Source organism: Bos mutus, chromosome 3 (genome assembly GCF_027580195.1).
Source record: "Bos mutus isolate GX-2022 chromosome 3, NWIPB_WYAK_1.1, whole genome shotgun sequence".
Taxonomy (NCBI): Eukaryota; Metazoa; Chordata; class Mammalia; order Artiodactyla; family Bovidae; genus Bos; species Bos mutus.
The window spans coordinates 107,851,291-107,973,186 of NC_091619.1; the positions used below are offsets into that span (position 1 = coordinate 107,851,291).

The window sequence follows — 121,896 nt, forward strand, 5'->3', positions numbered from 1 at the left end:
CTGATGTGGAGGATGTGACCAGGAGGATGAGTAAAAGCAGACAAGGAAGACAGCATCCTAGGCAAAGTGAAAGAGGACTTGCCCTGGGGAGCCAAGAACCAGGAGCCTCCAAAAGTTCAGAAGCCGGGCACTGTCCCAGAAACAATCTCTCTGAGCCAGCAACCACAATGAGGAGTGAGGCTTTACCTGTACAACTGTTATGAATGCTTGCTCTCATGGGGTTTGGCCTGAGACATCACATCACTTCCTGGGGTGCTGGGGAGTATAATAAAGTCAGTAAAGTATCCCACTTATCTGTGAACCACTCGAGCCTCTGTCTTCAGGTATACCCAGAACCTTCACAGTTTGAGAGAGTCTAAAGGAGGAATGAGTACAGGCCAGGAGTCCCAGAAGCCAGTCCTCTGAAGAAAGGGCTTCTGCTCCAGGTCATTGGATTTCATTATGGAAGCCAACAAGACTTCCTTAAAGGACCCTCCCTAATTAATATCAACTAAACTTGTTTCTGCAGGAACCATGCAGCATGGGGTCAGTCCAGAACATGCAGGTGGACACAGATGTATATGTGTGTGTCAAAACCCTGTGAAGAAGACCAGATCTTTCCTCTGGTGCATCTGGTGGGTTTCAATGCCATACTCCATTCCCCTCCCTTGATTTTATTCCTACTTGCATCTGTGTGTTATTCTTGTCCCTGCTTCTTCCCATTCTCAGCATCATCTTTCCTAACTCACTTCTCTATTTCAGCCCAAATGACCTTCCTAACAACATCGGCAATAAGAGATGGAAGAAGGAAGAGGAGGAGGCAGAGGGTAGGAGGAGGAGAAGAGTGTCCTCTTAGATCGCTAACTTTGCGTCAGGGCAGCCACTGTTCTTGGTGCTTTATCTGTGTTAAGTCACCTAATTCTTAGAAGAAAAATACAATGATCATCCTCCAATCTGTGGATGAAGAAACCGAGGCCCAAGTTGTCAAGCAACTTGCCTTAATTCACATAATTGGCTGGAGGCAGAGCCAGGATTCAAGCCTAGGCAGTCTGGCTGCAGAATCAATTCTCTAACCACCTCAAAGTCCACAACCATTCCCTACCTGCCTTTATAACCATCTTCATTTCCTCCTACCCTACCCTATTCCATCCCAAACTCATTCTCATTACCATCCTTTCCTGCACATATTATCCCCGTCCCACTTACTCCATGCCCAATTGCATCCGCATTTGTTACCACCGTCACCACCACCCAACCTTTGAATCTTCCCCATTCCTATGCCCTTCCTCTTCCTTCCACCCCTTATAAAATTGGCTTTAGATTCTTTTTTTTTTTTTAATATTTATTTGGCTGTGCCAAGTCTTAGTTGTGGCACACATCTTGTGGGGTCTTTCATTGTGGCATGCAGGCTCAGGATTTGCTCTACAGCACATGGGCTCAGTAGTCGAGGCTGGGGAATGAACCTGCGTCTCTGGCATTGCAAGGCGGATTCTTAACCACTGAACCACCAAGGAAGTCACTAAATTCTTTTTCAAGTTCACTAGCCTTGTGAACAAGAGCTAAATTCACTTAAATTTTTGGAGCTCTAGTTTCCTCTTCTGTTCAAGGTAAGAAAGCAAGTACCATCTACTTTATAGGCTTGCTGTGAATATTAAATAATGCTCTTGAAATTGCCTTGTAATTTGCAGAATATTTTATAGCCCAGTATGTTGTTGTTCTGTTAATTTGCTTTGGTATTATTTTTTGCCCCATCTAGAAGCAAATGTTTTAATTTCAGTAATTGACCATTTGTCTTCTAAACAGTGAAATTTTTATGCTGTTTTGAAACTAATTTTAAAGAAGGCTACTGAAATGGTAATCTTTATTGTTTGTGCTTATTAATAATTTAAGGAAAATAAAAGTAAATGTTGCTTTATTAACCAGGTTGGGAATATGTTCCATGGGACGTCCTACAAATGAAATGGTTGTGAATGAGGGTGCTGTAGGACTCGATGGGGAGGAGGGGAGATGGGAATAAAGAATGGGAAAGAAGATGGAGAAGTGGATGTGAATGAGGTAGAGATAAAGAGCCTAGAATACAGATACAGATGAGAAAAGAATGATTAAGCTGTGCTGAGACTTCCCATGTGCCATTTTACTCTCAATATAACCCCAGGAAGCAGTTTCTCTATTATCCTATTTTATAGGTGAAAAAAAAACCCAAAGTTTCTTCAGGTGGGTTCCATTTCTGGCAGGACAGATATAATCATCTCTCTTCTCACATTCCACCTCACAGCTCGGGCCAGAAAGAAACATGTTTTTTTTCATAGAGACTCCTTGCCTGAGAAACAGGTTTATCTGTGCCCAGAAAGGGTCGTCTAAGCTAGGGAGCATCCCCATGACCCACCTAAGAGTAAGTTCAGTGGAACTAAGCAAGAGGTGGGAATTTGCCATTGGGATGGAAAGGGGAGGAGACTTGATAGCAGGTGTCTGCTTCATGCTGCAGCTTTACAGGTAACCTTCAGATGTCTGCTTCCTCCTTCATGTGGGAAAACCAAGGCAAGAGAAGGTTCTACTTCTTCCGATTCCTTGTGCCTAGAGTGCCTGAAATCCTCATACAGCCTACCAGGACTCACAAATCCCCTCACCTATGAATTAATATCTACTCCCAAAACTCACCCTGCTGCTGCTGCTTCTAAGTCACTTCAGTCGTGTCCGACTCTGTGCGACCCCATAGATGGCAGCCCACCAGGCTCCCCCGTCCCTGGGATTCTCCAGGCAAGAACACTGGAGTGGGTTGCCATTTCCTTCTCCAATGCATGAAAGTGAAAAGTGAAAGTGAAGTCGCTCAGTCATGTCTGATTCTTAGTGACCCCATGGACTGCAGCCCACCAGGCCCCTCCGTGCATGGGATTTTCCAGGCAAGAGTACTGGAGTGGGGTGCCATTGCCTTCTCTGGAAACTCACCCAGATAGGAGCAAAATCTTCTAGGTTGATTTCCTGATTCCCTACCCTAACCTATCTCAGGTACAATCACCACCTTGATCTCCTTTTATACGGGAAACTCCTTTTGTATGAGACACTCAGATACTCCCCTGATTATTACCGAGCTCTAGTTGGTGTGCGTGCACGTGTGCATATACAGGTGAATTTTGGGAATAGGGGTCAGAATGGCTACATGCTCATCTAACAGACGAGGAGCCTGAGGCAGGGAAATGAGAAGGGAGATGTTGCTGACTCATCTAGAAATGGCAAATTATCTTGTGGAGTTTCTAGTACCTTGTTTCTTCACAATATTTAACATTTTTCAAATCAATTCCATTTCTGTTATTTGGCTACAGAGTAGGTGCAGCCAACCCTACCTTTCAGTGGAGAACCTATAGTCAAAGTCAAGCAGCATTAACCTTGGGAGTTATTTGAGTACTTTACTTAGTGAGGCAAGAATGACTAGAGTCACCTTGCCTTAAGAACTTTGCCCAGAGAAGGATAATTACCCTCAGGAGTCCCTTACTAAATTAGCAACCTATGGGTCTGCTCCCCACTGTAATACTATCCCCTTATATGTGATCAGAGTTTGATAGTTTACAGAACCTTTCCCTCTATTTTCCCATAGCTTTCTCATGACTACGATGGGAGGTAAGTGATGGCAAGCCTTTTTATAGAAGAGGAAATAGGCACTCACAGAGGTTAAGCGACTTGTACAGAGTTGACCAGCTTGCATTGGAGCCAGGACCTTACTCTTTCAACCAACACTCAGCTGCCCAGCTCTCACCCAGGTCTGTAATGATTCCCAGGGCAGCCATGTGGCAGGACTTAAAGAAAAGGAATGAATGTGTTCAGGGAGGGTTGCTGGCTCAGTGGGAATGCCTTGGCATTTGGATAATTCCTTGTGTCAGACTGTCCTGGGCAGTGTCCTAGGGTCCCAATTTAGCATCTTTGTTCCCGAGACCTGAGATACCAGTAGGACTGCCTACCTAATTATTGGGTCAAAGGTTGATCAGTGGTAAAGAATTCACCTACCAATGCAGGAAATACAGGTTTGATCCCTGGGTCGAGAAGATTCCCTGGAGAAGGAAATGGCAACCCACTCTAGTATTCTTGCCTGGAAAATTCCATGGTCTGAGAAGCCTCGCGGGCTACAGTCCATGGGGTTGTGAAGAGTCAAACACAATTAAGCACATACATACACATATTTTTAAAGCCGTCCCGCTCCTCTCTCCTCCCTGCCACTGAGAACCACAGGTCTGTGGTCTCAGCTTTCTCAATTTTGGACACTGGTCCTCTTTCTATTGTCCATCTCCTGCCATTCTTCTTTTCTCCCAGGGCAGTTTCAGAACATGCTTCTCTTGGACCCTATCAGCTAGAAAGCATCAAGAGTTACAGAAGCTTGAGCCCCCATGCCTCTGAGGCTTAAGGAGTGAAGTGAAAGTCGCTCAGTCACCGACCCCATGCTCCTCTGTCCACGGGATTCTCCAGGCAAGAATACTGGAGTGGGTTGCCATTCCCTTTGCCAAGGGATCTTTCCAACCCAGGGTTCAAACCTGGATCTCCTGCATTGCAGGCAGACTTTACGGACTGAGCTGCCAGGGAAGCTGAGGCTTAAGGGGGCTGTTCCTTTAAGAAGGCTGGTTCCCAGGACTTAATGGGGGAGGGTGTACTAGGAGGGACAAGGCGGATGGGGCAGGGCAGTTGGTAGAGTAGGGAGAGGACCCCACCCCCGCCCCCTGCAGGCCTCACCTAATCGCCACTCTCTGCGTTATTACCCGCCTAACGCAGCGTGCTTTTAAATAAAATATGCAAAGATTTCTCTCTCAAATTATCTCCCCGGGCAAGCTAGCTCAACTCTAGCTTGTTAATAGAAAAAATGCTAATAGGTTCTCCCACCTCGTTCCCTCAGCCCCTAGGCCCTGGACAGCGCGTGTGATTCCTTCTTTCGGGGAATTTCTGTTTCCATTGAAACCAATTTTTAGGAGAATGGGAGAGCTTTCCCCAGGTACCGTTCGAAGGTAGAATCTTGGAAGGGAGGGAACGGCTCAGGTAAGAGTCTGAGGAAATCACTGTGTTATGGGGCTTGCCTCTTTCCGAGCCTCCTTTTCCTCATCTGAGATCTCAGTTAGTCCTTCACTGGGCTGGTGCAGGATAGGTGCACCTTTCCAGTTTAAACCTGCTGTGCTTGGAGGATACCGAGGTGGAGAAGACAGGCTCACTTCTGTCCTCAAGAAGCTTACAGTCTAGCAGGAAAAAAAAAAAAAACCCAGACCACTTACAATTTGAAAAGCAATTATAAGACATCTTAATCAAGCAATCAAAATCAGTGTCAAAGTAGGGAGACAAACGGATATCCACCTCCTAATATGGACCCAATCCTAGGAAACATTCCTGCCTAAGATGCAGGATCTGAGGGATGAAGAACCAAGGAGGAAACCATCAGACAAACCTAAATTCAAGGTCAGGCTCCGCTGGCAAGAACTTCTTAGAAATAGCAATGTTACGAAAGAAGAATGAACTGTTCCAGGTTAATTGGGCTAAAGAGCAAAGACAACTAAATGGAGAGCATCACCCGGATCATTTACTGGCTTTAGAGAAGGACAGTGTCTGTGAAGCACATCATTGGGACATTTAGCGAAATGTGAATATGGATTGTCTTACACACATTTTATTGTGTCTATTTACATTTCCTGAAATGGTCATCAAATTAGGGTTACATAGAAGAGTATCCTTGTTTGGGGGAAATATATGTAGAAATGTATATGGATAAAAGCTTGTATTTACAACGTAATGTCAGATGGTTCAGCAACTACTGTGACAAAATGTTAATGAATGGGGAATCAGGGGAGAAATTTAGGGTTGTTCATTGACTTATTCTTGCAACTTTTCTGTAGGTTTGAAAATTTTCAAAATAAAACATTGAAAAAAGAAAAAATATAATTGGCTTTTTAAAAGTATGATAATGATATTGTAGCTATGATTTTTAAAGTCCTTATCTTTTAGGGACATTTGATACATAAAACATTTTCAGATGCAATAAAATGATCTGTATTATTTGCTTAACAATAATACAGGAGGAGGGATGTAGTTGGGAGTTCAGGTGAAACCAGATCCTTGTGCATTGATAACTGAAGTTGTGTGATGGGGAAGTTCTCTTGTTTTTTCTTGCATTTGAATTTTCTATAATTAAAAAAGTGTTGTTTTTGAGAAAAGCAGTTACAAGAAATATGATGAGTGTCAGAAGGAAAGTATGGGTCTGGCAGGGGAACGTAGTCCAGTCTGAGGGGTTTGAAAAGTGAAAGTTGCTCAGTCGTGTCTTTGTGACCCCATGGAATTCTCCAGGCCAGAATTCTGGAGTGGGTAGCCATTCCCTTCTCCAGGGGATCTTCCCAACCCAGGGATCAAACCCAGGTCTCCCACATTGCAGGCAGATTCTTCACCAGCTGAGCCACCAGGGAAGCCCAGTTTGGAGAGGTGTGGAACAGGTTTTCTAGAAGAAAAGAGTGTTTAAGCAGAGATTTAGAGCGAGTAGGGCCAAAGTAAGGAAGAGCTCTGTAAGCCAATGGTCCAAAAGGTAGGAGAGTGAGATGCAGTGTGGTGGAGTTCATAAGATCCAGGTGGAGATGAGAAGCCAGCTGGGGAGTGGAGATGGAGCTAATGAGGCTCTTGCAGTCCACCTAAGGCGTCATATTTTATCCTAAGAGCAATGGAGTGCTTGCAGCAAGGGAGTGACAGGATCAGATCTGCATCTGAGAAAGGCCACTCTGGTGCTTTGTGGGCTAATAGGAAGGTACCAGGCTGGGGACTGCTGTAAACTCCTGTCCTGTGAATAGCATCCGAATCACTTCACTTCCCTGAGCCTGCCTGACCCTCCCTTCCCAACTAAGGGATGGAAGTTCCGTGCCAGGTTTCAAATCTGGGACTAGCCCATCCCCAAAGCCCTACAGCTCTCATCCCATCTCCAATTTCCATTCCCTCCGTCATCATATGGAAGCTGTATGGCTGATGGTTAAGGGTTCAGATTCTGGAGCTGAGCTGCCTGGAGTCAAATTCCACCTCTGCCCCTTACTAGCTGATGACCTTGGACAGACTTCTTTAACTTCCTCATGTATAAAATAGGGATGATAATATTATTACTTACGTCACAGGGAAGTTGTGAGGATTCAATACATTGATATATATCAAGTGCTTAGAACAGTGCCCGACCTGTAATAAGGACTCAATAAGTCTACTCTGAAATAGGTAAGGGAGATTAAGAGGAAGAAACTTCCAGTCATAAGATAAATGAGTCATGAGTGTGAACTGTACATTGTGCAGAATACAGTCAATGATTATGTGATATCTTTGTATGGTTACAGATGGTAACTAGACTTATGGTGATCACTTTTGAAATGTATAGAAACAGCAAATGACTATGTTATGTACCAGGAGCCAACACTGTTGTAGGTCAATTATCCTTTAAAAACAAACTAACTAATAGGAAAAGATCAGGTTTGTCGTTACCAGAGGAGAGGGAGTGAGAATTGCATGAAGGTAGTCAAAACGTAAAAGTTATAAGATAAATAAATACCAGGGATGTAATGAGCAACATGACAAGTTTAGTTAACACTGCTGTATGAAAGTTATTAAGAGAGTAAGTCCTAAGAGTTCTCATAACAAAGACATTTTTTTCTATTTCTTTTATTTTGTATGTATGTGAGATGATGGATCATGTGTGGATCATGACGTACTGTGGAAAGCTCTTAGAGAGATGGGAATACCAGTCTTATCTGTTTCCTGAGAAACCTGTATGCGGGTCAAGAAGCATCGGTTAGAACGCTGTATGGAACAACTGATCAGTTCAAGATGGAGAAAGGAGTACGACAGGGCTGTCTGCTGTCACCCTGATTGTTTAATTTATATGCTGAGCATATCATGAGAAATGCTGGGCTGGATGAGTTACAAGCTGAAATCAAGATAGGTGGGAGAAACATCAATAACCTCAGATAGGCGGATGATACCTACCACTCTAATGGCAGAAAGCAACGAGGAACTAGTCTCTTGATGCAGGTGAAGGAGGAGAGTGAAAGAGCTGGCTTAAGACTAAAATATTAAAAAACCAAAACAAAACAAAACTAAGATCATGGCATCAGGCCCCATTATTGTATGGCAAATAGAAGGGGAAAAGGTGGAAATAGTGACAGATTTCCTCTTCTTGGGCTCTAAAGTCACTGCGGATGGTGACTGCAGCCATGAAATCAGAAGACGGTTGCTTCTAGGCAGGAAAGCTATGACAAACCTAGACAGTGTGTTGAAAAGCAGAGACGTTACTCTGCCAACAAAGGTCTGCACAGTCAAGGCTATGGTCTTCCCGATGGTCGAGTATGGTTGTGAGAGCTGGACCGTAAAGAAGGTAGAGCGCTGAAGAATTGATGCCTTCGAACTGTGGTGCTGTAGCAGACTCGTGAGAGTCCCTTGGACTGCAAGGAGATCAAACCAGTCAATCTTAAGAGAAATCAACCCTGAATATTCACTGGAAAGATTGATGCTGAAGCTGAAGCTCCAGTATTTTGGTCATTTGATGCAAACAGCCTACTCATTGGAAAAGTCGCTGATGCTGGGATAGATTGAAGGCAGAAGGGGAAGAGGGTGTCAGAAGATGAGATGACTGGATGGCATCACCGATGCAATGAACATGAACTTGGGCAAACTCCAAAAGGTGGGGAGGGACAGGGAGGCCTGGTGTGTTGCAGTCCATGGGGCCACAAAGAGTCGGACACAACTGGACAACTGAACAACAGCAAGATGATGAATGTTCAATAAACTTATTGGGGTAATCATTTCAGGATGTCTATAAGCCGAATCATTACGCTGTTCACCTTAAACTTACACAGTGTTGTATGTCAATTATCTCTCAAAAGTCCGGAAGGAAAAGAAGCCTACTTTGTACCAAGTATTGTCCTGGAAGGATGTGGGTGTGAAAGGGAAGAGAAGAATTGAAAGGGAAGATAAAGATCTCAGCTTTACTGGACAGATGGAACACAGGCCAAAAACAGCAGTATCAAAGCTCTCTCTCTTTTTTTTAATTTTATGACATTAAATACACTTGGAAACAACCAAGGTCCATCCATGGGGGAATGGCTAAGGACATCGTAACATCTAGTAATGTTTAAGAGGAGGTTGGAAAAATTCCCATTTTATCATATTAGGTGAAAAAGTCAGAAGTAAAATTGCAAACATCACATGACTTTAACCATATTCTGGAAAGAATAGAAAAAGAAATTCAAAGGAAATATGTTGAAATATTTACAGTGGTTACCTCTAGATGGTGCTATTTGGGTGTGGTTTAATTTTTCAAAAAATCTGTTTTTGAAATATCTAATAATGTGCATGAATTACTTGTGTAATGGTAGGGTTTCAACCTTATTTTGTTGAAAATAAGAACATGGCTTTTGGTTACAAATGACTAATAATGAACATCATTAGCCAGCAGAAAAATGCAAATCAAACCACAATGAGATAATTACTTCACACCCACAAGGATGGTTATAACCAAAACAACAGATAACAACAAGTGTTGATGAAGATGTGGAGAAATTGGAACTCCCATCACCAGCTGGTGGGAACGGAAAACAAGGTAGCCACTTGTAAAACAGTCTGGCAGTTCCTCAAAAGGTTAACATAGAGTTACCCACGTTTCTACAACCCAGTATAAATGTGGTCTACTCATACAGTGGACTGCTGCTGCTAAGTCACTTCAGTCCTGTCTGACTCTGTGCGACCCAATGGACCATAGCTGGCCAGGTTCCTCTGTCCATGGGATTCTCCAGGCAAGAGTAATGGAGTGGATTGTCATGCCCTCCTCCAGGGAATCTCCCCGACCCAGGGACTGAACCCACATCTCTAATGCTCCTGCAGTGACAACCAGGTTCTTTACCACTAGCACCACTTGGGAAGCCCACCGTGGACTATTACCTAGCGATAAAAATGAAGAGGTCATACTGATGCATTTTTTATATTGTAATTATATTTCTTTATATATCATATTTTGAAAGTAATAAGGCCACCAACTACAAGTTTGAAAAGTAGGGTTGTGGAATTATAGCTGACTCCATATGGATGGCTTGAAATTGCATTTCTGTGGCAACCCACTCCAGTATTTTTGCCTGGAGAATTCCATGGACAGGAGCCTGGCGAGTTACCGTCCATGGGGTCACAAAAAGTCATATATGACTGAGTGACTAACAGTTTCTTATATACCAAGAAAACAATTTGGTCAATATCTAAGAATAAGGGGGAGATTATGGTTAGGGGAGAGGGGCTAAAGATATCAGGCATGACTTTTTTCTTATACAAGAACTCTTAGCATGCAGGTATGTTTTCTTTCAGATTGTTTTCTCTGATCACATATATACTTTTTTACCAGCAATCATAATGCATATTCATGATGAACCTTAATTTTTTTACTTAACCTTTCAGTAATCATTTTCCATGCTGTTATACAGACTTTTTGACCATTATTTTTAATGATTATATGATGTTATGGGCTTCCCTGGTGGCTCAGACCTGTAAAGAATCCTCCTGCCAATGCAGGAGACAGGTTCAATCTCTGCGTCAGGAAGATCCCCTGGAGAAGGAAATGGCAATCGGCTCCAGTATTCTTGCCAGGGAAATCCTGTGGATAGAGGAGCTGGTGGGCTACAGTCCATGGGGTTGCAAAAGAGTCAGACATGACTTAGTGACACAACAATAGAACACACCACAACTTACTTAACTCATTCCCTATTAGATGTTTAAGTTGATTCCAACTTTTTACTGTAATGAACCATGTTTATAATTAACATCTTCGTTCATATTTTCCATCATATTTTGGACCACAATTGACTGTGGAACAAAACAGATTTGAATTGCACAGGTGCACTGAAATGCAGATTTTTTTCAGTAGTAAATGAATCCTTTCAGGAGGAACTGCAGGGACGAACCATGAGCAGGAAGGGGTGACTGTAAGTTAGAGGTGCATCTTCTACTGCTCAGAGGGTCAGCACTTCTAAACCTCCCTGCGTCCTGGATCAAAGAATCTTTATTGTTCTTGAGAAACATTATGAAGTCATTTCCTTTCTCCCTGATTCCTAATGAGGTTGAGTATCTCTCTCTTTTTTACAGTATCGCAATGAGCCTATGGGGTCGCACAGAGTCAGACCCAACTGAAGCGACTTAGCAGCAGCAGCAGCAATGAGCCTTTCATATAGCACCTATTGTGCGCTAAATGGCTCTTTCCACCGAACCTGTTATTGGAAGGTTGAAGCCATAGAAAGGTTGATGAGGGCCTGAGCTAGGCCAGTGGTAGTGGGAAAGGAGGAGATGGGGATGAATTAAAGAGACTTTAGGCAAAGACTAATACCCTCTGTAGGATGAAGTACCAGTTGAAGGAAGGGTAACGGAGAGGGAAGATAACTGACTCAGACTTGACAAGCCTAGAAGTTTGGTCATCACATGAGAGAACCCAGAGAAGAAGCAGATTCAATTCAATCTGGGGTATGTAGATTCTGAGATGCCCAAGGATGTCCAAGTGGTGACTGGTGTCATGGATGCTGTGGTACATTGCCCAGATCCCTCTTTCAGGGCTGAAATGCTCGTTCCCCCATTTCTGGACATGTTGGTGGCTGAGGGTTCTTAGTTGAGTCCCTCTCTGTATTTGCCCTCAGCTGAAAAGAGCCACCTGGCCCAAGGTCAGATTGCCTTCCTCGGCAGCCAACATCAACGACTGACCAGTGTAGAGATACACCGGCCAGCACCTTTGCTCAAGGCAGGACCACATTCCAGAGCTCATTGTAGGACTGGTTGCAGCTTTTTGAAATTAATTAATTAATAAGTTTTTTTTTGTTGTGCTGGGTCTGTGTTGCTGCATGGAGTTTTCTCTACTTGCAGCGAGTGGGGGCTACTGTCTAACTGCTGTGCACGGGCTTCTCATTATGATGGCTTCTCTTGTGGAGCACAGGCTCTAGGGATCTGGGCTACATACAGTAGCCATGGTGTGCAGGCTTAGTTGCCCCAAGGCATGTGGAATCTTCCTGGACCAGGGAGCATTAGCTCTGGAGCTTAGTGCTCTAATTAGCATTAGCATTAGGACCATCCCCTGCATTACCATGTGGATTTTAACCACTGGACGGCCAGAGAAGTCCTGTATCTTTTGTTTTGACCTTTTAGTTCTTTCATCTGCCCAACTCTCCTTCCTCCCCTCCCCTACTGATGTTGACCCCCAAGAATTCTCCCCAATTCACTTCCTGCTTGCAGAGCTCCACCCCAGAGTCTGTCTTCAGGGAACAAACTTTAGACAGTTGGAAATACCTATCTGGCTTTGGAGGAAAATTTGTTTGAGGAATGGAGATTTGGGGACCATTAGTTATAGTGAGGATGGTGGACGTTGAGCAGTGGGCAAGATGATGGGAGATGAGGGGCCAGAGAGCAGAGACTTCATCTTAAGGAATAAAGGCTTACATGGAAGGGGAGGAAAAGGACTAGACAGAGAAGGGAGCAGAGGCATGCCCTGCAGGGTTGAGACTGGTCTTTTCTAAAGGGGCCACCAGTCTGAGCCTTTCCAGGGTGACTGAGCCCAGACCGCTTTTGATTTTTTCCCCCAAAGGTTTATTTATTTTTTTTGGCCATGCCATGCAGCTTGTGGGATCTCAGTTCCCCACTAGGGATTGAACCTGGGGCCATGGCAGTAAAAGCATAAAGTCCTAACCACTAGGCCACCAGGGGACTCCCACAATGTGATCATTACAAATACTTCCATTAATTAATTATTTTAACAGTGATAAGAAAAAAACTCAATCTATATATAATCTCATTGGAAACAAAATTAAAAGTATAACATTTAGGCCCTTCATGAATATTAAGCCTGCTCCAAAAGTCTTTCCAGGTCACTGGTTTTCCTACCTTTCCCTGTAGCAAGCCCGCCAATCACTGACCTGATCAGAATTGGAAAACAAAACCAGAAAAGAGCAAATGTTGGTGAGGATGTATAGAAATGAGAGCCTCTGAACATCACTTATGGGAGTACAAAATGGTACAGCTGCCGTGGAACACGATATGGCAATTCCTCAAAAAGAAAAAGTAGTATTACCGTCTGATTCAGAAAATGCTGCCTCTGGGTAAATTCCTCAAAAGATTGAAAGCAGGGTCTCAAAGATGTTTATAGCAGTGATACTCACAGTAACCAAAAGATGGAAGCAACTCAAGTGTCCATCAATGGCCGAATGGATAAACAATATGGTCTATACATACAATGAATATATTTCGAGTATATCAGCAATGAATGTAATTCAGCATAAAGAAGAAAGAAATTTTGATACATGCAAAAACACGGAGGAAAGCAGAGAACAGTTTGCTAAGAGAAATAAGCTAGTCACTAAGGGGCAAATATGATTCCAATTATATTAGATAATATAGAATAACCAAATTCAGAAAGACAGAAAGTAGAATGGCGGTTGGCAGGGCCCACGGAGTAAGAGGAATGGAGAGTTAATGTGTAGTGGGTAAGGGGTTTCAGTTTTTCAAGACGAAAAGAAAGTTCTAGAGAAGGACAGTGGTTTTAGTTATACAACAATTAATGTATTTAATGCCACAGAACTGTACACTAAAAAGTGATTAAGACAAAAAAATCATGAAGATGGTACATTTTATGTTATTATTATTATATATATATTTTTTGGCCTCACTGTGTGGCCAACCAGGGATCAAACCCAGGCCTTGGCAGTGAGAGCATGAAGTCCTAACCCCTGAACCGCTGGGGAATTCCCATGTTATTTGTATTTTACCACACACACACAAACAAACCAAAAACGTGATTGCCACAAGTTCCACTCTTGTGAGAGTGCATCCATTCCTGATTTGCCTGGACCAATCAGACCTATGTGACTTTGAGTAATCCACACTCAGCAGCATCGCAAGCTGCAAGCAAGTGGCACTCAAGGTACATCTGAGCTTAAGAACCAAAAAGTGCTATAGGTGATCTGGCACTTTATAAGTCACAACTGAAAAATGAATTACTTGCGGCTGGTGACTAACAAAATAATTAGCTTAACAGTTCAGTTCAGTCGCTCAGTCATGTCCGACTCTTTGCGACCCCATGAATCGCAGCACGCCAGGCCTCCCTGTCCATCACCAACTCCTGGAGTTCACTCAGACTCACGTCCATCAAGTCGGTGATGCCATCCAGCAATTAGCTTATACTCACTACCAAAAACAAGTTTGCAAATAACAAAAGTGGACAGCTTGAATCAGGTATTACAAAAACTCAAGTTCTGATTTTGGAAGGATTAGCCTCTTTGACTTGGATAATCAGTGCCTTTTGGGAAAAAAAAGAGAGAGAAGAACCTGAATTGGTGTCAGTGGACTTGACAGCCAGTGGTGACTGGAAGAAAGTACAAAGATAGTTATATGATCATCATGGTGGTGGTTTAGTCTCTAAGTCATATCTGATTCTTGCGACTCCATGGACTGTAGCCTCCCAGGCTCCTCTGTCTGTGGGATTTTCCAGGCAAGAATACTGGAGTGGGTTGCAGTTATGTGAATGGTACCTTACAGTTGTACAGTCTACAACCTGTACAACCACACTAAGCTCCCTGAGTGGTTATCAGTGAGTTAGAGGAACACGTAATCACCTCCCAGAGTGCTCAGAAATACAAGAGAGAGGGGATGGACTTCCGTGATTACCCAGGATTGGGACCAAGAGTTTTGTTATTTGAAGATAGCCTCATAGGTGGTTACATGAGGGAGTCTCCAGCTGATATGCGGCCAAATGTATATTTGCTGGTGTGTGTGCGTTTGGGAAGCAAAGGCAAATGTTTATTTGTTGGGCCCCTCCACAGTAGGTGAGAGCAGAGGGCAAAGCTTTGTCCCTAGAACCAGGAACTATGTGCGACACCCTTGGCTGTTAGAATGGTGTTCGAACAACTCCCATAGATTAGGGAGTTGTACAACAGTGTACAACACTCTTCCACAACAGATGTGAGGGACTGTGGGCTGTGAGGGTTGGAACTGGATCCTGAGAAGCTGACCTCAGGGGCAGATGAGCCCCGCCCTGTGCAGTGGTTTAGCCTGGTCCTGTCCCCACTGTCGCAGCTTCAGGAGGGCCCAGAGCAGGAGTTAAGGGCTCTGGGATCTGTGGGTGCCCTGGGTTCCCTTGTGTGTTGGGGTTGGGGGACACTGAGGAGCCTTCTCGGGCTGTAGTTAGGCCTCCTCTGAGGGGCTGAGCTGGGGTCCAGAGGCTTGGGTTCTGGCCAAATGCCTGCTCCAGTGCTGAGAGCAGTCAGCCTCAGCACCAGTCAGCCTCCCAGCCTGGCTCTTAGTTCTCTAACCCTCCCCTACCCCACCTCAGCTCTCCAGAGCCCTGTCTCGATAGGTCTTTCCCAGGCAGGTGCATAGACTGGCAGAACCCAGGGGAGAAAGCAGCTCCATTCCCTCCCCACGACCCTCTTTGCCCCCTTTTACAGCCTCTTTCCCAGGGGGTCCTTTGTGGAAATGGAGTGAGAATAGAGTAAGCCTCTGGCTCTTTATTAAAGATGTGTGTGTGTCTGTGTGTAAGGAGAGGGAGAGGATGCTGAAAAATGAACGTGTCCCTTTTCCAATTTCCCCACAGCTCCCACCTCCCAGCCCCACTCATCTGTGCAGGTGGACCTCAGGCTTGTCATTAAGTCTCATCTCTGACACCTCAGCAGCTTCCATGCCGAGGGCACCTCTGTCTCCCCTTTCCCTCCCCCGCCGCATTTCATCAGCTGCCTCTGCTGTCCAGCATCCCTGAAGCTGCTCCCTCCCACCCCAGCGCTGGCCCTGAGAACCAGCCCTTCACAAAGTAGCCCCCAGCCCCACTCCAGTCCGGGCACTGAGCTCCTAGAGAATAGGAGGAGAGAGAGGAGGGAACTGGAAGAGGAGTGCAGAGAGTATAACTGAGTCTAAAAAGATCAAGATTAGGGAGGAGACTGTCTGTCCAGCTATTTTATACTCATGTATTCTCTCAGCCACTTGCCCATCAGCCTGTCTCTGTGTGTGTGTGTTTCTTTGATTATTATTTTTTATTCATCCATTCATTCTTCATTTACTGATCAAACCCCAGTCAAACAGAACTGCGAAACAATTTACACGCAAAAAAATTTTCCGAGCTCTGGTTTTGGGAACTTCAATTTTCAGCTAATACTCTCATTCTTGTTTCCGTTCTCTGTCCAAGGATGGTTTATACCATCTGCTTGACTAATACCCACAGGAGGCTGCCCACTGAGAATTGTGGGAGGGATTCCCATGGTTTCTCTGCTCTTGAGGGGCCCTCAGTGATGCTTCCTTTCCTACTCCCACACCATCCACATGCTCAGACCTTCCCCACTTTTCTCCCCTAAGCTCCTACCTATTCTGCTCCTCCCGCCAGACCCGCCCCATCAGCCAAGCTCCTACTCCACCCAACCCCCTTGATTTCCCCCCACCCCACCCCGCCTCCGCCCCGCCAATAATCTTTGAGCTCTCCTCATCCTTCTTTCCCTCTGGATTCTGATTTCTCCTTCCCGGAAAGGCCACCATCAACTTTGGATTTGACCCCTGCCTTCTCTAGCTTATATGGGCTTCTCTCTTTCCTGCATCTGTCGTCTCTTCTGCTTCCACCATTTCCTTCCCTTAGCCCACAAACCCCATCCCTACTCCCCCTCTTCCCACCCCTACCAGCCCAGGCTCCTCTCGGCAAAGCCCCATTTCAGAAGGAGGATCTCTTTTCTCCCTCTCTCTATGCCTCCTTTTCACTTCCTGAGTGCGTGAAGTTGCTTCCGTCATGATGGATTCTTTGTTACCCCGTGGACTGCAGCCTGCCAGGCTCCTCTGTCCATGGGATTCTTTAGGCAATACTGGAGTGGGGTGGCTATTTTCTCCTCCAGGAGATCTTCCCGACCCAAGGATCGAACGCGCATCTCCTGTCTCCTAGTACTGGCACGTGCTAAGTAGCTTCAGTCGTGTCCGACTCTGTGCGACCCTGTGGACTGTAGCCCACCAGGCTCCTCTGTCTATAGGATTCTTCAGGCAAGAATACTGGAATGGATTGCCATGCCCTCCTCCAAGGCATCTTCCCGATCCAGGGATCAAACTTGCATCTCTTACGTCTCCTGCATTGGCAAGCGAGTTCTTTACCACTAGCGCCACCTGTTGGCATGCAGGTTCTTTGCCACTAGCGCCACCTTTCACTTCAGTTCAGTTCAGTTCAGTCGCTCAGTCGTGTCCGACTCTTTGCGACCCCTGAAGCGCAGCACACCAGGCCTCCCTGTCCATCACCAACTCCAGGAGTTTACTCAAACTCATGTTCATCAAATCGGTGATGCCATACAGCCATCACCTCTGTCGTCCCCTTTTCCTTCTGCCCCCAATCCCTCCCAGCATCAGAGTCTTTTCCAATGAGTCAACTCTTCGCATGAGGTGGCCAAAGTACTGGAGTTTCAGCTTCAGCATCAGTTCTTCCAATGAACACCCAGGACTGATCTCCTTCAGAATGGACTGGTTGGATCTCCTTGCAGTCCAAGGGACTCTCAAGAGTCTTCTCCAGCACCACAGTTCAAAAGCATCAATTCTTCGGCACTCAGCTTTCTTCACAGTCCAACTCTCACATCCATACATGACCACAGGAAAAACCATAGCCTTGACTAGACAGACCTTTGTTGGCAAAGTAATATTTCTGCTTTTGAATATGCTATCTAGGTTGGTCATAACTTTCCCTCCAAGGAGTAAGTGTCTTTTAATTTCATGGCTGCAATCACCATCTGCCGTGATTTTGAAGCCCAAAAAAATAAAGTCAGCCACTGTTTCCCCATCTATTTCCCATGAAGTGATGGGACCCGATACCATGATCTTCGTTTTCTGAATGTTGAGCTTTAAGCCAACTTTTTCACCCCCCTCTTTCACTTTCAAGAAGAGGCTTTTGAGTTCCTCTTCACTTTCTGCCATAAGAGTGGTGTCATCTGCATATCTTAGGTTATTGATATTTCTCCCAGCAATCTTGATTCCAGCTTGTGCTTCTTCCAGCCCAGCGTTTCTCATGATGTACTCTGCATATAAGTTAAATAAACAGGGTGACAATATACAGCCTTCAGTATCACAGTAATCCAAGTCTATGCCCCAACCAGTAACGCTGAAGTAGCTGAAGTTGAACGGTTCTATGAAGACCTACAAGACCTTTTAGAACTAACACCCAAAAAAGATGCCCTTTTCATTATAGGGGACTGGAGTGTTTCTTGACTGGTGTAACAGGCAAATTTGGCCTTGGAATACGGAATGAAGCAGGGCAAAGACTAATAGAGTTTTGCCAAGAAAATGCACTGGTCATAACAAACACCCTCTTCCAACAACACAAGAGAAGACTCTATACATGGACATCACCAGATGGTCAACACCGAAATCAGAATGATTATATTCTTTGCAGCCAAAGATGGAGAAGCTCTATACAGTCAGAAAAAACAAGACCAGGAGCTGACTGTGGCTCAGATCATGAACTCCTTATTGCCAAATTCAGACTTAAATTGAAGAAAGTAGGGAAAACCACTAGACCATTCAGGTATGACCTAAATCAAATCCCGTATGATTATACAGTGGAAGTGAGAAATAGATTAAGGGCCTAGATCTGATAGATAGAGTGCCTGATGAACTATGGAATGAGGTTTGTGACATTGTACAAGAGACAGGGATCAAGACCATTCCCATGGAAAAGAAATGCAAAAAAAGCAAAATGGCTGTCTGGGGAGGGCTTACAAATAGCTGTGAAAAGAGGAGAAGTGAAAAGCAAAGGAGAAAAGGAAAGATATAAGCATCTGAATGCAGAGTTCCAAAGAACAGCAAGAAGAGATAAGAAAGCCTTCTTCAGCGATCAATGCAAAGAAATAGAGGAAAACAACAGAATGGGAAAGACTAGGGATCTCTTCAAGAAAATCAGAGATACCAAAGGAACATTTCATGCAAAGATGAGCTCGATAAAGGACAGAAATAGTATGGACCTAACAGAAGCAGAAGATATTAAGAAGAGATGGCAAGAATACACAGAAGAACTGTACAAAAAAGATCTTCACGACCCAGATAATCACAATGGTGTGATCACTGACCTAGAGCCAGACATCCTGGAATGTGAAGTCAAGTGGGCCTTAGAAAGCATCACTATGAACAAAGCTAATGGAGGTGATGGAATTCCAGTTGAACTATTCCAAATCCTGAAAGATGATGCTGTGAAAGTGCTGCACTCAATATGCCAGCAAATTTGAAGAACTCAGCAGTGGCCACAGGACTGGAAAAGGTCAGTTTTCATTCCAATCCCAAAGAAAGGCAATGCCAAAGAATGCTCAAACTACCACACAATTGCACTCATCTCACACACTAGTAAAGTAATGCTCAAAATTCTCCAAGCCAGGCTTCAGCAATATGTGAACCGTGAACTTCCTGATGTTCAAGCTGGTTTTAGAAAAGGCAGAGGAACCAGAGATCAAATTGCCAACATCTGCTGGAACATCGAAAAAGCAAGAGAGTTCCAGAAAAACATCTATTTCTGCTTTATTGACTATGCCAAAGCCTTTGACTGTGTGGATCACAATAAACTGTGGAGAATTCTGAAAGAGATGGGAATACCAGACCACCTGATCTGCCTCTTGAGAAATTTGTATGCAGGTCAGGAAGCAACAGTTAGAACTGGACATGGAACAACAGACTGGTTCCAAATAGGAAAAGGAGTACATCAGATCAGATCAGATCAGTCACTCAGTCGTGTCCAACTGTTTGCGACCCCATGAATCACAGCACACCAGACCTCCCTGTCCATCACCAACTCCCGGAGTTCACTCAGACTCACGTCCATCGAGTCAGTGATGCCATCCAGCCATCTCATCCTCTGTCGTCCCCTTCTCCTCCTGCCCCCAATCCCTCCCAGCATCAGAGTCTTCTCCAATGAGTCAACTCTTCGCATGAGGTGGCCAAAGTACTGGAGTTTCAGCTTTAGCATCATTCCTTCCAAAGAAATCCCAGGGCTGATCTCCTTCACAATGGACTGGTTGGATCTCCTTGCAGTCCAAGGGACTCTCAAGAGTCTTCTCCAACACCACAGTTCAAAAGCATCAATTCTTCGGCACTCAGCCTTCTTCACAGTCCAACTCTCACATCCATACATGACCACAGGAAAAACCATAGCCTTGACTAGACGAACCTCTGTTGGCAAAGTAATGTCTCTGCTTTTGAATATGCTATCTAGGTTGGTCATAACTTTCCTTCCAAGGAGTAAGTGTCTTTTAATTTCATGGCTGCAATCACCATCTGCAGTGATTTTGGAGCCCAGAAAAATAAAGTCTGACACTGTTTCCCCATCTATTTCCCATGAAGTGGTGGGACCCGATGCCATGATCTTCGTTTTCTGAATGTTGAGTTTTAAGCCAACTTTTTCACTCTCCTCTTTCACCTTCATCAAGAGGCTTTTGAGTTCCTCTTCACTTTCTGCCATAAGGGTGGTGTCATCTGCATATCTGAGGTTATTGATATTTCTCCCAGCAATCTTGATTCCAGCTTGTGTTTCTTCCAGTCCAGCATTTCTCATGATGTACTCTGCATACAAGTTAAATAAGCAGGGTGACAATATACAGCCTTGACGTACTCCTTTTCCTATTTGGAACCAGTCTGTTGTTCCATGTCCAGTTCTAACTGTTGCTTCCTGACCTGCATATAGGTTTCTCAAGAGGCAGGTCACTTCTTAGATCACTACAGTTAATTAGGACTTTGTCTCCCCTTTTCCATGAAATGGTTCTCACTAGGGTAATCAATGAACTTTATATCTTCAAATTTAATGCTTTTCAGTCAGCTCTTATTTCATTTGTCTACAATGCAATATTTGATATAATACACTTGATTCCCTTTCTTGAAACCTGTTTCTTTATTGTCTTTGAGACATCTTTGTCTCTATGTTCTTATACATTTGTAATAATGTCTTCCTAGCATTTCTACTTAAGAAGTCAGATTGACCTGGCATTCTGCTCTAAAACCATAGAAATGTGGGATAGAAGGCTTTAGGCTTTTTCCTTCCAATTATAAAAAGGTGTGTAGCTGAGCTTGAAAGCAACAAAGATAAATTTTCAAGTATCAAAACAACACTACAAAGTACTACAGTGATGAGTTGGAGTCAAAGTTCTGTTGCCCATGAAGATGTCGAAATCTAGGCTTTGGGGCTGGACTTACAACGTTAGATGTTGGGGCAAGAGTCAAGACCACAGGCTAGGATTGGGCTCTCTGCATAAAATTGAGGGAAGGAAAGAGCTATATTGTCTGGTAATTTAGGCTTACAGAGCTCTACCTGCCCATTGCCTGGAGGATACGGACAAAAATGGAAACGGGCCACTTAGACCAGCTTAAGAAAACTATTCAGGTCGACTGTGAGAAATCTGAAACCCTGGCCTGAGCAATATGTGCTTAGAGGACTAAAATTCTGCACTAACTTCCCGATATAGAAACCCTAATGTCAAAATAGCCTCAGCCTAAGAAAAAATTGATCCAGATCCGATGGACTACAGTGGTCACAAGCAATCTGAAACGTAGTACATAACCCGGGTTGTTTATAGACACCTACAGGAGAAAATTTCCCAGAAGACGTCACAAATAAAAATCACAAAGCAACTAAGGGAATCAAATATCATAAGAGACAGTCTTATATACTTCCTGCTCATTGCTCAGTCATGTCCAACTCTTTGCAACCCCCTGGACTGTAGCCTGCCAGGCTCCTCTCTCCATGGGATTTTCCAGGCAAGACTCCTGAAGCAGGTTGCCATTTCCTACTCCAGTGGATCTTCCTGACCCAGGGATCGGATTCACATCTCCTGCTTGACAGGCAGATTCTTTACCATTGTGCCCCTTGAAAGCCCAATATATATATACACTATTATGTATAAAATAGATAACTAATGAGAACTGACTGTATAGCACAGAGAACTCTACTCAGTGCTCTGTGGTGACCTAAATGGGAAGGAAATCCAAAAAAGAAGGGATATATGTATATGTGTAGCTGATTCACTTTGCTGTACAGCAGCAACTAACATGACATTGTAAGACAGCTATACTTCACCGAAAAAAAGAGAGAGAGGGAGGGACTCTGCAAAACAGAGATAATAGAATAATCAAATAGGATTTTTAAATGCTCAGAGAGAGAAAGAAGCTAAAATATATGAGGCATAAGTAAGACATTATGTAAAAATTAACTGTGAATTTAAAATAAGTTCTAAAACTAGAAATTGTAGTCTTTGAAAAAAATAATTCAGTAGATGAGTTAAACAGTTGTCTAGATATAACTGAAGAGAGAATTGTTGAATTCTAACACATAACACATAGATCAGTGGGGGATTAAAAAAAACAAGATTTAGGACAACAAAATAAGTATCTGGGAAAAAAAGTTAAAAGACTCAGATAATAGTATGGTAAGCTTCAAAATACATCTAATAGGAATTCCAGGAGAGGACAGAGAGAAGGAGGGAAAGACAGTATCAGGAGAGATAATGGCTAATAATTCTCAGAATTGGATGAATGATATGAATTATCAGATTGAAGTTAAATATTGTGTCTCAAGCAAGATAAATTAATAGAATCACACCCAATACATCACAGTGAAACTAGAGAACATGAAGGAAAAATAGAAAATCTTAAAAGCTACCAAAAGAAAATCTTAAAAGATACCAAAAACTATCAAAAAGAGAAGATGAGATATATCAGAAGGAATGGCAATTAGACCAACAGTAGACTTTTCAACAGGGTTTCCCTGGTGGCTCAGTTGGTGAAGAATCTGCCTGCAATGTGGGAGACCCAGGTTCGATCCCTGGGTCAGGAAGATCCCCTGGAGAAGGGCATGGCTACCCATTCCAGTATTCCTGCCTGGAGAATTCCATGAACAGAGGAGACTGGTGGGCTACAGTCCATGGGGTCACAAAGAGTCAGACACGACTAGGTGACTAACACAAACTTCTCAACAGCAACAGTAGATGCTAGAAGGCAATGGAATGATATCAAAATGCTGAGAGAAAATAACTGTCTACTTAGAGTTCTATAGCTGGCTGACCCATTACAAAATGGGGAGAGCAAAATAAAATTATTTCAAAAAGTCTACAAAAACAGCTCTTGCTAAAATAATTATCAAAGGATATTCATTAGCAAGAAAGACATTAAATCCAGAAGGAAAGTGTAAGATATAAGAAACAATAATGTTAAAAATGTTTCCAAATATTAAAAAAATTTCTTTCATCTCTTCACAAACTATTCCTTTATTTACCCCTTAAATATTGTTTTGTTCAGTTCAGTTCAGTCGCTCAGTCATGTCCGACTCTTTGCAACCTCATAGAGTGCAGCACATCAGGCTTCCCTGTCCATCACTAACTCCCAGAAATTACTCAAATTCATGTCCATTGAGTCGGTGATGCCATCCAACCATCTCATCCTCTGTCGTCCCCTTCTCCTCCCACCTTCAAATATTGTGGTCCCTTCTAATTCTGTCTCCTTCTTCATTATCTTCTTTTTTGATTCTACTTGGGAAGTCATATCTACACAAATGGTTTCAACTATCATCTATAAACTGATGCTTCAAAGGACTTTATTTCTATTCTTGACCTGGACCCATATATACAACTGTCTGAAGGAATCTCTATTTGCATGTCCCAAAGATTCCTTTAATGCACCATGCTCAAAGAGAATTCACTACCATCTCCAAACCCACTCCTCCTCCAGGTTCCTTCTCACAATAACTGGCACCACCATCTACTCAGGGGCCCAGGCTACATATCTGGACATCATGCTCAATTCGTGTCCCTAAATCCAATAGGTTACTTACTTATAAAATGTTTTTAATTTTTTGTTACTATTATTTTTTAGTTTTAGGTGTTTTATGTTTTCTTTTATTTATTTTTAATTGGAGGATAATTGCTTTACAATGTTATGTTGGTTTCTGCCATACATCAACATGAATCATCCATAGATATATATCCACAGGTATACATCCTTAGGTATACATATGTCTCCTCCTTCTTGAATAAAATGTTTTTTAAATCCATCTTTCCTTCTCCAAATCATTCTTTGATTCAGGCCATCCTCTTCTTCATCTTTGACTGTAAAGGCAAGTAAGTTTTTATTTGTAAGCCTTGACTTTAAAAAAGGTGAAACAATTGGCATAGTGCCTGGCATATAGTAACTACTTCATAAATGATAGGTATTGATTTTTTAAATTAAATGATTATAAACACTTTATGAAGTAGGTCCTACTATTGTGCTTTTTGAGTTAAGAGAGCTGATGCTCATGGAAACTAATGTCACTAACCCCAAGTCACAGAGCTTTCTGATTAAAGACTTCAAGCACTTAACCACTGTGCTACACTGCTTCACTTACTAACAGCTATTGTAATCATAGGCAGAGGTGTCTAATTCTCCCAAAAGACCAAGAGCTGTTCAAGGTCAGGGACTGGATTAGAATTGTTTCTATGTTATCAGTAAATATTTGCTGCATTGAATCCGATTGAGAGCTTTAAGGATAGAGTTGATACTGGGTGGGTGCCAAGGATTAATAGAATTAGTGAAGAAATTAGCAGGAAAGGCAGTGCTTGTGGGCAAGAGGTACATCTGTGGGCTTATAGAAAGAGGAACTTGTTGAGTGGGGTACCTGAAGGACACTGTGAGTTTGAGCCTCTGACCCTGGAGCTATTCCTCCTTGGATGGTCTGTCTGGTTTTTTCTGGGGGTGGTGGTGGTGGTTTGGGCAGAGTAGGGATGCAGGAGAACTATGGTGTCATTGAAGAGGCCAATTGCAAGCGTCCCTTGGACTGCAAGGAGATCCAACCAGTCCATCTGAAAGGAAATTAGTCCTGAATGTTCATTGGAAGGACTGATGCTGAAGCTGAAACTCCAATACTTTGGCCACTTGATGCAAAGAGCTGACTCATTTGAATAGACCCTGATGCTGGGCAAGGTTGAAGGCGAGAGGAGAAGGGGATGACAGAGGATGAGATGGTTGGATGGCATCACCGACTCAATGGACATGAATTTGAGTAATTTCCGGGAGTTGGTGATGGATAGGGAGGCCTGGCGTGCTGCAAGCCATGGGGTCGCAAAGAGTTGGACACGACTGAGCGACTGAACTGAACTGAACATTCTTCACTGGATCTCTGGATAGAGAAGAGAGAAATTTAGAGTTCATCTCTAAGGGAGATTTTTTTTTAAAGCCTGGTTAAAGCCAGGTACACAGCATCAGTTGCTTGGTTTTGACAGATACAGCTGGCAATATAAAATGCAATAATGGGGAAACCGAGTAAGGAGTATACAGGAATGCCCAGTACTATCTTTTGTAACTGTTCTGTAATTCTAAAGTTATTAAAAATAAAGCTAAAAAAAAAAAAAACAGAAAAGCAAGATATAGCTGAACCAGTGGCTGGAATCCCAGAAAAGTGCAGCCTTTGAACAAAGAAAGGAAAACTTCTCTTGCCCTTGGACAGCTACCTTGCTACTTTTCATTTCATCTATGTAATGGAGAAATATTCTTTTGCAGTGTATCTGCTGGGAATATGGTGATAATGAAATGAGAGAAAGGACAGGAAGGAGGTCAGGACCCCCAGAGCAGTGAGATTCAGGACCAGGCTGTTGGTTCCATGGAGAAGCAAGCCCAAACCTGGGCAGAGGCAGAGGTGAGAATGGGTTCAGTTCTTTCCAATACGTGTATACAGAAGCAGGCTGACTCAAGACCCCTGCCCTGGGAGATAAGGCAGGATCAGCTTGATGGGGCAGGGCCTGGCAAAGACTACTTCCTCACAGATGATGCCCCAAACTCTTAGGCTGTGGATGGCTTATCTCTGGCTCACCCTGGCTTCTGGATCTCCTGGAGACACGGACAGTTAAGAGGAGGTTGAGGGACTTCCCTGGTGGTCCAGTGGTTAAGAATCTGCCTGGCAATGCAGGAGACCCTAGAGACTTGGGTTTGATCCCTGGGTCGGAAAGATTCCCTTTAGGAGGAAATGGCAACTCAGTCCAGTATTCTTGCCTGGAAAATTCCATGGTCAGAGGAGCTGGCTGGCTACTTTCAAGAGTTGGAATTGCAAAGAGTCAGACATGACTGAGCATACATACATGCCCTAGAGCAACTAAACCCATGTACACCACAACTCGAGAGCCCACAGGCTGCGACTAAAGCTCCACAGTATGCGATGAAGATCCCGAGCACAGCAAGTAAGACCTGATACAGCCAAATAAACATTTTTTAAAACACTGTGCTTCTACTGCAAAAAGCATGGGTTTGATCTTTGGTGGAGGAACTAAGATCCCATATGCTGTACAGAGCGGCCAAAAAATTTAAAAAAAAAAAAGAGAGAGAGAGAGAGAGAATGGAAGCTGAGTGGTCAGAGTCCAGTAAGAGTGGTAGCCCAGGTTCTGGCCCCAGAGGACAGGTCTTCCCTTTCCCATCCATGGAGGTAGGCAGACGGGAGACAGCTCGTGGCCAGAGGGACAAAGTAACTTTGGGCTGGGAGTATGAGTGAAGCTGGGTTCTGACAGGTAGAGGCTGAGCATTTGTGTGCGCCTGGGCTCTCCCTTGTATTAATTACCTGCGGACACGGTTTGTGCGCCGCTCTCCCTTTGCGCTATTTTAATTAAAGGGATCTCCTCCGAGCAAACCAGCTGCTGTGTAAGTTGTCAACCCATCAGCACACACAGGATGGGTACCATGGAGACATTAAGTGTGGGAACTACCAACGGGCTCCCCATCTCCTTGGCTCATTTGCACCTCCCTCCGAACCCACCTTAGTAGTAATTGCGGGCAGAAGAACGTTAAGATTGAGAACTTGACTTTGGGTTCAGGCAGGCTTATGTGTGAACTTTGAGTCTGCCACTCTGCCACTAATTCAGTATGAGAATTTGTGCAAACCACTTAACCTTCTAAATCTTGTTTCCTCCTCTGCAAAGTGAGACTAGTAACATGGGGTTGGCCATAAAGTTCGTTTGGGTTTTCTTGCATGACATTATAGAAAAACTTGAACAAACTTTTTGGCCAGCCCAACACTTTTTTTTTGGACACACAAGGATTGTTAGATAATATATATTACATGCTTCATCTAGTACCGCTAGTGCCCAATAACTGTGACTTGTTATTAAGTCTGCTTTCCTGGTCAGCGTAGGATTCTCTCCAGGCCCTTTGTAAGTTCACTACAGCCAGAGGAGAACCTCTAACTAAGACATACATGGCAGGAATCCCATAGCTCTTCTTGATTTTCTATTATTCTATGTAGCATTTTCTATTGTATTATTCTAGGTGCTTCTGAGGTGGCCCTAGTGGTAAAAAAAAAAATGCTGACTGCCAGTGCAGGATAGGTAAGAGACATGGGTTCCGTCCCAGGGTTGGGAAGATCCCCTGGAGGAGGGCACGGCAACCCACTTCAGTGTTCTTGCCTGGAGAATCCCATGGACAGAGGAACCTGGCAGGCTACAGTCCACGGGGTTGCATGGAGTCAGACATGACTGAAACGGCTTAGCACACACACATTGTCAATCTTGGTTCAGTGAATCCTTGTTTTCTCAGTAGCTTTGACTCTCATTAAATCATTAGGACCCTGCAGTTCTCTTTCCCCACTTTCCTCCCTTCCCTAGAGGATTCATGTGTGGACTGAGCACTCTTCTTGAGGTTGTTAAAATTTACAAGTGGCCACCCTCACTGAATAAATGGACAAATGAATGGATGGGGAGTGGGTTTAAGGAGAAAGTGATGGCTGAGTTGAGCCCAGAAGGACAATACTTAGGTAAAGAGAGGAAGTGAGGGGAGGGGAGGGTGTCCTAGGCAGACAGAGTACCATGCTTAAATGCCCAAGGATGTTCAAATGCCCTAATCCTGCTGTATTTGAGGAGGTTAAAACAGTTCAACTGAACAGAGAGAATGTGTAGAAGGCAAAGGGGTAGGTTTGAGAGAAGAGGTAAAGGGGAGGGTGGGGTCCGAGCACAGAGGACCCCCTTGAGCACTCTTTCAGAATTTGGGTTTTATCTTTATGGACAAGGAGAAGCCAACAAATAATTTTATGCAGCAAAAGAATATAGTCAGACTTTTGGACTTTCCTGGTGGTCCAGTGGTGAAGAATCTGGCTTGCAATGCAGGGGACAGAGGTTCGATCCCTGGTCAGGGGACTAAGATCCCACATGCTGCAGAGCAACTGAGTCTGAGTCACAACTACTGAAGCCCACGAACCGAACTAAAGAGCCACGATGAAAGATCCTGCAGGACTCAGTGAAGATCCCACGGGCGGCAACCAAGACGATGCAGCCGTCGACTGAAAAGTATAGTCACAACCCGAAAGAAGAGAGTTAGTTATTTGGTGGGAAAGTTTAGGGCTCTGAGCCTGGGAGACAGCGTCTCAGTGGCTCAGGGAAAACTGCTCCGAGGAGGCAGGAGGGGAAGTCAGGCCATATACAAGAATGCAACAAAGAGAGCAGGCAGTCTGAACGTCAAAGATCAGGTATCAAGTTAAGGAATTTAGCATTCTGTGTATGGGAAGATGCAAGCCTCTGGGCTCACTGAATCCATTCCTTTCACAGCTATCTGGGGCGAATCCTGTTTCCTTGCTCACTTTCCTTCTTGCATCCCCCTAGCTCCTCAGCAATCACAGGTGGGGGTGGCAGCATCCGCTGGATCCCAGTTTGGGGAGCCCTCCTTCACATTTGAAGGCCAGAAATCACTGATGGCTGTGACATTTCTTGTTTATTGATATGGCAGGAGATATTTTCATTTCACACAGCCAAATTAATTGATTAATGAATATAATTTAAAAAAGGATATAGTCAGATTTGGGCTTCCCTGGTGGCTCAGCAGTAAAGAACTCGCCTGTCAGTGCAGCAGACTTAAGAGACACGGGTTCGATCCCTGGGTTGAGAAGATCTCTTGAAGGAGGGCATGGCAACCCGTTCCAGTATTCTTGCCTGGAGAATCCCAAGGACAGTGGAGCCTGCTGGGCTTCAATCCATAGGGTTGCAAAGAGTCGGACACAACTGAAGCTACTTAGCACACACACACGCATCGTCAGATTTTCATTTTAAAAAGATCACTTAGGGAGTTCCCTGGTGGCCAAGTGGTTAGGATTCCAGGGTTTCAGTGCTGTGGGAGTTCAATCCCTAGTCAGAGAACTGAGATTCTGCAAGCGTAAGTTAGAACAGATCAGAGTGAGCCCAAGGAACCTGTTAGGGAGGTGTTGTTTGAATTCAGATTAAAGCTGAATGTCTGCTAGGAAGAGAAGTGGAATTCTTTTAGAAATCTTTAGGAGGTAGAAGCTACAGAATTAATATTGATCAGACATGGAAAGTTGAAGAACACAGGAAGAAGAGGCCAATAATGAGTGGTCAGAGGGTAAGAAGATGGTGAAAGAGAGTCAATACTTGCAAAGAGAGAAGATGACCAGGGAGAGAGCGTTCCAAGAATTAGAGAAGGTCAACAATACCCCATGCTGCCAAAAGGTTCCAACTACAGGGACTGGGAAGTGGACACTGGGTCTAACTCAAAAGCAATGACTGGTGCCCCTGATGGGCGGTTATTTGTGGGTGCAAAGGGCATGAGATCTTATGCAGAAGACTGCAGTGATATGGGAAATGAAGGGGTGTAGTAAGAGGAGGAGACGTGAGTGGAGACAATTCAAGAAAATTGGCTAATGAACAAGAGAGAGACAGGGTGGCAGATAGAAGAAAATGCTGTATAGAAGAATAACTTATTTCTTAGGATGAAAGAAATATGAGCATATTTCTACACGAAGAGAAGAATCAAGTAAAGAGCAAGGGACTGAAGATGCAGGAGATAGGGGGATAGTTGATGGAGAAAGTTTCTGGAAGAGGTGGGAGTGAGAATCAGTCAGCAATTAGCTGTGGACACTGCTGAGATGGGAGGAAGTAAGGATGAGAACAAATGTGAGTAGGTTTCTACTGGCAGGGGTTTAGGAAGTTGAAAGTTTTGCTTCTGGTGGTCTCTCATCTATTTGTGATCTCTGCAAAGAAAGAGGTGAAATGATGTTCTGAGAGTGAAGCCAGGGGGTGGTGGAGATATGGACAAGAAGGTTGAAGCAGCTGTTATGGAGAATGACTGGAAACTGACTGGGGGCTTGTGAAAGGCCTTGTGCAAGGCTGAGGCCCAGATGACAGCTTGCCAAACATGCACTCCCAGGATAAAGTCCTTCCTCTCCCCGAACTCACTGTTTTCATCACCCACATGGGGATCCACTACATGCCACTGGCTTGCAGGGCGTGCAGCAGTGAAACCAGGAAAGGAGAAAGGGGACTGAGGCAGCTGAGTTTGTGCAGACGTCCTATGAGATGGTTTTTTTTTTTTTTTAATTTATTTATTTGTCTGTGTCAGGTCTTAGTTGCAGCAGGTAGGACCTTGCGTTGTGGGTATGGACTCTCCAGTTAGAGCGTGCAGGCTTAGTTCCTCTGAGGCATGTGGGATCTAGTTCCCTGGTCAGAAATCGAACTTGTGTCTCCTGCATTGCACGACGATTCTTAACTACTGGACCACCAGGGAAGTCCCCCTATGAGATGTTTTTGATGACTATGGCATTGGCCTGAGGGCTGAAGGCTCTCTGAGGACAGGAACTGTGGTTCAGAGGATCCTCAGCTTCTGCTCAGGGACATGGGAGTGCAAACCCCTGGGCATCTGGAGAGAGACAGACAAGGAAGGAGAGGAGAGAGGTCTGTTCTTCCAAACCTGCTTCTGTCTCTCTGCCTCCCTGCCTTGGTCCCAGACAGACTGATTCTCTGCTGACAGCAATGCCTTGGAGCAAAGCAGCAGATTGGTGAAATCATTTACTAACTGAGAAGACCTCCTTTGGCTCTTGGATGCTGAGTGAACTCAACCCTCTTCAAGCCAGAGGGTTCTTTCCTTCAGCAGACATGTGTGCCTCTGCGTGTGTGTGTGTGTGTGTGTACTTGCACATATGTGAGCCTAAGTGGGCATATGTGAGTGTGCTTGTCTGTGACAGCATGCTTGTCTGTGATAGCGTTCTTATGAACTTGGGTGTGTGTGAGTCTGTAGAGCAATGTGGTAGACTGTGTGTGTGAGCCTAGATATATCTGTGTAGGCCTACAGGGGAGTGTGTGAGTGTGTCTTAGTGGATTTGTGGACCCATGTGAGCATACATACCATTGCTAAACAGTGTGAACTTATGAATCTGTGTGTGCAAGGCTGATGTATGAGAACCTCCATGTGTCTTCACAGACTTACATACGTGTATGAGCTTGTTTCCCAATAATAATAATTGCTAATATTTGTATAGGGCTTCCCACGTGGGAAGTCACTAGTGGTAAAGAATTTGCCTACCAGTGCAGGATGCAAGAGATGCTAGTTTGATCCCTGGATTGGGAAGATGCCCTGGAGTAGGAAATGACAACCCATTCCAGTATTCTTGCCTGGAGAGTTCCATGGACAGAGGAGCCTGGTGGGCTACAGTCCCTGGAGCTGCAAAGAGTTGGACAAGACTGAGTGACTGAGCACACACACACACACACACAATAATTGTATTATTCATAGTTTTATATCACATTTAGTTGATCCTCACAACCTTTTGAAGAACATAAAATGGAATATTCAACAAAAATCCCAGATACAAGAGTTATATCTATTGTATACTGGCCTTCCCAGGTGGCATTAGTGGTAAAGAACCCACCTGCCAATGCAGGAGATGTAAGAGATGTGGGTTTGATCCCTGGGTTGGGAAGATCCCCTGGAGGAGGGCATGCAACCCACTGCAGCATTCTTGCCTGGAGCGTTCCATGGACAGAAGAGCCTGGCAGGCTACAGTCCATGGTGTTGCAAAGAGTCAGACACAGTTGAAGAGACTGAGCACGCACACGTTGTGTACTGATAGTGTGTTGGAAAGGTATTTGAAGTCTGAGTGTGGGCGTGAGGGTGTATGTGGTCAGCCGCATGTGTAGCCAGGCACACAACCACACGCTTCCACAGTCTTGACACAACTGCATCTGTTCATGTCAGAGAACAAAGGGGTACCCTGTGGTCAGCACGGGTGGAGCTCGAATTGGTCTTGATTCTGTCACTGCACACAAAGGGTGGGCCGGGGATGTTCCTAGGAAGTCTGGACATATCCGGTCCTAGGTCAGTCCTTTACCTTTCTGTTCCTTAGATCTGCGTCTTCACCTTCTACTGCCCCTTCTTTAGCCTATAAACTTGCCCAGGTTTTCTCCATTGCCAAACAGGCTTATCTCTCCTCAAGCTGTTATTCAAATCCCTCCTTCCTTTTGCTTCCAAAATTCTTGCAAGAATAGTTGAGGTCAATGGATACTGTCTTCCACGCCTGGCTACCTGGCTTCTGCCGCGCCACTCTTGGGTCTCCGTTGCGGCGCGCAGCCTTTCTCTAGTGCGGTGCGTAGGCTTCTCTAGTGGAGCACAGGCTCCAGGGCACACAGGCTTAGTGGTTTCCCCCGGGGGCATGAGGAAGCTTAGTTCCCCATCAGGGATCAAGCCGCATTCCCTGCACTGGAAGGCGGATTCCTAACCACTGGACCACCAGGGAAGTCCCCGCCCCACCACTCTTGACAGAGTTACCAGTAAGTATAAATGTCAATCCCAACAGCCTTTCTCATCACTTGTCTGAAACACTCGACACTGTGGACTTTGTGTTTCTCCTGAGACCCTCTCCTCCCTTAGCTTCTATGACAAGGCTCTGTGCTCATTCCCTCCCTCCTTTGTGAGGTCTCATTCTCTGTTCTCCACTTCCTCCACCCACCCTTCAAATGCTGGGGCAGGCTCCAATCTGCTTCTGCTTTAATCTATAAATCTCAACTGTGTCCAAGTCATGTTCTTCCAACTCACTAGTCTGTCTCCTGCCCAGATGTCTCACTTGCAACTCCCACACTTTTATCCTTTCCTATTGGACTCCCTTCCCTCTTCTCACACTCACATTGTCATGTAACCATCACCACTAACCAGCTCCAGAACTCTTTTCATGTTGCTTAAAAACCTCTGTACCCATCAACCATAACTCCGCACCCTCCTCAGCCCCTGACAGCCACCATTCCACATTATCGCCATGGATTTGCCTACTTCATATAACAGACTTGTTTCACTTAGGTGAAATATCCTTAAGGTTTATTCACGTTGTAACACGTGTCAAAATTTTCTTCCTGGGACTTCATTGCTGGCCCAGTGGTTAATAATCCACCTGTCAATGCAGGAAACACAGGTTCGATCCCTAGTCCTAGAAGATCCCACAGACCACAGAACAACTAAGGCTGTGAGCCAAACTGCTGAGCCCATGGCCACAACTCCTGAAGCCCGAGTCCTTAGAGCCTGTGCTCCAACCCGCACCAAGAGAAGCTACCACTGCAACCAGAGAGTAGTCCCCTGCTTGCTGCAACTCAAGAAAGCCCACTTGAAGCAGCGGAGACCCAGCGCAGCCAAAGATAAAGTAAACATTTTTAAAAACATTAAAAAATTTTCCTTCCTCCTTAAGGCTGAATAATAGTCTATTGTATGTATATACCACATGCAATGTATATTTTATATACTTACTTAAGGCATCCCTGGTGGCTCAGCTGGTAAAGAATCCACCTGCAATGCAGGAGCTGGAGAAGGCAATGGCAACCCACTCCAGTACTCTTGCCTGGAAAATTCCATGGACTGAGAGGCTCCTCAGAGCCTGGTAGGCTACAGTCCATGGGGTCGCAAAGAGTCAGACACAACTGAGCAACTTTGGGTTCCATCCCTGGGTTGGGAAGATCCCGTGGAGAAGGGAAAGGCTACCCACTCCAGTATTCTAGCCTGGAGAATTACACGGACTGTATATTCACGGGGTCGCAAAGGGTCGGACACAACCGAGCGACTTTTCTTCTATACTTACTTAATCTTCACAATTCTGTAAGATAGAGATTACTGTCCTAATTTTTCAGGTGAAACTTAGAAGTCAGTTGAGACTTGGGAGCAAATTGGCTTTCCCTAAACGCAGAACCGGGACTAGAACTCAGCTTCCTTCCTGTTTCTCTCCTCACTGTTCACTTCATTTATGAGACCCCAGGCACAGGCCTCATGCTCACCTGTGATTGAGATTCTAAGACAGCTCATGGTGGGGGTCTGCCTCACACCCCCCTATCAAGTAAATCATAAGCTAGGTTTAGTTACAGGAGACCCAGAGAGAAACAGGTACACAGACCCCACCCAGTCCTGCAGGGACAGAATAGGGGGAGCCCCCGGCTGAGGGTGAGCTTGTTGGGCAGAGTCTCTGGCTCTGGTAGAAGGCAGTGAAACCTGGTTCTGACCTTAGGGGTGAGCGGTGGGGGGATTTCTAGTATGAAAGAGCAGGGAAAGAAGGTGTAGGATTGGGTCGGGAAGCTCCCTATGCAATTGCCAGACAGGCTAGCAAGTTACTCAGTCACATTTCTATGAAGCAAACTGTTCCAGATGGGACTTCAGAGGTGGGTGGGAGTGGGAGGAGGGCAACACGTATAGAGTGCCTTTGCCAAGGCTGGCACGGCTGCAGGCAGATGTGTATGAAGGTGGATTCAGGTATGAGATGTGTCAGAAAGTGTGATGCTGTGCAGAGTGCTCAGTCGTGTTCGACTCTTTGTGACCCCATGGACTGTAGCCCACTAGGCTCCTCTGTCTGTGGGATTGGACATGGCAAGAATCCTGGAGTGGATTACCATTTCCTCCTCCAGGGGATCTTTCTAATCCAGGGATCAAACCCACATCTCCTGCATTGCCGCGGATTCTTTACCGCTGAGCCACTGGGGAAGCCCTGCTGTGCAGGATCAGGCCCCAAATCCAGAGAAGGGGGCAGGAGTCCCAAGCCACCTGGACTTTGTGCATCCACTCCCATCCCCATTCTGGGCCCGCGGAAGGAAGGCATCAAGAGGACAGATCCCATCACATCAGAACCCACATGGCCTGGCTCCTTCATGGCACCCTTCAGCTTGTCTTGCCCTGGTGTAAGCCACCACAGAAGCACCCTGGATGTTGCCTGGTGTCTCATTAATGGTATTACTGATCTCATTAAGTTGATCTTTCTCTTCTCTTTAGCCCCTTAGCTCTGAACTGTCGCCTCAGTGATTCTAAGCCTGAGGCTGAGTTAACCCTTGGTGGCTCCAGCCCAGAAAAGCCTGCAAAGGTGGCTGTTGGTCCCATGAAACAGATTCAGAAAAACCAATCAGAGCTTCCTTTGGGGGTAGATTAGCTCACTAGAACTACTTTCACAAAGCATCACAGACCAAGTGGCTTCAACAACCAAAATTTATGATTTCAGAGTCCTGGAGTCTAGAAGTCTGAGATCAGGGTGTAGGCAGGATTGTTCCTTCTGAGAACTTATGAGGGAAAATCTGTTTCATGCCTCTTACCCAGCCTCTGATGGTTTGCTGGCAATCTCTAGCATTCCTTGGCTTGTAGAAATATCACCCCATCTCTGTTTTCAACTTCACGTGGCATTCTCCCTGTGCATGCCTGTGTCCAGATTTCCCCCCTATATAAGGACACCGACCCTAATGACCTTGTTCTAACTTGGTCACCTCTGTTGAAGACCCTATCTCCAGACAATTTGGATATACTGAGGGCTCCAGTCACATTCTAATATACTGAGGTCTAGGACTTCAATAGTCCTCTTTTGGAGGACAGAATCCAGCTTATAACAGGGGACCATCTTTTGCCCTTCTTAATCCCCCTCTGAACACCACATGTCTTTAGGAAACCCATTTGCATCCCGAATAGCATGAACTAAAGCTCAGAAATGACTTCCTAATAGAACATGGTGCCAGATGTGCTAATGGCCAGAGGAGAGAAAAAGGAGAGGAGGAGAAAGAGAAAGGAGAGGAGGAGAAAGAGAGGGAAGAAGAGGAAGTAGAGAAGGAGAGAGAGAATGAGGGAGAAAAGTCACATCTAAACTCATTTTCAGGACCATGCTAGTAAACAAGAAGACCGAAGCAAAGTCTCTCTAAGGACTTGGGGTGAATCTCTTAGCTGGACCCAAACCAAAACCTTGGTCAGGGAAGATGATTTATATTTATACATAAATTTATAATATAATTTATATTACATTAACCTCTGAGCCACCAGGGAAGCCCCCACATTTATGCATGCTGCAATTTATATTAAATAACCTTTCCTTTTACAGACAAAATGTCTAGTGGAAGGAATCACACATAAAAGAGGACATACCATATAATTCCATTTATATGAAAATGAAGATAAGGGAAAAAATCTATAGTGAAAGAAGTCAGAAGTGCTTACCTTTGGGAGGTCTTGATTGGGAAGAGGCATGAGGGAGACTCTACCGTACCTTATCTGGCAGTGGGGTGGGTATGTACACGTATGTGACACCACTGAGCTTTATTTTATATTTAAATAACCTCACTTTATTATAATTAAATTAGGCCATTGACAAATTAGTAAATAAACCCGTTCCATACTTTTCTTCTCATCTGTGATCGCCCCATACCACTTTTCGGCTCTCAGGCTGTTTCCATACTTTTTATTCTCACAAATGCTCACACGTGTGAAATAATAGAAATATCTAGCATGGTGTCCAGCACACGATAGCAACTCAGAAAATTCAAATTCCCATTATGCTCCTGTGCACATCATGTTCTAGGGCTACAGAATGGGCCGTGTTCAGAGGTGATCTGGGCTCCCTCCTCCCTCCCACCCAAGGAACATGACTCCAGGGTCTGAGGGTAGAAGGTGTACAGGCCCTGGTGGAAGACTAATGAAAAAAAACACATAATATCCCCTATCCCCAGGAACAGAACATAGCCCAGCAGAAACCCCAAATCATAATTAAAAGATGCCCTGCAACTCTCTTGGCAGCATAAATTTTGAAGATGAAAGTAAATGATTAAAATAATTAAACACTTCAAGCTGACAAGCTGGAGCAGAATCTTGCCAGCGGACGTTTGTCAGTAATTAGCTAATTAATCCTGGCGCAGATTATAAGCCATAACAAACCAGTCAGGCTGAACAGAGCCGGCTGCTCTAATTCTTTAAAAAGAATTAGACTTTTTAAAAAGAGAAGGTTGGGAGGAGGAGGAGGAGGGAGCAAGACAGAGGAAAGAAGGAAAAATAAGAAAAAGATATGGCTTTTCTAGCCAGCTATCCTAACCCTAGCAATAGTGTGGCTCCAGCCTATAGGAGGGTTCCTGGAGAGTTCTGGACCTGTGTCTAGGCCAGTGACCCTGTATCTTCGGGGACTTCAACAGAATAGACACTGAGGAGGAGGGGAGGGAGTGTTCTGGCCCCCAAACCAGAAGAAACAGTGGGAAGGAGTCCAGGTAGGAGATGATGTCATATCAAGTGGGTACAGAATTATTCCATTTATTTTTCAGCAGAGGACCCCAACAGTGACAAAGTTCCCATTTGTGTGGAAAGGAATAAGATCCTAAGGATCTTATTCCTTGGAGATCCAAGGGGATCGGGACCCAGCCAAGCAGTCTGGGATCAGGACAGGCTGGAGACTAGTGCTTTCAATAGAAATGTAATACATTTCAATAGAAATGTAATGAAATAGAAATGAAATGTATTACATTTCAATTAATGTAATACATTTCAATAGAAATGTAATGCAAACTACAAATGTAATTAAATAAAGTAAAAAGAAACAGATGGAATTAACTTTAATAATATATTTTATTTGACCCAAAGGCTATCATTCAGCATACAATTAATATAAAACATGTTTTAATGAGCTATTTTACTTCTTCTCAGACTAAGCCTTTAAATTCTGGTATGTGTTTTACACTTAACAGCCCATTTCAATTCGGACTAGTCATATTTTTTGTTTGTTTTTTGGCTGTACTCAGCACGTGGAACTTCCCTACCCAGAGATCAAACCTGTACCCTCTGCATTGGAAGTGCAGAGTCTTAACCACTGGACCACGAGGGAAGTCCCTCTAGTCATATTTCAAGTGCCTAGTGGCTCCTATATTGGATGATACATCTCTAGACAGAAAAAAAGTGGGGAACTGAGATCCTAAGCCCTGGGACAATCTGCAGGAGGGCAGAGGCAGAACAGAGTGACGTGACCTCCTTCTCATCTTTCTCTCCTTGGCTGTTCTTCCACCTAGCTGTGTCTGCTGGCAATTTCCAGCCTAGTTAGCCTCAGCGTCACAGGACTCCAAGGTGAAAGGTTTGGGCAGCTCTTAGAATGGGAGAAAATATTTGCAAACAAAGCAACTGACAGGGATTAATCTCCAAAATATACAAACAGCTCATGCAGCTCACTATAAAAAAACAATGCAATCAAAAAATGGGGTGGGGGAATCTAAATAGACATTTCTCCAAAGAAGATCTACAGATGGCTAAGAAACACATGAAAAGATGCTCAATATCACTACATATTAGAGAATTGCAAATCAAAACTACAATGAAGCATCACTTCACACTGGTGAGAATGACCATCACCAAAAAATCTACAAACAGTAAATGCTGGAGAATATATGGAGAGAAGGGAACTCTCCCACACTGTTGGTGGGAATGTAAATTGGTACAGTCACTCTGGAGAACACTACAGTGGTTCTTTTAAAAACTAAAAATGGAATTACCATATGATCCAGCAATTCTACTCCTGGGCATATACCTGGAGAAACAATAATTCAAAAGATACATACATCAAAATATTCATTGCAGCACTATTTACAATAGCCATGACGTGGAAGCAACCTAAGGGTCCATCAACAGAGGAATGGATGAAGATGTGGTACATATACACAAAGGAATATTAGTCATAAAAAGAAATGAAACAGTGCCATTTGCAGAGACGTGGATAGACCTAGAGACTGTCACAGAGAGGGAAGTCAGGAAGAGAAAACCAAATATCATATCACTTATATGCAGAATCTAGAAAAACGGTACAGATTAACTTATTTGCAAAGCAGAAATAGAGATAGATGTAGAGAAATGAACTTAAGGATGCCAAGGTGGGAAAGAAGGGGTGGAATGAATTGGGAGAACGGGATTGACACATATACCCTACTAGGTATAAAGCAGATAACTAATGAGAACCTACTGTATACCACAGGGAACTCTGCTCAGTGCTCTGTGGTGGCCTAAATGGGGAGGAAATCCAAAAAGAGGGGCTATGTGTACATGTATAACTGATTCGCTTTGCTATACAGCAGAAACTAACACAGCGTTATAAGGCAACTACACTCCAATAACTTAAAAAAAAAAAAGACGAGGGTCTGGGAAGGACAGAGGAGAGTCCAGAGGGACCGGTCTTCTGCCCTGCTGCATACACATGGGGAAGTGCCATGCTTCTGCTGTACACAGAGCTGTGACTTGCTGTCTGGGAGTGAGTGTGCATCCATGTGTTCCAGAGATGCTCCAGGACATGAGCACTGACCCTCAGAGAGCTTCCTGCAGCTACAGTCCATGTGCAAAGCTCGAGTCCTTCATAATAATCACATCAGGCAATGGACAAGAGATGGCACATTTCACTTCAGTGGAATGTTCTGTTAGGACTGTCAGATGGAATCTATCTCTTAGAAAATAATCAGGATCTTTCCTCTTTCCAATTATTTTATTGTGTAAAAATATATAACACAAAATTTACCATTGTAACCATTTAAGTGTACAGTTAAGTGGTATTAAGTACATTTACACTATCGGGCAACCACCACTATCAATCATCTGCAGAACATTTTCATCTTGCAAACTGTTTGTGAAGTGAAAGTGTTAATTGCTCAGTTGTGTCTGACTCTTTGTGGCCCCGTGGACTGTAGCCTGCCAGCCTCCTCTGTCCACTGAATTCTCCAGGCAAGAAAACTGGAGTAGGCAGCCATTGCCTTCTCCAGGGGGATCTTGCTGACTCAGGGCATGAACCCAGGTTCCCTGCGTTGCAGGCAGGTTCTTTACCGTGAGCCACCAGAGAAGCACTGAGAGAAGGAAAGGGCAACTGACTCCAGTATTCTTGTCTGGAGAATCCCACGGTCAGAGAAGCCTGGCAGGTTACAGTCCATGGGGTCGCAAGAGTCGGACATGACTTAGCGACTACACCACCACCCCCGGGGCAGCACTGCAAACAGTTTAATTACTCATTAAGCAAATAACTCTCCATTCACTTGGCCCCTGGCAACTATTATTGTACTTTCTGCCTCTATGAATTTGACTAATCTAGGTACTAATCTAGGTAGTTCATATAGATAGAATCATGCAGTTTTTGTCTTTTGGGGACTGACTTATTCCACTTAGCATAATGTCTTCAAGGGTCCATTTCCTTTTTAAGGCTGAATCGTATTCCAATATGTATACACACATTTTGTTTTTCCATCCATCCATCAATGGTGAGCTGGGTTGCTTTCACATTTTAGTTATTGTCAACAATAGCTAATCAGGATTTCTTCTAAGGCAGATGTCACCGCTTCTAGCCAGAGACCAGTCTGTTTCCACTATCATCCTGGTGTAAGCTCCCTGGAGACAAGGATTGAATCTGTCAGAATGCAAAAGGGAGGGAGTGAAGCTCTGGTAAAAGGGAAGGAATAAAAGGACATAGCTTCTGGAACAGTGGCATAGATTTGTTGATGCAGCCACTGACATTGCCCCTACAGCCTGGAGGGGAGGTCTGGGGAGGGAAGAGGAAGCAAGAAGAAGAAGGTGAGTTTTGAGAGTCATGGCACAGCTCAGACTGCGGGACAACAGAAGCCACTTTAACCCCTAAACTTACTACCAAAGATACAAAACACTTCTTTCCCTACCCTCAAAGTTCATCATTGTTCAGACAAGTGCACCTCTCCACAGGAAGGAGTTAAGCTTTTTCATTGTAGACTGAAAGATTCAAGTTTGACTATGTGTCTTGGCCAGTAGCTCTGGGCTCATAATCAAATAAAGCAGCATTACTTAGGTCCAAGAGAGATGCACAGAGGCTCCTGTGCTGGCTCATAGCTCAGAGACGTCTTTGTTAGCTGGGTTGGCCAGGGAAGTCACCAAGGAGGAGAAATGGTGAGTTGTACCATGAAGAAGGGGAGGAATCAGAGAGCAGAGAGGAGGAAGAAGGGTACTTTGTAGGGGAGTTTAATATAGGCCCTCTCCCCCTTGCCCGCTTAGTTCTTGGAGCTTACAAAGTATGTTCACATGTGTAATCTCATTTCATCCTTATTTAGCTGTAGGATCCCAGAGGTACTGTCTCATTTAAGAGGCAATATAGCATGGTAATTAAGGGTACAGTCTTTGGATTTCTGATTAAATGTGGCAAATGGAATACCTGCATTTATATCTGTTCCCTTAAAAAAGCTCACTGAAATAAAAGTAAAGGAATATAAAAGAGAAAATGGTGGACCACAGCTGTCAACACGTTTTTTAGAAGATGGCAAGTGGATGGAAGAGTTGGCAGAGCTGAGATAGCTACATACTAAGAGCTACAACAAAGGATGCTAAAGAGGAGTCAGCCAATAAGACCCAGGACCAGAGGACAACAGAGGCATTGGAGGCAATGCCTCCAATGAAGGTGGGAACGAGACATGGGGCTAAGAATATGGGAATGGGTTGAAAGTCTGCAATAGAAGCAGATCCCTCCCCTATCGCACAAACAACCAATCATATCTTCCACACTCCGGCAGATTTTATTCTGTTTAAAATATGAACTAGAGATACAAACTATTATGTATAAAATAAGCTACAAGGATATGTTGTACAACATGAAGAATATAGCCAATATTTTATAGTAACTATCCAAGCCAGGCTTCAGCAATACATGAACCGTGAACTTCCAGATGTTCAAGCTGGTTTTAGAAAAGGCAGAGGAACCAGAGACCAAATTGCCAACATCCTCTGGTCATGGAAAAATCAAGAGAGTTCCAGAAAAACATCTATTTCTGCTTTATTGACTATGCCAAAGCCTTTGACTGTGTGGATCACAATAAACTGTGGAAAATTCTGAAAGAGATGGGAATATCAGACCACCTGACCTGCCTCTTGAGAAACCTATATGCAGGTCAGGAAGCAACAGTTAGAACTGGACATGGAACAACAGACTGGTTCTAAATAGGGAAAGGAGTACATCAAGGCTGTATATTGTCACCCTGCTTATTTAACTTGTATGCAGAGTACATCATGAGAAACGCTGGGCTGGAAGAAGCACAAGCTGGAATCAAGATTGCTGGGAGAAATATCAATAACCTCAGGTATGCAGATGACACCACTCTTATGGCAGAAAGTGAAGAGGAACTCAAAAGCCTCTTGATGAAGGTGAAAGAGGAGAGTGAAAAAGTTGGCTTAAAACTCAACATTCAGAAAATGAAGATCATGGCATCCGGTCCCATCACTTCATGGGAAATAGATGAGGAAACAGTGGAAACAGTGGCTGACTTTAATTTTTGGGGCTCTAAAATCACTGCAGATGGTGACTGCAGCCATGAAATTAAAAGACGCTTACTCCTTGGAAGGAAAGTTATGACCAACCTAGATAGCATATTCAAAAGCAGAGACATTACTTTGCCAACAAAGGTCTGTCTAGTCAAGGCTATGGTTTTTCCAGTGGTCATGTATGGATGTGAGAGTTGGACTGTGAAGAAAGCTGAGTGCCGAAGAATTGATGCTTTTGAACTGTGGTGTTGGAGAAGACTCTTGAGAGTCCCCTGGACTGCAAGGAGATCCAACCAGTCCATTCTGAAGGAGATCAGCTCTGGGATTTCTTTGGAAGGAATGATGCTAAAGCTGAAACTCCAATACTTTGGCCAGCTCATGCGAAGAGTTGACTCATTGGAAAAGACTCTGATGCTGGGAGGGATTGGGGGCAGGAGGAGAAGGGGACGACAGAGGATGAGATGGCTGGATGGCATCACTGACTCGATGGACGTGAGTCTGAGTGAACTCCAGGAGTTGGTGATGGACAGGGAGGCCTGGTGTGCTGTGATTCATGGGGTCGCAAAGAGTCGGACACGACTGAGCGACTGAACTGAACTGAACTGATAGATGCAGTGTAATCTTTAAAAAGTGTAAATCACTATATTACAAACCTGTAACTTATATAATATTGTACATCAACTATATTTCAATTAAGGAAAAGTGAACCAAGGCTTCCCTGGTGGTTCAGTGGTTGAGAGTCCGCTTGCCAATGCAGGGAACATAGGTTCAATCCCTGCCCTGGGAAGATTCCACAGGCCAAGGGGCAGCTGAGCCTGTGGGCCACAACTATTGAACCCTTGCACCCTAGAGCTCATGCTTCACAAAAAGAGAAGCCGCTGCAATGAGAAGCCCACTCCCACACTTGCAGCAACTAGAGAAAGCCCGAAGGCAGCAATGAAAACCCAGCACAGCCGAAAATAAATTAAAAAAAAAAGTGAACCAGAAAGATTCCAGCTAGGAACACTGGGCTCAGTGGAAATCAGGGGAGAATGTCATAGTACATAGAGGGAAATTGGATGGAAGACGTGAACAGTGAGGCTCTAGGGCCCATGAGACACGGTTTCTAGGATCTTACAGTCAGGTGCATAACCTCTCAGGTGGAGACTGGTGGGTTCTTCACTGGAGAAACTGAACATACAAAAGACCTTCAGATATCCAAAGAAAGATGAGATAAAACAGAGAGAAGAGATTCACAGAAATGATAAAAGAAAATTGATCAGCGCCAAGAAAGCTTCCAGCTTGAAAGGGCCCACAAAATGTTACAAATATATTACATAAAAATAGGCACATACAAGTCTCATTAGCATGACTTTTCGATGGGCAAGGATACCTACACAATCTTAAAAGTTTCCATACAGAAAGGACAGGGTACAGACAAAGCACAACACAGAACCAGGAATGGCAACGGATTTCTCAACAGCCTCACTGGAGCAGTGCTTTCAAAATTCTAAAGAATTCTGATAGCAGCCTAGCTATGAATCAACCGTGAGGCAGAATAAAGAATTTTCTGAAATTCAAGATTTCAAAAGTTTTACTTCTCGTATATTCTTTCTTAGGAAAGAATTCTTTCCGTAGCTTCTTAGGAAGCTACTGAAGGATGTGGTCCATCAAAATGAAGGACTAAACCAAGAAAGAAAAAGATGTGGGTCCCAGAAAAGGGGTACAGTCCAGAAAAATTACAAAAACAATCCCCTGATTCAGATGGCTGTGCAAAAGTCCCACAGAGTATCAACAATCCATATCTATGTGTTCCACATCTGTGGATTCAACCAACTGCAGATAAAAAATATTTGAAAAAAAAAAAACTTCCAAAAAGCACAACTTGAATAGCATTTACACTGTGCTTACAACCATTTATGTAGTATTTACGTTGTATTAGGTACTATAAGTAATCTAGAGACGATTTAAAGTATGTGGAAGAGTGTGTCTAGGTTAAATGCAAATACTGTGCCATTTCATACAATGCCATTTATTGAGCATTGGTGGCTTTCAGTATTTGTGGGAGTCATTAAACGAATCCCTCAAGAATAACAAGGGAAAACTGTATACATGGGGGAGATGGAAGACTCCAGGAAGGATGCCTCTAGGAAAAACAAAAAGGTGGAATTAATAGATTACCTGATGTGTGTCACCATGCGGAAATTAGCATTTAGAAGGTTTTTCACATTCTGTTAAAGAGTTTCAGAAGAATTCACGATAAGAATATAGGAAACAGAAAATGGGAGAAAGAAAAAATAACAAAGTCATTAACACAAAGGAAGACAAAAAAATCTGTACAAGAAAGGTTATATAATATTAGTTTTGGCACTGAACCATGTATGCAAAATCAAAAAGGCAAACCTTGAATATTGATTTAATAAATTTTATATAATTATATTAGAAGGATGTAAGAGGGAGAGGTATGAATGTGCTGTAAGAATATTAAATTATTATCTTTCATAATAGATTAAGACCTAGCATAAAATGCATATTATTTAGATCCTCAGAGGTAAATGTCAGTTGTTGTTCAATCATTCAGTCATGTCCAACTTTTTGCGACCCCATGGACTGCAGCTTGCCAGGCTTCCCTGTCCTTCACCATCGCCTGGAGTTTGCTCAAACTCATGTTCATTGAGTCAGTGATGCCATCCAACCATCTCATCCTCTGCTGCCCCCTTCTCCATCTTTCCCAGCATCAGCGTCTTTTCTAGTGAGTTGGTTTTTCATATCAGGTGGCCAAAGAATTGGACCTTCAGCTTCAGCATCAGTCCTTCTAATGAATGTTCAGGGTTGATTTCCTTTAGGATTAACTGGTTGGATCTCCTTGCTGTCCAAAGGACTCTCAGGCATCTTCTCTAGCACCACAGTTTGCAGGCATCAATTCTTTGGCCAGTAGGCACAGCTAAAATGATTTTAAATGGTTGCCTTGAGGAGTAAGACTTGGGGGTGGGATATGACTACTGTCTTTTGTGATAAGACTTGTAGTACTAGTTGGCATCTTGAAACCATGTACATATATTGATTTGCTTTGAAAAAAATCATAAAAGACACATACAATGGAATATTAGTCAGCCTTTAAAAAGAGGAAAATTCTGACAATGCTACAATATTGATTAACTTGGAGGACATTACACTAACTGAAATAAGCCAGTTATAAAAAGAGACAAATACTATGTGATTCCCTTTATATGAGGTAGAGAATTCAAATTCATAGAAACAGAAAGTAGAATGGTGGCCACAGGGCTAGTGGGCAAGGGGAATGGGGAATTGTTTAATGAGTATGGAGTTTCAATTTTGCAAGATGAAAAAGAGTTTTAGAGATGCATGGTGGTAATGGTTATATGACACTGTGAATGTACTTAATACTGCTGAATTGCACACTTAAAAATGACTAAGGCAGCAAATTTTATGTTTATTTTACCACAACTTAAAAATATAAATAATTTAAAAATTGGTTAATATGATCAGTTTTATGTGTTCAGTTTAGTTCAGTCATTCAGTTGTGCCCGACTCTTTGCGACCCCATGGGCTGCAGCACGCCAGGCCTCCCTGTCCATCACCAACTCCCAGAGTTTACTCAAACTCATGTCCATTGAATTGGTGATGCCATCCAACCATCTCATCCTCTGTCGTCCCCTTCTCTTCCCGCCTTCAACCTTTCCCAGCATCAGGGTCTTTTCAAATGAGTCAGCTCTTTGCATCAGGTGGCCAAAGAATTGGAGTTTCAGCTTCAGCATCAGTCTTTCCAATGAATATTCAGGACTGATTTCTTTTAGGATGGTCTGGTTGGATCTCCTTGCAGTCCAAGGGACTCTCAAGAGTCTTCTCCAACACCCACAGTTCAAAAGCATCAATTCTTTGGTGCTCAGCTTTCTTTATAGTCCAACTCTCACATTTGTACATGACCACTGGAAAAACCATAGCCTTGACTAGACAGACCTTTGTTGGCAAAGTAATGTCTCTGCTTTTTACTATGTTGTCTAGGTTTGTTACAACTTTCCTTCCAAGGAGTAAGCATCTTTTAATTTCATGGCTGCAATCACCATCTGCAGTGATTTTGGAGCCCAAGAAAATAAAGTCTGTCACTGTTTCCACTGTTTGCCCATCTATTTGCCTTCAAGTGATGGGACTGGATGCCATGATCTTCGTTTTCTGAATGTTGAGTTTTAAGCCAACTTTTTCACTCTGCTCTTTCACTTTCATCAAGAGGCTCTTTAGTTCTTCTTCACTTTCTGCCATAAGGGTGGTGTCATCTGCATATCTGAGGTTATTGATATTTCTCCCAGCAATCTTGATTCCAGCTTGTGCTTCTTCCAGCCCAGAGTTTCTCATGATGTACTCTGCATAGAAGTTAAATAAGCAGGGTGACAATATACAGCCTTGATGTACTCCTTTCCCTATTTGGAACCAGTCTGTTGTTCCATGTCCAGTTCTACCCGTTGCTTCCTGACCTGCATACAGATTTCTCAGGAGGCAGGTCAGGTGGTCTGGCATTCCCATCTCTTTAAGAATTTTCCAGAGTTTGTTGTCGTCCACACAGTCAAAGGCTTTGGCATAGTCAATAAAGCAGAAGTGTACTTTACCACAATGAAAATTTTTTTAATTAAAAAAATGCAGCCTTTGATTCAGATTTCTAAAAGATTGGAATGTAGGGATTAAATGTAAACTCCAAGAGGACAGGGAGTTTTATCTGTTGCTCACTGCTATATCCTTGGAATCTAGTACAATAATCACTCAATAAACAAATACGCTGAGCACTCAATAAATGCTACCTATTTTTATTCTTTATATTTGTCTTCAGGACACATCCCTTCATGCTGGAGCAACAGCACTGCTTCTCATCGTGTATGTACAACATGTGCATACACATGCACACAAGCATGCCTAAGTCTAGGGCATATTTCTCCAAGTACTTGCTGAACAAATTAGGAATGACTCAGCAACAAGCATTATTATGCCATTTTTCAGGTGAAGAAATTGATTTCAACCTTGGTCTTCAGACTCCAGGTCTGGTGTTCTTCCTTCAGCAGGCAACAGTTGAAGAGTTGTAGAGGCACAGAGCTGAGAAATCACCTATAATTAATAGGAATGACAAATAGATGTGTTTGGCTGGAAAAGAGGAGGACTCATGCAGGGGAGGAGTGGGCAACAACTCTGGTGATTTGAATGCTTGTCAGATGGTGGGGGAGAGCCTTGAATGTCAAGTGAGGGGGCCTGGAAGTTATTCAAAAGCAATGTAGAGCCATTAAAAGTCTTCATAAGAAAGACCTTTTAGGATGCTTCATTTGGCAGCACTATACAGATTGTGCTGGAGTGGGAGGCTAGGGCATAAACACTTCTTATGAGGCTGACACATTGAAATTATAATGTTCTAAACTGGCACAACAGAGACAGTGGCAGGAATAATGAAAAAAAAATCGATGGAATTTATAAACCTCTAATGGAGAAGGCAATGGCAACCCACTCCAGTATTCTTGCCTGGAAAATTCCATGGATGGAGGAGCCTGGCAGGCTGCAGTCCATGGGGTCGAGAAGAGTCAGACGTGACTGAGAGACTTCACTTTCACTTTCCACTTTCATGCATTGGAGAAGGAAATGGCAACCCACTCCAGTGTTCTTGCCTGGAGAATCCCAGGGACGGTGGAGCCTGGTGGGCTGCTGTCCATGGGGTTGCACAGAGTCGGACACGACTGAAGTGATTTAGCAGTCAGACAAATGAAAAATGGAGGTGGTGGTTTAGTCGCCAGGTTGTATCCAACTCTTACAACCCCATGGACTGTAGCCTGCCAGGCTCCTCTGTCCATGGGATTCTACAGGCAAGAATACTGGAGTGGGCTGCCTTGAAATGGAGAGAAGATACAAATTACCAGGACCAGGAAACAGAGAAAGGTTATCACTATAAATCCTAGAAAAATTAAAAGAATAATAAGAGGGTACCACAAACAATCTCTAATCAATTTGACAACTTGGATAAAAATGTGATTTCTTTGAAATACTCAAGAAGAAACAGATAACTTGAGTAGCCTCATGTCTGTTAAAGAAACCACATCTTGTTTTAAGGTAAAGGGGGATGTGCCTATTACTTCCCACTGTTTGTTGCATCAAGTCTCAGCATTCAGTGCTACCATCTCACTCATCTGGGTCATTCAAAGACTAGCTTAAGCTAGTTTGAAGTAGGCTTCCATTTTTTCTGTGGTTGGAAGAATCATGAATAATCCAGGTCTTAAACACTACTTCCAAGACGACAGAGCCGGTGGCATCTGTCCATGGTCCTAACTGTGTGCCCCTCCCTATTCACTGCTTCAGCATGAAATCAGGGCCACTGAGTTCATTCTCAACCCCAGGCACCCTGTACCCTGTTGATTCTGTCCATGATTTTGACCACAATCTTCATCTGCCACCACAGCCCTTGGAGTCAATATCAGAGCTTAGTCACATTTTCCAAATTTGGGAACTCAAGAAGATGCTCGCTCCCCTTCTGCATGTAGCTTCAGAGACCTTTGGTGGTCCTGCAGTATGAAACTCAAGCAAAACTGAGGCCAAGCTCTGTAACAGAAGGCATAAACAACTCGAGACAGAAGGCCAGCCATCAGTAGACAAGTCCAGGCCCCTAAAGAGAAGTTCGGCAAAATCAAGCAGAAAATCAAGGCCACTACCAACTGGGCAGAGCTCCAGCCTTGGAAGAACAGGAGAGAAAACTAAAGAAGGAATTCTGCCATGTGGACCATGTACAGTTTGAAGGAGTGGAAGAAGTCACAGCCTGGCAGGTGTAAGAATGCCAAGGGCATCCTTAGATACCATGTGACAAGCTTATGATAGAACCTCTAAGTCCAGATGGACCTTGTTGTGGGAAGGAGATGAATCTGAGCCTGTCTGGTTCCCTTGATGGAACTCTACAGTTTACTTACCCAAAGGGAACCCAGTACTATGGGCTGAGTTTTCTTGGAGGCAGAACTTCTCCAGGTCAGGGAAAACACCGAGGCACTTGCTGTCACTTATACATGACCCGAAAGAGATGAAAAGAGAGACAGGAGTTGGATCAGCCAGAGAGGGCTTCCCAGAGTGGGTGCCTCTTGGGGAGAGTGGAGAGTCAATTTTCAAATAACATTTTTTAGTTCCTATTATGTGTCAGGGTCTGCAAAATGCTTTTTCACACACTTCCTTTTTTAACTCAAACAATCCAGTGAGAAGGCTATTTTTATCCCATACTGTATTTTTCAGGGTGCTCCAGAGAACAGAATCAATAGGATATATATAGATATATATATGAGGAGATTTATTATAGTAATTAGCTCACATGGTTATGGAGGCTGAGAAGTCTCACAGTAAGCTGTTAGCAACCTGAAACACCAGGAATGCTGGTAGTATAATTCAGCCCGAGACCAAAAGCCTGACCACCAGGAGCTCTGATATTTAAGGGCAGGATAAAATGAATGTCCCAGCTCAAGAAGAGAGCAAGAGAACTTACCCTTCCTTTGTCTTTTTGTTCAATTTGGGCCCATCAACAGATTGGATGATGCCCATCTATGCTGGTAAAGGAAGATCTTCTTTACTCAGTCTACTGATTCAAATGCTAATCTCTCCTGTAAACACCCTCACAGACTCACTCAGAAATGTTTACCAGCTATCTGGGCATCTCTTAGCTCAGTCAAGTTGACACACAAAATTAACCATCTCACACACACACACACACACACACACACACGGAAACCAGAGCCCAGAAGGGTAAATGATTTGCTCAAGGTCATATGGTCAAATATGTGGCAGAGCCCTTGCTTTTTCTATTGCATGATGTAAGCTACAACTTGAACCCTGCACCTACTCATTCACACTGGATCCTCCAAGCAGGAAGCGCATTTTGGAAAGGCCATCTGCCTTTGTATTGGCTGGCTGCACCTACCATAGCTGAATGAGGTAAGTACCAGCCATGCTTCCTCTTTTGGTCAAAAGAAGCTAGAGGTGCTCTGAGCACACATTAGGCCTGGCAGCTGGAGGAGGTTTGGAGACTTCAGGTAGCAGGGAGGGGGAGGAAACCTCTGTAGAGGGAGGAAGCTGGTGGGGACAGAGGTGGGAGAGGGCTGGTTCCCTGCTGCTCCCAGAATGATTCTCACCTGCCAATCGATGGCAGGAGACTCACGCAAGTGCTAATCAGCTCCATTGACACACACAGGTTGGGGCTACAATCCATTTTCACATGAAATGGCAGATCGATTCCTCATTCTCTACAATCCCTGACCAGTTTCATCAGGCCATCTATCCTTGAGGGGCTGAGATGCTGAGTTAATTCTCCGCATCTCTAGCCACCTGCAAGCTTTGGCCTTCTGTATTCTCCCCAGAAACAATCTCACTCTCCAAACCATTGCCAGGTAGAGCACTACAGTGGAACTCTGGGCTGGGCCTCTAACAGACCTTGGTTCCAGTCTCAGATCACAGTCTAATAGTACGACTCTGGACAAGTCACCTCACCTCTTCCAACTTCAATATTTCTCATCTGTGTAACGGGAATAAATTTCAGATCTGCAGGGTCACTGTGAGGATTCCAGTTGTATCTACTGAATGTAAAGTTGGGAAACACTGTAAAGTGTAGCTAATATAAAGCACAGGCTAGGAGAATAGGCTATTTCCCTAAACCTGGCCCTCCCACTTCACCTCAAGCCCTGTTCTTGAGATCTGACAATTTTGGGAGGGAAGATCTGTTGACATAGGTCTGCTACTGCTAAGTCGCTTCAGTCGTGTCCGACTCTGTGTGACCCCATAGACGGCGGCCCACCAGGCTCCCCCGTCCCTGGGATTCTCCAGGCAAGAACACTGGAGTGGGTTGCCATTTCCTTCTCCAGTGCATGAAAGGGAAAAGTGAAAGTGAAGTCACTCAGTTGTGTCCAACTCTTAGCAACTCCATGGACTGCAGCCTACTAGGCTCCTCCGTCCATGGGATTTTCCAGGCAAGAGTACTGGAGTGGGGTGCCATTGCCTTCTCCGAAGAATGGAGCAGACATGAAGAAAACGTAGAGGCAGGAAATTAGGAGGCTCTAAGAGACAGAAATGAGGGGAGTTGCTCCCTGATGATTTCTTAGTTCCCAGTATATTATTGAGTGTACCTGTTGGAAGTGGGTTCAATGAGTTTTGCCTTTGTTCTTCCAATGTAAACAACCCTTTATTAAGCTGGATTGAGCACATTTCTGTTCTTTGCTGCCAAATAGCCCTCTGCCTAAAACAGACCTCAAGTGAGCAACTGCTGCTTTAAGTTTCTTTTTTAGCCATCAACCCACTCCAGTGCTCTTGCCTGGAAAGTCCCATGGACGGAGGAGCCTGGTGGGCTGAAGTCCATGGGGTCACTAAGAGTCAGACACGACTGAGCGACTTCCCTTTCACTTTTCACTTTCACGCATTGGAGAAGGAAATGGCAACCCACTCCGGTGTTCTTGCCTGGGGAATCCCAGGGATGGGGGAGCCTGGTGGGCTGCCGTCTGTGGGGTCGCACAGAGTCAGACACGACTGAAGTGATTTAGCAGCAGCAGGAGCAGTGAAAACATTGACACATTAAGTGGGACAGTTACAAACACTGAAATGGAATTTGGCCACGGAAAAGGTCTACTGAAGTGTTTCTGAATTAGCATCTCTACATAGCACATACCCTGCAGGTGAAGTATCACTCACTCACTCATTCAAAAGTGTTTGGTAAATATCAAGTAATACAGTTACAGATATCTTTAATATGTACTGAGGATACAGTGGGAGCGATACAAACTCTCTGGGCATATGAAGCTTGCATTCTGTTCAGTTTTTCTCATATAGAAAATGCAAACAGTAGCAGTATTAAAATAAACAAAACACATTTAATTTAAACAATAATCAAACAATTTAAATATACATATAGGATTTAATGTGTCTTAAAAGCTGTTATATATTCTCTTCATATATAAATTAATTCATTTAATTCTTATACCATTTTTATAGGCAGATGTTATTATTACATATGTTTTAGAGATTAGAAAATTGAGGCACAGAGAAGTCAAGTACTCTACCTAAGGTTATAGAGTTAAGTGTTGAATCTGAGATTTGAACCCAATCTGCTTGGTGCAAATCACCCATGGACTTAACCACTACATCATACTATCAGTACAAATGAATAACATCCTAAATTAGACATGAACCTTCATCAGTTCCCCTGGTCTCATCCGGGCTCAGATGAAGGCCAGGAAGTGGAGCAGATCTAACAGGTCATGAAGAAAGGAGAGCCTCATCAGCTACCGCTGGAGCCAGAGCAGTGCACAAAACTTGGGCCCAGGGTATTGGGAAAGAGCCCTGGCCGCTACTCATCCTACCCTGGGCTCCACATAGCCACTGGAACTCCCCAGACCTGCCAGCCTGCTGACCTCTCCAGGGAGATTCCTGGTAGAGACGCTAAGTCACTCACACGGATAGCTGCTTGCCTCAAAGAGCAGACCACCCAGCCCAGGGCCCGCATCTTCTGACTCTGCTCTCACTTCTTTCTCTTCCAGAACATTTATAGCCAGCTGCTCTGATTCAGAAGTTTTCTCACATCCAAGCCTTCCTTAGCAGCCCCTGTCCTGACTGCGTTATTCCCCACCAGATGATGCTAACAGCCTCGTCATTGGTCTTCTGGGGTCGAGTCTCTCCCTCCAATTCTTGCTCTTCACAATGGTTACAACAACTTTTCTCCAATGTATCACTGACTAAGTTGTGCTCTTGCTTTAAAAGCAGTGGCTCCCTTTAGGATGTTCCCATTTGGGGAAACTAAGTGAAGGATGTCTTGGAACTTTTAGCACTATTTTGCAAGTTTTCTGTAAATCTAAAATTTATTCCAAGGCAAAAAGTTTATTTTAAAGCACAATGGCTCACCATGCCCCTTACCCTGACGTTCAAGATTCCCTGGCACACCCCTGCCCCCAGCTGCCTTCCCATCATTTCTCGAAGATGCCATCTTTTGGGAACCCCAGTATCATTCCATTGTTTGGAATGTTCTTCTTTACATCCTCGACTTTCTTCCCTGTTAGCCCTATGAGTTCTCAGTCAGTTGTTTTTATTTATGACACCCTTATGCAGCATTGTGTGCTACTATTTATGCAGTAATAGTTATAGAACTATTACTGCATCTTAAAATATTCTTAAAATCTTAAAAATATTAATTAATGTAATCTTTACAACAACCCCATAAGGAAGGTAAACATTGTACACATAGGGGAACTAAGGCAAAGAGAAGTCAAGTAACCTACCTTAAATCACACAGAATTGGTATTCAAACCCAAGCACTCTGAGTCTAGACTCCAAGCTCTTAACTAGTACACTGTGCTGCCTTTTCAGCTTTCAAAATTCACCTTGAGCATCATCCCTTCTGGAGCCTTCCTTGATGCCTTTCCGATAAAGTTACTCTTTTCCCCACCCTCAGGTCCTAAAGCTCTTTTTATATTAATTAATTCACTAAAAATTAACCAATCAATCCATCCATTCACTCATTCATTCATTATGCATTGATACATATTTGTTGAGCACTCACTACATGGCCAGTCATTCTTCTAGGCACTGAGAATCCATCCACCTAAAAGCAGTCTGTGCAGTCCTATATAGGAATTATTTGTTGATGTCTCTCTTTCTCCCTGGGGACTCCCCCTTGAAACTGCTAATCTTTGTACCTCCTTTAGAATCTTGCACTGTACCTGGCACGCAGTCTGTCCTCAGTGAATGCGTTTTGGGAATAAATGAATAGTCAATCAAGAATGGTGCTGACAGTAATGACAGTGTCAACCATTCAGATGAGTCTGATGTGCGACTGTGACAGTGTGGGCCAGGGGCTGGGTACCTTGTCGCAGTCAAGCCCCAGGCCAGGAGGCTCCTGGGGAGATGACAAGTACCTTCTGTATGTAGACCAAGCCGTTGTTGTCACTATGAGTGCTGGTGTTATGCTACAGCGTGGCAGATGCCAGCAGCAAGCTGGCCCGCCACACTTCCTCATGGCACAAGCATCGGGGAAGCAAATGCTTTCAGAGGAGGAGCAGAGAGGACCAGGCTGGGGATGGGCTTTCAGCCCGGACTCTTTGCAATCCAAACATCACTTCTGGGTGGCTGGAGTCAGGGCATGTTTGTCTATTGTCTTGTCTCTGCAGTCCAAAGCCCTAGATATATCAAGGAGCGGGGGTATAGAAGAGGGGTCCTTTGGAGCAGGAACCATCAGATTAAAGGGCCCCAAGCAAGAGAGCTCATCAACTTTCATTGGCTCAGAGGCTTACCATGTGATGGGAAAATTAGGGGTGGGCTCCAGGTGGAATATGGGTTTGCAGTGAAAATGGGAAGGGGACAGATAAGGCAGAGCTTAACATAGCCCTGAATTCCTTTATTTTTCCAAGCCCTGGGAGGAGGTACACCAGGCTTCCTGGTTCTATTTAATCTCCTTGGGGACCAAAAGTCAAACGGCACAAATGATATTTCTGATGTTTGTGCAGAAATCTCATAAGTCCTCTTTGACTTTTCCTAAAGGATCCCAGAATCACTGTATTTAACGATTACAGGCTTCTTGGGACACTGGAATTCTCTAAAAGTCATTAGGTCCATCCCCCTGCCTCTGGGCAAGAGGATGAAATAGTTATAGGTGGTAAATAGCAGTTACATGCCAATGACACGCTTCGGGCTGTCAGTTTCAGACAGTTCAAGGTAGCAACAGGTCTCTAATTATGGACCACTTCAATTCTACTGGGGCTGCATCAGCTCCCGTGGGACCTGCAAGAAGAGTTGTATTTTGACCATCAGCAGACATGGCCACTTTGGTCCCTGGGGGTAATGCAAGGAAGAGAAAGGTGTCATTTGTCTGACAGCTTCCAGGATGCTGGAACCTACTGCTAAAAACACCAGCCAGCTCTGGTGTTTGTGTTTTAGGCCAATCCCACAACCCAGGGATGGGGGGTAGGGAGATTTTCCAAGGACAAGTCTTTCTTTCCAGATGGAGAAACTAAGGCTTGGAGCACAAGATGTAGTCATAGACTCTGTCCAGTCTCTAGGTTCCTGATTATTAACTTAACCTCTTCCCTAGGACTGGTTCGATCTCAAAACCTTCTAATTGAAAGCCAAACTTCTTTTTCCCAGATCAGTAGTGGGGAAGCAGAAAAGAGAATTTGAAAGTTGCAAAGGTTTTTTATCCATCCTGGCTCTTTTCCTCTAAGACTGCTTCTATCACCTCAGGGTACCTCAGCCAGGAGAGATACTGCTTTTCGGGGTTTCCATTCCGAATCCGTGCAGTTCATCCATTTGTACTTTAATCTTTCTGTGGCTATCCCAAACATAACATCATCCATCCCTGGCCTTCTCCCCTGTCCTGCTTCTCCAGCTGAGACTTGGATGGGTTGCCTTCCCGCTTCTACACTTTGGTTGGTACCCTGCATTCTGTCTGGCCTCACTTCCCTCTGACCCAACTTCTCCTGTAATGAACTTCCTTCTGATACATCCTTGGTACATCCACTCCCACAGTGGTGGACAGCTCTCATGGACATTTCTTACTATGCACTGACTGGTCCTTTGCATAACTGACAGATAACTCTGGAGGTTGAATAACTGCCTTTGAAGATGGTGAATGCATATTAGTAATATCACTTATTAAATGCATACTGTATGTCAGGCAGTAGGCTAAGCACTTTGTTTTATCTCATTTCATCCTCACAACTCTCTGAGGTAAGTGCTATTATTTCCCATTTTGTAGATAATGAAATGAAGGCTCAAAAATGTTGAGCGTCTTGGTCATGGTCTTCCAGCTTGTCAGTGGTAGAGCCAGGATCAAAACTTTCACTTGTTTTATGTCCAGATACAAGATTTTAACCACGATTTTCATCGTGTCTCCAAGTCGGAGGCACTGAGTTTTCTGAAACATGACAGACATCACTGGTAAGCACAGAGATCATTTTATGGACATCCAAGAAACATGTGTTTGGAAGAAAGCTTCCTGACCTGACATAGAAGGTGCTAAAAAGAAGTGTGATGAGGGAATTACCTGGCAGAACAGCAGTTAGGACTCCCTGCTTTCACCGCCAATGGCACTGGTTTGATCCCTGCTCAGGAAACTAAGATCTTGCAAGCTGTATGGTGTGGTCAAAAAAAAAAAAAAAAGAATAGAGGAAAGATAAACATCCAGGCTGAAGTAAAAGTAGGTACTATGAAGGCCAAAGATGTGATATAGAAAGGTGCTTTGTACAAAAGGATGAGGATTTAAAAATGCTGCTTATGACTTCAAGTGTCTAACCATCAATTAAATATGGAAGACAAAAAAATGAACTGTTTAAATGATGTATTTGCCCAACTGGGATGAACAGCCTCAGAAGTACCACCAAGGCTGAGAAGAATGGGACTGGAAAGTGGAAGAGAGTGTTTTACACAATGTGGTCCTAATAAGACCAAAACCTGGGGACTATCAGGCCTGTTCCAGACGGGCAGGTGGCATCTTTCAGATGTAATCAAGGAGGCAAGGGCAGCATTGAGAGATGAAACCAAGGACATCTAATAAGCAGCAGTGGTTGAATGTCACAACCAGCCTATGAGGCAAAGACAGGGCCAACGGGGAAGCTATAGTCAGTGAAGGTCTAGCAGAGTGTGCCAGGCAAATGGGTTCTGACTGGCAGAAGCAAATGAAACTGGAGACATGGAAGCTTGAGGAGGGGGACAGTCATTCAATTAACCATGGTTCTGGCAGATGGTCCCTTGCTATTGAGACATCTTCCTATCACACTGTGTATTATTTTAAAAGTGCTGACTTGCCTCATGCAATGAAAAGACATACTTTGTTCAAAATAAATCCATCTACTGGAAGGAGTGTGGTGCAAACCAGAGGACAAGAGATACACATTGGTAACAGGTGTGAATTTTACTCTACAATAGTCACGCATAAGAAGTGGTACATTTTTCTACATTTGATAAATATCACGTAAGCCCTCACTCACTCTGGTCAAAAAGAAATTCAACTTCAGAAATGTTTTAGCAGACTCTCCCTCTTCCTATGGCACCCCACTCCAGTACTCTTGCCTGGAAAATCCCATGGATGGAGGAGCCTGGTAGGCTGCAGTCCATGGGGTCGCTAAGAGTCAGAGATAACTGAGCGACTTCACTTTCACTTTTCACTTTCATGCACTGGAGAAGGAAATGGCAACCCACTCCAGTGTTCTTGCCTGGAGAATCCCAGGGACGGGGGAGCCTGGTGGGCTGCCGTCTCAGGGGTTGCACAGAGTCGGACACGACTGAAGCGACTTAGCAGCAGCAGCAGCAGCAGCCCTCTTCCTAAGATCACACAAAAATTCTGAGTAAAGTACGCAGGCTTCCCTTAGGTTCCCCAGATACAGAATCTGAGATAGGGATTCTTGTTCAAGTGATTTATTCCGGAAGTGGTTTCTGGAGAGAGGGTATGAGAGAAGCAAGATGGGACAGAATAAAAAGCTGGAGAGAATGCAGTCTCAACTGGTTCTACAAGAAAGCTCTGGAGCACAAAATGGACCTCAGAACTAGTTACCCATTGAGGTAAAAGAACCAGTCTTTTGTATCCCTGTGTCAATGAGTTATTGCTCAAGGTGGGGTGCAGCCTCTCAGGTGAGGGGATAATAGGTCTCTAGAAAAGAGGTAGCTTTTCTGGGCTGACTGTTTGTGTCCTCTACCCAAATTCATATATTGAATCCCTAACCACCAGTATGATTATACTTGGAGACAGGGCCTTTGGGAGATAATTAGGATTAGATTAGGCCACGAGTGTTTGCCTTCATGATGGGATGAGAGGTCTTATAAGAGAAAAGGAAGATATAACTCTCTCCCTCCCTCCATCTTTTTTTCTCTCTCTCCACATACTGAGGAAAGGCCAAGTAAGGAGATAGTGACAAGTCAGCCATCTGTAACCCTGGGAAAGAGCTCTCACCAGGAACTGAACTTTGTTGGCACCTTGATCTTTAGTCTATAGAACTGAGAAAATAAATTTCTGTTTAAGCCACTCAGGCTGTAATCTTTTGTATGGTAGCCCAAGCAGACTAATTTAGCAACTGTGAGTTGTTATCCAACTATGTTAACCAACATAGCTGGGGGGGTGGGGGGGGCAGGTGGTGTTCACACAGATAGAGCATCTACAGTCCACCCTTTGCCCCAGTCAGCTCTACTTTCTTCTCATATTAAATTCACTCTGTCTCGGCATAGCTTCTTCAGGACCCTGGTTGGTCACAATTCTGACCAACCAATTCTAAACTTACAAGAGTAGGGTTTAGTGGAATGAACTATAGCCTCTCTTGCTACATTTTGTCTATGAGCTGTAATTGACATTCACCATCTTTCTCTACCACCTCTCATTTTATTTTTTAATTTTTTGGGTCAAACCATGCAGCCTATGGGCTGGACCAGAGATCTCTTAGTTCCTGGACCAGAGATTGAACCTGCACCCCCTGCAATGGAAGCTCTGAGTCTTAACCACTGGACTGCCAGGGAAATCCCCCCCACCACTCATTTTATTATTTATTTTTTATTCTATTTATTTATTTATTTTTGGCTGTGCTGTTACTGTGTGCTGGCTTCTCATTGCATTGGCTTCTTTTGCTGTGGAGTACAGGTTCTAGGCTTCCCTGGTGGCTAAGATGGTAAAGTGTCTGTCCACAATGCAGGAGGCCCAGGTTGGATCCCTGGGTTGGGAAGATCCCCTGGAGAAGGAAATGGCAGCCCACTCCAGTACTCTTGCCTAGAAAATCCCATGGATGGAGGAGCCTGGTAGGCTACGGTCCCTGGGGTCCCAAAGAGTTGGACTCGACTGAGCGACTTCACTTTCAGTTTTTCACAGGTTCTAGGGCATGTGGACTTCAGTAGTTGGTGACATGTGGGCTCAGTAGGTGTGGGGCATGGGCTTAGTTGTCCCGTGGCATGTGGAATCTTCCTGGACCAGGGATCGAACCCATGTCCCCTGCATTGGCAGGCAGATTCTCAACCACTGGACCAGCAGGGAAGTCCCTGCCACTCATTTTAGATCTCTCTCCCCTTTGGCTTACCTGGTAAATTGACCCACTTCCTAATTTCTTTTGCCCTTCAGCTTCATTGAGATATATTTGACATATAATACTGTGCATTAGTAAGTCCAAGGTGCACAATGTGATAATCTGATACACATTCATACCCTCATTTCTAAGGTGTCCAGTCTTGACACTTGGTCACCAGATCCTTACCAGGCCATGGTTGCTATACTTATAGTTCAGCTGGGTATAAGAGTACCAAGAGATGCCCCAGTAGATCACCTGGGTGCCAGATATATTCCTCTATGTCCTCATCATGTAGCACAGCCCTCTCTCCTCATAACGATTAGCATCAATTATCCCTGCCAAACTCTTTGTGCAGCTTACTTGTGCTCTCTGGACTTGCTCAGACTCGATCCGAGATGTCTCACTTTCACTTTATGATGTATTACTGCTGGGCCCACTTCACCTTATAATCTGGTAGGTTAGATAGAACTCAGCTCATAATGAGAAATTCAAACTACATGGTCATTTAACATCCTATGGTCAGACACTTCTATCTAGATGGTATACCCTTCCTTTAGAGTCAGAAGTCTGAGCTATAACTCTCCCATTGTGGATTAACAGAAGTTTCATATGGCATGTCTTTCTTTACCAAAGACACCTGTAGTAATACTCAGTCAGCTGGGGCAAGGGGCCCAAGTAGCCAGGCTGCTTATATTGTAGCCCGACACTGCTGAAGCACTTTCTTATTCTGAACCTGCTCAAAGCTAGAGACCCTCAATGTGTCAATAGACAAGACCACCAGGCCTCTAAACTCAGCCTCTAAAACAAAAAATACAAAGCTTAATTTATTGCTTACTTACGTACATGCTGATTAGGCTTAGTTTCTCCAAGAAAAGCAGACTGTTCATCTTAGAGTTTTAGGAGAGCATGGAATTCAGAGACTAGATTTTCAGAGGCATGAGGGGTTGATATAATCTTAATAAGTATGGTTTCTTGGGTAAAACCCAAGAAGCACTTGGTTCATTGGTTGGCATTCAGAAGTATTAAGTCAAGTCTTAATTGGCTGACTTAGAAATAAGGAGCTGTCACTGAGTGATTGGCTTGCAAAAAAAGCATGTTCATTATGTCATTGACCGATGTATCAATATCGATTTAGTAAAAGTGTTTAAACCTGTTCTGGTGATTTGTTACCAAGGGTATAGAACTCTCATTTATTGATTAGGCAGGTTTAAAACAGATTCTTGCTTGGTACCATGACCTCAAAAAACAGCCAATCTTTTCACAAGAATGTGGAAACTCTTTTTAAAGTATTTACTTTTGGCTGCATCAGGTCTTAGTTGCAGTACGTGGGATATTTGTTGTGGGCGCAAGGGTTCAGTAGATGCGGTGTGCCATCTTAGTTGCTCTGTGGCATGTGGAATCTTAGTTCCCAACCAGGGATGGAATCTATGTGGCCTGCATTGGAAGGCAGATTCTTAACCCCTGGACCGCCAGGGAAGTCCTAGTAATATGGAAACTTTTTAAAATTCTGTTTTCCCTTTTGATTTTTCATTCAGCCAAAACTCATAAAAAGAGTTTTGAAGCCACTCGAGAAATATGACCCAAGATTTCTCAGGGCTGACCAAGAAAACAAGTTCAAACAACTTCTTGAGTCTACTACCTAAGACAGCCAGGCTGTTTCTTCTAGCTTAGATGTAAACTTTTCCATTTCCCTGCAATGTTGATTGATATAAAATATGAAGTTGGGGGCCAGATTGTGTACCTATGATGTAATATGTGAATCCCTCCATAATTTTGTTTTTCTGTTCTGTAAGAGGTTCTTGCCTAAGGACTTTAGACCCAGCAGCTTGTTAGCATGAAGTGAAAGTGAAAGTTGCTCAGTCCTGTCCAACTCCTTGCGACCCCGTGGACTACACAGTCCATGAAATTCTCCAGGCCAGAATACTGAAGTGGGTAGCCTTTCCCTTCTCCAGGGGATCTTTCCAACCCAGGAATTGAACTGGGGCCTCCTGCATTGCAGGCGAATTCTTTACCAGCTCAGCCACAAGGGAAGTCCAAGAACACTAGAGTAGGTAGCCTATCCCTTCTCCAGCAGATCTTTCGAACCCAGGAACCAAACCAGGGTCTCCTGCATTGCAGGCAGATTCTTTACCAACTGAGCTTTCAGGGAAGCCCATTAGCATGAATACCTGCTAAAGAATTGCCTTTAGCATCTGAAGTAGGAGAAAGGGAGTAACAGAAGCCAGATAGGGCAGGAATAAAGTTAAGCAAGAATGTGTCTTGGTTGGAGTCTAGCTTTAGTCTGATCCACAGGGAAACTCTGGAGGACAAACTATATTCCACTTTAAGTTAAGGGAATTGATCTTTTATCCCTGTGTCAGTAAGTCAATGATTGGGGAGTGGAAATTGGTTCATAGCCTCCCAGGCAAAAATGCTTCTCTTGTGGTTGATGGAAGTTCTCCAAAGAAAGGCAAAGTTGTGAGTTGTTATTAATAGAAGCTAGGGTATGCAGCTACTACAAGTAGGTAAAGGGATATGAGCAGGGCATCAACATTATCTATTAATATCCCTGAATATTTAGGGGTGGGCCACTGATTTCCAGCCTTGGTCCCAATCTTACTATCTAAGCTCACAGAGTCTTTTGAGTATGGGCTAAACTGATGCTTCCATGTCAAGCTTGGGAGTCTTGGCAAAGCTGGTAGCCTCCCACATTCCCTAGGTACACTGCAGTCATTCTTCTTTATGATCCTGCCAAACTTCCCAGAGTTCATGAAGGAGCAGGATATGACATCTTACACTCACGGAGCCAAACAAGCCTGCATCTTCTTCCCATCTCAAGAAAAACAAAAAGCAAATCTCTCTTCTGAATGTCCCTTTGATAAGTAAAGAAGTTGAGGCTCAATGAATTTTGCACCAAAGCTGTAAGAGGTAGAACTGGGACCAGAGTTAGGTGCTGATTCACAGGCCTCCCACCACTTTGGGGGTCTGCAAACTACGTTTCATGAGCCAAATCCACTTATCCCTTTCACCTGTTTTTTTGTAAATAAAGTTTTATTGGGACATTGCCATGTTCACTGATTTATATATTCGCTATGGCTGCTTTTGCACTACAATGGCATCACTGAGTAGTTATGGCAGATACTTGATGGCCTATAAAGCCAAAAATACTATATGGTTCTTTACAGAAAAATTGACTACATCATGCCATTTCTGGAACCTCCTCAGGCGCTTTTTCTAATTCTAACATTCAGTTATTCTAAGACTTTAATTGAAGGAGGTATTCTCCCTAATTCTTAGTGAAATAGAATAAGTTATATCTTGAAAATCCACTTTCTTCTATTATAATGAGAAGTTAGAGAATCTAGTTTGACTTAGCTAGAGGGGATTTCCTGGGGAGGAGGAGGAACAGTCAGCTTACAAGATGCTTGGGGGTCCTTTCTTTTTAAGGTCCTTTTTAAAAATTGGGTTTTCCAATTCAGAATTCTGAATTCTGCAGCCTTTATGAATGAATGGATGAACAGATAAATATTGGTATATGCAAAGGAAAAAAGTTCTGGAAGGATACAGACATCTGGTAAGTATTTACCTCTGGTGGGAGGAGGAGAGACAGTTAACTTCACTTCTGTGTTATTTGTGTATGTATAGTATAACTATGTAATTTTTGCAGTTGTAAAACACAAACAAAATGACAGAAAGGGAGAGAGGCTTAAGAGACTGCTTCCCCAGTGGTGTTTAAGAAAGGATCTTTCTAGGATGATGGATGCATCTGTGTTCATAGTGAGATGGTAGACTTAATGACCTCACTTGCCTCTGGCATAATCCCATGATAGATTGGCTGCCCCAAGCTCCTCAGGCTCTGTGTTCCTGCATGGGCAGAGAGCTGGAAGAAACACTCAGAAGGGAGTAGGGACTTCACATTTTTGCAGAAGTCAGAGAATTGCATAGTTGTGTTTAGAGATACAATTGCAACCAGTTTTCCATTTCTGAATAAGCTAGTATGATTAGTATGAAGACTCAATTATGAAACCATTCAAATATCAGAAACTAATCATGGAATATATTAACTTTCCCCAGAATGGCTGAAACATGTAAAGGGATGGCTGTACTTTTTCCTATTAACTTACGAGTAATACCTGAGCACTGTGAAACATTTAAATAATATAGATGTGTATAAAATAAAAAGTGAAAGTGCTCCCTTTAAATCACTGTTATCAGAGGGAGCAACTACATATAATTTGAGGTTGGAAGAACATAAACATCTTTTATTATTTGTCTTCATGTTTAGATCTTTAATTCAGTCATATTTTACAATTATGAAGCCTGTAAAAAGGGCTTCTTTCAAATTTCAAGTTTATTTTTCTCTAATCTAGCTTGCAGGAAAGGGGTTTCAGGAGCTATTTTACCGAGAACCGAAGGGAAATTGCCAGCTAAAGACGCACACCTTTTGGCAGACGCATGTGCTCGGCACTTTGTATACAGCGCGTGATATCCTCCTCAAGCGAGTTTCAAACTCCCAATTATAAAGAAAGAAACTAGGAGTTACGTAAGATTACGTAAGGCAAGTACCCCGTACTGCCTGGATCTCAAGAGACCGGAACAGGCCAGAAGCCGAGAGCAGCGTTTAATCCACCAAACACCACCCCCACTTGCCAAACTCTCGCGACAGTTGTGCGTCATCCGGGAGCGCCGGTGGCCGGGACTGTCGCGGGGCCTGCGACGCGCGGAGCTCTGCTCGGAGGTGCTGTCTCACCCGTGAGGCGGAGAAGCAGGCCAGCCCCGCGCTCGATTGAACCTGCATTCCCCGGCCTCCTGCCACCATGGAGTACCTCATCGGCATCCAGGGTCCCGACTATGTCCTTGTCGCCTCCGACCGGGTGGCTGCTAGCAATATTGTCCAGATGAAGGATGGTGAGAGGAAGCAGGGGAGGCCAGGCCGGGCCTGGGTATAGGGACAGCCGGGAGGAGTTCGTGGGAGGTTGGGTGAGTACCGGGGAGGTCTTGGGCATGGAACCCCGACTGCCCTGGTCAGCTCTTAAGTAGTTTTAGAATTAGGAGACGGGCTTAGGGCTTTGACTTTGTCTCCTCCCAGGGTTCCTGGGTCAGTACTGTGCTCCAGCTTTAGATAAATGCTTGCTAGGCGAGAGTTGCTTAAGGGAACTCAGTTTAAGGGTTTAAGCGCCAGCCCGGCTCCAGGATTCCTAGACCCTCTAGTCTCTGATAAATTTCTTGTTGTCGGTGCTGAAGAGGTTAGATTGTGACAGCATAAGGTGGGATCCTGGGGAGAGTGAGAGATTGTGGGACTAGAAACCTGCCATTTCCCTTCCACTGTCTGTATTTTCCCTAGTCTTAGCTCTGATCCTTCTTTTTCAGGGCACTGGCTACCTAGTTTTCCTTGTATTTGAGTAGCTAGTGGAGTTAGGAAACTGGAGCCCCGTCACTCATTTGCTTTATGACTTTGTACAAGTTATTGCGCAGTGCCCAAATTTCCTCATCTGCTAAATCAGGGTTAGTAACACCAACCTCAAAAGCTTGTTGAGAGGATTGAATTGAAAAAGTTTTGTGCAGATGTTTAACACTATGACAGATACTTGGTAGTAAACATACTGAGTGCTTGTATACATGTTATTTTAAGCAGTTTACATTAATTCATTTAACCTTTTGAAATGGATGCTGTCACACTGACAGTTCTGAGGCATAGAAGTTAAGAAACTTGCTTAAGGCCTCAGGTGACAGAACCCAGGTTCAGACCTGTGCGGTTTGACTGCATATTTTTGAAAGATTTTGGTTGCTTGTCTGTGGAATCTTAAGAGTGTGTTTTCACGATTCATAGATATCCTACTTTTGAAAAAGTATTATCTGTTGGCCCAGATGATTTAATGTTCATTTGACAAATAGGTTTGGGGCACCTATATGTCTGTTACAGTGCTAGGTGCTGAAGGGATGCAAAGAAAAATAAGATGTGGCCCTTATTTTAGAAGTTACAGTTTAAAAAAAAAAAAAAAGAAGTTACAGTTTAATAAGGGATTCAGATATATGTACAAATAATTATAACACAAGCTAGAAAATGATGCTGCATATGAAAAGTACATCCAAACTTCTCAGGTAGTGCAGAGAAAGCAGAGATTGCTTTTATCTACTCCAGAGGAAGAAGGGATCTACAACTATCTCTAGTTGTAGAGACTAGGGACGGCTTTGAGGGCAGGTAACAGTTCATTCTTGGCTTAAGGAAAGGAAAATTGTCAAACTGTTAAACATTTATGGTGTGGATCATGTTCCTTAAGTCAAATTACTTTATGAAATTCCATGATTAGTTTGTAGAAGTTTTACTGGTAAACCATGTTTTCCAAAGGAGTCAATTTGTTTTTTAAGGGTAAATCTATCCATTATTTTGAATACTAAGGCCTTTGACATGCAAGTGAGTTTAGCATGAAGTAGTTTAGCAGTAACAAATTCAGTACATTTATAGGTGTTCTGTTTCTTCACAATAATATATACGAAGCCACTTCAAAAAATAGAATGTGTTTTAAGCCCACTTACATACACAGTGCTTCTAGGTGTTACAGGGTATGCAGTGTATTTGGTATAATCCATTCAGGGGTCTAAGACATTAAGAAAACCAGGAAATAAATATTACAAGATGATTTTGTATGATAAAAAGAAGTATCACCAGTGAGTATTAGGTTAGCTTTTAAATTAATGGTTTCAAAAGTAAATCCTTATGGTATTCAGAGAAATCACTGGTATAGAAGGAAGATAAATTTGAGTTAGTTCTTTAAAAATGGTTGAAAATAATTGTATTTAGCTCTAATTTTCCCTATGGTGTTTTCAGATATAAAAATGTTTATGATAGAAGCTTTGGAATTGTGTAAGGAGTTTTTTCTTCCTTTTCATTTCGTGAAGAAACTGTGTAGGGTAGGCTGAAAATGAATTAACCTTTTGCGATTCATTATTCTTCTGGTATAAAATGAGAGTATCGCTTCCAATCAGTTTTTTGGTTTGTTGCTGTAAGATATTTTGATACTATAGAGAAGGTGTTTCCCAGAGATTGCTTGCCTGTTAAAGTGGCACAATGTTTCAGTTTGGTTATATGCCACATTTTATTTCTCTTATCTTCTGGCCTGTATAGAATTGCTTTTAAATTTCTCACAGTACCTCAGCTCACACAGATTGCTCTTTTTTCCCCCTGAATTCCTGTAGCATGTATAATCTGAACTACATTGTCTCACACTGAGTATGATAATGTTGTACGTGTACAGTTTTCCCCACCTATGAGTTAGGCAGGGGTAGGTGACAGTATCTTCATTTTACACACTCAGAAACTGGCTTAGAAAGGGCAGATAATTTGCTCAAGTTCAGACTTGAGCTCAACTAGGCTTGCTCACGGAGAAGGCAATGGCACCCCACTCCCGCACTCTTTTTTTTTTTTTTTTTAATTTAATTTAATTTTATTTTTAATACTTCAGCACTCTTGCCTGGAAAATCCCATGGACGGAGGAGCCTGGTGGGCCGCAGTCCATGGGCTTGCTAAGAGTCAGACACGACTGAGCGACTTCACTGTCACTTTTCACTTTCATGCATTGGAGAAGGAAATGGCAACCCACTCCAGTGTTCTTGCCTGGAGAATCCCAGGGACGGGGGAGGCTGGTGGGCTGCCGTCTGTGGGGTCGCACAGAGTCGGACACGACTGAAGCGACTTAGCAGCAGCAGCAGCAGCAGCAGACTTGCTCAACCCAGACTACGAAAATCTCCTGGGTTCCAGTCTAGAGTATTGTATGCTTACGTTGTTTATTTTGTTGTCCACCTGTGTCCTGTATGTGGATCTTGTGTGTTCTTTTTTAAGGATCAGAAATTGCCTTGAGCTACATAGCCTGTTTGCTGCATGATTTAGGGAGTCGTTAGCATATTCTTTTTTTCTTTTTAATACCCCCTTCACCAATCACTATACAATGCATGTTTAAAAAACACTTATTTTGGCCTTGAATTAAGTTCATTTCAAAATTGAACAGTTGAAGAGTTTACTGTTTCAAAATTTAGCATTTCTTCTAAGTATAACATAAATTCTTTGTAAAAGGCCCCCCGCCCGATATGAAGCTTTTTTTCTCATTATGACAATAAACATAGTAAGTAGTGTTTTCTTACAAAGATGATGCATATGAAGTATAAACATTATAGGAAATATTCATAAGCATAATGAAAGAAAGAAAAATTGCCCATACTTCTGCAACTGCAGGGACTCAGATGCTAGCGGCATCTAATACTCTTTTGGTTCTTTTTCTTTGCATAGATGATTTATCTATATGTGAATTTTTTCTTTCATAAACAGTCTTTAAATCTTTAAAGTCATAGTCTTTAAATCTCCTGTAGCCTTTAACAAATAAAAGTGTTTCAGTCTAGGAGTTTCAAGGCAGCTTGATAGTATCTACAGGCGCATTTTATGTGCATTTCCCCCCTAAAGTCTAGGAAACCTTATTACTGGTATCTCCAGTTCTCAAATACTTGTGAAGTATTTGACTATAGCATTTGTTTTTTAAATCCTGTTAAAGAGATTTTGATGTTTCAAAAGCTTTCAAACAGGAAGCATGTCTCCCAGCGAAGATTATTCAGCACTATTTGAAAAATGAAAAGTGAAAGTGAGAGTAAGATAGGGAGATTTAGCTTTTTTCTGAAGCTATGGACTGAATATGGAGTTTTCTTCCTTGGGCACTAATTTCTATCTGAATATTTATTTATCTGTTTAATCTGAATGTGTCTGGTTCAGCTAGATAAGATTAGAATATTGGGATTTTTGAGGTATTTTTTAAATAGCTTAGTGCAATATTTGTTAGGATTTTTGCTTTGGCACTCATTGTAACTTTCTCTTTGCTTTGTAAATGGAGTTGGTTTACTTTTTTAGGTGATTTATATTCTTAGTTGATTTTTTGTTCTTCCTTGAGATGGTTTCTTAATTGCAGCATTGATTCTTTTCATATATGCTTTTGTTTATATAATAATTTGCATTCGTATTTGTAGAGACATTTCAGGATTTTGGAATCTTGAGCCTAAAGATAATGGCCACTGGCTTGATTCCTTCAGTTTTTTTAGTTGTTGTTCATTGCATGTCAAGTGCCTTAATGTTTTTATGTGTATTTTCGGTTATCAACTTTTACATATATTCTCCACCTGAAATTGATGTTAATAAAATATGCAAATGAATTTAACCTGGAGAGTGAAAGAAAGTAATTGATAGAGTTGCCCATCAAAGTCTTCATAAAACAGTTATTCATAAAATTCAATATGGTAATTGATAAGCCTGTTTGTAGTTGCCGTGTAATAAGAATAATTTTCTGCTAAGATAAAATTTCTAACACTGTGTGTTTTTCCTTTGAGCAGATCATGACAAGATGTTCAAGATGAGTGAAAAAATCCTACTCCTGTGTGTTGGAGAGGCTGGAGACACTGTACAGTTTGCAGAATATATTCAGAAAAACGTGCAGCTCTATAAGATGCGAAATGGTGGGTAATACTTAGAATGTGGCTCTGGTGGTTTTGTCTTTAAAGTGTACTGAAAGAGAATATTCTATACTGGCAGTTCTATACATGTGCTCTTATTTTTATTTGAGTCTTACTATTTTTAAAGCCTTAGTTAGATCCTCCTTCTGGTCCTAAGGATTTTCTACAAAAATCCCAGAGCAGAAAAGAGAACTATTATAACACAGATACATGGGGAATAAAAATAACCCCACCTTGAAAAATGAGCATGATGATATGAGATTTTTAAGTGTTAGAGAATTTGACTTGAGCTACAGTATGTACAAAATCTCAGAACTAAAAGACCTAAGTTAAACTTGGTTATACTGTTTTTTTATGTGACAAATCACTTATCCTCTCTGGACCTTTACTTTCCTTATCACTAAAATGGCATTATTGGGAATTCCCTGGCAGTCCCATGGTTGGGATTCTGTACTTCATTGTAGAGGGGATTGGTTCAATCCCTTGTTGGGGAACTAAGATCCCACAAGCTGTGCAGCGTAGTCAAAAAATAAATAAATGGTATTGTTATAATAATATTAATGAATAGTATGTATGAAAATGCTTTGTAAACTTTAGACTCTGTGTAATTATAGGAGATTTACTATGTCATAAAAAGGTTCTGCCTTGCCTCTCTGGTAGGTTCTTGTCTAGGGAGATAATTAGAATTTTTGTGAGATATTTTGTGAACTCTCTGGAGCTAATAAACTCTTATCCACTGGGAAAGCCTTCCTGTGAAATAATAGCCACTAGCCCTTTGATCCAAGGAAGTTTATAGTGATGCTTCAGCAGAAAAGAATCTTCCTTCCAGTTACTTATTTCACAGTATAATAATAGTGTTATACTGCTGCTGCTGCTGTCGCTTCAGTCGTGTCCGACTCTGTGCGACCCCATGGACTGCAGCCTACCAGGCTTCTCCGTCCATGGGATTCTCCAGGCAAGAACACTGGAGTGGGTTGCCATTTCCTTCTCCCCATTTTACTTACAGAAAGGTGAAATATTATATAATATGTCAAAAATGAAAATGAACCTCAAGATGTGCAATAAATGGTTTCTTTACAAACTTAGGGACATTGATTCTTATTGCTGCTATTTTACTCAATCATGAAGCCCATTTTTGGAGAAAACTATATATGTATATGTTAGAGCTAGGAGATGTAATATTTAATAAGTAATATTTAAAATTAAATATTGAAAGAATTTTTAAAGACTTTCAGTACAACTTTTCTTAGAAGTGGGGAGAGAAGGTAATTAACAAAATACATTTTTATAAAACTAGAGATTTTCTTCCTTATACTTTCATTTCTCACCTTAATTCGATAGAACTAGTATAAATTAAGGAGCTTAATTTTAATATAATTGTATGTGTAAAGTGACTGGTGGCAAGCTTAGCATCATGCATTCAGTTCTATAAATATTTTTGAGGGCCTCATCCACATTAAGCCTTCTGCCTAATATCACAGAGAATTCAAAGATGAATAAGGCTCAGTTCCTGCCATTAAGAAACCTAAAGTACATGGTATTTAGGTTTAAGCAAGTTTAGAATACTCGTTTTTAAACTTTTTATTTCCTAATGGGATATGACCAACTACCAACACTGTGCTGGTTTCAGGTGCAGCAGGGAAGGGCCTCAGCAGCACATGTACATGTGTCTTTTCTCCCCCAAGCTCCCCTCCTCTCAGGCTGCCACATAACACTGAGCAGAGTGCCGTGTGTGAAATACTTTAATCATTATTTTTAATGACTACTTGTTGTTTGCATGGCCCCCATGAAGGATCCCAGTGTTTCTGAAGTACAGTTGGTAGAGCAATACTTCCCTGTCCTGGCCCAGAAGAGGGCAGAGTAATAAACAAGAGTTTCTGTTACATAATTCTCAGGATCTAAAGTCAGTGCATAAAACACAAATTGTATATGGTTAAAATTGCCCTTAAAACTCCTTAAGTTACCTATCGAATATATTTTGTGTATGTGCTGCTGCTAAGTCACTTCAGTTGTGTCCGACTCTGTGTGACCCCATACACAGCAGCCCACCAGGCTCCCCCGTTCCTGGGATTCTCCAGGCAAGAACACTGGAGTGGGTTGCCATTTCCTTCTCCAGTGCATGAAAGTGAAAAGTGAAAGTGAAGTCGCTCAGTCATGTCCGACTCTTAGCGACGCCATGGACTGCAGCCTACCAGGCTCCTCCATCCATGGGATTTTCCAGGCAAGAGTACTGGAGTGGGGTGCCATTGCCTTCTCCAGTTTGTCTATGTAACCCTACACAATATAGCTTGTGCATTTAAAATTCAGTCAGTTCAGTTCAGTAGCTGAGTCGTGTCCAACTCGTTGCGACCCCATGGACTGCAGCACGCCAGGCCTCTCTGTCCATCACCAACTCCTGGAGTTTACTCAAACTCATGTCCATTGAGTCGGTGATGCCATCCAACCATCTCATCCTCTGTCGTCCCCTTCTCCTCCTGCCCTCAATCCTTCCTAGCATCAGGGTCTTCTCAAATGAGTCATCTCTTCGCGTCAGGTGGCCAAAGTATTGGAGTTTTAGCTTCAACATCAGTCCTTCCAGTGAACACCCAGGACTGATCTCCTTTAGGATGGACTGGTTGGATCTCCTTTAGTCCAAGAGACTCAATAACTGAGCCAAAATAAGGGAAAGAAAAAAAATCTATATGCAGATGGTCAGGCATCAGACTTTTCTGCCTTTTAAGATAATTGTGAAATCCTTAGCACTGTTTAGTGAGTTAGATAGAGAATCGACAAGTATTCCTGCTTGTTCAGAGTTGTTTTCATTATAGTTTAACATGAACTAATAGACTTGTAAGGATGAAATTCAGTAATATATGTGAAAGCACCTAGTGTAAGCTCTGAAACATAATAGCTGTTCAGTAAATATTTGTTAGAATTTTAATCTACATCTTACCTGATGTGACACTGGTATTGTGAATGTTGTAGGAAATAATCACATGCAGTCTTTCCAAGCTGGCATTTTCTTGTGGGTCTGCTGAGTTGTGGGTCATTCTTGTGATTTTTGACACTAGCCCCATTTTATGGTGGAGTGTTAATGTCCAGAGTGTGTTACTAAGGCACATCTGATGCCATGCCTCTGGGCTGTACTTTGCTTGACATTACAACTTTATTTAGAGGTTTTATGCTGGAGAGCCTCTATTTTTAAAATGTTACAGATAGCTGTAGAAGCAATTTTTTCCCTGTGGCTTGTGCTTTTGAAAATCACATTACACTTCTTAATAAAATTACTTCACTTAAAAAAAAGAAAACCTTATAAAGTATGACTGAGGCTATTCTAATTTCCAGCCTCTCTTTCCCAGTATCTTTTTAAAATAAACTAAAAACATTATCATCTCAAGACCTCTTTCTTTTTTATATATATATAAAACATCTGTATATATTTGTACCTCTTTCCTTCTATAGAAGAAACCACAGTCTGTTGCTGAATGAATAGCTTAATCAGGAGGATGAATTCAATCTCACTGTAGAATGGTTACCTTGGTTCTGTTTTATGCCCAGTAATCACTGCCAGTACTAACTAGCTATTTCCCAGCTGTTGACAAAGGCTACCCACTCCAGTAGTCTTTCCCTTCTCCAGGGGATCTTCCCAACCCAGGGATCAAACCCAGGTCTCCCGCATTGCAGTATTCTGGCCTGGAGAATTCCAAGGACTGTATAGTCCACGGGGTCGCAAATTGGACTCAACTGAGCAACTTTCACTTTCACTTTTCAACTGTTGACAACAAGTATGTATCTCTTGTACCAGGTTATGAACTGTCTCCCACGGCAGCAGCTAATTTCACTCGCCGAAACCTGGCGGACTATCTTCGGAGTCGGGTAAGCAATACAGCAAGCAGCCTTAGGAACAGAGAAATCTATGCTTCTTGTCTATTCCTGTTATACCAAATGGCCGTTCTGAGCCCTTCCTATTGCTACTTGTTATTCTTCAGTCTTGTGGGATTTGTTTTTTCTTTCCGCATAGTTGCTAATTAAAGCCCAGAGGGTGAACATAACAGTTGCAGAGAATTTGGAGGGGGTACACCAACAGGAAGGTCTGGCAATGGCCTTTTAATTTTCAGTGTTTTCACAGCAAACCGTGTTTCTTAATTCCTGTGGTTGGATTATGTGGTGGTGGAGATGAACCCTTAAAACACTATTACATACACATTTTATTTTGAGAGTAGCCGTGTCTTTCTGTGACTCTCCTTGCCAGTGCACACAGAATATTCCTCTTCACTTTGTCTAGCCTTGTTGTTACCTTAGAACTGTCTTTGTTCCATTGACAGCACGTTAAAAGATGCAACATCTTAAAGATTCAATGAAAAAAGAAAGGGGGAAAAGAGGATTGAATGTATTAAAGATTGTGTAGGATGTGGCAAGAAAGTTTATGATTGCTAAAGGTGTGTATTATTCTCTTCCCACAGGGACTAAGTAAATAGAGCTCTGCCATGTGACTTTACCCCTGTTTACTCATCTATGAAATCCTGATAACTTCCTAACCCCACAGGAGTGCTAGGATAATGAGTGCTTGTAAATCAGAATATTTAACATCCATATGACTTTTGCCCAAAGCATTTTGCTTAATAATTTAATCTACTCACTAGTCTGCTGAGATATAGAGTAGTTAATTCTCTATCACTGATAGGAATGAAAAGCATAAAGCGTCAAGGAGATTAGCTCCAGGTCACACAGCAGGTCAGGCAAAAGCTACACTAATGGTACCATAATTACTTGCCTCTTCTGCCTTGACAGCTACTTGGTTTTTCAGTAGTGTTTCTAGAACATACTTTTTTTTTTATCTGTACTTATTTAAGCTGATTTATGACAAATCAAAACAAGTACAGGTTTTGATTTGTTACTTATTACAGATTTTAAAGCAGTTTATTTTCTAGTGTCTAATACTGAATTGAGAACTTCTCAGTAAATAGAATCTCTGTTTGCTAGCTTCAACCAAGGAGTTTGTGCAATGTGAAAAATTGTGAAGTTTGAAGAGAAGCTAAAACCAGGATGAATTGGGTAGAGGGGATAAATTTGTATACATTGTTTTAATCTGGGTGAAAGATCAGTGGCCTTTCTTATTTACTGTTCCCCAAGAGAGGTAAATGGATCAGAGACAACCTTTCCTGCTTCTTAGAAGTTCCTATGGTATTCAATAGCAAGTATACTGTGGCTTGCTGTGTAAAATATCCCTCTGACTTGCCAGGCAGAATCGGAATAAGAATTCCAGCTTTGGGCACAATAAACACTTTGTCTTAAATGCTACAGACATTAAGTGAGTTAAGCTCCTTTTAGAATGGAGATAAGAGTGGCAGTGTGCTTTATGCAAATGTAGTGAATCCGGTTAATCTCCTAGCAGAAATGTTTGATGTCTTAACAAATAAATATCCCTTGTAGACAGTGACATGGGGCTCTAGTAGACACTGATTACCTCTGCCTTGTGCTTCTAGATCCAATCCCTGCTCCGCCACCTTCCAATCAAATGAGATTGTTCTAAAATACTAATTCATATTTCAGGCATTTTTTTTATGAGGAGAAAGGTGATGTGGTTTTTCAGTCTTCCCAATAAGTACAAAATCACTAGATTTGGCATTTTTATATAGTCACACCATTTGGCACATGATACTTATTTGAGTCAGCCAGTTACCATGCATAATTTCATGTCTGTAGCTCAAATTATTTGATCTCCAGTTTGCTATGTGCTGTGCCATTTGCCAATCTTATATAAATTGGTTCTTTAAGATACAGTTTAGCTTATTGGTTAAACACAGTATCTGGAATTACACTCCCTGGGTTTAAGTCTTTGCCCACTGACTTGCTAGCTGTGTCTTTGAACAAATTCTAAGCTTAATTTCCCTCCTTATAAAATAATGGTACCTACTTCATGGAGTTACTATGAAGATTAAATGAGATAATCATACAAAGCTGTTAACACAGTGTATGACACATATACCTAATTAATACATTCATTTGGTAAATAAATTAATAAACTTTTATTTTTATGGTGCTGTTACTGTTTGGTTAAAGAAGCAATTTGATAGTTAGTTTCCTATGGGAGATTGTTTCTTGTGCTATTTTATATTTTAGTTCAACAATCTGCTAGTAAAGAGTGCTATTAATAAGGAAAATAGAATTAAACCAACATTGATCATATATTATGTGCTCAGCTTTTTTCTAGATTGACATAGTCCGGCGTGGTAGCTACTGGTCATATATGGCTAGTTAAATTTAAAATAATTAAAATTATGTATCAATAGATGAATGGATTAAAAAGATGTGGGGTGTGTGTACACACACAGTGGAATATTACTCAGCCCTAAAAATGAATGGAATCCTGCAGTTTGCAACAATATGGATGGACCTAGAGCATACTATGCTTAATGAAAAAAGTCAGACAAAGACAAATACTCTGTTACCATTCGTATGTGAAATCTAAAAAACAGAATAAATGTATATAGCAAAACAGAAGCAGATTTACAGATACAGAGAACAAACTATTGCTTACCAGTGAGGATAGGAAAGAGAGGAGTGGCAAGATAGGGGCATGGGATTAAGAAGTACAGACTACTATGTATAAAATAAATAAGCAACAAGGATATATTGTAAAACAGGGAAATGTAGCTATTTTATAACTTTAAATGGAGTATAATGTATTAAAATATCGAATCCCTATACTAGACACCTGAAACTGATACAGTATTGTAAATCAACTCTGCTTTAATATAAAAACTTGCTTCAATATAATTTAAAATTCAGTTCCTATGTGAGAGTCTCTGGAACTTTGAAAGAGAAATAAACTTTTGTTTCTTTAAAGACTTTGGTTCCTCAGTCACATTAGTCACATTTTAAGTGCTCAATGGCCACTTGTGGCTAATGGCTATCATATTGAAAATTACAGATATAGAGTTTGAAAAGTAGTGTAATTGAATGATTCCTGATACAGGAGGTATAGCACCCTGAGAGAAAGAACATATGGGTAATTTTTATAGTTTCTTTCAGCTCCCAGATAGCATGCTTTAAAGATCTCATGTCAAATACTACAGAACTATAGTAATCAAAACAAGGTGATATTGGCACAAAAACAGACTTATAGATCAATGGAATGGAATAGAGAGCCCAGAAATAAACGCACATACTTGTGGTCAGTTAATTTACAACAAAAGAAGTGAGACTATCCAATGAAGAAAAGACAGTCTTTAGCAAGTGATGTTGGAAAAGCTGGACAGTTAAATGTCAATCAGTGAAATTAGAACACTTTCTCACACCGCGTACAAAAATAAACTCAAAAATGGTTAAAGACCCAAATATGCAACATGACACCATAAAACTCCTATAAAGGAACATAAACAAAATATTCTTTGACATAAATTATGGCAATATTTTCTTAGATCAGTCTCCCAAGGCAAAAGAAATAAAATCAAAAATAAAGAAATAGAACCTAATCAAAATAAAAGCTTTTGCACAGTGAAGGAAACCATCAGCAAAATAAAAGGTAACCTACGGAATGGGAGAAAATATTTGCACTGACAAGGGGTTAATATCCAAAATATATTAACAGCTCATAAAACTCAATATAAAAAAAAAATTTTAAGTGGGAAGAAGATTTAAATACACATTTCTCCAGAGAAGATATATAGGTGACCAAGACCAACAGACACATGAAAAGATGCTCAACATCGTTAATTATTAGAAAGTGAAAGTCACTCAGTCATGTCTGACTCTTTGTGACCTCATGGACTATGTAGTCTGTGGAATTCTCCAGGCAAGAATACTAGAGTGGGTTAGCCATTCCCTTCTCCAAGGGATCTTCCCTACCCAGGGATCGAACCCAGATCTCCCACATTGCAGGCAGATTGTTTATCAGTTGAGCCATGAGGGAAGCCCAAGAATACTTGAGTGGGTAGCCTATCCCTTCTCCAGTGGGTCTTCCTGACCCAGGAATCAAATGGGGATCTCCTGCATTGCAGGTGGATTCTTTTAATTGTTAGAGAAATGAGAAAGGCAAATCAAAACTGCATTGAGGTATCACTCACACCAGTCAGAATGGCTATCATCAAAAAGTCTAAAAATAATAGGGATTTCCTTGACGGTCCAGTGTTAGGACTCTGTGCTCCCAGTGCAGGGGGCACAGGTTTGATCCCCACTCAGGGAACTAAGATCCCACATGCTGCACAGAACCATCAAAAAATAAAAATAAAAAGTCTACAAATAATAAGTGATGGAGTACATTGGAGAAAAAGGAAATCTTGTATATATTGGTGGGAATGCAAATTGGTGCAGCCACTATGGAAAACAGTATCCCTAAAAAATTAAAAGTTGCCATATGGTCCAGCAACCCCACTCCTGAGTATACAGCCAGAAAAGACAAAAGCTCTATTTCGAAAAGATACACGTACCCAGTGTTCATTGTAGCACTATTTACAACAGCCAAGACGTGGAAACAGCCCGAGTACCCATCAACAGACGGTTTAAAAAGATGTGGTATGTATACACAGTGGAGTATTACTCCACCATAAAAGAGAATGAAATAATGCCATTTGCAGCAACAAGGATGGACATAGAGAATATCCTGTTAAGTGAAATGAGTCAGGTAGAGAAGGACAACTGTTTTATTGTATCATTTACGTGTAAAATCTAAAAAATAATACAAATGAATCTATATACAAAACAGAAACAGACTCACAGATGTGGTTAACAAACACACGGTCGCCAAAGGAGAAAGGGAGGAATAGGGGTTAAATCAGAAGTATGGGATGAACAGAAACAAACTGCATGGAATAGATAAGAAACAAGGGTTTTGGAAGAAGAGCTACAAAAAGCCTAGACAGAGTTTTAAAAAGCAGAGACGTCACTTTACGGACAAAGGTCTATATAGTCAAAGCTATGATTTTTCCAGTAGTTATGTGTGGATGTGAGAATTGGACCATAAAGAAGGTAGAGTGCCAAAGATTGATGCTTTTGATCTGTGGTGCTGGAGTACAAGGAGATCAAACCAGTCAATCCTAAAGAAAATCAATCCTGAATATTCACTGGAAGGACTAATACTGAAGCTGAAGCTCCAGTACTTTGGCCACCTGACGTGAAGCTCTGGCTCATTGGAAAAGATCCTGATGCTGGGAAAAACTGGGGGCAGGAGGAGAGGGAGGTGATAGAGGATGAGATGGTTGAATGGCATCACCAACTCAATGGACATGAATCTGAGCAAACTCTGGGAGATAGTGAAGGATAGGGAAGCCTAGCATTCTGTAGTCCATGGGGTCGTAAAGAGTTGGACACAACTTAGTGACTGAACAACAACAGGAAACTATATTCAATATCTTAAAATAACCTATAATGGAAAATAGTCTGAGAAAGTAAATATATATAACTGAAGTCACTTTGCTGTACATCTGAAAAAAACAAGATTGTAAATTAAAACTATACTTCAGTTTAAAAAAAAATCTGACATCAAGACCATAACTAGGACTTCCCTGGTGGTCCAGTGGTTAAGAATCCGCCTGCCAGTGCAGGGGACATGGATATGATTCCTGGTCCGAGACCTCACATGTCGGGCAACTAAGCCCATATACTAAGCCCACACTCTGTAGCCTATGAGCTGCAACCGTTGAGCCCATGTGCCACAACTCATGAAGCCTGTGTGCCCTAGAGGCCGTGTTCCACAAGAGAAGCCACCGCAGTGAGGAGCCCCTGCACCACAATTAGAGACCAGCCCCCACTCACTACAACTCGAGAAAGCCTGAATGCAGCAACCAAGACCCAGTGCAGCCAAAAATAAATTCCTTTTTTAAAATGACCATAACTAGACTTGAATTTATTTTTTTTTAAGTGAAAGGGTAAGAATATATAGGAAAGAATTTCAGATATCAATCATTTCTAGAAGTGACTTGTCTCAGCACTCTGGCCTGAATTTGAGTGTGTTTATTCTGGTTAATGGTAGGCAGGTATTGTATGCTCCTGTCCTAGAGAAACCCTGTTGCCTTGAGCCTTCTATTCAAAGGACAATATTGTCCTCTTGCCTTTGGTGGCTGACACAAAGACATCATCTGTTGATTGGTATTGGTGAGGTCATGTGATCTTGTGAACAGATGGCCCAGGTGAAACCTTGGCTTTGCAGGTTTTGTCCCCTAAACGCAACCAACCATTTGTTACTTGTGATTAAAATATCACTAACAAGGGTAATTTCACAAGCTTTTTGGCAAATGTGGTTAGCAGGATGTGACATGACACAGCACTACTTTCTTCCTGCACGTGCCTTCTCCCTTGAGGCCTCGTCTCCCTGCTCGCCCCATCTCACCCGTGCCCAGGCTTGCCTTCTAGCTCACCTGCTCCAGATGGGCGGCACAGTGGGAGGACACTGGCAAAGGCAGATGTGTTTATTTTCCGGAGACAAAATGTTATGTTGCTGCAGATGGCAGTGCCTCGGAGCAAATGGCAGCCTTTGACACTGCTGCCACGCAGCCTGGGCATCTTGACAGACAGAGCTGGCTCACTCTTGGTGACGGGGAAATTGAAAAAAAAAAAATACCAAGACGTTCCTCATGGAACTCATGGAGTTTCAGTGCAGTCAATGGTTTTTAAGACCTGGAGAGGTGTTTTCTTCCCTGCCAGACCTCAGTTAGCTAGTCAGCTAGCTGGATTTTCACTATGGGCCAAGAGTTATATCTGTTAACTACTTTTGTCTGCTAGCCTTAATAGAACATAGAGTAAAAACTTAAATGGCTACATATAGATGGACATTCAATGGTATTGCAAAACGTGCATTTCAAGTCACATCTCACTGGAATCTCTCAGGGTTGGAAGTGACTCATGTCTGCCCCATTGGAGATACCACCATTCTACTTTTAGTGGTCATTTTGATTATCCAGAGGCCCAGGGACAGATGCCCTGAAGTTCAGATGCCTTAATTAATATGACAGCACTTTGTGCTTATAGTGTTTTTCTGCCAAGAATAATAAGAATTCTGACAGCTGCCCTTTTAAGCAGTTTATTTATACAGTCATTAGGGCTTGACTCAGTCCATTAAGGAGACAAAGACTTGGATGTTGAATCATTGCGCCTACTAGTTTCCTAGGAAAAAAATGACTTAACATCCTTCTCTGAAAGTTACGAGCTTTATCAGAAAACCTTTTTTCTTTTTTTTTTTTTTAATATGTGCTGTTTTTCCCAGTCCTAGCGCTGATAGAGTTAGGAGTTTGCAGGTGTAAAGTCCTCCCCCCTCGCCTTCCCCATCTCTCTCCAGGGGGTTGTATGTGAGAAGGTGTTGCTTTCTTGCTCAGAGAGCATATATGTGCTACCCTGTTGTATGCCTGCTGTGAGCATAGAGAACCCCTATTCTCCGCTGAGTGGAATGAGCCTGTTGGGTAGCCGGGATTGTGTAACCTCATAATGCCAACTTTTCACTTAAAGCATCTTTCTTGTCCACAATGGGGTGAAGCAGTATAAGTAATTGGCCTTAAATTTGTGTTGTTTTGAAACTTGTATCTTGAAAATTATGTGGTTTCCTGTTAGAATTTGGTTTAAGCCATAAGCAGTAGAATACTGTTTTAGTAAGCAGCAAAGTGTTTACCACTAGAAATGCAGATTTACCCCACCTTTTAAGATTGCTTTAAACCAGTGCCTTGGCCTGTGTGGGCATGTCCTCACACATATTCACAGATACAAATACGCATGTACCCTGGCATCTTAGTGCTTCTCTTTACCTGTCATGGACCAGGATCATGCAGAGATATGAATTCAGGGGCTGATCCCCACAGGGGAATAGGAAGCCTTTGGAGGGAGAAATAGTTGACTGTTCTATTCTTGACTTTGGTTGTAGTTAAGTGTATGTTCACTTTATTCATTAAACCATATGTGTATATTTTATGCATTTTTATGTGAGTGTATTATTTCACCAAAAAAGTTTAATAGCATAAAAAGGAAGAGTAAAGGGGTAGGAAAGCAGAACACATTTTTTTAAAAGCTAAAAATGGAAAAAAGTTTCAGACTTACCATTACTTTTGAATGTAGACAGTAAAGCAGATAGCATGAAGTAGATTGGAAAGAAAAAGGGAAGGGAGAGGAAGTAATCTCAATCTTTATTAACTGAAATACTTGGCCAGAATTTCACATTTCCTTTTCTTATGCCTCCTAATTTGTACAGTATAATATAGCTAAGAAGTTCCATAGGTGCTGCTAGCCATCCATACAACAAATCTATAGCCTGCACTGTCCCTGGGAGCTGAAGAAATGTGCAAAGCTTAGTGTGCCTTCAGATGGGGTGGTGGAGAATAAACAGCTATACTGCAGAGTGACAAGTACTACAATAGCCTTACAGGTAGTTGCTCTGTTAACTGAGCCTAACTTGAGTGTTGAAGGACCAGCTGTCATTAGGCTAAGATGAAGCAGAAAGGAACACTGAAAGTGCAGACCTAGAGGAGTGTGAGAGAGGGTTAGGTTGATGGTGGTGGTGGTTTAGTTGCCAAGTCATGTCTGACTCTTGTGACCCTATGGGCTGTAGCCTGCCAGGCTCCCCCAGCCATGGGATTCTCCAGATAAGAAAACTGGAGTGGGTTGCCATTTCCTTTGGCACAGTCATTTTCTAATGATGTTTGGGGCAGGCACAAATAGTTTTCTGAGTCTCCTACTCATTTTTTACCTGTTTTAACTAGTGGGGTACTGGATACGAATTAGGGCTCTTCTGATGGAAAAACAAATAGAAATACATAACTTCATATAGTTTTTACTCTAAACACGATATATACAAAATCTGTAATCTAAAGTAGTTTGTTAAATATGGCTCAGGGTTTTAGGGGGATGGTAAAAGATTGAAACTAGAGAGTTAGTCCATGTCATGAAGACTGATAAAAAAAAGCTCTTGTGCTAAAAGCAGTGGGCCTCTCTGGAAGCTTGTTGGCTAAGAGGGGGATAGCATGATCAGATGAGGTTTGATTAGACCATTGGCCACTCTTTGGTAGATCATTTGGGGAAAGTAGACGGCAGCAGTGGCTCAGTGGTAGAGGATCCACCTGCAGTGCAGGAGACACAGGAGACGCGGCTTTGATCCCTGGGTTGGGAAGACCTGGAGGATGAAATAGCAACCCACTCAGGGTTGTAATACTCAGGCAAGTATTCTTGCCTGAAAAATCCCACGGACAGAGGAGCCTGGCAAGCTAGAGTTAGACATGACTGAGCACAGCACACAGCACAGAAGGAAGCAGGAAGACCCGTGAGGAGCTTTCATGTCCATTGTGTTGGGCCTGGGCTGCTGTTGGGGAGCACTGTGTTCTAGTACAGGGGCTTCTGAATAGTCTTTTCCCCAGGATTTTCTAGTTGCTATGGGCATCTGAAAACATACAATTATATGTAGCCCTAAGTAGTTTTTTTCCCAGTGATTTACTTATTAATTCAAGGAGATGAATCAGGACACATGCTCAACATTCAAAGATAACCCATGGGTGGGAGTTCCCTGGGGGCCTAGTGGTTAGAATCCTGGGCTTTCACTACCACAAGCCAGGTTCAGTCCCTGGTTGGGAACTGATACACCACAGCTGAGCAGTGTAGCAAACAAAACAACAACCCCAAACAAAGATATTCATGGGCATGTTCACCATATGCAGCTTAACATATATCTGCCTGGGGGTGTACAGAGCGTGACTTTGGTCCTGGAATTTTTTGAGAACCGATGAAGGTATACGGAGTCTTATATTGGGTTGGCCAAAAAGTTCATTTGGGTTTTTCTGTAAGCTATTATGGAAAAACCGGAACAAACTTTTTGTCCAACCCAGAATTTTCCCTGGAAACTGCCAGCTCATGAAAAAAAAAAACCAAGTGACCTTGTTGCAGACATGGTGTTGTTAGTTTTACCATTGCACAATCAGCAATTTTATTTTGATGTTATTTGGGAGAAAGCAGTATTTTTGATTAGCAAGTAAAATTAATGTAGAAAACAAATACTGTGTTAACTAGTTGGTATAATAAGGCAGCTGTGCCATGTTGCATTTCAACTCATTAAATTTCTGAACTTCTAATTACGATGAGATTACAACTCAAACTTGGGGTTAGTGATGGTTTTAGAGAGGTAAAATGTATAGGAATTTCATAATTATTGAGTATAATTTTGCTAAAAATTGATGTATACACAGTATTTAATTTTTTGCTTATAAAATTCAGATTCAGTTGAGACTTATTAGGCACCTATTATTTACTGGGCCTTCTTCTAGAAACTTTAACACAGATGAGTACTTTTCATTCCTTGCAGCTGTCAGGCAAGCAGGACTGCCGCCATATTCAGATGGGGCACTTGAAACTTCAACGCCAAGTGGACTGTCTTTTGTAACACAGCTGTAAGCGCTAAAGCCACATTTGATCTCAAGTCCTTATTTTTCACAAAAAACGTGCCTAACTTTTGGCATATGTCGTTTTAAAAATATCATTTTCCAGGGAAACTCTGTATTTCCCCGTATATGTTCGTTACTCACGAGAGCTTCTTTATGCTCTCATGATGACCTGGGAAGAATATCTCTGCCATGGTGTGTCCTATGGTAATTGTTTCCTCTGGTGTCTTCCACATGTGAACATAGGAATGTGTGTTTGTGTAAATAAAACCTTCCAATTGGCTGACTCATTCAGTCTTCCCTCATAGCTCAGTCAGTAAAGAATCTGCCTGCAGTGTAGGAGACCTGGGTTCGATTCCTGGGTCTGGAAGATCCCCTGGAGAAGGAAATGACAACCCACTCCAGTGTTCTTGCCTGGAGAATCCCATGGACAAACCATGGGGTTGCGAAGAGTCAGACGCGACTGAGCTGCTGACTCTTTCATTCAGTCTCATGATTTCAGCTGTACATTGTTTTTTCTTTCCAGTTGCTTCTGAACAGCTCAGTTTAAGTCTCATTGGGTCTAAATTGAGTTTTTCACATTTGCTCTACCACCTTTCCCTTTTTTGAGCATCCTCTTAACTCCTCTTTCTCTCTCACCTTCTATTTCATTATTCATTAATTCCTATCTATTCTGCCTTCTAAGTATATTTTATATTCCATGTCTCCCTTCATCCCTACTGCTTCTACAGTGTTCTAAGACATGAAAAAGGCTTATATTGGCATGGGAGTGGGTATGGTTTTCACTGGTTCCTCCATAGTTTATATACAGAAGCTATTTTTTATTTTTTTGGCTCAGCTGGATGGCTTGCAGGATCTCAGTTCCCCAGACAGGGATTGGACCCAGGCCGTGGCAATGAAAGCCTGGAATCCTAACCACTAGGCCACCAGGGAACTCCTCTTAAGTTCATATTTCATAGTCTAGGAAGCCAATGACAGTATCATTCAATTCCTGTTATCTCAGTTCCTCTCTGCTTTCTACTGAAGTCACCTCCTTCACTAAGCATACATGTCCCATATTCCCCAGTACCCAAATATTCCCTGTTCCTTTGTGTCTTTACCTTCACAAATGCTGTTTCCTCCATCTGAAATCCTTGCTACTCCAGCCTGTCTTGTCAGCTCCTTCCAGATCCAGGTTTCCATCTTCATCACCTGGCATAATGCTTCTCACATAAGTGCCCAATAATACTTATTGAATTTATAATATATTCACATTCCACATGCAAAAGTGAAGTTGGTTTGGGGCATTCCCTCCTTTCATAATTATTCTGTGCAGCCTCAGAGAATTCTCTCAGGATTTGGTTGAAGCCTTTTATAAACTCTGTATGGTTTTACTTAAAATGTAGTCACCCCTGTTATAAGAAAGAAGAGACTGATGGTTTTCCTTAAAAGAGATTCTTGTCAGAGGATTAAAGTCAAGGTGCAAGTGATTCTGTATTGCTTAGGCGTTAGGGATAAGGAGTTCTTCCTCAGCTCCAGTACTATCCCCATCCATAATCTTTTAGAGCTGGGAAAGCTACTTGGTCACAAGAACAGTTGGAAGCTGCTAAAATCTTTTAGATTTTCTAGAAGTGTTTGAAGTAGTGAACATTGCAATTCCAGTATAAGTACAAAGTCTTTCTTTAATTAAAGTGACAAAATTAACGTTGAAATTTTAAAGTTATATCACCTAATCTAGCCAAAGCAGATAGCTGATAAAATCTGTTGGTTATTGGAAAAGCTCCTGATTCAGAGTTCAGAGCAGCAGTGTAAGAAAATAACAATGGATCCATTTTATTTATTAACAAAGTTGAAATATTGAGCATTGGCAAAGCAGTTAAGGTGTTAGCATCTATTTATATTTATTTAGTATATCTTGCATAGTTGTAGACCCTTTAGAGAAGTCATAATGGTCTGACATTAAACCTGTCCTTTTAAAACTTAAAATATTATTGGTCATATAAGAGGTAATACATGAAATAGAGAACAATAGATGCTGGTATGCAAAACAGTACGTTCTGAACTTTTTGAGTGCGAAGCTGACATTTACATATTGAATCATATTTTCACACTAATTTCCATTTTGTGGAGGCAGCATCGTTTCCTAGAAAAGCACACAAGACTTGAGATTAGAAAGCCTGGATTTTGGTCCTGACTCTAATTAGCTGTATAATTTAGAGTAAGTCACTGTCCCCTCTTTGAACCCGAGTCCCCACATTTATGAGAGGGACATTGGATAAACTAGATGAGCTCTTAGATCCCTTCTAACTCTGAAAACTGCACTTTTGTGAAATATTCTTGGTGCCAAAGATGGAATTTTAGGCAGCTTTGACAATCGACTGGACTAAATGAGATAGCAGGCACTGTTCCCTTCAAAGCCCAGTCTCTGTTTAGAAGCTGCTTTATTAAAACACTGTCATCATTAGCCAAGTCCTTTGTCCCGTTGGTGGTTCTGCCTCTCCTACCAAATTACGGGCCACGAGGAATGCACGTATACTTCACATGCTGCTTAATGTTCCGAGGTGCGCCGCACGTTGCAAAGGAAACTGCATCGTTCTCCAAGGCACCTCACTTGGAGGACGTCGTCCTGTTCAATTAGAGGTGGGAAAGGCTGGCCTGGCTCCAAAGGAAGACTGTCAGTTCCTCTCCTTTTCTGTGTCCACGCTCGGCAGGATGCTTCCTCACGCCCACCTCTCTCCCCCTTGCTGTGACTTTGGCTTCCGCCAGATGTCACACCGCTGCTTGTCACCGCCCAGACTCTCGTCGCTGATTTTGTTGTTTCAGTGTATTTATCACAACTGTTCTCTTTAGCTGTAAAATTTATGGAATTTCACACTCTTCTTAATCACTACAGTGTTTCTTTTTCATGAGAGAGGGAATATACAAGGAGTTGTATGCACAAGAGTTAGAAGGAAGTGCTCCAAGAGTTAGAAGGAAAGTTTGCATGTGTGTGCCACGTATCAGATCAGATCAGATCAGTCGCTCAGTCGTGTCCGACTCTTTGCGACCCCATGAATCGCAGCACGCCAGGCCTCCCTGTCCATCACCAACCCCCGGAGTTCACCCAGACTCACGTCCATCGAGTCAGTGATGCCATCCAGCCATCTCATCCTCTGTCGTCCCCTTCTCCTCTTGCCCCCAATCCCTCCCAGCATCAGAGTCTTTTCCAGTGAGTCAACTCTTCACATGAGGTGCCCAAAGTACTGGAGTTTCAGCTTTTTTTTTTTTTCTTTTTTTTAAGTGGAATCACACAGTATTTGTTCTTTTGTGACTGGGCTTATTCCATTTAGCTATTTTCAAGGTCTATCTATGTTGTAATCTGTGTTAGAATTTGCTTCCTTTTTATTTTATTTTATTTTTTTTATGTTAATAAACTTCTGTTTGATTTTGTCCTGCTATTCTGTCATTTCTTACAGAGATCCTCAGTTAAGAACTCAGAAGGGTAAAGGGAAATAAGCCTCTATGTCACCCTAAGTCAGCTTCAAAATTGCCATAGTGAGCAGTCTTTTTTTTTTTGGAGGGGGGGATGAAATGTCCTATAGCTATCAATTAGGTCTAACTGGTCTATTGTATCGTTTAAAGTTTGTGTTTCCTTGTTAATTTTCTGTTTAGTTGATCTATCCATAGGTGTGAGTGGGGTATTAAAGTCTCCCACTATTATTGTGTTATTGTTAATTTCTCCTTTCATACTTGATAGCATTTGTCTTACATACTGCGGTGCTCCCATGTTGGGTGCATATATATTTATAATTGTTATATCTTCTTCTTGGATTGATCCTTTGATCATTATGTAGTGACCTTCTTTGTCTCTTTTCACAGCCTTTGTTTTAAAGTCTAATTTATCTGATACGAGTATTGTGACTCCTGCTTTCTTTTGGTCCCTATTTGCATGGAAAATCTTTTTCCAGCCCTTCAGTTTCAGTCTGTATGTGTCCCCTGTTTTGAGGTGGGTCTCTTGTAGACAACATATGTAGGGTCTTGTTTTTGTATCCATTCAGCCAGTCTTTGTCTTTTGGTTGGGCATTCAACCCATTTACGTTTAAGGTAATTACTGATAAGTATGATCCGTTGCCATTTACTTTATTGTTTTGGGTTGAGTTTATACACCATTTTTGTGTTTCCTGTCTAGAGAATATCCTTTAGTATTTGTTGGAGAGCTGGTTTGGTGGTGCAGAATTCTCTCAGCTTTTGCTTGTCTGAAAAGCTTTTGATTTCTCCTTCATACTTGAATGAGATCCTTGCTGGGTACAATAATCTGGGCTGTAGGTTGTTTTCTTTAATCATTTTAAGTATGTCTTGCCATTCCCTCCTGGCTTGAAGAGTTTCTATTGAAAGATCAGCTGTTATCCTTATGGGAATTCCCCTGTGTGTTATTTGTTGTTTTTCCCTTGCTGCTTTTAATATTTGTTCTTTGTGTTTGATCTTTGTTAATTTGATTAATATGTGTCTTGGGGTGTTTCTCCTTGGGTTTATCCTGTTTGGGACTCTCTGGGTTTCTTGGACTTGGGTGATTATTTCCTTCCCCAAAGAAATCCCAGGGCTGATCTCCTTCAGAATGGACTGGTTGGATCTCCTTGCAGTCCAAGGGACTCCCAAGAGTCTTCTCCAACACCACAGTTCAAAAGCATCAATTCTTCGGCGCTCAGCTTTCTTCACAGTCCAACTCTCACATCCATACATGACCACAGGAAAAACCATAGCCTTGACTAGATGGACCTTTGTTGGCAAAGTAATGTCTTTGCTTTTGAATATGCTATCTAGGTTGGTCATAACTTTCCCACTTTCAAACGTACAAGGGAATTGAGCTCAGAGGTACAAAGTGGAACTGAACTCAGTTCTACAGGGCTCACAGGTACTTAGGAAGTCCATTTCAGTCCCATGGAGAGGGACATAAGAGATGTGCTTATTGGCTAATACCCCTGGCTTTAATTGTATTCCTTTTAGCAACAGAAAAAGGTGGATAATTTTATTAGCATTCTGTAGTACTTGTTTTTTTGAGCCGCGCTGTGTCGCTTGTGGGATCTTAGTACCCTGACCAAGGATTGAACCCAAGTCCTCATCAGTGAAAGCTTGGAGTCTTAACCACTAGACCACCAGGGAATTCGCTGGTACATTTTCTTGATCTTATTATTATCTAGTTAGATCTGTTAATAATGCGATCAAATCCTAAAAGCTGTGGTGATGATGGTGATATAGATCATCTGTGTTATTACTATGTAACAGGCATTTCATTGAGCACATTTGTTGTTGTTTCAGTCACTCAATAGTGTTTGACCATTTGTGACCCCATGGACTGCACCACGCCAGGCTTCCCTGTCCTTCACTGTCTCCCGGAGCTTGCTCACACTTATGTCTATTGAGTCGGTGATGCCATCCAACCATCTCATCCTCTGTTATCTCCTTCTCCTTCTGCCTTCAGTCTTTCCCAGCATCAGGGTCTTTTCTAATGAGTCAGCACTTCGCATCAGATGTCTAAAGTATTGGAGCATCAGCTTCAGCATTAGTCCTTCCAGTAAATTATTCAGGCTTGATTTCCTTTAGGATTGACTGGTTTGATCTCTTGCAGTTTAAGGGACTCTCAAGAGTCTTCTCCAGCACCACAGTTCAAAAATCATCAATTCTTCTGTGTTCAGCCTTTTTTATTGTCGAGCTCTCAAATTTGTACATGACTACTGGAAAAACCATAGCTTTTACAAGACGGGCCTTTATAGGCAGAGTTATGTCTGCTTTTTTTAATACACTGCCTAGGTTTGTCATTACTTTTATTCCAAGGAGCAGGTGTCTTAATTTCATGGCTAGTCACCTTCTGCAGTGATTTTGGAGCCCAAGAAAATAAAGTCTGTCACCATTTCCACTGTTTCCCCATCTATTTGCCATGAAGTGATGGGACCAGATGCCATGATCTTAGTTTTTTGAATGTTGAGTTTTAAGCCAACTTTTCCACTCTCCTCTTTCATCTTCATCAAGAGACTCTTTAATTTCTCTAATTAAAGCACATTACATTTGTTTACTTAAACCTTGCCATAACCTTATAATGATAGATACTGTTATTATCCCTATTGTATAGATGAGGAAATCTCAAAATGACTTAAAGATCTCCATTTTAAAAATAAGCTTATATCATGTATTTTTTTAAGGTGGGAAAAGATATCAATTTATCTGTTTTGTTTTTTTCTTTCCCTGCTTATAAAAAGAGGCAAAATTTTGGTTGTACTTTATTTTAGAAACTAAAGTTCATTTTGAGTTCCCAGGGTGGTTCATTTAAATTTGTGTGTGTCAGATACAAATTCATTTTTTAATTTTTAAAAAACATTTATCTGTTTACTTAGCTGCATCGGGTCTTAGTTACAGCACACCGGATCTTCACTGTGTCGTGCTTGGATCATTCATTGCGGCACATGAGCTCAGTGGTTCTGGTACGTGAGCTTAGTTGCTCCACAATATGTGGGATCTTAGTGCCCTGACCAGGGATCAAACCTGCATCCCCTCCATTGCAAGGCAGATTCTTAACTGCTGGACCACCAGAGAAGTCCTTGAATACAACTTTAAACCTAAACATGTTGGCATTTGCCCTGCAAACCATTGATGGTGATCCTCGTGGTCATTGGACAGTGTCCAAATAATTAGAATACTGGAGACAACCAAAGATTTAGATTATATCATCCACAGGATAAAGATTACCTTGTTAAAGACAGAGGATTCTTGGCAGTTTTATCATTATTGATTAGTGTTCCCATTTCTTCAGGATAATTGGCAAATTCTCACATGTAATACTCATCATGGGAAAGACAGGAACTGATGAAAAGGTAGACAGAAAGTGAGGCTTACCACTCAGAATGGACATATCTGTAAGGGTAGAAATAGTATGAAGGTACTTAATAAGTGGTAATTTTCTCTCTCTCCAAATCTGGATGTAGGGGTTGTTGTTTTTGTTTTTTCAGACTGCCAGAAAAATGTCTCTATGCCTGTATCAATTTCAAGATAGGTTAGGGTGTGTGTACTGTGAAGCAGATATGCTCCAAGTGTTGATGCTTGTGAATGTTTGTGACAATGAATACTATCACCTTAGGGCTCCTGCCAAGAGTCCCAGAGGGAGAGAGGAGGAAGCCATCATACATTTCTACCATGTGTCAGGCAGTGTGCTGGGCACTTTTATAAATAGCCCACCATATCCCTTTAGGAAGATGTACATGGGGTATTTATTTCTTTTCCTTTAAATTTTTATTTTCCTTTAAAAATTAAAAAAAATTACTAAGGTATAGTTCATTTATAGTGTTTCAGGTGTATAGCAGAGTGAATCAGTTATATGTGTATATATATATTCTTTTCAGACTCTTTTCCACTATAGGTTACTATAAGATACTGGATATAGTTTCCTGTGCTGTACAGTAGTCTTTGCTGTGTATCTATTTTACATATAATGGTCTATATCTGTTAATCCCAAATTCCAAATATATCCTCCCCCCTTCCTTTTTGGTAACCAAAACTTTCTTTTACATGTCTGTGAATCTGTTTCAGTTTTGTAAGTAAGCTCATTTGCATTTTTTTTTAGAGTCCCCATATACGTGATACTTGTCATTTTCTGTCTGACTGACTTCACTTGGTATGATAATCTCTGGGTCTATCCATATTGCTGCAAATGGCATTATTTCTTTCTTTTTTTATGACTGATTAGTTATTAATTATGTGTGTGTATATACATGTGCCACATCTTCTTTATCCATTCATTTGTTGATGGACATTCAGTTTGCTTCTATATTTGGCTATTGTAAACAGACCTGCTATGATCTTTGGGGTGCATGTGTCTTTTCAAGTTAGAGCTTTATTCGATTATATGCCCAGGAGTGGGGTTGCTGGATCATGTGGTAGCTCTGTTTTTAGTTTTTTATGGACCCTTCATACTGTTCTCCATAGTCACTGCACCAATTTACATTCCCACCAGTAGTGTGGGAGGATTCCTTTTCCTTTTATTTTGATCCTGCAGCACAGCATGTGGGCTCTTAGTTCCTTGGCCAGGGATTAAACCCATGCCCCCTGCATTGGAAGAACAGAGAGAGTCTTAACCACTGGACTGCCAAGGAAGTCCCTATTTATAGGTTTTTAAATGATGGCCATTCAAACTGGTATGAGGTGGTACCTTATTGTAGTTTTGATTTGCATTTCTCTAATAATTAGTGATGTTGAGCATTTTTTCATGTGCTTTTTAGCCACCTGTACGGCTTTGGAGAAATGTCTAGATCTGCCCATTTTTTGTTGAGTTGTATGAGCTGTTTGTATATTTTGGAAATTAATCCCCTGTTGGTTGCACCTTCTTTTTAAAAAAATTCTGTGCATTTATTTATTTTGGGCTGTGCTGGGTCTTTGTGGCTGTGTGCGGGCTTTCTCTTGTTTTGGCGCATGGGCTTCTCATTGCGGTGGCTTCTCCCGTGGAGCACGGCCTCTGGGGTGTGTGGGCTTCAGTATTTGTGGCTCCCAGGCTCCAGAGCACAGACTCAGTAGTTGTGGCGCATGGACTTAGCTGCTCCGCAGCATGTGGGATCTCCCTGGACCAGGGACCAAACTCATGTCTTCTGCATTGGCAAATGGATTCTTTACCACTGAGCCAGCGTGTAGCCCCCTGGTTACATCTTCTGCAAATATTTTCTCCCATTCCACAGACTCTCTTCATTTTGTTTATGGTTTCCTTTGCTGTCCAGAAGCTTTTAAGTTTAATTAGGTCCCATTTGTTTATTTTAGTTTTTGTTTCCTTTACTCTAGAAGATGGATCCAAAAAGTTATGTCAGAATACAAGTTATGTCAGAATGTCCTGGGTCTTACATTTAGCTCTGTAATCTATTTTGAGTTTATTTTTGTATATGGTGTTGGAGAATGTTCTGATTTCATTCTTTTACATGTAGCTGTCCAGTTTTCCCAGCACTGCTTATTGAAACGACTGTCTTTTCTCCATTGTATATTCTTGCCTCCTTTGTCATAGGTTAGTTGACCATATGCGCATTGGTTTATTTCTGGGCTTTCTCTTCTGTTCCGTCAATTTGTGTGTCTGTTCTTGTGTCAGTACCATACTGTTGTGATTACTGTAGCTTTGTAATATAGTCCTAAGTCAGTGTGACTCCTCCAGCTGCACTCTTCTTTGTCAAGATTGTTTTGGCTATTTAGGGTATATTTGACTATGTGAGGAATTTATCTTGTATCTCATTTGCCAGGAGTGGATGGTCTTCTCTTGAGTGCTTGCCTTGTTTTTCCATGGACACTGTGAACAACTTCATAAGTGATTATGTTTCCCTAGTGATTATTTTAGCATTTATTGAGCCTTTACTAGGTTTCGGGCACTGTGCTTATTTTGCATGCATTATTTCTTTGAATGTTCACTGCAGTCTTTTTGTAGTAGGTATCCCATGTTTGCAATGAAGACACTTTCAGAGACATTAGGTTACTTACTTTTCTAAAGCCACATGTCTAATAATAAAGCTGGATTTCAAACTCAGGCCTAACTCTGTAGTGTAACCCAGCTGTTTCTTCCTGACATGAGATATTTATTTAAGCTATTGTTCTCCCCTTCATTTAATTTTAAATGCCTATAGTATAATTTTTTCTTTACTTAGCAACCTGTGTCTAAAGGAAAGTAGAAAGAGAAGGACCCAGGAACCTAGGGAAAAAATAGCAGTATATGTGTAATTATAGCGCTACGGGCAGTCAGCTTAAACTTGAGCCAGTTCTCAGAAGTAGGACCTATCACTTTCTGACATTTGTTTAGAGATTTTCTTAATCTTTCTTCTTGTGATTCTAGGCATTAGTCACATATGTATGGAAAAATATATAAGGCTTTTTGGTAAGATTGTTATTCACTCAGCAAATACTTATTGAATATATATTATATGCTTATACATCATTGAACAAGCCAGATAGAGTCCTGCCTTCGTGGAGTTTGTAATTGGTATAAATATTTGAATGGGTGGGTTGTGTCTTACACCTACTGTGTATTTCCGTAAACACACCACAGTCACACATGGATATGCTGTAGGAATTTCACAAAATTGAACGGCTTGGAATTTGTCTTATTCCAGGAAAACACTGTTGCATCAAGAATATGAGAAAATGTAAGAATCAAGAAACCCATCAGTATGGCTTTGTCTCTTTGAATGCCATGATTCTTAGAGGAGTAAGGGAGTAGCAGTATATAAGACCTTATTTGAAATTAAAAATAAAAAGCAAAAACTCGTGTGAGCCAGAAATCTTTGATGAAGCATTGTCAGAAGAATTTCAGAAACTGCAAGTTGTTACACAGATGTAATGATTTAATTAGTCTAGATAACACCATTTATTTATGCTTAAGCATCTCACACATGCAAAAGTTGGTAATTCAGAGTCACACAATAATTTGTGAGTTATCTTCTATACCACGTGTTATAGCTTCTGAATACCAACTTTGATGAGCATGTGTGTCAGATGCTTGAGCATAAATAAATGATATTATATAGACCAACTAAGCAATACAGTTTGTTTCTGGAATTCTCTTGACATCTTCACATAAAAATTTTGTGGTGGCTTTTACAGATCACAGTAATTGTTTTAAACACAGTTTAATCTCAGTGTGGGCAAGATCCTCATTGGAGTGAGCATATATGGTTTCTGCTGGTTGGGTCTCTCTAGATATCTGGGTGGATTCTTAATATACAACTGGATAAAATAGCTGTAAAAGGAGTGTCCTCTAGTATGTGGAGAGGGTTTGTTATCCTCTTAGCAGAAAGATGAGCTTATTTTGTGATAGGTAAGTAACTATATTATTAAATCTCTTGGGGAAGGAGACCAGTTCGGATCTCCTTGCTATATTTCTCTCTTTTTTTGCTTTTCGTCTTAATTTATTTATTTGGCTGCATTGGGTCTTAGTCGTGGCACGTGGGGTCTTCGTTGTGGTGAGTGGGCTCAGTAGTTGCCCTGTGGCATGTGGGATATAGTTCTCTGACCAGGGATTGAACCTTCGTCCCCTGCATTGGAAGGTGGATTCTTAACCACTGGACTACCAGGAAAGTCCCTCTTTTTTGCTTTTCTAATTTTAGCTGTAAAAACACCATGGGATTCTTTGTCTCCCTGATGTTGCGTTAGTGTTGCCATAGTTTTTTAAAAATACTGTTATATTTATTTTTTATTTTTAGGTAATTCAAACAGTTTTGTTGTTGTTGTTTAAAGTGGTAAGTTATCAAAAAGGAGACTGGGATATAGCTAATATACTAAGAATTTAGGTCACATTTTTTTCTCCCAGAGTTCGGGATGTCTCACCTCTATTATTTTTTTCTCACCGTATTTCCTAGAAAATAGAAAGGGGAAGGATTAATTAACCTAGTTTTACACATAAGGAAGTATGTTCTTAGAGGTTAAGTGTCTTGCTTAAGGTCAGACTTATTAAGAATGTAGTCAAAGAATGTGGCAAAGAATTCCAGAGACTCCTGGCAGAGGTTAGCATGCTACTTACTGGGACATGTAGTAAGCAGTTAATTATTTTCTCAAAAGACTTAACTATTACTGGTTATTTCTTACTCTTCTGAGACTATTCACCATTTTATCCCCAAGGCAGAAACTTGTTTGCAGATTAGAGCTACTCTATAATCTTTGGGAAATTCTACTTAGCACAGCTGGCTTGGAATTCCAAGTAAGTATATAATGTTTTCATGTGTATCTTCTAACATGAGTTAGAATGTTTCTTCAAGCTGCCAAGTGCCCATGCTGATCAGTGTTCAAAGAATACAAAACATCACTTTTAAGACCATTAGCTGTAATTACTTTATGCCCCATAATGTCCCTTTGATTGAATTTGTAAGTTTAGGAATGGGCACCTAACAGTGGCAAGGCCTGCTCACTGTCCACTGAGGCAAGGGCAAGAGGGAAAACATACTGTGCAGAGAAAAAGGAAGTCATTTTTCATGGAAGTCACACCACTGGTGCCTGGGGACACAGACAGTCTGAATCTAACATGGTAAATGGCCCACCTGGTGTAGAAAAATAATCATCCATTTAGAGATGAAGAACAAGGCAGGGTTCTCTGTAGAAACTTGCTCGTTACACTTGCAGGTAATACAAAAAAAGGATACCTATAAAATAGGTTATTATAATTACTTTTGTCTCGTTGATAAAAATTACCTCTTAGTTATCTTAGCACAGCCTTGTTATATTAGAAAAATAATTAGCATTTCACCTAAATCTACAGTTCTTCTAGAGTTACCACATTTCTTTGAACTTGTGAACTTGCATTATTACTGTCTGCATTAAAAGTGTAATGACTTGGGGATTCCCTGGTTGTCCAGTGGTTAGGACTTGGCCCTTTCACTGCTTAGGGTGTAGGGCTCAGTCCCTGATCAGGGAGCTAAGATCCTGCAAGCTGTGTGGCGCGGCAAAAACAAGTTCAGTGATTTGATTTAAATATTTGAGACCTTCTATGCTTCCCTACCCCAAGACTTGTTTCTTTCTCTTTTTTATTCTTTTTTTATAGTTGATACACAGTATTGTATTAATTCCAGACATACAGCAGAATGATTCAGTTTTTTATATATAGTTTTTTCAGATTATTTTCCATCATAAGTTATTATAAGATTTGGAATATGGTTCCCTATGCTATATAGTAAATCCTGTTACTTATCTATTTTATGTATAGTAGTTTGTCACTGTTAATCCCATGGGCTATGTCCTTGAGTTAGTTGCTGTTTTGTGTGTAGATTCACTTGTATTATTTCTGGATTTCACATATAAGTGATATCACATAATGTTGCTTTTCTCTGACTTACTTCACTACGTATAATAGTATCTAGGTGCATCCATGTTGCTGCAAATGGCAATAAGCCATTCTTTCTATGGCTGAATGATATTCCCTTGTATATATGTACCACAGCTTCTTAAGCCAGTCGTCTGTTGATGGGCACTTGGGTTGTTTGCATGTCTTGGCTACTGTAAATAGTGCTGCTATGAACATTGGGGTGCATGTATTTAGAGTTTTTGTTTTTTCTTGGACATATACCCAGGAGTAGAATAGAAGGATCGTATGGTAGCTCTGTTTTTAGTTTTTAAAGGAATTCCCATAATGTTTTCTATAGTGGCTGCACCAGTTTACATTCCAGCAACGTCGGCCTTTCCTTCACACCCTGTCCAGGATTTATTAAATGTAGCCCAAGACGTAGTTTCTTAATAGTGAGACATACAGTTCACTATTTGAGATTGTGGTCCAGATGCCCATACTGAGCCTTTTTATTTTGGATGATGTGGTTGGTGCTATAGCTTTCTTTAGCCTGTGGCCTGACACTCTCAGAATAGTGTGTTTTGGTTTCAGCTGTTAGGAACAACACAAGAACACCCATGCTTTGCCTTTGAAATGCTTTTATAACAGATTTTGGTCCATGAGCTTTAAGACGCAACTTTTCCAAATACCTCAAAGTGGTCCAAATGGTCTTCTGTTCAGAGAAAACAAGCTGACCTCCCTTTACCTCTGACCACACTCTGGGTCCTTTAGATTTCTCTGAATCTTTTCTTTCATCATCATTTACTCAGCTGCTGCTGTTATTTATCAGCAGTTGGAATGTTCCTGTTTCCATGAGAGATGTTGGTGTTACTGCTTTGACTGTCACTTCAGTGTCTTTCCTTTGCAGACCCCGTATCATGTCAACCTCCTCCTGGCCGGCTACGATGAGCACGAGGGTCCAGCACTCTACTACATGGACTACCTGGCAGCCTTGGCAAAAGCCCCTTTCGCAGCCCACGGCTACGGTGCCTTCCTGACTCTCAGTATCCTGGACCGATATTACACGCCAAGTAAGTTTCAGCTCTCTAAGCTGGGAACAGTAGCAAAGCCCTGTCCTCAGCTGCTTCCTGGCTTTATGTACAACCCCTGGGAGTTGGGTGGCCAAGGAAGGTGCCCTCAGGAAGCTTTTTTCTGTAGATCGTTAAGTAAGTAAGTGAAGTTGCTCAGTCGTGTCTGACTCTTTACAACCCCGTGGACTGTAGCCTACCAGGCTTCTCTGTCCATGGGATTCTCCAGGCAAGAATACTGGAGTGGGTTACCATTTCCTTCTCCAGGGGATCTTCCTGACCCAGGGATCAAACCCAGGTCTCCCACATTGGAGGCAGATGCTTTAACCTCTGAGCCACCAGGGAAGATAATAGCTGCCCTCTCCTATATGAGAAAGCTGGCTGTATACTTGTCCATGAACCGTTCACTTGGCAAACCTCTAGACACAGGGGTGCTTCTGCGTTAAGTTCTACTTTCTGACCCCAACCTCACTTCAGCCATTGTGAGCAATAGGCACTTGGGATAACACAGATAACCAGTTTTCGCCTTACATTCCACTCTTCCCTATTAGTGTAGGAAGAATCTAGCTAGTTCTTTCTTTTCATGGTGCTGCCCTCTCACTCAACTCAGCCATGCCGGGGCTCCAGGCCACATCCTGAAAAGATTAGCCTGGCCTCCTAGTGACCATTGCTTGATTTGGCATCTGTCAGTAATACAGTGATTTGCCCACTGAAATAACCACCAGCCACCCCTGAAGCCAAACTGCATCATATGTCATCCCAGTTTGCCATGCCTGTGGACAGTTCCTTTGGCTCCTGTTTTACGAGAGACTCAGCCCCATCCTATGAATTCTGTTTCTATTGTTAAACTGGGGCCCAGCTGGCAAAGTGAGGCTAACACACTGGCCCTGTCCTCCCTTTCCCTGATTTGCAGCTGGCCAGGGCAGATGGAGCTGATTTAAGCCCTGGTCTAAAGGAAGGCTGGGGGTTGTTGGGAGTTGGGGGATGGGCTATAAAGAACTGGCAGGCCACTGGACTTCTCTGGAGGCAAGCACTGGCCATGGGAGGCAGATTCCGTCACGCTTACCCTTCTCTGTAGCAAATCAATTTGCAATGGCTTGTGGCTGCCTGAGCGCTGGGCCTGGGACACTCAACTGCATATAGAGAAAGTTTGTGGTACATCAGAAGCCTTGGCTTTTTTTTTTTTTTTTTGCCGTATCTGTTTGTGTGTCATGTTGACCTGAGAAAGTTAGAAGCTCAGCTCAGAGTTGTGGCAGAGTTTTACTTAGTGTCAGCGCCTTGAGTACCTGACTTCCGTGTTCTCTTTCAGCTATCTCGCGTGAGAAGGCAGTGGAGCTTCTTAGGAAATGTCTGGAGGAGGTGAGTAGCTTTCATGGGATCCTGAAAGGAATGTTTTGTTTCTCTGTTGGCCAATATTGTTTCCCTTCCCCAGTTGCATTTTTTTCTGATCCTTGCCAGAAAGTATAATATCCACTAACCATATGTGAAGTTCCTATCAGGGATACAGTTTGATGCATAACAAGCTGTTTTTTTTTTTTCTCTCCTGGGTCACCATCTCATCAATGTCAATTCTACAATCTAATTACTTTTATTTTTGGTTCTTCCAGACTAGTGAATCTCACATTTTAGCATGTGTAAGAATTATCTGGGGAACCTGGTTTTTTTAAAAAGGCACATTCATGCTTTCCACCTCATCTTCATTCTGAATTAGTTGTCCTGGTGTAGCTCTTGAGACTGTCTTGGCCCGCAGTCCCAGGTGATCTTGCCGCAGGTGGTAACTGGGGGCCGTACTTTAAGAACTCTTGTGCTGGGTTTTATACCTGCTCCATTTTTGTGCTACCTGGGGGTGCCCTAAAGTCTGCTTTCTTAACAGTACGTGAGTCTGGGAGGGAAAGCCACCCCTGGGAATTCAGGAGGCCATAGAAGGTAACGAGCAGGCTTTGGGCAGATGGAGAGAGTAGCCTTTAGTTTATGAGGCCAGGAACATGGGCCCTTCCCCTTCTAATACTTCTGCGAGGAGTCTGAGGCTCTGGTGTGAAAGGAGGATGAGCAGGAAAAGAAAGCGGCTCCTTTAGGCTTTTTAATTCTTTTGTTGTTCCTATAGCCTAAGGATGAACTTGAATTTGTACTCTAGTGAGAAGAGAGTAGGAGGTTGAGAGCAGCTGGTAGCATCAGTAATGTCAGTTTGCCTCTTACACAAGCCTGTCATTTTCAGTCCACAGGGCCCCTTCTTCTTCTTGTTTGTAAATCTCCTTTCCAAAGCAGAAACTGAGAATAAACTCATGTGCTTTTCTTAAAAATTCAACCAGGAGGCCATGTTAGTCCAGCAGCTCTAAGTGTTGCAAGGGTCTGCCAGGAAGAAGCCATTGGAATGTGGAATGCTTTGAGACTTCATTCCCCATGGATCCTCCACATTTCCTTATTATTATCACCTTTTCTTGATCTTGGAACTTTTTTCTGGACATAGGAGTCATCAGCCAGGGAGGACTATGGAAATGGAAGTGGTGGTTGCTGCTTAGCCCTCATCTGTAAGGGAGATGGGAAGCATCAAGGGAAGGAGGGCTTGGGCCAGGGGAGGGGCACATTTTCAGGATATGTCCCTAAGGGAGCAGGTACAGCTTTGTGCCTTCTATCCAGAGATTAAGTGAACTGTCCAGGAGGAGTCACCCACAGAGGCGAAGGTTTCCTCCAGCTGCGCTCTTCAGTGATCTCTAGCCAGGTTGATGGGGCTGTCTGGTTTTGTGTGCACAGATCACAGGTCCTTTAGAACAGCCTCTCAAGCAGACAGTCACACTAGAGTCCAGAGAGGTTCCTTCAGTGACAGTTCAGCTTAGATTGAAGAAGATAGAAGTAGGGGTTGTTCCAAGAGCAGTTCTGAGACCACCCTTGCCACCAGCCTCCAGCTCTACACACAGACACACTCACATACACCTGGTCCTTATAATGTGGGTGGGTAGCTGGAGCACACTGTTGGACCTAGGAGTACATGGCTTTGGTCCAGAGCTTTTCCTAGGGCAGTAGCTCCTTAGTTGGCTTCTTGCCTTGAGATGTTTTGAAAGAGAAGTCTGTGTTTACCAGGCCTGATTGGTGGCAGATTGTGAGGAATAGAACATTAGATTGTCTCGTTCTTCAGCAGCTGACTGATCAGAGTCAAGCTCCTGCTCACTACCTTCCAGTCAGCCGCCAGCTGCAGTTTGGGCTTTTCTCAGTATCTTAGTACCAGCTGTCCTCAGTAGGGTACCAAGCGCCCCCAACACAAAAATCACTATCTGCTTATATGTCCAGTGCCTCGACCAGAGCCTGGACCACAGTTCTCAATAAAAATTTGTTGACTGATTTCCTTCATGTTTCTCTGCAGCTCCAGAAACGCTTCATCCTGAATCTGCCAACCTTCAGTGTTCGAATCATTGACAGAAATGGCATCCATGACCTGGACAACATTTCCTTCCCTAAACAGGGCTCCTAACGTCATGCCCTCCCTCCCACTTGCCAGGGAACTTTTTTTGATGAGCTCCTCTATTTTTTTCTACTCTTTTGATGTGTGCTCTCCACACATGGTTAATTCAGAATAAAGCTGACTGTGGATCGATTGAGCCCTCTGGGTTGAGTCTGAGTTTACCTAACATCGCCTCAGGAAGGGGGTGGAGGGAGCATTACCTGCATTGGACTTTCTGCGAGGATTGTCTTTCCTCCTGCCCCTTTCCTTCATTGATGCTCTGATTGTCCTTCAGCAGCTGACAGTTTGCTTGCTAAAGTCTCATCCCTCTAAAGCAGTGGTTCTTTATTGCCCCTAAGCTTAAACATGTTTTAATTAATTAATTTGAATAGATAATACATACATGTAGAAAAAATGCAAACAGGATGAAAATACAGTGAAAATGTTTCTTCCATCCCTATAATTTATTCACCTTCTTCCCTTCCCAGAGGAAGCTTCAGCTACTAATTTCTTATCTAACCTTTAGAGATATATTTTTCTTTTATAAAATATATGCATGCACATGTCCCTTTAAAAAAATATTTTAAAATGTTCTGCGTATTGCTTTTTTCCTTGAACACTATTGGAGATGGTTTTTATATCAGTACATAGCTACCTTACTCTTACTGACAGTTGCATAATATTGCATGAAATTGGTGTACTCTTAAGTGGTTAACCAGGTATCTATTTTACTTTCTAACCTAGTTTTTTGGTAATGAGTAATGTAGATATTTTTCGATTGGTGCCACTAAAACAGTAGTTCTTAACCAGATGTATGTATCAGAATCACCTGGAGGGTTTTCTTTTTTAATCTACTTGATTAGCTGCACTCACTCCCAGATTCTAACAAGTTTGGGGCCTAGACTAGGAATATTTTTTAAAGCTTCTAATCCTTAGTCACAATAGAGAACCGCCCATTTGAAGCTTCTTTGGAGCAGTGATCCTCAAACTACAGCATGCATCTCAACTTCCTTACAGACACAGCTTGCTGGGTCCTACTCCAGTAGTTTGAGGGGGTGGCCTGAGATTTTACATTTCTGATATTTCTGATCGATGTGATGCTGCTGGTCTGGGAACCATACTTTGAGCACCATTTGGTCCTAGACTAAGATAAGCCCAACTTTATCCCATTCTGTGCTGCTCTTAATACCACATACAGTAGGTTTTTTGTTTATCTGAGGTGAAATATATCATCTGTCTAAGTTACTCCCTATAGATAGCACATTTGTGTTTACAGTATTGAATTACTATCAGATTTGAATGCCATATACTTTTTAGTACACCGGTGGTAAATGCTTTGTACCACCGTAAGAAGCAAGCTAATCACTGAATAAGTGGGAGAAAGAGATGATTCACATGACCATGCCTAGTTCCTCATTAGTTCAAGACCACCATCGCTATGCATAGGTGTGAGCTTTTGGCTAGCTTCCTGACTCTCTAAGACGTCTATTTGAAAGCTCCACGGGTGATTCTGATGCTTGCCCCAGTTGAGTGCCACTACTAAAGTGTAAGCAGTCCTGCTTCATGGTTTTCCTATCTGTAAAATAGAATTGTATGATGATTCCATGTGCTAATGTAAAGCATTTGGAACAGGGCCTGGCATGTGGTAAGTGCTCTATAAACATATGCATGCGTGCTAAGTCACTTGAGTCGTGTCCGACTCTTTGCAACTCTATGGACTTCTCCAGGCCAGAATACTGGAGTGGGGTGCCTTTTCCTTCTCCAGGGGATCTTCCCGACCCAAAGATCGAACCTGCGTCTCTTACGTCTCCTGCATTGGTAGGCGGGTCCTTTACCACTAGTGCCACCTGGGAAGTCCCAGTAAGTCTAGGATCACTAGTAAACTTGTTATCCTGCATCCAGGCCTCACTAAGAATGAAATCGTTCTCTGCCTTTGAATATGTGTCCGCAAGGCAATCTCATAGGGAAGGCCATCAGGCCACCCTGACCTCCAGTCTGTTTTCTCTGATCCAGATCTCTTTCTTAAGCTCGATATACACTTAATCCTAGGTATCTCACCCTCTAGTCACAGGACATCAAACTCAGCACGTCTAAAGCCGAGCCTTACCACCAGTTCCTGGCTCCCAAGTGCCCAAGCCAGAAAACTATGCATCATTTATCTTTGATAAACTTATTTTGGAATAAATTTAGTTTTATAGAAAAGTTGCAAAGATAATGCATAGTATCCTTATACTCCTCGCCTGGTTTTCCCTAGTGCAACACGTTAGCCACAATACATTTGTAAAACTAACAAACATTGGTTGGCACATGAGTGTTAACTAAGCTCCAGCCTTTATTCAGATTTCACCAGTTTTTCCACTAATGTTTTTTTCTATTCTAGGATATGATCCAGCATACCTCATTGCATCTAGCTGGGCATCATTTTTGTTGCCTCTTTATTTCCTGCCTTCACAGAGTTACCAAGTTCTCACATTTGACTTCCTAAATCTTTTAATGAAACTCTCCATCTCCAGTATCTCAGTTCCCTGACCAAGGATTGAACCTGGGCTACAGCAGGGAAAGCCCGAAATCCTAACCCCTAGGCCTAACTCCCTTTCTCAGACTACTTTAACAGCTTCCTAGCTTCTCTCTACTTTAAATCTCCTCCCTCTCCAGTTTTTTCTCTGTACTCTAAACACTGGATCATCCATTCCTCTCATCACTTAACACTTTCTGATGGTTTCCATTGCTTATAGAACAAAACAACTTTATTCTATTTATATTCCCTCATAGCTCAGCTGGTAAAGAATCTGCCTGCAATGCAGGAGACCCCGGGTCAGGAAGATCTGCTGGAGAAGGGGTAGGCTACCCGCTCCAGTATTCTTGGGCTTCCCTTGTGGTTCAGCTGGTATAGAATCCGCCTGCAATGTGGGAGACTTGGGTTCGATCCCTGGGTGAGGAAGGTCCCCTGGAGAAGGGAACGGCTACCCACTCCAATATTCTGGCCTGGAGAATTCCATGGACTGTATAGTCCACGGGGTCGCAAACAGTCAGACATGACTGAATGACTTTGAAAATGTCAAACCCAACTTGGGTTTGACATGCTAAGCATTTCATAATCCTCTCCCACCTAGCGCCTCAATTTCCTTTCCTTCTACACCTCATAAAGCCCATGACCCATTGAATTGATACAGCCTCAGCATGTTTTTTACTTCATACCAACTGTATAAAGGGTAAACATTGCTTCCGGAAATCTTTCTTACAGATATGTATATATGTATGATTGGGTTGTGGTGCAGTGCACCCTGATATTTTCTAATCTGTTATCTCTACTAGATTTTTGTTTTTAATGCCAGCTTTGTCCTTAATCGATTTTCTGAAGTTGAAAAACACTGGGAGTGCACCGATGCTTTACCACTTCTGGCCAAACACCACTCAGAATGGCCTCCCAGTTGGTTCTCATCTGCTTTCAGGTGATTAATACACTGGAAACAGTTTATTCCTTCCCATGCTTGGGGTGAGAGGGGATAGGTTGCAGAAGAGAGCAGCTGTTTTGCCTCAGGGTAGGGAAGCTTAGCTCTGACTAGTGAAGAGGTTGAGGAAGCTGACAAGGAACCCCTAAGAAATGGAAGGGGGTGCTGAAATAGTCTAAGTGCCATATGTCTTACTTCATTTAATCCCCTCAACTTCCTGTAGTCTAAAATAATTTTAGTAGTAGAACGTCCCTTGCCAGGTCCAGGTCTTTCATTAAAGCGGAACATACTTCCAGCCTTTCCTCCCATCCTTTCATATGTGTAGGTTGAGGCAGGGAAACTTCTTGGGAGAAGCAATCACATCTTTGGACCTTTCCCCTGGGAGATGATTCCCAAACCTTTCATTTCTGTGAAACCCCTGACCATCTGTCTCTGACAGCACACCTATAAGGAACGGGGGGATGAGAATTCCAGGCAGAGAGAGGCAAGTGCAGTGGCCCTGAGACGTAAAAGTGGTGATCTGAGGAGCTGAAAGGGAGCCAGTGTGGCTGGAGCAAAGGAAGAGGAGAGAGTAGTTTAACATGTGGCTGAAGAAGCAGGCAGTGTCTCGATTGCTGGCAGGGCTTCAGTGTGGTGCACCAGTGGAAACAGACCAGTTGGAAGACTACTGTAATAGTCCCAAGGACCAGGGTGGTAGCAGAGGAGATTCTTCTATCTGGATGGACTTTGTGATGGATAGGGTATAGGGAAAAATCAAATACAACTTCCTAGTTTCTGCTTGAGGAACTGGGTATAGAGGGTGGCACCATTTACTGAGGTCAGGAAGGTGGCCAGGTCAAGATCTGAGTACTTGAGTCAAGTACTCCATTGTGGACATGAGTAGGGAGTGTTTCAGAAGAGAGCAAGTAGTCACCCATATCAAATGCTGCCAAGTCCAGAAGAGGGGACTTTGGACTTGTGGCCACTGATGACCTTGCTGAGTGGATTTCCATAGGCTGGTAGTGGTAGAAGCCAGAGTAAAGTGGGTTCAGGAGTGAATTAGGGGTGGGGAAGTGGAAGGAGGGTGTCATAATCTTTTTAAGAACTCTTTAAAAGGAAAGGATTTATGTTTGGTAAGGTATGAGATCCTAGAATGTGTCCTTTAGGGAATGATCTAGTAGGGACAGAGAGACTGAAGGTGCAGGCAAGAAAAATGGAAATCCTCAAGAAGAAAAAGAAGCTAGACTTGAACAGGCCAGATAGACAGTCATCAGCATTCACACTGACACATGTTTAGACCCACCACCAACGATCATAGGAACACATCACATAGACCTAACAGCCAGACTGACACCTTCACCCACAGGCTCAGTAAGTCACAACATACCGCCGCCCGCCCCACCCCACACACACACACACAGGATTCACTTCTATCTCACACACACACAGAACTAATAGCCACATTGACAAGCCAGACAGACACACCATCTGCATCCCCTCACCCAGTGGTGCCCGCAGCCCCCTCCAAGATTTCCCCCTTATACACTCCACCCCCTTCCCCCAGTTCCCAGGCCCTGTCTCTCCCCTGTGACCTTGCCATCTGGGGAGGCAAATCCAGGCCTGGACTGAAGAAAGACAGGGAGGGTTTCATATCCAGTGAAAGGTTTTATTAAGAGAATGAGAAAGCAGTCTGAGAGTTGGGGAGGTACACTGACTGCAGGGTCAAGAGAAACAACCGTAAATACAAAATCTCAGCCACAACCTCAGAGTCCCTGACATCCTTCTTCCCTCCCGGCCCACCCATAGCCCTTTGCGAGCAAAAACAGCCTCTCCATCCTAGCGTAGCTGCACATCTTGGTGTGTGAGCAGAAGACAATGAAACAAGAGTACTCGGCTCACTGGTATGAATAAGCTGCACTGGACGTTTTTAAACTGTAATGATAAATAAATAGGACAGCAACAGGACTGAAGTGCAGCCTGGATTCAAGTTATCCAATTTGTGCTTTATCTTCCCTGTTCCTTGAGGGGCCCTCCTGCCCACTTCTTTAGAAGAGTGGCAGCAATGCAAAGAATCCACTGGGGCCTTCTGCCAGCACCCCTTTTCTGGGGGTAGGAGACTGAGGTGAAGCACACCAGCTCCTCAGCAGCACCTCTGGTTTGTTCATTTCTCTCCTGGTCTCAGTAAAAACAGCAAGGCCTTGGCCCCTGGGGGCACCCATCACTGCCCAGGCACCCTCATGGGCAGCACTGGCCCCAAGAACCAGGCTTTTCTGTGCCAACCTCCTCTTCAAGCCCTTCTCAGCAGTCAAGGGGCAGAAGATTGCACACAGGAGGCAAGCACCTGGGCGCTTAACTTACCAACAGCACAAGAGGCCACTTCCCCTTCTCCAGCCCAGACCCCTAACTCATGGGCTTCTGGAGGAATGTTCTTTCTCTGGTCTGACTCCAGCCCCACCTTTGAATGCTTTCAGGCCCACCCCCAGGAGGAAAGACCTCATTTCAGATCTTGGGAGCCCCTTAGGGATGGGGCGGGGCAAGCGGTTACTTCCGATGTTTGGCATCCTTCTCTGACACCTTGGTGTCACCGTGCCCACTGCCCGCACTGCTTAGAAACATCTTGTCCAGCCCCTTGAGTGACTCCAGTAAGTAGTTCTGGAAGGCAGTGAGGGCAGCACAGATGGCGGGCCCGCCGAAACCATGGGTGATGAGGCTGAAGTGTGTCAGACAGCTCTGCACTCCCGGCTCCAGGATGAGCGCTGGGCGAGTGTTGCCCAGCGGTGAACGGTCCTGCGCCATCAAGTCTGCAAACTCCTTACAGATCTGCCTGGTGGGGGAAGGAGGGTCAGAGGTTAGAGACAGAGGTCTGAGTTCAGCTGGATATCATATATATGATTGCTGACCCAACAGTCTACAAATGATGATCATACCCATGTTACAGAAAATTAAATGAAGGTTCAGAGATGGTAACTGACTTGCCCAATATCACAGCTAATAAACAGCACATGCCAATACCCTACAATTTCTTTTCCTGTGGATATTCTGCCCACATTCCAAGTCCAGCTCAACTCCTGCCTTGTGTAGGACACTTTCCTTGATTCTCTCTCCTATCCACACCTGCACCCAAAACAGCCAATGCTTCAAGAGCTTTGTTTATGAAATTATTGGGGGAACAATCCAGAATCTGCCTTAAATAACTGAAATAATAGCAGTGAATATGAATTGAGGCCTGGATTCTATGCCAAGCACACTGTCTATATCAGCTCACTTAATCTCACAACAAATCTGTATTGTTATCCCTGTCACATGGAAGAGGAAACTCGTTAAGTTTCTGACGATTAGATGACCTGTCCAAGTGACTAGGCTGGAAGTTGAATCCAACTCCATTCTGCAGCCATCATTCATTTCTCTATGCATCCTGCGTCCGCCTCAGGCAGGAGAACCACTTGTGTCTTCCCTTTGCATCACCAAGGAACCCAGTCAGCATCTTAGACGTGACTGGGACCCAGGAAGGGCTTGGTGAGTTAGCTGATTAATGAGTGAGGTGGGTCCTGCCCTAGACACATTTCTCCAGCTCCAATATGAACAGTCTCAAAGGCCCCATGAGTCATGGCAGTCCCATGAGTCTGTGAGTCCATTTCTGCCTAGCGCATTTGAGGGAACTGTGAAGAAGGGAGGATGGAGTTGTGATATGAAGAACTGCCTTAGGTGGAAGGCCTGAATGTCATTCTAAGCGGAAGAGCAAGCCCAAGAATGGGAGGGCAGGACAGAGCAAGAGGGTCAGGCGGAGTGGGTGGAGTTTGTGCAGACCACATTATGGGGGTCCTCAAAGGAGTCTGGATTTTACAGAATGGTGGTTTTCAAACTGCCCTGTCTGTCTCTTCTCGCGAGGGAACCCTTCCTTAAAACTAAATCTTCATCAAACATCAGTTCATTACACAGGCCCTGCAACATCCCAATAGCACCTAGTTTGAAAATCAATGCAGTAACAGTGGGAGCCCTTGAAGGCTCTTGGGTAGAGAGTAGTGCATGTGCGGGGCAGGAAGGCTGGGGGAACAGAGGGGCGCTGGGGTAAATGTCCAGGAGTGAGACTAAGAGACCAGCGTTGCAGTGGCGTGTGGGTGGGGTGAGGGAGGCATCCGTGAGACTTGTAGAGGGGTCAGGTGTGAAGTAAGGACAAAGTAGGGTCAACATAGGGGCCTGGCTGGGTGCCCTGATGGAGGTCACAGGAGCAGAGGGGCTGATTGACAAGGCTCAGGCATGGGGCGCAGGGCTAGAGACCCTCAGACCCTCGATGGGACGAGCTGGTGGTGCCATGGGGGCATGGTACCCACACCTGGACTTCTGTGTAAGCCTGTCCTGACACTGTGTGTGTGACATACAGAACTCAGATATGCTCCCATGTCCACGTGTGCCCTGTCACATGCAGCATGGAGCCTAGGTGTGTGCAGTAGATCACGCACCGTGTGTCCATCACAGGTACACGTGGTGCCCACTGTGCCCGTGCTCGGAGCCTGTGTTTGTGCCCTGTACCCATATGTGCCCGTGTAGGGTACCCATGGCAGCCTGTGCACGGCACCCTCACTCACTTGGCAGCCAGCAGCATGCTCTTGCGGCCATGCAGCTCCCCGGGGTCAGCGTGTTGTCGGCACAGGTACTCGGCAGCTGCCTTGGCTGGGAACTCGGTCTCACAGACGTAGCCAAAGTCTCGGGCGAGGTGTACGGCCTCTCCTAGGGGGAGGGAAGGCAGAGATGAGACATCACTACAGCCAGGTGTACCTCTGAGCCCGGAGCACAGCCTGGACCCTCCAACGTCTGGCCAGGGCTAGCCTCCATTCTGCTTCTATATATGTTTCTCTCTTCTTCCGATTCCCCTCTCAGCTCCAGTTGCAACCCCACTGCCCTCCCTTCTCGGAAGGCCTCTGAGCTCAGGGGTGGTGAGCTTGAGAACTCAAGATGATTGAGCTCAGAGTCACCAGCCTCCAGGGAGGGGACTCTAACCCCCTCATCTCTACCACATTCACACACTGGCCACTCTTCCTCACACACACACACACACACACACACACACACACACTCTGCTGTACCAGCACATGCACCTGTGTGCTGCATATACACGTAAAGACTGCATGCATATTTCACACACACCCCTTACATATGGGGCACAGAGAACACACATATGACTAAACACGCCCTCCTGCATCGGAGACGGTCACACACAGTCACATTGGGTGGTGGCTCGTGGCCCCTCGGGCCTCACCCTCCACTAGCGAAGTCAGCAGGGTCACGTTGGCAGCCTTGCGACGGCCAGCTGGCAGGTTGAGCCCAATCTTCTCCAGCCGCTCGCGCAGGCACCGGCCTCCATTCTTGGATTTGGCCCTGGGCGTGCACACAGAGAGAGACACACACTATAAAGAGAGAATCATGGATGCTCAGTAAGCCAACAGGGCCTTGCTGCCTCCACCAACCCTGTGAGGCTTGGGCCTGGCCCTGGGGACACGCTGGGGTCTCCACCTGCCCGATCGCAATCTCTTCCTAATCTCACTGGGTTTGCAGCCATGATGGGAAAGGGGGCCCTACACCCAGCTCCAGGAACCACTTCATTTCTCCCTAATCCTCCCAATAGCAGAGACAGCCCAGGGTGGGGCAGGATGGACCAGCATCTCAGGGTTCTTTCTCCCACCTGTGTACATCAGCACAGCTACCCAGGGACAAGCAGGTCCAGAGACAAATGGGAAACACAGAGAGATACATGGGAGACATTGTCATACACACAGCTGCCCAGGGCACATAGACACACACACAGATGAAACGCACTGAGGACCAAGAACAGACGTGCACACCAATAGAGACAGACACACAGTCTCAGATGTCCAGGACACAGAAACACATGTCCACACCAAGCCAGGAGCCCAGGGACACTTGTGCAGACACCCATGGACTCATACAAGCCACTCTGGGATGCTTAGACACCAGGAATAAGGGGATATTCCCACACCTGCACAAATGCAGCTCCTACCCAAGGGTGCGTGCTCAGTCACTCAGTCGTGTCCGACTTTGCGACCCCCATGCACTGTAGCCCACCAGGCTCCTCTGTCCATGGAATTTTCCAGGCAAGAATACTGGAGTGGGCTGCCATTTCCTACTCCAGGGAGTCTTCCTGACCCAGGGACTGAACCCTCCTGCTTTGCAGGGGGACTCTTTACCACTGTACCACCTGGGAAGCCCCACCCAAGGGTAAGCATATACTCACACCACCCACAGAGTAGAACATACTCTGACCAACACATCCCACTGAAAGTAACAGGAAACTCACACTCATGGAAACATATACTCCTGTCCACTCCCTACATCACATACACATACAAGCACACATGCAAGCATGCACACAAACACTATCGTCAAATACATCAAAAGTCATAGTCCTGAAGCAGAAATACCTACCCAGGCACAAGGACATACGCAGAGACAGGCCCAATTATGAAGACAAACTATGGACCCCATGCTCCCTGCTCAGAACACACACACCAGAGAGGCCTGTACCTGACACAGGGAATGGGCCTTAAGTCCTGGGGATCCTTTTTCTGGGTGGGGTGGGGGCTGTCCCTTCCCCTAACCCAGCCTTTCCATCATGCCCAATGTGGCTGAGTCCTGCATCCCTTCTTGGTACCCAGGCTCTTCTCTACTCCCGACCCTCCAGCCTGCAGACCCATGGGAGCTGCCAAGGACATAGGCTTGTCCAGAGAGCATACATAATCCTCCTGGGAGACTGAGGTAGAGATGACCCTTTGTGTCCTGGGGTGGGGCCATCCCCTCTCCAAACCCCTGAGGAAGTCTGAAAGGACCACAGGTTTTAGCCTTGACCCTGGGCAGGGAGCTGTGGGCTGGCCTTCCTACCTGCGAAGGACACCACCCAGGAGAGAGGCATTGAGGCACTCGGGAGGTGAGAGTCGCCGCTGGACCTCCCCCACCGTCACCTTGTACTTGGACGTCGAGCTGAGCAGAGAGAGCCGTCCGGGCACGGAGCAGAAGACCTCACTGGGGTTCGTGATGCCGCCAACCAAGCTGTCTTTGGCCAGTGAGAGGGCCGAAAGGCTGCTGGCTTTGGAAGGGATGGGGACTGTGGAGCAGAAGTGAGAGCAAGGGAGAGAAACACTGAGCACTGGCCAGCTGGGATGCGAGCGCGCTGCTGAGGTGCCAGCTGCGAGTCAGCACCGCGCTCACACGCTGTGCACACACAGCTGCTTCTGCACGTCCCAGCACCTTCCAGAAGGAGGTTCTACTAACCCTGCTTTAAAAGAGAAGAGACTGAAGCATGATGAGGTTAACGTGACTCACTCATGTTCACTCAGCCAATGGGTGGTGGAAATGAAACTCAAAACTTCTCTGGCTCTGGAACCCCGATTCCCTTCATTGAGTCAGGCTGGTTCCCTGTTAAAAATCAAACAGCCTCAGCAGTCTTGGGAGTTTGGGCATGCATGATCACAGAGGGTGTTGGAAATAGGGAAACGGAATGTGAGCTGGCGACTGGATTCCTGGGTCACTGCCAGATCACAAGGAGTCCCCGATTCCCTGCTCCCACTCACCTGTGATCCCCATGTCTCCCCCACCATCTCAGGTCAGTGAAAGGCCTGGGGGCTTTGGACTCCCGCATTCCAGAGACAGGGAGGTTATGACCCCATTAGGCCCCCAACCCTGGCCCTCTTCCAGCTAAGTCACTCTGGGATGTCAAGGAGTCCAGGAATAAAGAGACATCCCCTATTGTTCCCTCCTCCAATACTCTCTAATTTTGTACTAATATCTATGAAGGGCAGGGAAGGGAATCTGAGAAGTTTATTTTTTAACTCGCATTTGGACACTCTTGGCTCTAAAAGAAAGTCCTTCCCGCAGTCTAACCTCCACTCTCCTGCTAAGCCTCAGGGGGAAGGGAGAACGACTGAGGTACTTGTTTCCCCTTGGGCTTTTCTTCTTTCAAGGAAGTGAGAGCCTTAGTAGAAAAGGCAGGCTTTCTGTGTTTGGGGAGGGGGATCAAGTGGAGATCCTGAGGCCAAGAGTCAATGAGCACTCACTATAGTATATACTGTGCTTCTACCAATAACCTCACTGAATCCTCAGAACAGAGGCTACGTTTATTATCCCCATTTTACAGATGAGAGACTGAAGCCCAGAGAGGTGAAATAATGGGCCTGAAATCATGTAGGCGATAGACTTAGTACCAGTAGTAAGCCCTGGACTGTGGTCTCAAAGGCGGCACTTGGCCCTCCAGTCATCTGGCAAAATGTTCGCTGAGCACCAGTGTGCAGGGAACTGTGCTAAGCCTCCGGAAGGCAGAGGCAAGCAAGCCTGGCCCAGTCCCTGGCCTGGCAGAGCCCCTCCAGCTTTCCCTTCTCTGAATGTGCACTGAAACCATCCCTGCCTTCGCCCAGCCAGAAACCTCAGTGAGGCCCTCCACACTGCCCTCTCCTACACCATCCCACCCATCACCGTGGCCTAGGGCTTTCTTTTCTCCACGTGCCTGGATGCAGCCACAGGTATGGAGGGACACTCTCACTTCCCACCTGAATTTCTGCACAGCCCCTGCTCCAGAGGGATCTTTCTGAAACATCCATCACTCCCCAGCCTAGAACTCATCAGTGCCTGAGAATCAAATTCTAGCTCCATAGCTGAGCAGAATGATGCTGCCTACCCTCCAGTGAGTGCCAACCGTATACCAAGGGCTTCACATTAACAGGTCTATGGAGTAGATGGTATGTTCTATCCCCATTTCAAGATAAAGAAACTTAAAGTTCACAGTATTAATAGTTAAGCTGGCTCAGCAATAAGGAACAGAGATGGGCCTGGCCTCTGATGATGACCATAACTGTCATAGTGCCCTTCTTGGGACTTCGTTGGTGCTCCAGTGGTTAAGACACTGCCTGCCAACGCAGGGGACACGGGTCCATCCCTGGTCAGGAAACTAAGATCCCACATGTTGCACAGAGTGGCCAAATGTTCTTTAAAGTGGGACCTAGCTTGTGGTCCAGCCCTCCCTACCTATCTGCCTGGTCCTCCATCTGCCCTTTAGGCTCTCGACCACACTGTCCAAGAGCAATACACTCTGAGCCACATATATAAATTTATATTTTCCAGAAGCCCCATTTTTAAAAAGTGAGAAACACATTAAGACTAGTTTTAATACATTTTACTTACCCCAATAAATAAAAATATTATCACTGAGTCATACAATCAATATTTTGAAAATTATGAATGAGCTATTTTACATTATTTTCTTGTACTTGGTCTTCAAAACTCAATACATATTTTATACTTACAACACATCTTAATTTGGACTAGCCACATTTCAAGTGCTCTATAGCCACACATGGCCGGTAGATCCTACAGTGGACAGCACAGTTGGAGACTTCAAAGTGGGGAGCGCAGCAGTTAATAGAAGCAAGTGAGATATGGGAGAGTGTCACCATGTAGGACACACCAACATTGCCAGAACTCTTAGCTTGTTCAGGTTTTTGGTTTGTTTTGTTTTTGCTGGTAAGACCAGAATTTGAGGCTTCTAGGTGATATCTCTGGATTATTTTTTTTCACTGCACTGTGCAGCTTATGGGAATTTAGTGCCCTGACCAGGGATTGAACCCACACCCCATGCAATGGAAGCATGGAATCCTAGCCTCTGGACCATCAGGGAATTCCCTGGATTTTTAAACACTGGCGACTGATTCAAAAGTTTAGGGACATCCTTGGCGGTCCAGTGGCTAAGAACTAGATCCCATGTGTAATCTCGTATGCTGCAACAGAGATCTAAGATTTCGTATCCCGCAACTAAGACTCACCACAGTCAAATAAAAACTTAGTTTACAAAAATGCATAGAAATGCACATTTTAAAAGGGTGAACTGTACTATATGTAAATTATACCTCAAGCTTGACTTAAAAAATAAAATTATGAATTAATAAATTAACAAGAAGGCCAAAGAGACTGTCCGGTTGCCCATGACTCCTAGGCAGAGGGAATGGTCAGAAGAATAGAAAATTCTTCTCTCCCCCAGCAGCCTCCTCCCTCCAGCTTTTATTAAAGTCTGGAGACCCCTGAGGCCAGGCTCTGTACCAGGAGGGAGACCAAAGCTGGGTGAAGCCGTTTGTGCATGTGCAAACAGGGACATATGTGAGCACACGTGTCATACAAATGTCTCTACATAAAAACTACATGCCCTGCTATACAGCAACGAGGGTGAACCTGTGCATGCATACACTTAACAACAGTGAGCCCAGCTCTATACACACAGGCTCTGCCCTTCTCCAGTGTTGCAGGAATGCAGCAGTGTACATAAGGATATCTGCAGGTGCTTTTGCTACTGTTGATATATTTAAACATAGAGCATATGCCAGATTTATGCAGACATAGGTAGTCTACAGCTAGCGTAGTGCAGGACAGGTGGACAAGTGTTTGTGTATATGAATTAGAGACTTTGCTACTTTCCCCCTCTTCCCCCCACTTGTCTGTGTCTTTCCCCTCAGAGCTTCTTCCTTCAAAAATGATGGGTGTGAAGCCAGGGTTAGGCAGGGAAGCAGGTGGCCTGGGGAAAGAGCAGTCATAAAGGTGGGAATTAACTAGCACAGATTACAAGGCAGGGACACTGGCGTCTGTCTCCCATACCACAGTGAGTCCTGAAGCTGAAGTGATCTACTCATGGTGTCCCCCTGGTCATGTGTGCAGAAGCCATTCACATGTACACACGCCTGCAGACAAGACTCACACACACACAGCAAGTCTACACACTCTGTCCACAGGTGGGAGATACGTTCTGACCACTGATTCTGGGGAGTGTGCCACAGATGCTCAGAAAGCTGGTTAAAACTGCAATTCTTTCTAGAATAAAATACAGGAGAAAAGCTTTCCTGACCTTGGATTGGGTAAAGAGTTCCTCATACAACACCAAAACATGATCCATAAAAGAAAATCATGAAATTGGATTTCATCAAAATAAAAGACTTCTGCACATGAAAAGATACTATTAAGAAAATGAGGGGCTTCCCTGGTGGTCCTGAGGTTGGGAATCTGCCTTGCAATGCAGGGGATGTGGGTTTAATCCCTGGTTGGGGAATTAGGATCCCCCATGCGGCAGAGCAACTGGGCCCACACACCACAACAAGTGAACCTACGTGCCACAGCTAGAGCCCATGAGCCATAACAGAAGACCCCTCATGACCTAATGAAGACACCATGTGATGCAACTGAGATCCCCACACAGCCAAATAAATAAATAAAAGCAAGAGTCTCTTTTAAAAAATGAATGAAATACTCTTGAATAAGATATCTGCAAATCCTATATCTTATCAAGGATGTGGATCCAGAATATATGAATTCTTATAATTCAATAGTAAGATAAATAACCCAATTAGAGAATATTCAAAACACGTGAATAGATGTTTCACTAAAAATGAGATATGAGTGGCTAGTAAGCATATGAGAAAGAGCTCAACATCACTAGTGATTAAGGAAATGCAAATTAAAAATATACTGAGATACTCACCAGGAAGGCTATAATCAAACAGACAGACATATCAAGCGCAGATGACGATGTGAAGAAACTGGAATCCTCACATCTATTTGGTAGGAATGTAAAATAGTACAGCTGCTTTAGAAAACAGCTTGGGAGTTTCTTGAAAAAATTAAAGACAAACTCATAAAAATCCCGCAATTCCACTCCTAGGAACTCAAAAGCAGTGAAAACATGTCCACACAAAGATGCATTGTGAATGATCACAGCAGCATTATTCATGCTAGCCAAAAAGTGGAAACAAACCCAGAGTCCATCAACTAAGGAATGAATAAACAAAATCCGTTACATCCATACAATGGAGTACTACTAAGCAATGAAAAAGGGACGACCTACTAATAAAATCTACAACACAGATGAACCTCAAAAATATTATAAGTACAAGAAGCTAGATGCAAAAATTGGCATATTTATATATGTGTTTCATTTATATAGTATGTCCAGTATATGCGAACATATAGACAGAAAGCAGATCAGTGGTTGCCTAAAGCTTGGAGTGGGAATTAGTTACAAACGAGAATAGAGGAATTTGGGGGGGGTGTTGGAAATGTCTTAAAACAGACTGTGGTAGTGGTTACACAACTCTATAAGTGTACTAAAAATCTTCGAATTGTACTCTTCCAATGGGTGAATTTCAGATATGTAAATTTTACTTCAATCAATCAGTTTAAAAAAAATGAAGTCCCAGGGCCATATTTCCGGGGATTCTCATTCAGTAGATGTGAGATGGTGCCCAGGAAATCTTCATTTTCTTAAACAAGCACCCACTGTGGATTTGATGCATGTGGTTCCTTAGACTACACTTAGGGTACCACCAATCCAAGGCCTGTGGGGAGAGGGACAAGCAGGAGGAAAGCAGACAGGAGGGGTCCTGACCCTCCTCCCAGCCCACTTGAGTTCCCTCACCTTCCCCAGTGGGACCTGCTGGTTAAGTTTCCATCTCACCAACTGCTAGAGGGTTTCTTTTTTAAACATTTTAATTTCTTGGCTGAATCATGTGGCTGGTTTGATCTTAGCTCCCCAACCAGGGATCAAACTCATGCCTTCTGCATTGGGAGCTCAAAGTCTTAACCACTGGACCACCAGGAAGTTCCTGGAGGGTTTCTTTTATTTCAAATTTTAATTTCTTTTAATTGAGATATAGTTGATGTACACTATTACATAATATGCACGGGTACAACATAACAATTCACAATTTTTAAAGATATATTCTATTTATAGTCATAATAAAATAATGGCTATGTCCTCTGTGTTGTGTTGTCCTTGTAGCTTATTTTGTACTGAGTAAGTTTGTACCTCCTAATCCCCACCCCTACCATTCTCTCCTCCCTTTCTTTTAACTATAACTCCTACCCTTCACCGCCCTGTGGGTGCTATGCTGCCCTCAGGCAGAGTCCACAGTTCATTTGCACTGGTTTTTTAGTCTCATGCTGTGGCCGACGGTAGCCTGGGAGGCAAGTGAGGTAGGGTTGTAGAAGTGAGAGTCAGATTCCATCTTTGTGTAAAATTCTGGTATCCTGTGTATTGTGGATATACTTTGCATTCAAAAATTTAGAAAATTTTGCGCTAAGATACATTATTTATCTTGATTACAGAGCTCCCAATCTTGCTTCAAGTGAGTTCCTCACTTATTTCACCCCAATCCTGGCCCTCCTTTGAAGCCCAGAAACTCCCCATTCCCCTTTTCCTTCCCCAGAGCCAGGGAAACCAGAGGAAAGGGTGACTGTTCACATCAGCCCCCGCCCTGAGAGTGGACAACAGAGCCCAGCAAGGGATTTCCCTGCCTGTAATTCGGCAACTACTCACTCTCCTTGGAGGGAAGGAGGAACACCTCAGTTCTCATCCCCAAACCACTCCCCTCCAGCTGTAACTGTGTGGTCAGAAACCCACAGAAATGTTTAACCTTTTTAAACCTGTTGGCCCTTTCACACCCAGGACCTCAGCCGCCCCTGACACAGCTGCCCCTCCCGCCAGGGCCAGGAGGAGCTGGAGGAATGAAGTCCTTGCTGCAGCTAGCCAAGAACGAATTTCTGTAATTTCAGAGTTTTCCATAATTCTGTAACTCCAGGGCTTTCTATAAATCCAGGAGTGGGACGGTCCTCCATCGCTCCTGGCAGGTGCCAGAGGACTTCAGGACGGGACCGGGGCTCCCCAAGCCTTCGGAAAGACCCGAGGGCGAAGAAGGAAGCTAACCAACCGCGCCCACTTGGCTGGCGGCGTGGCGGGAGTTCCGCAGTGACTGCGGAGGGCGCAAAAGAAAATCACCCGCTGTGTGGGGCGTGGAGGCTCCAGGACGCAGGGCTTCAACTGGGCCACCTGCGTGGCCACGGCTAGGTCGCCCGTGCAAGCGCTGTCCGAGGCCTGACCTTCGCAGATGGGCTCCGCCTGTCTGGTTGCAAAGCCGCAAAGCGCCGCACGAACTCCGTCTCCTCCCCAAAGGCTAGCCGCGCCGGCCGCCAGCCAAAGGCCAAGTTCGCCGCTTGGGAACCAGCCTCTTCCTTCATTTGGGAGATCCAGCTCTCGCCCCTCCCTCTTGGCGGCACTGCCCTGGGCTGTGACTCTCCGTCCAGGTTGGGGCTCCCAGCGTGCAGTCCCTAACTCAGGTCGCCGGGCCACCCACGGGCTGACACTGCAGTCGGGCCGTGTGCGCGCCCGCGACGGCGACATCCCGAACAGCACGGGCGCCCACATCCATCCCGCACACTCGCGCGCAACATCAGCGCGCAACACTCGCGAATCCTGGCCCCATTCCCTGTGTTCTTGGGGCTGCTTTGGGGGATCCTCGCTCACCCACAGGACCCAGAATTTATGGAAGTTTGGGGCTGGGAGTTTTAGGCAGTTTTAGTTCCTCTTTGTAGCCAGTCTCTTGTCCTGGCTCTGAGCAGGGGACTGGGTTTAAGGTACTCAAGAGGCCCAGCTGGTTTTTCTACCCTTCCCCAAAGCAGAAATCCCCAGGTTCCTTGGGCTTCCCAGGTGGTGCTAGTGGTAAAGAACCCGCCTGCCAATGCAGAAGATATAAGAGACATGGGTTTGATCCCTGGTCAGGAAGATCCCCTGGAGAAGGGCACAGAAACCCACTCCAGTTTTCTTGCCTGGAGAATCCCATGGACAGAAGAGCATGGTGGGCTACAGTCCATAGGGTTGTAAAGAGTTGGACACGACTGAATTGATTTAGCACGTGCGTACCTCCCCCAGGGAGTCAGTGAGTCTCGGCCCCCCTAATCCACTGAGTCCGGGCAGGAGTCAGGAACTGGGAACTGAGACCGTGGAGACCATCTCCTGGTGGACGCAGCCCCGCAGCAGGCTCTTGCCACTGGAGACAAGTTCTTCCTTCCGTCGGTTTTGGAAAAATTCACTAAAGCAAGGCATTGGCTGCTAGCAAAGAGCTGGCTCTGACCGCACACCTCTGCTGGGGCTCCAGGCAGCCTCCCCAAACCCCTACCTCCAGGTAACACAGCCCCGGTACCTGGTGCCCCCTTCCCCCAGGTTCTGGGTGGGCTATCCCCTCATCTTTCCCCACACATACTCCAGGTGGTCCAGCTAACTCCCAGCCACAAGTCTTGGAAATCCAAGTCCTGCCTGGAGCCCTGTCCCTCCCCACCCCACATGCTCTCTGGGAGGGCAGACTGAGCCCAGGCTTGAATTCACTGGTTTGAAAAACAGCTTGTGCCTGCCCTGGGCACTGCGGGCTTGCCTGTGCCCCCATATTCCTCTCTTCACTGCCCCCTCCCCAGATTCAAGGAGCCTGTTGGATGCCTGAGCTTCCTGTCTCTGTCTTTCTCACCTTTCTCTGTCACCGTCAGAACTCACAGGTCCCAAGAGCCAGTGGAGGGCAGATCTCAAACCCCTGGATTTTACTAGAGAGACACAAACACCCCGAAAATAAACAGGGAGCAACTCTCCATCCTTAGAGATCCTCAGTGCCAAAAAACAAGTTCCTGGACACAACAGGGACCCTGACCCCCCAAAGCATGGAAACTACACCAACATGATGGACACACATTATACACTCAACAGCAAGAGACACCAAGAAATACTAGAAAGACACCTAGGAAAGGAATATTTCAGACATGTACAGGATTGCAGACTCACATAGACACCAACACCAGGCCCTGACCCTCCTGCACAGGGCCTGCCACAATATTCACAGACCCGCCCCCTCATCCTGAACACTGAAAGAGGCTCCCCAGTGGAGAAAAAATTCCCTAGGGAACCACAAGGCTCCGGAGGCCCTGCTGGGAAGGGAGAGGCAGAAAGAACCTGGCAGGCTAGGAAATGGTAAGGCTCCATAAAGTGGAAATCATTTAACGACATCCATGGGAATAGCACCCCTATTACCACCTCTTAGGAAACAGGGAAGTGGTTTAACTTGTTCTGCAAATTAACTCCAGATCTAAGAGAGTGCCCTCCCCCTTGGTAGGGAGAGGCCAGGCCCCTGCACAGGCTTGGCCGCCAGGGTAGCTAAGTGAGCGTGGTCGGGCTCGCAGGGCACCCGGGCTGGTAGGCTCTGGGGCCAATTCACCAACCACCCCAGCTGCCCAGGCTTGCAGCCTCCGCAGCCCCTCTACTGGGCCGAAAAGAGTGACCGGTGGCCACTGAGCTCGGCGATGCACATGAGGGACGCGCCGTAGGGAAGACGTTGGGTCTGTGTGCCAGGGCTTGCACCATCTCGCCCAGTTCTGCCCTGGCAGAGGCACGCCATTCTTCCTTACCTTTCTTGATCACCGACTGGTCCAGGAGGCTCATTCCCGGTTCGTCCATGGCCTGCAAATAGGACAGGGTAGTGGTAAGGGCGCTCGTAGACTATAATCTCTTGTCGCTTCCCAAGCCCCTGCCGTCTGCTCCGCCCAACGCGCACCACCGGTCGCCTGCGGCGGCCTCGGGCGGGACCGGGATTCACCCGCGCGCTCCAGCATTTGCGGCCGAGTTGGAGCCCTGGGAACCTTGCTGTGCAATTCACAGAGGCAATTTTGAACTTCAGGCAATTCCTCCGCTTCTCTTCGCTCCAGGCACAGGCTGCCCCAGTAGACCAGAACTGGCCATATGTAGATGCCCTACATTGCCCAGCGGAGAGGGACAAAGTGGTTCAGCCCCTGTACATTTCCTCGGCGAAAGGTCGCCGCCACCCAGACCCCAGGCTCACGGACTCAGAGCCAGGCCGCCTGAAAGGCCAGGCAGCGTCCAACTCAGGACGTGGGGCGCATCCTCGGCAGGCTGGGAGAAAAGTCGGGCGGGCTCCTGCACTGGCCACTCTTTGCCGTCCGCCGGGTCCTAAGCCACCGCAGCGGATGCTGGCCCATCCCGGACCGTTCGGGCCTCACCTGCAGGTCCTCCAGGCCCGGCGGGGCCGCCAGCCCCGGGAGGCCGAGGGGCGCGTCGGCCAGGCCGTGCGCGCCCTCGGTCAGGCCTTGCAGGAGCCGCGGCACAGCAGCAGCGGCGTAGTCACGCCGCGGGTCGAGGCCCAGGGCGCGGGCTGGCGGCGCCAGCAGGCCGGGCGGCTCGTCGTGGGCGCGGGCGGCGGCGCGGGGCGCGGCCCAGGCGGCCTGCGGAGGCTGCGGCTGCGCCAGGGGTGCCAGGCCGCCGTACGGGTCCCCTGCCAGGTGGGGAAAGGCGGCGGCGGCGTCGGGCGCCTGGCCGTAGGGCAGCGGCGGCTGCGGGTAGGGCGGCGGGAAGTAGGGCGGCTGGAAGTCGGCGGCGGTGGGCGTGTGGCACAGCTGCGGCGCCGGCCCGTAGGCCGCCTGGGGCAGTGACGACAGGCGGGCCCCGCCGGCCGCTGCGCCCAGCCCGTCGGGGCGCTCCTGGGGAAGGAATGGGGCGTGTCAGGCGATCCAGCGGCAACTGAAAGGACCCTCCTCATCTCCCAAGGGGCCGGCTGCCGTCCTGCCCGCTCCCGAGGCCCGAGGTCTATCTCTGAACAACCCGTGGGCGCGGGAACCTTGGGCTGGGGACAGTCCCGTGAGCACGGTTCTCCGCGGGCGCAGTCGCTGTGGCCCCCTCCATCCGAGATTTCGTTGGAGTGGGAGGTTTGGAACGGAAGGTCCAGCACCCAGGCTGCCCGATCCCCGGCCGGGCACGCCCCCGTGCCCGAGACTACTCACCATGGCGGAGTAAGTGTGCACCAGCATGGGGCGGGCAGCGCGGGGCGCGAGGCGTGGCGGCGGCGGAGCCCTCGCCCGACGGCGAGCGCTGCGGGAAGAGGTGCGCGGAGCCTGCAGTGACCCGCGGTCACTGTGCGGTGGCGGGGTTCAACCCAGCCCGGAGCCCGACCGGCATCTGGTCCTCAGCAGTGGGTGCCCCTGGGCGGGTCCATGGGGGCGGGATGTGGGTCGGACGGGAGCTGATCGCACTTGGAAAAGTCGGTCAACGGGTGCCCAGCGCCCGCCTTCTTTCTCTGAAGGCAGCTTGCTCCATGCACTCCAGTTATAGTGGCGGGGGCGCGCGGGGCCTCCGGGGGCGCGCATTAAAGAGACATGCTAGGGCCGCTTTCTCCCCGCTCCCCAGTGACTTGCTCAAGAGGAGGCGTGGCTTTGGCGCGACCCCCTGGAGAGGATAGAGTCGTGGTTCCAGTCTGCGCTGGTCTGAGCGCCTTCTAGGCTTAAAGCTCCCAGCTACC

General features: G+C 43.9%; 2 protein-coding genes across 2 annotated transcripts; one reads left to right on the forward strand and one right to left on the reverse strand.

Annotated features, from left to right (window-relative positions):
- Window positions 1-63,922: 63,922 nt before the first annotated feature.
- On the forward strand, window positions 63,923-100,458 carry PSMB2 (proteasome 20S subunit beta 2). Its single transcript, XM_005892642.3, has 6 exons — window positions 63,923-64,148; window positions 68,610-68,732; window positions 72,514-72,584; window positions 96,706-96,868; window positions 98,175-98,224; window positions 100,224-100,458. The coding sequence occupies exons 1-6, from the start codon at window positions 64,058-64,060 to the stop codon at window positions 100,329-100,331; spliced, it is 606 nt and encodes a 201-aa protein (XP_005892704.1). The 5' UTR covers window positions 63,923-64,057; the 3' UTR covers window positions 100,332-100,458.
- Window positions 100,459-105,563: 5,105 nt separating this feature from the next.
- Window positions 105,564-121,408, reverse strand: TFAP2E (transcription factor AP-2 epsilon). The gene is made up of 7 exons (XM_070362491.1): window positions 121,382-121,408; window positions 120,605-121,081; window positions 119,996-120,047; window positions 110,627-110,849; window positions 108,990-109,108; window positions 108,319-108,460; window positions 105,564-106,556 (listed from the first exon to the last, which is right to left on the reverse strand). The coding sequence occupies exons 1-7, from the start codon at window positions 121,406-121,408 to the stop codon at window positions 106,274-106,276; spliced, it is 1,323 nt and encodes a 440-aa protein (XP_070218592.1). The 3' UTR covers window positions 105,564-106,273.
- Window positions 121,409-121,896: the final 488 nt, after the last annotated feature.

Bases quoted from the DNA above. Each gene is read 5' to 3' on its own strand.
- PSMB2 (XM_005892642.3), top strand. From the start codon at position 64,058: ATGGAGTACCTCATCGGCATCCAGGGTCCCGACTATGTCCTTGTCGCC. The intron at 72,585-96,705 runs GTAAGCAATACA...TTTCCTTTGCAG, and splicing joins CGGACTATCTTCGGAGTCGG to ACCCCGTATCATGTCAACCT. The intron at 96,869-98,174 runs GTAAGTTTCAGC...GTTCTCTTTCAG, and splicing joins GGACCGATATTACACGCCAA to CTATCTCGCGTGAGAAGGCA.
- TFAP2E (XM_070362491.1), bottom strand. From the start codon at position 121,408: ATGCTGGTGCACACTTACTCCGCCATG. The intron at 110,850-119,995 runs GTAAGGAAGAAT...TCTGCTCCACAG, and splicing joins CCAGTCGGTGATCAAGAAAG to TCCCCATCCCTTCCAAAGCC. The intron at 108,461-108,989 runs GTGAGGCCCGAG...CCCTCCCCCTAG, and splicing joins GCTGACTTCGCTAGTGGAGG to GAGAGGCCGTACACCTCGCC.